Below are 144,179 nucleotides of genomic sequence, written 5' to 3' on the forward strand. Positions count from 1 at the left end.
GGCTGGAGAAGGGAGGAATATCTTGGAGGCCATAGAGCTTGGGCATGAGGTCAGAGAACCAAGGAGAGGGAAGAATCCTAGGGTTAGAATCACACAGACCTGGGTTTCTGCTTCACCCTGTTGGTATTAAAGAGCTTGGGAGGTTTCTGTGGGGAACAGGATGGGATCCAACACTGACTGGATTTAGAAAGACCAATATGGTAGCAACAGTGTGTGGGAGTGTCTGGCAGCAGAGAGAACCATGACGAGGGCCTAAGGAGATGAAAGCGTAGAGCAGGTGATGGCAGTGGGAAGAGAGAGAAAAGGCAGATGTGAGAACTTTGACTTTTAAGTAAAAAAAAAACCAAAAAACACCAAAAATCCCCCCAAGACTATGTGATGTGCCAGGTGCTGTTCTAATACCATACAAATCTGAACTTATTTGAACACCCTGAACTAGTATTATTGTTATTCCTGAAACTGAGACACAGGAAGGTTAAGTCACATGCCCAAGGACACACACTGATAAATGGTAAAGTCAAGATCACACCCAGGCAGTTTGGCTGCTGCGTCTCAGCTCTTCACCACTGCATGCTATAGTGAAGTAAAGGTGTTAGAGGTTAAAGTCATGATGACTTCATCATGACTAAGTGACTTAGAAACTGTTAATGCCATTGACAAGTTAGATACATTAAATGAGAATATTAGCCTGGGGGAAAGCAGATACATATACTTGGTTTTTTATATGTTTTGTTTAAGTTGACAAGGCTGCATCTGAGTAGAATGTCCTGTGGGAAATTAGAACTATAGGACAGGAACTCGGGAGAGATGTGGTTGTTAGTTCCTTTCTGTCAGCGCTTGAAAAATGTTGTGCCACTTCATTCTGACCTCCATGATTTCAGATGAGAAATCTGCTGTCATTTGAATTGATATTTGCCTGTAAGTAATGCATCATTTCTCTCTTGTTGCTCTGAAGATTTTTTTCTTTAGTTTTCAGAAGTTTAATTATGATATGTTTTGACGAGGAGTTTTTTAGATTTATCCTATTTCAGGTTCATTTAGCTCTTGAATCTGTAGGTTTCTGTCTTTCACCATTACTTCAGCCATTATTTCTTTGAATGTTTGTTTAGTCCCACAGTCTCTCTTGTCTCCTGCTGGGATTCTGATGATATATATGTTAGAGCTTTTGTTACTGTCCCACAGGCCCCTCTTTTTCCCTAATCTCTCTTAGCTGTTTTTCAGATTGAGTGAATTTGATTGAACAGTCCTCAAGTCCAGTGATTCCATCTTTTGTAATCTTCAATCTACCATTAAGCCTATCCTGTGAGTTTTTTATTTTAGTGGTTGTACTTTTCAGTTCTATAATTTTCACTTGGTTCTTTTTTGTAACTTCTATTTCTTTGCTGAGGTTTTCTATTTTTTCATGTTTCTGGGGATTTCATAATTGCTGGCTGAAACCATTTTAGAGTGGCTGCTTTAAAATCTTTGCCAGATAATTCCAACAACTGATTCATCTCACTAGTGGTGTCAGTTGATTATCTTTTCTCATTCAAGTTGTGATTTTCCTGCTTCTTGGTATGACAAGTGATTTTTTTTAATAGTATTTGGACATTTTGCATATAATGTTAGGAGACTCTTGATCTTATATAAATCCTCTATTTTACTGGGCAGCCACTCTGTTTAGTTTTTTTTTAAGGCTTACTTTTGTAGGCTATCATTTCAATGACAGTTTAGTTTTCTGAGCTCTTGCAATGTTGTTCTGATCCACTTTGTTCTTCTGGCTCTGCTTAAGCTCCAACTGGATCCCTACATATGATGCCTACATGGGTTAAAGGTGCTTCCCTGGGCTGCTTGGTGTCATTAGGCAGATGAAGGGAGATGCCCTGGGTTACCTTCTGTCACTGCATAGAAGGCTGGAGACACTGAGCCTGCTGGCACTACTAGTGAATTTGGAGGGACTTGCCTGTTGTCATCTGGTGTGGGGCAGTGGATGAGCTTGGTTCCTGGGTTTCTCTGTTTCCACCGATATGGGCAGATTGGGTCGACTGTTGTTTGGGGTGGGAGGGTAGGGCATGGGATGGGTTGGCCAACCTGCATTTTGCTGTTACCACCACTATGGGCAGATCAGTCTGCTGCTGACTGTGACTGTGGGGTGAGGGATGGGTTGGAAATTCATTTCTGCTTCTTGCTGCTGCTGTGAGCGGGTTGGTCCCACTGCTACCACAGGGTATGAGTCTCCCCACTAAGGCTTTGGTATCATTCTCTTTTCCTGGTCCTTTAGCCAGAGAGAACAGACTTTTCTTCCTTCCTCCTCTCCTTCTTTCCTTCCTTCCTTCCTTCCGTCTCTTTCTTGCTTACTTTCTCTTGCTCTTTCTTTCGCTCTCTCTCTCTCTCTTTTTGTCCATTGTTTTTGTTTTTTTTAAAATCTGTTGTCTGTTGTTGGTTTCAGGTTGCAGGTTGGCTGGTACTCAGGATCTATGGAAGATAAAAGAACACTCAGAGAATTCACCGTGGTGTTGTTCTTCAAGACATGAGGTCCCCAGCCAGTCCTTTTTCTTCTTTGCATCTTTAAGAGTCCTTCAGAGTAGGATTGTCTGTCGAATTCTTTCCATGGCATTTGGCTGTTTTTAGAGGGGAGGAGCCAGGAAAAATGAGTCTATATCATCTTCTCCTGGAACTGGTAGCTGCCTCAGGATTTTGAGCAAATGTGTTTGTTTAAGCCACTGTATTAGCTGCTGACTGCTGCTGTAATAAATTACCACAACCTTAGTGGCTTAAAACAACACAAATATATTATCTTGGGGCTGCATTCCTTCCAGAGGCTCTGGGGAGAATCCATTCTTTGCCTTTACAAAGAATGCTATCTGTGGTCCCCTTCCAGCAATGGCATCACTTTGACCTCTTCTTCCATCATCACATCTCCTCCTCTGACTCTCAAACTCCTGCCTCCCCTATATAAGGGCACTTGCGATGATATCAGGTCTACCTGGACAATCCAGGATGACCTTTTCATTTCAAGATCCTTAACTGAATCATACCAATCATATCTGCAAAGTCCTTTTTGCCACATAAGGTAACATATTCCCAGGTTTCAGGGATTAGGTCATGGACATCTTTGGGGACCAGTCTTCTGTTTGTTACAAAGCTAATAGATGTACTTTTGGATATAGATTCCCCAGCTCCCCAGCTCTTCTTCACAGAGGCAGCAAGAGTTATGTTTCTTCTGCATGTCTCCAAAGATATTTTACGCATCCACAAACATTTCTCTTTTGCCTCCATTTCCCCCACACAAATGGTAATTTACTGCATAGACTCTTTTTCTCCTTGCTTTTGTTTTCCAGTTAATAATAGAGTTTGGAGATCTTTCTACATCAGAATAAAAAGAACTTCCTCATTCTTTTACAGCTGCATAGTGGTCCATAATGTGGATATGCCATAATCTATCTAACCACTCCTTACTATGGGACATTAAAGCCTCCGCTGGGATTTGAGGGGGTGATTAAAAATGGCCTTACTTTCAAGGGGGGAGGGTGCTAGTCACAGTCATGGCTGAAAGGGGCTTCAACTGAGCAGCAGTAGGGTAGAGGCCAGATTAGAAAGGGATGATGAACTAGTGAGCACAGAACATTACTGCCATTCTTACAAATTCACAATTTCACTGTGCTCTATAATTTACAAAGGGCTTTCAGGCATGTTTTATATTAACATATGTTGAATATTCATTAACTTATGAGAGCCTCATAAAGACTTTGAGACATAACAATCACCTATTATCCACAATTTGCAGATAAGTAAATTCAGGCCCAGAGAGGTTAAGTGACATGCTTGGGGGTGAACAGCAGCAGAGCCATCTCAGGGTCTTCTCTGTTTCCAAATTCCAGCAACCTGTGTCTTAGCTATTTCCTTGGTCCAGAAGATGGAAGCAAAGGGAAGAAGAGGAGCTGGACAGAGCTAGCATCATTAAATGGTTTTTTTTTTGCTGTGTGTATGTGTGTGTGTGTGTGTGTGTATGGGGGTGTGTGTGTGTGTGTGTGTGTGTAATTCTTTTTTTTAAGATAAAGGAAACCTGGAAATACATGATGGAAAAGTGAGAGGAAATGGGAGAAGGCTGAGGATACAAGACAGTGGGGAGAGAATGTGAAAAATCACAGGAGGGTTAGGCACTGCATCCTTGCTGCCAGGAGTTCTTGAACCAGAGCATCTGAGAATTCCACACCTTATATCCAAATGGGCCACACACCTTCTAGAGAGTCAGTGGGGCAAGCATTAATCAGGATCCCAGGGGTATCTGGCAAAGGTAACCAGAACGCTTTCACAGCTCGAATACACATGAACTATATTCTCATAAAATAATAAAGTGTGCTTAAGGCATCTGACATTAAGCTGCAAATGCTGAAGGAGGCCGAGGAAAAAATAACAGTGACAGAGGGGTCCTGAGTCTTGTGTCTTCTGTGAATGCACTACCCAGAGAGACAGCAGTTGGAAAGGATTCACTTGGGTGGATTTGTAGAATTCTTGCTTCAGCTGCTGTTAAAACCACTTTCTCCAATGCACAGCTTTCAGGTATTTAAGAAAAAAGCAATGAGAGAATAAGGCCAGTGGGTTGCAAGCAGGTAAGCAGGCTTGAGTCTGGTCCACAAGCCTATTTCCTGAGAGAATCATTTATCCCAAAGGGGCTGTCATTTGGGTCTCCTTAACATGGACTTTCTCCACCCAAGCAAGAAACTGGCATAGGTCTCCACAGAAACGACTGTGCAGAGGTAGCCCAAGCCCACAAGGGACAGTTTGGGTTTTCTGAACACTGTGTTTTTCTGGTAAATGAACCATGAGAACTGATCAGCTCTGGAAGGTCTAAAATCATGGCCCATGGACCAATAACATTCAGGGATGTGGCCATAGAGTTCTGTCAGCATGAGTGGGAATTTCTCGACCCTGTTCAGAAGAAGTTGTACTGGGATGTGATGATGGAGAACTATAGTAACTTGGTCTCAGTGGGCCATTCCATTTATAAGCCAGACACAATTGTTTTATTGGAGCCAGGGAAAGAACCCTGGATGGTTGTGAGGGAAGAAACAAGAAGCTGGAGTACAGATTTGTATTCAAGTTATAAAATAATCAGCAATAGAAAAACTTTTATATCTGGAAAATGTTCATCTCTTTCTGCATCAGAGAATTCATAGTGGTGAGAAACTCTATGAAGATGAAGAATGTGGGAAAGCCTTTAGTTATGCCTCAAACCTTGCTCAACACGGAAGAGTTCATATTGGAGCAGACAGCCAGGACTCCAAGATGGCATCAGTCGTACCACTGAAGGAGAAGTTCCTGGATGTCAAATTAGGGGAGCTGCCACACTGGATACTAATGCAGGATTTCATCCCTAAATACATTGCTGGAGCATTTCAAAGAGGTTATTACCAGTATTACCACAGTATTTTAACGTGAAGAAGGGGAGTGTTGCTGGGCTTTCTATGGTGCTGGCAGCTTACGTGCTTTTCAACTACTGCCATTCTTACAAGGAAATTAAACATGTGAGTTCCCTGGCGGTCCCACGGTTAGGACTCCACACTTTCACTGGCTAGGGCCTGAGTTCGATCTCTGCTCATGGAACTACAATCCCAGATTTTGGGGTCTTGGTTCCCCAGCTGGGGGTCAAATCTGAGCCCCTGTGGTGGGAGCGCCAGTCCTGGCCGCTGGACCACCAGAGAATTCCTGGCCCCAGGGAATATTAATTGGCGTGAGCTCTCCCGGAGGTCCCCATCTCGGCACCAAGACCCAGCTCCACCCAACAGCCTGCAAGCTCCAGTGCAGGACGCCTCATGCCAAACAACCAGCAAGACAAGAACACAGCCCCACCCATCACCCATCAGCCTAAAGTTGTACTAAGCTCACGGACACCTCAAAACACACCCCTTGACACGGCCCTGCGCACCAGAGGGACAAGACCCAGCTCCACCCACCAGAGCACAGGCACCAATCCCTCCCACCAGGAAGCCTACATAAGCCCTTGGACCAATCTCACCCACTGGGGGCAGAGACCAGAAGCAAGAGGAACTATGACCCTGCAGCCTGCAGAAGGGAGACCACAAACACAGTAAATTAGACAAAATGAGATGACAGAGGAATATGCTGCAGATGAAGGAATAAGGTAAAAAGAAAAGAAATCTTCCATAAACATGAGTAGCCAAATGACTACCACTGAAGAGGGCACACTCTACATTCTTGACCATGACCTTTGCCTGGCAGCCCTGAATCCTCTCATGTCCTAATGGAAAATTAACAATAAAAGATGACTGGTTAAAAAAAAAAAAAAAAGGATCTCTCAGCAACTTTCAAGTATGTAATACAGTAGTATTAACTCTGCTCACCATGTTGTATGTTACATCCCCATGACTTATTTTATAATTGGAAATTTGTAGCTTTTGACTACCTTCACCCATTTCACCCACTGCCTCTGGCAATCATCAATATGTTCTCTATCTATGGCTCTGGTCTCACTTCTGGGTTTTTTTTTTTTTTTGGATTTCACAGATAAGTGAGATCATACAGTATTGGTATTTGTCTTTCTCTGCCTGACTTCACTTAGTGTGATGCCCTCAAGATCCATCCATGTTGTCACAAATGGCAGGATTTCCTTCTTTTTATGACTAATATTTGACTGTATATATGCCACATTTTAAAAAACCCATTCATCTCTTGATGAACTCTTGTTGTTTCCATGTCTTGGCTTTGTGGGTGGTGCTGCATTGAACACTGGGTTATAGATATATTTTCAAGATAGGGATTTTGTTTCCTTTGGATGGATACCAAGACGTAGAACTGCTGGGTTATATAGTAGTTCTAGTTTTAATTTTTTGAGGAACCTCCTCACTGTTTTCCATGGTGGCTGCACTAATTTGCATTCCCTCTGGCAGTACATAAGTGTTCCCTTTTTTCCACGTCCTTGCCAACACTTGTTATTTCTTGTCTTTTTGATAATAGCCATTCTTACAGGTGTGAGGTGATATTTTATTGTAGTTTTGATTTGCATTTCCCTGATGATTAGTGATGTTGAGCACCTTTTCCTGTACCTGTTGGCCATTTGTATGTCTTCTTTGGAAAAATGTCTATTCAGATCCTCTCTCCATTTTTTAATTGGGTTGTTTGTTTAATTTTCGATTAAGTTGTATACATTTTAAAAAATATATTGTGGATGGTAAGTCAACTATACTCCAGTATAAAGTAAAAATTAAAAACAAAAAACAAAAAACATGGGCTTTCTCTGAATGTAAACTTGCTCATAGAGATTGTGCTCTCTGACAGATAGGGAAAGTGGTTTTCCCCTGGAAAAGAAAGTAGAGTCTGAGAGAGTCAGCCACTGCAAAGTAACCTGGGAGAATGGGAATAGAGAGAGGAAAGGAATAAAAAAATGTTTTGAGTAAAAATGCAGACAAAAGCAAACTGGCTTGTCATTTACTTGGATGTACACAAACCAACATGTGAATGAAATTGATCGTATCTGCTTCATCTTGCTTCCACTGAAGTATTTTAAAGTAAATTACAACCATCAAAATGTTTTACCGCTGAATCCTTCAGTACACATCTCTAAACAATACAGACATTTCCTACATTTTATTTTATAAATATAAATAAGTATCGCTGTTTGCCAGCCTGGACGTGCTAGGCATGGGTGAACAAGATACAGCTCATGTTCCTTTGGTGGGGGTGGGAGATGGAGAGGTGGGAAGAGACTTAAACCATGTACCACATCGTTACATTTGTTTGGTGTAATCAAGTTATGAAGGTGATGCTCTGTGCTGTATCCATCACCTATGGAAGGTAGCCCCTCCCATAAGGGAAGGTGGGAGGGAGCTGTCCCAGAAGGCTTCTCTGAGGAAGGCACCCTGTGGGTGACCCTGGGGTGGGAGGAAGGTCAGCATTCTGGAGCAGGGAGCAGAGGATAGCTTGGGGTTAGGTATGGGCTCTGACACCACCTCCACTACCTATTAGTTCTCTGTGCCTCTGTTTCCCCATCTGTAAAATTGGGCCAGTAACAGGGGTGTTTGAAATGATGGTTGACACTTATTAAGGCATCCACAGTCCTACCCAAAACCTGTTGGTTAAGGAGATGGCATGGTGAGCAACTGAGAAGCCACTGTGGCTGCAGCAAAGAGAGTAAGGGTGAAGCCCTGGGATGGGCAGGACCAACTGCTAGACCAAGGGCAGCGAGAAGCATGGAAGGCAAGTGGCAAGGTTGGGTCTATATTTTTAATTTTTCAGTTATCTATTTCATTGCAAAGGTAATACATGCTTTCATTTTGGATTGCCATGTCCCCACACCTTTGTTAACACTTCACGGGATTGATCTTTTCAATTTCTTACCAATCATATATATTCTAAAATGGCAACACTTTTTAAAAACTGCATTTCTTTTTTTTTTTTTTTTTTTTTTTTTTTGCTCACTGCTGTGGCCTCTCCCATTGCGGAGCACAGGCTCCAGACGCACAGGCTCAGCGGCCATGGCTCACAGGCCTAGCCGCTCCATGGCATGTGGGATCTTCCCAGACCGGGGCACGAACCCATGTCCCCTGCATCGGCAAGCAGACTCTCAACCACTGCGCCACCAGGGAAGCCCAAAAACTGCATTTCTTTTTTCTTGGCTGCATTGCGTCTTCATTGCTGTGCACAGGCTTTCTCTAGTTGCAGCGAGCAGGGACTACTCTTTGTTGCAGGTGTGGGCTTCTCATTGCAGTGGCTTCTCTTGTTGTGGAGCGTGAGCTCTAGGCGCGCGGGCTTCAGTAGTTGCCCTGCATGGGCTTCAGTAGTTCTAGTGCACAGGCTCTAGAGCTCAGGCTCAGTAGTTGTGGCTCACAGTCTTAGTTGCTCTGTGGAATGTGGGATCTTCCCAGACCAGGGATGGAACCTGTGTCCCCTGCATTGGCAGGTGGATTCTTAACCACTGTGCCACCAGGGAAGTCCCTAAAAACTGCATTTCTGTGATAACTTACATCAAGCGGCTATTCATACTGTCCCCTGAGAAAAAAATGCACAACCTAACAGTTGCGAGTTATGTTTTATTCAGGGAACTTACTGAGGACTATAGCCTGGGAAGGCAGCCTCCCAGATAGCTCTGGGGAACTGTTCCAAAGAGCTAAGGGAGGAGCCAGGATATATAGGAGTTTTTGCTGAAAAACACAAAACAAAACATGTAGTTGAACATCAAAAGATTACTGCTAATCCCCAAAACCAGACATTTCAAGTTAATGATTTTAGTGCTTTAGTATGGGAAGATGCAAGAGTCTGGGCTCATTGAAATTATTCCTTTGATATGCACCTTAACTATGAAGGGCCAGCATCTAGTTTTTCTCTGTACTGAGTTCCCCTCAGGGTGCACCATCAGGGCAGCTGCCTTGGCTGAGGGCGTGATGGCTGCAACAGTCATTGTTCACTGAAATGCCAGGCAATGCTTTTTGCCCACAATATTTACTAACAATTTGCATTTCTTCTGTGAAGTACCTGTTCATACTCTTAGTTCATCTTTCTATTCATTTGCCATTTTAGCATTTATTTACAGAAACTCTTCATATATTACAACATTAAACTCTTGTTTGTTAATATCTGAGCAAATTTTTTCTCAAGTCTGTCTCTTGTCTTTCAACCTTTCTTTCCTTCTTTTTTAAATAAACATTTTTTTTCTATTATTAAGATTTCATACATAGAAAAGTAGAAAGACTAGTGAATCTCCGTATACTCATTACCTAGATGTGGTAACTGATAACATTTTGTCATATTTGTTTCATTATCTTGTTTCTGATAAAGTATTTTAAGTATTATAATTTTTTTATTTAATAGAAAATTATAGACATTAAGACATTTACCCTAAATCCTCCAGTATACATCTCTATTTTTTTTACAAAACCATAATACCATTATCACATATTTATGATATCTTTCAAAGTTTTTTACTTTTATGTAGTCATAACTGTCAGTCTTTCATTGTTTTGCATTGCTATCTGTTTTAGGAAGTGCTTTCTCATGCAAAGATTATTAAAAAACTTATCTTTATTGTCATCTGCAATTCTATAGAGGTTTTTTTTTTTTTTGCACTTAGATCTTTAATCATCTGGACTTTATTTTTGTGTATATTGTGAGGTGGAGATCTCACCATTTATAGAATATTTAGGTGATTCAACATTTACCAGCGTTTTGAAATGTTGCCCTTAACACAGACTAAATTCCCATGGGGACTTCCCTGGTGGTCCAGTGGTTAAGAATCTGCCTTCCAGTGCAGGGGATGCAGGTTCGATCCCTGGTTAGGGAACTAAGATCCCACATGCCGAGGGACAACTAAGCCCACGTGCCACAACTACTGAGACCGTGTGCTCTGGTGCCTGCATGCCACAACTAGAGAGAAGCCCGTGAGCTGCAACTAGAGAAGCTTGTGCACCGCAACGAAGAGCCCGTGCGCCACAACGGAAGGATGCCACATGCTGCAACCAAGACCCAATGCAGCCAAATAAATAAATTAATTTTAAAAACTTCCATGAATATGGCAACTTATCTTAATTTTGCTTAAAATCTTCAAGTCCCACTGTCTTTAGAATAAAATTCTAATCCCTCATCTGGGCTTAAAAGGCCTCCCCCTGCTTACGAAACTCATCTACCACTCTGCCCTCTGCAGACTGTGCTCTAGCCCCAGGGACCTTCTTCCATCTGGGCACTCAGAGCTCATACCAGGCTGTTTCACACTGATTTCGCACATGCCATTCCCTCTGCCTGGATGCTCCAGCCTCTGTGTGGCTGGCTCTGGGGAATCTTGCAGCTCTTAGTTCAAATGGCACTTCTTCAGAGTCCTTCTCAGACCACCCAGTCTAAGCACCCACCCCAGGCACTACTACATCCCTTTTATTGCCCCAAAGCACCTCTCACTATTTGAAGTTACCTTGCCTGTTCCGTCACCCACTAGAGGGTAAACTCCATGACAGCAGGAGACCTTCCAGGTCTGGTTCCCTGCTGTTGGGTCAAAGAAAGTAGACTTTCATCATTTTGATAGAAGTTGCCAAATTGCCCTGAGAAAAGCTTTGCCACTTTACTTTCCCCTTGATAGTCAATCAGAGCACTTGTCTCTCTGTACTCTTGCCAGAACTAGAGTCCTTCCAATTTTTTACCACCTCCAAAATACAAAAATCAAGAAACAAAAACAGAAAAACCCAAAACAACTAAGGGTATCTTATTTAAATAAATTAAAATTTAACCTCATAAATTGCAGTTCTTCGTGTTTGAGTACGGTTGTTATGCTTATTAGCCATTTATATATACTTTTTTCTTAACTATCAGTTCATATCCTTTGTCAGGTTTTTCATTTGGTTTATTTCTAATAATTTGTAAGAATTCTGTTTATTAAAAAAGTCTCTTTATTACATGTGTTCCCAGTATTTTTCCTCATTTTGATCTTGTTTATGACCTTAAATATTTTTTGCCTGCAGAATTTTAATATTTCTAAAAAGTCAAATTTATCACATTTTTCCTTTAGGATTTTCAGGTTTTGTGCCATTCTTAGAAAGATCTTCTCTATTCCAAGATATCTAGATAGCTCTTTCCATATATGTATATGTATACACTCATTTTTTATTCTAACATTTTTATGATTTTATTTTTAAATTTTGAAATCTTTAATCCATCTGGAATTCATTTTGATATCAGGAGTGAGGTGAAGAATCTAACCTTTTTTCCTTTCCTCCCCCAGGGTGGGGAGCCAAATGTGCTAAGACCATTTGCTAAAAAAATCCACTTTTCCTCATGGATTTGAAATGCTACCTTCATCATATATTCAGTTTCCATCTACATTTATATCTATTTATGGGCTGAACTATTATTCTTCATCTATCTTTCTTTTCTAGTTGCTTTAATCACTGTAGAGTTAGAAACATTTTCACATTTGACAAGGCTAGCTCCTTCTCTTTAATTTGCTAGCTATTGATGCATATTTTGCTTTTTAAAAGGATTTGCACTGGGAATTCCCTGGTGGTCTAGTGGTTAGGACTCCACCCTTCCACTGCTGGGGTGGGGGTGCCCAGGTTCCATCCCTGGTCAGGGAAATAAGATCCCACAAGCCACGTGGTATGGCTAAAAAATAAAATAAAATGATTTGCACTATGGCTGCAGGGTAAAGAGAATGGAAAAGGTGGATGTGTCTTGACCTGATGGAACTTCCTTGTAGTATTCCAGGAGAGAGATGGTAGAATAGAGACTAGAACACAGAAGTTACCATAGATTACCCCACTGTATTCCAAATTTTAATCATTTTCCAGTATACCACCTTTCATAATTATTGATATATCTAAATGTTACCTACACTATTATTAAGTTAATTTTTCACTACTTCAATTCATTTTAAAATTTTACATACTTACATTAGGTGCATCCTATGTAATATCTGTAAAAGCATAGATCAGACATAGTAGTTATAATATTTTATAGTTATAAATGAATAGATAACAATGAAAATAAACATTGTCCATCTAGCACCTAAAGTTCTTTTGTGTACAACCAGTGGTTTGAGAAATGTTGATCTGAGCAAACCATTCTGATCAGTTCTTTGAAAATCTCCACTCAGCCTGGGCTAGCTGATAGTGTCTGCTGCCTGAGCGGGATGCTGGTTAACAGGTGGGTTCAGTTTGCAAAAATCTTCAAGATGTTCACTTATAAACACTTTTCTGTGTGATTGTAACCAATAAAAAGTTTAAAAAGTAAGTTTTTAAAAGTTTTAAAAGTATCACTGTATTGTTTTGTGCTAATTACCGGTAATAAAATCTATTACATATATAGGTCATGCAAAGAAACAGATTAATGAAGTGAATAACAGTTACACAGACTTAAAACACTGGTAGCAGTTCTCTTCCTTAGAATTCTGAGGTTCCTGCAAGCAAATCCATCCTCCCATACATCTCTGAAATGGGTCACAGATGATATCTTAGATAGAACGTTCAGAGGATGATGTCAGTGAAGTGATCTGTAGGGCAGAATTAGACAATGATGCCAGAGGCCAGAGCCTTAATATCCTTATCTCTTAGTCTTCATTAAAGGTAAACAGTGATAAATGGAAAATGCCATCCTAACTGCATGAAGATCAAATTAAGGAGCGAGATTGCAGGGAATCAAATATTTTGTACTGACCTGTCACAAGCACTTACTCAGAAACAAGTAAACACACACCACAGTCTTTTTTTACCTTAAGGTGATTCTGGTTTTTAGACTTCTAAACACTCTGCTTTCAGAGTTTACCTTTTTTCTGAACAGCCACAGCACTGATATTAATAAAGTTTACAAATTCGCTGATATTAAAATCTCACTGCCAAACAGAAGCTGCTGCTTCCCAGCATGGAAATTCAAATAGCTTGTATCTTTTGTCCTTCAAAAACAGTAGAAAATAATCTAGTTTCCTTCTGTTGGTAGCCATGGAAACTAAAGTCCAATATTTTGGTGACAGAATAATGCTAAAGACTACAGCATTCAAGGGCATCTATGGATTTGCTACACATCAATAAACAATAAAACTAGCAACTTCAAAATTCAACCTGTAGATTTTCAATTATAAGTCTCCCTGGTTTCAAAATTATTGGGGGGGGGGGGCAATTGAATTGGAGAAAATGCAGATGATTGCTTGTCAGAGGAAGATCTGGAGTCTTGTTTTCTCAAGGACATGTTCATTTCCTCTTTCCTTTCTGTTAGGTCTCCTTCCAGTGGTGCCTGCCCTTCGAGGTGGATATTCTTCCTACCTCTAATCATCCCAAAGCTGGAAGCCTTACTATGTAATTCCTGACTTTTAAAAGGGCTTCTCTCTCCAGTCAAGAGTCCCTAAGAGACCTGGCCTGAGAGGGTGCCCTCATTCTTAACATACACATGTAGGCTGATCTATTTGCATAATCTGCTTTCTGGAAACCTTACAGAGTATTATGCCAATTAAATTTCATCCAGAGTTTCTCAAAATCTAATTTTTCAGTATTTCCAGCTTCTCTCACTGTTCCCCAGTCAAGTGATAGAGCCCTTTCTGTCAGTACAATTTGTTCGAAGGACCTTCGAGAGAGGGATTAGCGCAGCGATTAGTGCGAGGCTTCTGATTACAATTTCAGGGAGCTCAGTGCAAGGAGATGTCCTTCTACCAACCAAATCTCAAACGAACATTCAGGACACAGCTGAGAAGCAGAGAACCTGCCAGCACAGGCCTGCTCAGGCTATTTAAAGCTGCGCTCCATAAAAAAGAATGAAATAATGCCATTTGCAGCAACGTGGATGGACCTAGAGATTGTCATACTGAGTGAAGTTAGACAGAGAAGGACAAATATCATATGATATCACTTATGTGTGGAATCTAAAAAAAGGGTAAGGGGACTTCCCTGGTGGCACGGTGGTTAAGAATCTGCCTGCCAATGCAGGGGACACAGGTTTGATCCCTGGTCCGGGAAGATCCCACATGCCGCAGAGCACCTAAGTCCGTGTGCCACAACTACTGAAGCCCGTGCACCTAGAGCCCATGCTCCACAACAAGAGAAGCCACCCCAATGAGAAGCCTGTGCACCGCAACGAAGAGTAGCCCCAGCTCGCCTCAACTAGAGAAAGCCCAAGTGCAGCAATGAAGACCCAACGCAGCCAAACATAAAAAAATTAAAAATAAATTAAAAATATAAAAAAAGGGTACAAATGAACTTATCTACAAAACAGAAATAGAGTTACAGATGTAGAAAACAAACTTATGGTTACCAGGGGGTAAGGGTGGGGAGGAATAAATTAGAAAATTGGGATTGACATATACACACTACTATATATAAAATAGATAACTAAAAAGGAACTACTATACAGCACAGGGAACTCTACTCAATACTCTGTAATGGCCTGTATGGGAAAAGAATCTAAAAAAGAGGGAGTATATGTATATGTATAACTGATTCACTTTGTTGTACACCTGAAACTAACACAACATTGTAAATCAACTATACTCCAATAAAATTTTTTTTAAATTAAAAATAAATAAATAAATAAAGCTGCTCCCTGGCGAAGCAAGGGAAGGACAGGGGTGAGGGGCCAGCCATTCAGAGGGTGACAGAGGGTGCTGGCAGCAGGCAGGCAGAAGACAAAAATAATGAGAGGAAGGAGTCCACTTGGGCAAAGGATTCCTTTTTCTCTTCCACCACAAATTGACAAGCTTGCATCCATCAGCCTAGCTTATCATAAGTGATCTTACACATACTTTGGTGGGTGGTACACATTTTTTTTTTCTCACCTTTCATGTTTACAATCTGGTGGAGATGAAAAGCCTTTTTTAAAAAAAATGTGCGAATCTTAGCTGTTATTTTAGATGGCTCAAATGTTCCTTCCATACCCAGTTAATGTTATAAAACAGGAAGCTCTGGTTTTGGAGAGGCAAAGGTATGATTAAGATGTGATGCACGTTTTGGAACCATATTTAAATCTTTGTATTATTGGGGGACATATGTTCCCAATCACATGGCCACAGTTTTACAATTTGGTAAAATTCTTATACTTGATTCAGCATAAGGCTTTGTTCCCTTCAAAAAAACTCACTGAGGGCTTCCCTGGTGGTGCAGTGGTTAAGAATCCGCCCGCCAATGCAGGGGACACAGGTTTGAGCCCTGGTCCGGGAAGATCCCACATGCCGCAGAGCACCTAAGCCCGTGCGCCACAACTACTGAGCCTGCGCTCTAGACCCCGTGAGCCACAACTACTGAGCCTGCGTGCCACAACTACTGAGGCCCGCGTGCCTAGAGCCCATGCTCCACAACAAGAGAATACAACGCAATGAGAAGCCTGCGAACCGCAACAAAGAGTAGCCCCCGCTCGCCGCAATTAGAGAAAAAACCCCATGCAGCAACGAAAGACCCAACACAGCCAAAAATAAATAAAAATAAAATAAATAAATTAAAAACAAGAAAAAAACCTCATTGAACGGAAGCCTATTCTCTTAGGTCGGCTTCTTCCAGAAGTAGAATCTGAGTCAAGGGTTCAGGTGCAAGAGATTTATTAAGGAAACGCTCCCAGGAGACACCAGTGAGTAAGAGAAGGACAGGGGAAGGAAGGAGCCAGGCAAGAGTGAGATTTCATGCGAAGCCCCAGCCTTGGCCTGATCAGGAGGAGAGCTCTGGAACTTGAATCATGCCTCAGAGCATGTCCTTCCTGGGGACAAGGAAGCTGGACTTTCAGACTCGCAAACCAGTTGGTCACCAGCCTTAGGATGGGGTGGCCATGGAGGCAATAAAACCCCCAGACACTGCTGGCTCTCCATTTGGGCTGAACTGGCTCCAGGACCAGATCACAGATGCCAGCCTTTGCCTGCAAAGCACTTAGCTGGGGGTTGGGCACACAGAGCTGGCAAGACACCTGAGGGGTTCTGGGTGATGCACCAACAGTATCAGCCACAGGGCTACCCCCCATATGCTTGCTCTCACCACCAGGCAACAGTTATGGGTCTTTCCTCAAGTTCTGCTGCAAGAGGAAATGAATAATTTCTTTTGAAAGTCCTGGGGTCAGCTTTTCATCCTCCAGAGACGCACTTCCTTCTCTGGTTGGGTAAAAGTGGGCGTCCCTGGAATGCTTCTGTAAGATGGAGCAGCCGTCCCGGTTGAAGATGACCTGCGCCATTTGAAAACTGCGGAGGGTGTACTTTTGGTTCTCCTTGCCCTTCAGTTCATTGATTTTCTGAGAAAGGCACTGGTAGACAGATGTGGAGAGTGAATTTCCAGAGGCTGGCTGTGGATGGCCAAATACTTCATAGAATGTGTCCAGAGATTTCCGAAGTCCGGCATCCTCTGCGTTTGTCTCTGGTGGGCCCTTCCCAGAAGGGTCAAGCCAGGAGTACTCAGAGGTCCAGGAATCATTTTGTTCAGTATTTAAGTTACTAGTGTCTGCAAGACAAAACACATTCCAATACTCAAACACATATTTTAAAATATCAGAAAGCAAGGCAGGAGCAGATGATGTTTCTTTTCAATTTAACACACTCACTATTCCTGGGTAACTGGCAATGGACAGAATCAGCTGATTTCAGAACCTGTTCCCACTATCCTGGGATTATGCCACTTGTTTGCTCAAAGTAAGATACTTGCATGTATCAGGGGTTCTTAACCTGGGAGTCCTTATATAGAAATTCAGGGTGGCTGTGAACTAGTATGGGGGAAAAATCTTATCTTATTTTCATTAACCTCTACCTGAAATTAGGAATTTCCGTCCATGATGAATGTAGGCAACAAACTTATTAGCAGCAGTACCTGTGATCCTGTTGCCAACAGATCACAGTTATTTTCATTTCATATTAGAGCTTGTTGAAGATGTTTTAAAATACCATTTATGCTTATCGTTATGCTATAGAACAAACTGTGTCCCTCCAAAATTCATATGTTGAAGGCCTAATCCTTAATGTGACTATAATTGGAGATGGGGCTTTTAGGAGGTTATTAAGGTTAAATGAGGTCATAAGGGTGTGGCCCTAATCAGATAGGCCTGAAGGCCTTATAAGAAGAGGAAGAGACCCCTCTCTCTCCTTATTGCCTCCTACTACCCACCAGATGTGCAAAAAACCAAGGAAAGGCCATGTGAACATGTGAGGACACAATGAAAAAGTGATCTTCTGTAAGCCAGAAAGACAGTCCTAACCACAACATGACCATGGTGGCACCCTGATCTCAGACTTTCAGCCTCTGGAACTGTGAGAAAATACATTTCTGTTGTGTAAGCCACCCAGGTTACAGTACTTTGTTAGGGCAGCCCGAGCAGCCTAAGACACACTACTCTGAAATCACCATAGTTATTAGTTCTGACACTAGATCTTATTATGTGAGTCTTAATAAAAAAGCATTGCAGGGCTTCCCTGGTGGCGCAGTGGTTGAGAGTCCGCCTGCCGATGCAGGGGACGCGGGTTCGTGCCCCGGTCCGGGAAGATCCCACGTGCCGCGGAGCGGCTGGCCCTGTGAGCCCTGGCCGCTGGGCTTGCGCGTCCGGAGCCTGTGCTCCACAACGGGAGAGGCCACAACAGTGAGAGGCCCGTGTACCACAAAAAAAAAAAAAAAAAAAGCATTACATATTCTTTACAATATCATATCTTTGTTCTTTAAATATATATATATGTATATTTTTTTAATTTGCAAGTTGTAGAATTCCTTATAAAACTACCAGGTTTATTCTTTAAAATTTCATACTTTAAATCAAAGTATATTTTCCTTTTTTCACTCTGATATAAGCTTTATTAAATTACTAACTTTAACTCCACATACACCCCACCCTTGCTAATTCAACAAGTAGTTATAATAAAAAATATTTGTACTTGCTAATGATGAAGAATGTTGAATGATGCAGTGGGTGAAGTTTTAGAAAAGGAGGCAGAATTTGGGGTTTTGACTCTAGTTTTACTACCAGGTAGATATGACACCTTTCTGAGCTTTGGCTTTCTCATCTACAAAACAGGAGTTTTACTAAATGATCTCTTGCCTAGAACTTCTATGGTAATACAGGGAATGGAGAAGTATAATCCAAAGCATTAGAGTATCCAAAAAAATGTGGACACACGTTCTGTGAGACACACGCAGGGCCACACGTGGACAAGCATTCATTGACTCAACACACATTTACAGAAAGGTGATGATATAAATGTAATTCATTACAAGTTGCTACAAGGTAAACAGAGGATGCTGAAGACCATGTTCTTCACCTGAGATAGTTAGACCTTAACTAGGAAGAGGAGACATACTTCTAGACATCAAACAACTGGAAAATACTCACAGGATATACATAAATACACAAAGATGTGATGACATTGACTGGGGACAGTGTGGATGCAAAGGCAAATGCAGAGTAAGGGAAGGATCAGCATGTAGCAGAATTAGTGAGGAGTGCCTCTTTGGAGAAGGCTACGTGCACTCTTATTAGGAAGGGACCAGAATCAGAAACTGTGGAAACAGGAGGGTTAATGAACAAGGCCATGTGGCAAGAAGAAGCAGAAACTAAACTACTCCATGGCTGGTTGTCATTATCCCCCTCTACCAGCTGGCTGTACCTTCAGCAGCCTAAGACCCAGCCTGGAGGCAGAAGGAGAGAGAATTCACAGAGTGGCCAGACAGGCTCCTGGGACAGACAACAGCGACCATGCTTTTTAAACAATTCAGTGGCAGGGATGGCTTCCATTACACTGGATTTCAGCAAGCCTAGTTTATGTCCCAGGCCCCTCAAGCCTAAAAAATAAAATAAAATTTTTAAAAAAGGAAAATAAATTTCCTTTGCTGCTGCTATGCCAAGAGCTTCTGCTTAGTTCTGCCTAAGTTCCTCCCAACAAGCCCATTGCTGAACTGCAGCCTCCTGGATGGGCATAGGGTGAGAGAGGCAGAGGCTGGCCTCTTTCCAGTTCTTGTGTCAGAGAAACTGCAGGAGAGGCCTTCCTGGCCACCTCACTTGGAATGCTGAGCACACTTTCCAATAGCAACTTTCTTATCCATATAGGTCAATAGGTTCTACAACGTGGAAGGTGATGTGGATAGACAGAGTGGAAAGCTGGGGATCATCTAAAGCAGAGTGATCTGTAACACAGTCTCCAAAGTCAAGCAGACCCAAGTTCAAATCCCTGCTCTGCCAAATTCAAGTTGTGCAACACTAAGTTACTTAACATCTCTGAGACTCAGTCACCTGGTGTGCAAAATGGAGACACTACCAGTTATCAGCTCATGATTCTCATGTTGTGAGAATTAGCTAAGATAATATATGCAAAGCACTTAGCCCACCTTGAAGAATGGCTGATTCCAGGCTGGTGATGGGAAAGTACAAGATGAGCCTGGACATCTCACCATTTTCTAATGCTCGAAGAATGATGGGGGCACAGCAAGGGGGAGCTGAGGCCGGCTCAAAAGGGATCCCTTGGCCAAATCTAGAACAACTTGAGCATCAAAATAATGAGAGTTAACAGATTATAACCCATTTATTAAAACAGAAAACCATGAATCCATAAAATAATTGAAAGTTTGAAGAGGAATGGGATACTTACAGCCTCAGAGTACCTCCCCATAAGATACTTATTAGTTACAAAGGGAGAAAGAATAACTTTAAATATAGTGGAGAAGCGTGGCAAATATCACCATCCACAAGTGATCTAAATGAGCACCATCAGTAACGGGACAAATCAAAATCATGTGCCACCTGACCAGGTGTAATGGGAAGACCCAGCATCACTTCTCGGATAGTCCTGCCAAAGGTGCATCACCTGAACCAATATGGGGAAGTGCAGACAAAACCAAATCAAGAGACATTCTATGAAATAAATGGCCTGTACTCTTCAGAAGTGCCAAGTTCATGAAAACCAAGGAAAGGCTAAGCAGTTGTTCCAGACTGAAGGAGGCTACAGAGACAGGACAACTAAATGCAGCACATGATTTCCTCTGGCTCCTTTTGCTCTACAGAACATTCTTGGGCCCCATGAATGGGGTCTGGGGATGAGATGGTAGTAATGTGTCACTGTTAATTTCCTGATTTTGATGGTTTCGTTGAGCTTTGTAGGAGAATGTCCTTGTTTGTAGGAAAATCAAGGATGGTGGGCAACAGGTTGGTGGCTTACTCTCAAATAATTCATGAAAAAAAATGTTACTTGTACTTGCAAGTTTTCTGAGTTTGAGATTGTTTCAAGAAAAAAAATTAAAACAAACCTCTGGAGGAATAATTGTTAAAATTTCTTTGGGTGGCCTACTTGAACATTAAAACAAACCAAACAGTCTTAGTCCAGGGCTTGGCAAATGTACTCACCTAACGAATGTACTGCCATTAGAGAGGCGAGAGGAAAGGGGAAGGGGAAGGGTCCCACCATGGCAGGATGAGGTGTTCATTCCCACCTTCTTCCCCACAGATGATCTGGTCCTGGGGGGTAAGGCAGGAAGCCAGAGGCTGAGAAATGTCAATGGGAAGAGTGGGAGAGAGAAGGAGAACTCAGCAGTGACACTCCAAGTAGCAGGGCGTGTACTTATTAAGTAACTGGTCAATAACTTTGATATGCAGATTTAAAATTTTTCATCTGTGTCTCACTGTTATATTTCATTTAATTTTTGAAATTCAGTATCCACGAAAGAACCTAAAAAACTAGCCTGTCTCCTCTATTTTACATGCAAATGTCAAGCAGACAGCAGCTCATCTTCAAAGAAACCCTCCTTCCCCTTTCCAGAAGAGTAATGACAATATGCATTGAGTTAATTACTACATCAGTTCTTTTGAACACTGCCTCCAGTTCATTTCAGACTTTGATTTCCTTTTAAAATTTGCTTTACTTCCAACTACAAAGCCATCTCTCTAATTATGTGGCTGTTGTGGCCTTTTGGGCATATTAAATGTTTGGGTAAATTATTTAAATTTAAAACATTTAAGTTAAATTTAAACATTTAATATGTTTGGGTAAATTTAATCTAAAAATTCTTAAGAGTTATTGTACGCTGTTCAGTTACTAGGGAATGCACTGCCATTCATGCATGCCGCACAAAGCAGGTGTCAGCACTCACTCAGCATTTACTGTGCTCCCACTGGGTGTGAAGCATGGTCCTGGTGGAGTAAATCCAACCAAGAATGAGGCTCTGAGGCATCTAGGCTGTCTTCCTCACTCCATCCTGGGAGGAAGGCATCCAAATCATTTTAAAATATTTTTATTCTAATATAAAGTAATCCATTTGTTCTCTAAGACATGAACTTTTCCGTCAGCTCTATCCTGTTGCTGTTGCAGTTGAAGGGTTTTGTTTTGCTTTGATTTTTATTTATGTGTAAAGAAACCTGCTGCAATGATTTCACAGATGAGAAACAGGCAGAGAGATACAGGGGTTTAAAAAGTTGCACAGCTAGTTAGTAGTGAGGCTCACACTTGACATTGGGATCCTGATATTTCATTTCTCAGATAGTTCAAGGATCAGTTCTGGCTTTCAAACAACTCCTTATTTTTACATTGGCTCATACTATTTCTTAGCTATTTGTACCCACCATTCCCTTGACCCATCTCCAAAAAAGGTAAACGTTTCATTAAAGAATTTCTAATTAACATTTATAGTACAAATAAAAAACATTATATCATGAAAAAAATTATTTAAATTTACCCAAACATATTAAATGTTTCTTCACCAGTATACAAAGCCAATCACTTCTTTTCCTGATGCACCTACACATGGACAGAAGATGGATCTCTGATAACTTGGTCAGTTCCTGCTCAGTGGAGCATCCTCACGGCTATATTCAAACCCCACTTTATTCTACCTGTTGTTAGAGCTCAGACCTGTAGGGCTCTCAACTGGGCACTCTACTCTAGGGACAGACTGGGGACGTTATTTTGTCAGTGATTGGAAAGTGCTACTTGCATTTAGTGAGTGGGATCAAGGATGTAAACATCCTACAGTGCACAGAACAGTCCCATATATCAAAGAATCATCCTTCCCCCAAATGCCAGTAGTGCCCTCCACCCACAGAGAGCAACACTGGCTCAAAGGATTCTGGAAGGAGTGGGAAGTGAATGCTGAATCCCACTGAATTGTAATAGATTGATTTGCCTTGAGCTCCCCGAGGCACCTTTGCTACTGATCCCTGCATAGTGAATGCCCTTCTTGCTGGCACCTATTTGCACCATGCTTTCCTTCCTTCTCAGACCTTGAGATGGCTTTTTTTTTTTTTTTTTCTCAGTAAGGGCCCCAGTCCTAATGATTTTGGCATTGTATAAATTGGGTGGAATTTCCCTTTTTATTTCAATATGCTTTCCATCATGAATAGATTTCTTTAGGATTTGCAAGAAGAGAGAAGGATGGGGCTTGACGCCACAATGCTCTTGCATGCATTGCTTCCAGGTCATCTATTCACCAGAACATCCATTTGTTAAATTTTTTTTTGACCAAGGAGAGAAGAGGTAACGTATAGATATTTGAGATTCTTATAAACCTAAAACTATTTTTATATCTTGAGGAGTTATAGAGGTTATTTGAGTTTAGTAATCCGAGACAGTCAATTAGCATGGAACATTTGAGATTAATGGCTGTGTTCTGAGATTAATGCCATTGGCCATCAGAAACCCGGATATTTAATGGGGGTTTCTTCCAGCAACTCTTCTGTGCCTACTCCTGCGGCTGATAAGTGCACAGCGGGGTTTGACCTCTGCGGCACATTTTAGCTTCCATCCTTAACAGGTTCCCTTTAAATGGGCTTGACGTTTAACTCTGCCTCCTCCAGGCAGCAGCATCAATAGCCGCCCACTCTGCCTATTTGTCCAGAGTTTCTTTTACCAGCAACTGCTAATTGGGGGGATCTGTGGCTTCAAGGCTGTACACAGCTGAAAGAAATCTACTCTAAGACAATAAAAATATGGCGAATTATCAGGATTCAAGGAAAGAAGGAACATGTGGTTTGTATGGTCTTCTATGTTGCTTGGAGGGGAAGCTGCCCCTTTCTCAGGGCACTGCATGGCACACTCCTAAGGGTGACCCTGCTGCCTTGGTTTGTCTGTTGGAGGCTCTAAGAAAAAGTCACGGGCATGAGAACAAGGTGAATGGGAGGAGGGCACACTTTGGATGCACTGACTCATCTTCTTCATGACAGCGGTCAGAGGCCTCCCAAGGTCTCTACATGGGTGAGCTACCAATTTTAGTATATTAGGGTTTGTGGTCCAAGGATGTGGGGCACCACTCTGCTAGGCTGCATCTTCCTGCTCCAGATCTCACCTACCTTTCCTTCATATCCTCTCCTATGCCTCTCATTCCTGCCTCCCCACTCCATACTTTTAGAGGAATAGAGGATTGAACAGGATCACTGGATGGACAAGAATAAGTCCTACCTCCAGCCCCACAGGCTGCAGGGTGCTGATACCACTGCATCCTGGCTTCTTTCCTGATCCTGGAACGTATCAAGAATGTTCCCTCTTCAAAACCTTTGCACTTGCTGTTCCTCCCTGTGGAACATGCCTTTTCCACATATCTGCACAGTTGGTTTCCTTACAACCTTCAGTTCTCTGCTCAGATGTTACCTTCTCAGTGAGGCCTTCTATATTAGTCAGGATGGGCTAGGGTATACTACTTAACAAGCAAGCCCCAAATCTCATAAAACAGCAAAGGATTGTTTCTTACTACTTGCACTCTGTGTCATACTACAAGTGGATCTGTATCATCCTTGCCCTTTCCCTGGAAGCCAGGCCACTGGGGCAGCCACTACCTCAATATTGCTTAGTGACTATAGCAGAGGGAAAAGAGCACGGTGGAGCAGACAGTCACCAGGAGAGCTCTGTCACTTCTGTTCACATATCATTGCCAATGTTAAGTTGTATGGCCAAACCTGATTTCAAAAGAATGAGGAAGAAAAATTCTCCTGTAGGGAGAGGCAGAGATTACTGGTGAGCAATAATTCAGTCTGCCATACTTTCCTTGAGCACACTATTTAAAATTACATTTCCTTCACTCCCTAGACCCTGGCTGTCCTTATCTCCCTTGTCTGCCTTATACTTTCCATATAAACCTACTAGTACCTAATAATATATGATTTGTTTGTTTATTGTCAATCTTCTCCTACTCAAGGTTTTTTGTCTCTCTTGTTACCTGGTGTATCTCCAGGGCCAGCACATGGTAGATACATTTTAAAAATTTTGATGCTTTGTTTTATTTGATGAGTTTTACTTTCAAATGCACATGTAAATGTGTGTATTACTAGGGTGACCACTATTCACTAGCGTGACTGGGGTGTTTGTCCAGGAAATCCCCAGTTTGTGCCTATTGTCTCAATTAATTATTAATAGCACCCTTTTTCACTCTCTAAAGGGCCTTGGGTTACACAATCCACTGTGTGAATACATGAATCATGATAAATTACATACATAAGCTGATGCTGAAGGAGGGGGCAGATATATCTTGGTCAACAGTGAGACGTTCCACCACACATACCTGGGGTGGGGCAGGGGGGTTGAGTTTGATGCCAGAAATAATCCCAGTCTGTGGTATAAATAATGTACCTACAGACTTTCTTTTTTTTTGCTAAACGTTCTGTGGATTTGTTCTACTGTACTCCAAGACCATCCTCTTTTCCTTTCTCCTCTTTTTCATACCTGGTATTTCTCCTACCCCCTTGCTGTCCAAGAACCTTTTTATTACTGCCCTGCAAGTGAAGGGCCTCAGTTCACTCTACCCCATCAGCAGCTTGCTTAGATTCCTCTTTCTGGTTTCATCTGACTGTCCCCCTCCCCTTAAGGTATAACACCAGCCCTGTTACTTACTTCCTATCTTATTAATAATGTAAAATTAATGACAAGAAAAATCAATCAGCTTAAGCCTCCTTTTGCCTGATGGTTTATACACTTTAGAATTTGCAGCTGTTCCTTTAAAGGACAAAAACCACATACAAGGGAGCCCAAGGAGGTGTGGACATCAAGATATTTAATCCCAGTTAACACCTCAAAGGATGGATGGTCTGGTCAGGTGCTTTTGAAACCACAGTCTAGGTCTGTACTTACTTACATCTGAAAGTAAAAACTGGATGAATCACCCATGCTGTCACCTTTCATCCTAATGACGAACAGACGCAATGGGCAGAGGACAGAGACCTCTAAAAGGCAACTGGTGAGAAATAAAATGAATGCTGGAAAAATACAAAAATATGTGTGATAGGTGAACAGCCCTAATAGTAGGTGCCCAGGGCAATTAATAAGGTCAATCTCTACTGTCTGATTCATAAGCTATCTTACTTTTACCTTGGCATTTTATGTTTTTATCTAAAGAAATTAAAATGTTCTGAAAATTACAGGGATCTATATAATATCCAAGTTCACACCACTCCAGATTGACAATTAACATATGTCATATTTGCTTCAAGTCTTTTTCCTATTAAAGAAGAATTAAACAATTCAATTAAAGTTGACATAGAAATAGAAATTCCTACATAGAAATTGATTCCTTCCAGCCCATTTTTATACCTTACATATATATGTATCCATAAGCAAGACAGAGTGTTGCTTTATGTGTGATGATCTTTTTAATCTTATTTTCAATATACAAAGTTTTGCTTTTTTTCACCCAACCTTATGATGTTTTACTTCTAGCCATTATTGATATATATATATATATATATATATATATATATATATGAATGTAGGGACAGGCTGCATTAGTTTTCATCCATTCTCTTGCTGAAGGACATGTAGGTTGTGCCTAATTTTTCACTATCACAAACAAGGCCTTAGTGAGCCCTTGAGCACTTGTGAGACTTTCTCTGGAAATACATACAGGAGTGGAATTGCTGAGTTGAAGGAAACGTGTTTTCAATTTCATTAGATCCTGCCAGATCACTCTCCAAAGTGGTTGCAGCATTTACAGTCCCACCAGCACTGTCTAGATTTTCCTGTTTCTCCACAGCTTTGCCAAACCCTGATATTGTCAGACATTTCCAGCGGTATCTCATTATTGGGTTCACATTTCCCTGATTACTTGCATGGCTGAGCTGCTCTTCATATACTTATTGGTCACTTGAGTTTCCTTACTGTGAACTGCCTGTTCATATTCTTTACCATTTTTCTTTCTGGTTTTTTGTCTCTTTTCTATATTCTTTTTAACGGCATAGAAAATGAAGTATAAAGAAAACAATATCTTTCTCTGACTTTTCTCCAATTAATCTCATGACTAGTTTTTTTCCAGTCTGAAGGGGATTAAACAAAAAAAATGTGAGGATGAAATAAAGACTTCATGAGAAGCCTCAAGTTCTGTTTTTGTTTTAATGGCAAACCTTCTAAAGCAAAACAATTCTCTTGGTGTCAGCTTATCACTACCAAAAAGTGATATTATGTTTCTACCTGATTTAATAATAAAGTCGTACACCAAGCCTGATCCAGGGGCAGGGATCACATCCAGCTTATTGAGTCTCATTTTCCAGGCAAGAAAATTAAGATAGGACCAAGTCTCCAGAGTCATTTAATGCAGGGATTGGCAACTAGAACACAAAAAAAAGGTTAATCTGCTCAATAATTTTCTTAATTAAAATCATTTTCATGTAACTATCATTTGCCATAATGAGGATGGCTGCTGGTTTTACACGTTGGTGAGGGGTTGGTGAGGCAAGGGGTTCAAGAGCCTCCCGAGCTGATTCATAATTGACATTTAGAGACCACAGGCTTGGATCCTAGAAATGCATAACAATTCCCTTTTTTACTATGAGACTGAGGATTAGCCCAACTTAATGGGACAGAGAACCTGACCCTTTCACAGCTGGAAAATCCATGGGGAGTTACCTTGTTCAACTCTCTCACTTTCTGGACCAGAACTGTTTAGCTCCAGTTGGAACAAGAACTGTGGTCCCCACAGACATAGAGAATAAACTTGTTGCCAAAGGGACTGGTGGGTGGGGGAGGGATAAACTGGGAGTTTGGGGTTAGCAGATGCAAACTATTACATATAGAATGGATAACGACAAGGTCTTACTGTATAGCACAGAGAACTATATTTAATATCCTGAGATAAGCCATAACGGAAAAAATATTTTTAAAATGTATATATATATATGTATAACTGAATCACTTTGCTGTACAACAGAAATTAACATTGTAAATCAATTTTTTCAATTAAAAAATTGTTAGAAAAAAAGAACTGTGACCCACTGATTGTTAAAAAAAAGAACTGTGATCCATTGACCCCGTCCATGTCTGGGTACGAGGAGCCCTGAGAAGGGATGACCAGGAGAGGCCATCAGACAAGGGACCTAAGCTCCTTCAGGAGCCATTGCAAATTAGGAGCTTCACAGTAACATTTAAAGCCTGTGTTTTAAAGTGTTTTTCCCCCAGGTGGTTTTTAAAATCGCATTTACATGGGATGTTTCAGCAGATTTGCTTCAAATCCTGGCCTAGATAGTAAGGAACAATTGTGAGCAGAAAAAGCAAATGATTTGGATTTGGGTTGCTATGGTAACATTACCATTTTTGAATACGGCTGTTTACTTCAGCAGCCTTGATTTAAATGTGAGCCGCTAATTAAGATGATGCTTGAAACTTTAACCTTCACTGTAAGAAAAAAGTAAGCACTTTAAAAATGATGCTTGAAGTGTTGCTGGAGACATATTTAGCAAGAAGATCATTCCCCTTTGCTGGAGAAGCAGAAACCCAATCCATTTTCCTTGAAGAAGAATGAGGGCCTACTCACAATCTGTCCAAATCCACAAGTCAGTATTTCCTAGTTTTTTTTTTTTTTTTTGTGGTACGCGGGCCTCTCACTGTTGTGGCCTCTCCCGTTCCGGAGCGCAGGCTCCGGACGCGCAGGCTCAGCGGCCATGGCTCACGGGCCTAGCGGCTCCGCATCATGTGGGATCTTCCCGGACCAAGGCACGAACCCGTGTACCCGGCATCGGCAGGCGGACTCTCAAACACTGCGCCACCAGGGAAGCCCCAGTATTTCCTACTTTTAAGATTTAAAGAGGAACAGAACAGAATTCCTGTCAAAACTGAGCCAGTTCCAGTGTTGACACCAGCAGTAAGACTTTCTGAGAGTGACAGACAAGGAAAGTCTGATATTTCTCTACACATAGTAGTATTTTTGTTAGACACATATTTGTGTAAACAGATTTCACTCCACATCAAATCAAAGTTAAGTACATCTATGAAGTGACAGACTGAACTGGAAACAAATACACCAGAATGTAAATATATAGCTGAGTGTTCTCCCTTCAAAGTAATCACCCTGGGGAGTGGGGGGCAAGCTCTTATTTTAAAAATGTTGATGTTGCTGAGAACATTTTGGAGCCTCTTAGAAAGTGTCTTTGCTTGCTCTGAAAACTTTATTTTTTTTAACATCTTTATTGGAGTATAATTGCTTTACAATGGTGTGTTAGTTTCTGCTTTATAACAAAGTGAATCAGCTATACATATACATATATCCACATATCTCCTTCTTGCGTCTCCCTCCAACCCTCCCTATCCCACACCTCTACGTGGTCACAAAGCACCAAGTTGATCTCCCTGTGCTATGTGGCTGCTTCCCACCAGCTATCTATTTTATATTTGGTAGTGTATATAAGTCAATGCCACTCTCTCACTTCATCCCAGCTTACCCTTCCCCTTCCCCGTGTCCTCAAGTCCATTCTCTACATCTGCATCTTTATTCCTGTCCTGGCCCTAGGTTCTTCAGAACATTTTTTTTTTAGATTCCATATATATGTGTTAGCATACATATATGTGTTTTTCTCTTTCTGACTTACTTCACTCTGTATGACAGACTCTAGGTCCAGCCACCTCACTACAAATAACTCAATTTCGTTTCTTTTTATTGCTGAGTAATATTCAACTGTATACATGTGCCACATCTTCTTTATCCATTCATCTGTTTATGGACACTTAGGTTGCTTCCATGTCCTGGCTATTGTAAATAGAGCTGCAGTGAACATTGTGGTACATGACTCTTTTTGAATTATGGTTTTCTCAGGGTATATGCCCAGTAGTGGGATTGCTGGGTCGTCCAGTAGTTTTATTTTCAGTTTTTTAAGGAACCTCCATACTGTTCTCCATAGTGGCTGTATCAATTTACATTCCCACCAGTAGTGCAGGAGAGTTCCCTTTTCTCCACACCCTCTCCAGCATTTATTGTTTGTAGATTTTTTGATGATGGCCATTCTGACTGGTGTGAGGTGATACCTCATTGTAGTTTTGATTTGCATTTCTCTAATGATTAGTGATGTTGAGCATCCTTCCATGTGTTGGTTGGCAATCTGTATATCTTCTTTGGAGAAATGTCTATTTAGGTGTTCTGCCTATTTTTGGATTGGGTGGTTTGTTTTTTTGATATTGAGCTGCAAGAGCTGTTTGTAAATTTTGGCGATTAATCCTTTATCAGTTGCTTCATCAGCAAATATCTTCTCCTATTCTGAGGGTTGTCTTTTCATCTTGTTTATGGTTTCCTTTGCTGTGCAAAAGTTTTTAAGTTTCATTAGGACCCACTTGTTTATTTTTGTTTTTATTTCCATTTCTCTAGGAGGTGGGTCAAAAAGGATCTTGCTGTGATGTATGCCATAGAGTGTTCTGCCTATGTTTTCCTCTAAGAGTTTTATAGTGTCTGGCCTTATATTTAGGTCTTTAATCCATTTTGAGATTATTTTTGTGTATGGTGTTAGGGAGTGTTCTAATTTCATTCTTTTACATGTAGCTGTCTAGTTTTCCCAGCACCATTTATTGAAGAAGCTGTCTTTTATCCATTGTATATTCTTGCCTCCTTTATGAAAAATAAGGTGACCATATGTGTGTGGGTTTATCTCTGGGCTTTCTATCCTGTTCCATTGATCTATATTTCTGTTTTTGTGCCAGTACCATACTGTCTTGATTACTGTAGTTTTGTAGTATAGTCTGAAGTCAGAGAGGCTGATTCCTCCAGCTCCGTTTTTCTTTCTCAAGATTGCTTTGGCGTTTTGGGGTCTTTTGTGTTTCCGTACAAATTGTGAATTTTTTTTTTCTAGTTCTGTGAAAAATGTCATTGGTAGTTTGATAGGGATTGCATTAAATCTGTAGATTGCTTTGGGTAGTATAGTCATTTTCACAATGTTGATTCTTCCAATCTGTGAACATGGTATATCTCTCCATCTTTTGGTATCATCTTTAATTTCTTTCATCAGTGTTTTACAGTTTTCTGCATACAGGTCTCTTGTCTCCTTAGGTAGGTTTATTCCTAGGTATTTTATTCTTTTTGTTGTAATGGTAAATGGGAGTGTTTCCTTAATTTCTCTTTCAGATTTTTCATTAGTGTATAAGAATACAAGAGATTTCTGTGCATTACTTTGGTATCCTGCTACTTTACCAAATTCATTGATTAGCTCTAGTAGTTTTCTGGTAGCATCTTTAGGATTCTCTATGTATAGTATCACGTCATCTGCAAACAGTGACAGCTTTACTTCTTCTTTTCTGATTTGGATTCTTTTAATTTCTTTTTCTTCTCTGATTGCTGTGGCTAAAACTTCCAAAACTATGTTGAATAATAATGGTGAGAGTGCTCAACCTTGTCTTGTTCCTGATCTTAGTGGAAATGGTTTCATTTTTGTACCATTGAGAATCATGTTGGCTGTGGGTTTGTCATATATGTTCCTTATTATGTTGAGGTAAGTAAGTTCCCTCTATGCCTACTTTTTGGAGGGTTTTTATTATAAATCGGTGTTGAATTTTGTTGAAAGCTTTTTCTGCATCTATTGAGATGAAATTAGCTAATCCAACAGCACACTAAAAGGATCATACACCATGATCAAGTGGGGTTTATCCCAGGAATGCAAGGATTCTTCAGTATACGCAAATCAATCAATGTAATACATTGTTATACAATGTATACAATGTTATACAATGTATACAATGTTATACAATCAACCATGTTAACAAATTGAAGGAAACTTCTTTTGGATGTCCTCATTGGTGGCAAATCTCCATCCACAGAAGACAGAATTACCCTTTTGGAAAAAAGAGGCATTAGGAGTGAAATCTGATAAATAATGTAGGTGATCCTGCAGGGTAACTGGGCATGGGTTAAAAAGCAAGGTTTATCTCCAAAAGGAAATTGCTTTTCTTTTGTTTTGCATGCTGGTTCTGAAAGTAGTTCTCACAAAGGAATTCCAAAGTCAGTTCTATGCAATAGCAAGCAGCATGGTTTCAATGTACATATATGTTCAAATTTGCTACCTTAAAGGACAGGCTAATGTGGATTTAAGTTCTGACTATTGTAAAAAAGCTCATAGTCATAGATTAGAAGTCTGAATATTTTTGTCCTGACAGATAAGATGTTGGTGAGCGTGGACTTTGTATTTAGAAGACTTGAGTTTAGTCCTACCATGGCCACTTACTGCCTATGTGACCATGGGCAAGTTACTTTACATCTCTGAATCTCCATGTCTTCATCTGTAAAATGGGAATAATAGCTCTGCCTCATAGGACTGTTGTAAGAATTAAATGATTTATTAGTATAAAACCTAGCATGTAGTAAGGGCTCAACAAATATAAGCTACTTTATAATTATCACAGTGACAAGAGTAGTACCAGAAGCAGAGTTGTTACATGTAGGTATTAAACTATTTGCCATTTAGCATCTAGAACTATTTTTTTGTTTTTTGGCCACGCCATGCGGCACGTGGGATCTTAGTTCCCTGACCAGGGATTGAACCTGAGTCCCCTACATTGGAAGCACGAAGTCTTAACCACTGGACTGCCAGGGAAGTCCCAGCATCCAGGATTTAAAAAAGTGAATTGTAAATGCTCCTGTACGTCTTTTCTGCAGTGATAAATTAACATTATAAGCAAAGTCTAGATGAACAAGTATTCATTCCTGACTGAAAGGAACATCACTTTTACTTACTGCTCCATCCTGGTGTCAGAGTTAGTGGGATGAATCATTAGTGAACATTGCCCATCTCACAGCAGTAGGACTATGATTACAGAGAGGTCCCAAGTGCATGCTCTGCAAAGCAAACACAATCCCACTGTGGGTGGAAACAGCAGATTCCTCAGCGTGTGGGCATGTCAAACACAGAAGCCCAGGCTGGTGGAGCCCTCATCTGTCCCCCTAAGGAGCACCAGCACCAGAGTGTGGGTGGGACTGAAATGACTCAACCTCCAGGGAGTCTGTGGGGGTGGTTGTTTTGGAAGTAGATGGAGATCAAGTGAAGAGCTTCAGGGAAAGTTTAGGTTAATAAATACATATGAAAGAGAAACAGGTTACATTAAAAATTAAAAAAAAGATTGAGAAACTAGGAAGAAAAGATCTGGGTTCACAGAATGACTGCTGGCTGAGTCAGAATTGTAGTGCTGAGTTAAATTTTAAAAGGCAAGATGAGACTGGGAAATACAATGAGAACAATTATAGTAGATAATTCTTAATTTCCTTCTCTCTTCTCCCTTCTCTCACTAACAGCTGAATCTGAAGAAAGGCAAAGCTTTGCACCTTCTCTTCTGTAACAAATAACCTCAGAGAACACAAAAAACTCAGTGGAAGTGGGAAAAAAGCCATAAACAAAATTTTTAAATAGCGTAATATACAACCTATGCAGAAAAGGCCTATAAACAGCAGAGAAGTGAAAGCTAAGGCTGCCTGAATGACAGAAAATATGGGCTGTGAGGGGTTTAGGATGTATTTGTGTTGAAAATGTTTCTAACATGGAAACATGAGCTAGAAGGGCTAGAAGTGGGTGCAAATATGGAATTTTAAATTTCCACCTTTATAAGGATACGACAAATCCTCCCTGTGACCAAATATCTAAAAATGCTGGCTAAGATATTTTTTAAAAATCTCTTACTGTGCATGACTAAGCTGGAATAAAGTAAAGAAAGTCCTCAGAGACCAAAAGGAAAACAAGAGTGGGTGTTCCAAGAGGTAAGTGAATCCTGAGCTGGTGCCTAAACCTAGCATATCAGCTTTAATGGCCACACAGCATTCAGGACACAAAGTCTAGGTCATGGCCAGATGGGGTGCTTGAAAGGAAACTCACTGCACAAGGCCGAGAGCCCTGTAGCTCCACCCTTAGAGAAAAGATGGACTAGAAAGAAATGTGCCTTGGAAAGGGTTGTAGGAACTTCCCTGGTGGTCCAGTGGTTAAGACTCCGAGCTTCCACTGCAGGGGGCATGTGTTCAATCCTTGGTCGGGGAACTAGGATCCCACATGACATGTGGCGAGGCTAAAAATATTTTTAAAAAATAAAAAAAATAAAAATAAAGAAAAGGGTTGCACTAAAAAAACTTGTCTGTCTTGGCTTTGCTCTGAGTGGAGAGAAAAAAAAGAACCATCTCTCCAGAAATATAACCATGAGCCAAACCTCACATATATTTGTGGCCTGAGTTGAGACTATTCTGTGATCTAAAATCCTCTATGCCAGGTATTTATTTTAATATGGTTCCAGATTAATGTGCTCTCATATGTTTAGAGAAAGCAAATGCAAACCATTTTTAGAAGATTGTACTCTCACTCCAAATCTCAAAAGAAACCCTACACACAAAGTTCCATGGAATATGAGTTTACAATAAAAACAATACTCACAAAATACCCATTTAAACAAGGCACCTTTGTTGAGAGGGAGTAAAGAAAAAGCACCAGCACTAGAATGAGACTCACAGAAACAGATTATTGGAGTTAATAGAATATAAAATAAATGTGTTTTTGTTAACGAAATAAAATAGGGATTCAGAAGTTTGACTAAAGAACAAGAGACTACAAAAAATAAACAGGTAAATTAGAAAAAGAGAAAAAAAGCTTAGAAAAATGTCAAATTATAATAATAGGTATTTATACCTCAGTAGATAGGTAAAACAGAAGATTAGACACTGCTGGACAGAAAATTAGAAAATGGAAATCAGATTTGAAGATTTACTCATAATTTACCACAGAAACAGAGATGGAGAAAACAAAACAAAACAAAACTGAGATGTGTAAGTCAAAGTGAGATGTTCTAACGTGCATCTAATGGGAATTTCAGAAAAAGATAATAGAGAGACTGTAGGAAAGGCAATGACAATAAGTTAATGAGTGAGAATTTCTTAGAACTGATAAAAGCATGAATTCTCAAATTTAGTAATCACAGTGTTTTGCAAGCAGGATAAATAAAAAGAATTCTGTGGCTAGGTACCAGATAAAACTGTAGATTATCAAAGGCAAAAATAAAAATCCTAAAACCAGCCATAAAGAAAAGACAGATTACCTATAAATGAATGATAATTAAGTTGACTGTTGATGTCTCAATAGCAGCAATGCAAGCAAGAAGGCAGTGAAATAATATCTTCAAAGTTCTAAGAGAAAATAACTGCCAACCCAGGGCCACTCAGGAAAAAATGAGGAAATTAAGACATTTAACTGGCCATTTAACAAAATCATAAATGTCATAGCCAGACTTCCCTCACATCCAAAGCTCATCCTCTAAGAGTGCTTAAAATGTACAATATTCATACCACCTCAGTCAATTTATGGAGGTTTTATCTTAAGGCAGAGGAACGAGCTACACAGAATTTTCATGTTTTCTATTCCTTTTGGTGATTCACTAATATAGTTCAGCTATACTTGAAATGGTATTCCAATGCTAGACTTTGATCCCAAATCACAGGTGATCACCTTAAAAGTGTAGCTTATTCTACATTTTGTTTCCCAAAAGTTTCATTCTGTAATGAATTAATTATGCAAAATCATTCAACTTCAAAGTTGTTCTAGTTGGTTTTATTAAAAATGTAGATGCTTTTAATGTTTTGCAGATGTCATTTTCTCTCTGTAATCAACTGTTTCCATATGTTTTTCAAAAATTACTAACTTGATCTTCCTAAGTCAGCTCATGCTGCTACTCTAGTGCCCTCAGTATTGCAATATTAATTGTGCAGCCATTGGCCTACAGACCAAGCACTCTTTGGGAAAAAAAGGAAAATAATTATTTTTACTCTCTCATGATATTCACTCTCTTTGAAGAGATCACATGAAAGAAGAAATATAGCTTAATTTTAAGAAAGCAAACTTTCTTTTAGCCAATGAACTGTGCCAATCATAAGAAGATAAACAGAACAGAGGTTATGACTCACAAACTTATTAGCGGTAACATTTACTGCCTTATTGATTTTTTGTTACCTAAGATCCTTCTTAAATTCATTTCATTTCACATATAAATGAAACCGTTTTCTTGCATAAACCTAGAAAGGGGTACAAATTTGTAGGGGACTATGAAGAAGGAAAAAGAGGAAAATGACCTAGTTATACTAGTCATTCCAGATAACTAAAATTTTTTGACCTCTGAGTGGCAAAACCTCAAATGCATTTGAAACTTCAGCTCTTTTAAAAGGAGCCCCCCAAACCCCATGCACACAATAAATCTTTCATGCATATTTCTTTTTTTTTTTTTTTTCGGTACGCGGGCCTCTCACTGTTGTGGCCTCTCCCGTTGCGGAAAACAGGCTCTGGACGCGCAGGCTCAGCGGCCATGGCTCACGGGCCTAGCCGCTCCGCGGCATGTGGGATCTTCCCAGACCGGGGCACGAACTCGTGTATCCACAGGCGGACTCTCAACCACTGCGCCACCAGGGAAGCCCCATGCGTATTTCTGTTTTCCTATACCCTGACCTAGGTCATAGATAATTGGGTATACATATGTAAAAATCCACCAAGCTGTTAACACATAAGACTTGTGCACTTTATAAGAATTGTATCTCAATGTTAAAAATATCTACACACGGGCTTCCCTGGTGGCGCAGTGGTTGAGAGTCCGCCTGCTAATGCAGGAGACACGGGTTCCTGCCCCAGTCCGGGAAGATCTCACATGCCGCGTTGCGGCTGGGCCCGTGAGCCATGGCCGCTGAGCCTGCGCGTCCGGAGCCTGTGCTCCGCAACGGGGAGGCCACAGCAGTGAGAGGCCCGCGTACCGCAAAAAAAAAAAAAAAAAAAAAAACCACCAAACACACACACACACACTCCGTCTTCAATAAGTCTTGAATGTGGCATAGACGTTTTTTTTTTTTAAAGATTCCCAGATGATTCTAATGTTCATCTAATGTTCAGTTAGGATCAGCTGCCCTAAGATAGCTGGAATATGTCTTGATTAGAATAGCCATTCGCAAATATTTGTTTCAATAAATGTATGAATGAGTGAATGATGAACCAACAAACTAATAAATATCTATGTTATTCACGGTTGTAGGTATACCATTGATTGAGGCCAGAAAAAACCCTAAGAATGTCCAAAAAAAAAAAAAGGCATGCCACATATTTTAAGCACTTTAAATGCCTTATCTTTCCTCACAACAACTCCGTGAGCAAAGTTTACTGCTCCTGATCTTTAGTTGCAGCCAACATAAATCACTTTGGCTACCTTAAGCAGAAAGAGAGGTATTAAGAAGTATAACATAATTCACATCACTGTTAGGAGAACTGCAGAGACAGACTCTGAGCTAAACTTTTAGGAATTACTCCTCAAATCAATAAGTAGAACTGAACAGCCAAAGGGGCTGCTGGAACCTAAAGAACCAGGAAGCTGCTGCTACAGATGCTGCTCCAAGCTTCTCAATCAGGAAGCTGCCTGTCAAGTCAGGAAGCTATTACTACAGTTGCCAATTTCAGAACCATGCTGCCTCTGCCATTATCCACACCAGCTAGAAATGAAGGTCCCAGCCCCATCTCTCTTCCCACATAATCTAAGCCTGAATTCAGAGGTTTATGGGAATGCATTTGATTAGCAGATCTAACTCACATCCAGAACACTAGCTGCAACAAGTTCTAGAAATGAAAACTGCCACTCTCTGTAAGACAAGAAATGATGCTAGGAGGAGGTAGGAATGGGCATTAAGTGGGCTAATTAATAGACTCACAGATAATGAAACTGAGGCACAGAGATTAAGAAACTTGGTCAAAGACACATAGCTAGTAAGTGGCAGGGCCAGGATTCAAACTCAGGAAGTGGCCCCAAAGACTAATAAGGCATTGGAGAAAATGATAATTATTCAGTGCACAGGCAGGCTCATGGGTGTGAGGTTTCCAGTCCTGACATACAAACTTTTTTGCTTATAAAGAAGAGCAACTTCTAATTTACTATACCTATTAATCCTGACATCACCTCTAGAATTTTAAGTCTGGTAGTTTCTCATCTTCAAAATTCAAAAATATATCATTAATTTATTTGCATTTTAATTTTGGTCTAGAAAGTGTTCTTAAGTGTTTCAGGGTGGGGAGGGGGCAGGGGAGAAAGCTGAAAAAGGTTATGGCACCAACTAGTGATGGAAAACATCCATACTCAGGCTTCAATGACCACCTCCAACTCCAGCTCCTCATATTACTTCCATGGTACAAATTAAAAGAACATTTAAAAGTATCTTGAAGTTATTTAGGACTTTCTAATGGAACATCTTACCGATTCTAGTTTCATCAAAAATTTTGAGAAACTATATTGCATGCAGTAGAATAATGGTTGTTTAGCTTCTGCTTGGAAAGCTGACCATTATACAGCTCTTACGGACTGGAAACCTTGAGACTAAAACCTGCGGTGTATTCTCTGTTATCTGGAACTGTATTTCCACACATCCTTAACACAGTTCCATCTGTCAGTCTGCCTATCTCTCTCTCTCTCTCCATCTATTCACCCACCCATCCATCTCTCTATGAGAATGACCCAGATAGCAGAATAAAAACATTAAACTGTATCCAAAATAAATATATCAATAAGTACGGACTAAGGCTGAGAGGAGTGAGAAGGGTCACTTCCAAGTCATAGGATGGAAATGTTGAAAGTTCCCCACAGAGGAGAATGTGTCAGCTACTTTTTAAAGACTATAATTTGGAACAGAGACCCTTCTGGGGTGGGGGAAAGAGGAAATGCTTCATCTGACATGACAAGTTATAAATCACAAAACTGTCAGTTTGGGAAGGGTAAATATTTGCTGAAGATTAAGTACATGGCAAAGGTACGTCATTAAATTTAAAGTGATTAAAAAGCTCAGTTTGTTACACATACTCCATCTTTAATGAGCACACAGCCTCAATAACCATGAGCTGTAGTCTAATCTATCTCCACGGTGCAGAAGGAAATGATAAATGTTTTCAGCATGACTTCCAACAAAGTGAGTGTGAATTAATTACTCCATGTGCAAGTGCAAATGGATCTGGTTAAACAAATGAGCCTACCCACCAAAGACATCAGCCAGATACTGGACTGAATTCATATATTAATCAAACGTACATCAGACTGAATCAGTGACGTGCACAGAAGTAGGACTGCTCAACACTTATATTTTATTGATAATTCCTAACTAAATTTTATGTTTATAAAAGTAATATGTGCTCAGAGCTTTTAAAAGTCAGATGAGGATAAAAGTCTGACAATGAGCAATAATACTTTGGACCATCCCTGGTGGCGCAGTGGTTAAGAATCCGCCTGCCAATGCAGGGGACACAGGTTTGATCCCTGCTTCGGGAAGATCCCACATGCCACAGAGCAGCTAAGCCTGTGTGCCACAACTACTGAGCCTGTGCTCTAAGCCCACAAGCCAAAACTACTGAGCCCATGTGCTGCAACTACTGAAGCCCGTGTGCCTAGAGCCGTTGCTCCGCAACAAGAGAAGCCACTGTGATGAGAAGCCCGCACACTGCAACAAAGAGTAGCCCCGCTCACCACAACTAGAGAAAGCCCGCATGCAGCAACAAAGACCCAACGCAGCTAAAAATAAATAAATAAATAAACTAAAAAAAAAACCCACAATACTTCCTTGCCTCCTCCATCCTCCTCCCCATTTCTCAGAGTCTACATTCCAACTTGCTGTTCCTCCTGGTTTTTAAAATCTTTTTATGTCTAATGACCATGATCCTGTATGATAACTTATCAGTCTTAGACACTATATGTTGATATCATTAGGCCTCATCACATACACTTACACATGCCCCTGTGCATAGAGACTTACCTTCCCCTGTTCTCTAAATACAATTATGTCACATTTTTAAATTAAATCAACATTCAGTTTTTAACTTATTATAACTATATAAAGTTGATCACTGCTTTATTGTACGATATTATTGTTTCTGCGCTTAATAGTTATTTCTCTTTTGCATTTGCTTGCTTTGCTTTGTAACTATCCCTAACTCTACCCACACCCCCCAAGAGCCTCTCAGTGTAACGTCCACATGTCCACCTGGCAGAACAGGCTTTCAGTTCCCCAGCCTGCTGAGCACTTGCCTCTGCAGCTCTCCACCCTCCAGCTCCAGGCCTGCTCCACGGCTGTTGACCCGGGTCTCCCCTTTGTTGCTCTCCTAAATTTTTTATATTATTTCTATGATGACTTCCTCTGCCCCACTTTTTGTTTTGTTTTTTGTAGATTTCTTCTGCTCCATCATTGTCTCTGTTTCTTTTGAGTTCTTTTTTTTTTTTTTTTTTTTTTATTTATTTTTTTACGGTACGCGGGCCTCTCACCGCTGCGGCCTCTCCCATTGCGGAGCACAGGCTCCGGACGCGCAGGCTCAGCGGCCATGGCTCAGGGGCCCAGCCTCTCTGCGGCATGTGGGATCCTCCCGGACTGGGGCACGAACCCGCGTCCCCTGCATCGGCAGGCAGACTCTCAACCACTGCGCCACCAGGGAAGCCCCTCTTTTGAGTTCTTTATTTCATATTAGTCTTGGTTTCTACATTTTACAATGGAGGATTTCCACAAATACCTGGTGATCTTTGGCTATGAGTTCATAATTTAAGGGTGGGGTATTAAAACACTAATTGGAAGCTCTTGCCATGGGTAGGGCTTATAGACTGGTGGCTGGTGTACTTCATATAGGGTGACTGATTTTCATTCAGGCTTTCCAGAGATGGATCCTCTCATCTCCACAATGGCCAGGGAGTGATGCATGAGGATCCTGTTTTAGACAGAAAGGTCCAGACAGTCCTCTTTGAGGAGATGGCATTTAACTGGGAAGCCCTAAATGCAACGAGGGAAGAAGCAGTGTGAATATCTGGGGCAGACGGGTTTCAGCAGAGGAAATGGCAAATGCAGAGTCCCTGAGATAGAAACAGGTTTAGCAAGGATGAGGACCAGCCAGGAGGCCCTGTGGCTAGAGCAGAGGAAGCAACGGGGAGACAGAAGGAACGACGTGCATTTATAATTTATGGAAACAATTTTCACAGAGACCTTGTCAGAGACATTAAAAAGCCTAATATCAAAATATTTAGTGACAGTTTATAAAAACAAATCTGAATCATGTTTATGGTACTTGACATCAGACAAAAAAGATCACGGTAACTTGCCTTTGTTTGGTTAATCAGGCAAGCTTACAGTTATGTGAAATTGTTTATCCTTGTTCAACCTTGTGAAGATTGTGAAAAATGAAAAATCTATACCTCATAAACACTTACACTAGAGACTCTGAATAAGATATAAATCTGTCCACACATCTTAGCTAAATCAAAGGAAGCAGTTCATGTTGAGAAAAATCGAAAGCTTAAAAAAAAAACCAACCAGTTGCCAAGGCAACAAGAAAAAAAATTAGACAGAAAATAAATTTTCCATCTCAAACACTATCACATTCGAAAGCTGAGTATCTTCTGGCCCTGCTTTCGAAGTTTTATTTAACCTTTATTCAGTCATTTCCGGAGATGGTGGAAGAATTGAGAATCCACAGAACCCAGGCCTCTGCCAAAGCTGGGGGGTGGGCAACACACTAGTAAAAAGCACTGTAAGGGGAGGGGAATAAACCCTCTGGTTCACAGGCTAAGGCATAAGAGCTACCTTCTTTACTTGAAATTATTCTGCGACTTTTCCTGTATGACACAATTTTGCAGAGAACTTCCACTTATGAGCTAGACACCAAATGGTTATTGAGAGAGTGGAAGGTCAAATAATGTGCTGGAGGATTTCCAGATCCTTCCCCTTGAACCTGTATAATTTCAAAGGGTGACTCAGAGCTGACATTAAACACCATCTGTGCTCCTCAACCAGCCACCCCGCTAAAAGCCCTGCCGCCCGCAGGCTGCCAAACACAGTCCAGACTCTCCCCTTGACAGCTTTCTCCACTGGAGGCTCCAGTGCTTCTTGGGGTCCCTGTGGCCCCTCCTCTATGAAGCCCCCGCAGGTCCCCAGGCAGAGCTGACTGGCTCACCCCATGCCCCGCAGGGTCCAGTGTACGGCACCCAGTGTCTCTTCCACATCCTGCTGAAGGCCGGTGCACAGCTATTTTCTTAGATCTGATTGTGGCTTCCTCGAGACAGGGACCCTGTCCTAGCTACAGTGAGACACTGGGCCCAACACGAGCTTGGGGAAAGTAGTTTTAGCGAATGAGACAGAATTAATTAATATACTGCTCTAGATTTTAATGCTAAAGAACAATCTCAAAACACCATCAACAAGTAGCGGGAAGAATCTGGAAAGCTGGTGGAGGGTAGAGGGAGGCAACTGTGTCTGGCCCCAGCTCAGGCCCTGGCCCTGGCCAGCCGTGTGACTGCTGAACCTCTCTCATTTTCCAAACGGAGTCTGCAGAACGCCTCCTGTGTCCTGAGAGATGGTAGCAGGTGTTCCATGAAAAAGGGACTCAGTTTTCCAATAAGTTCCAGATGGTGGGGTCAAAAGCATAAGTCAGGTCTTTTTACCGTAGGCCTTTGTGCAATAGTGTCTCACCTGGAGGAGGATGGAAGGAAGCGGAGCAGGCCAAGCCCCTGAAAACACTGATTCTCATTTTCATTACTGTTGCTCTTCTCATCCATCTACACTCTGTAGATTTTTTTTTTTTCCCATAATGACGATAGATTATTTTTCATTAAAAAAAAGCTATTTTACTAAAATAATGAGTCAAATTAGAATGTAACCTAGTTGGATGAGCCTGTATTTATTTTTCCTGTATTATTATAGAAATGACCCTTTTTCTAAAGTTACACTCTATTAGTTTCGCTATCAAAATAATTTTTTTTAACTTTGGAAAGTTATATTTGAAGAAAAGCACTCACAGGATAGGAGAAACTCTCACCCTGGGTACGGGAAGCCTCCACCATAAACCTTCCTCCTGGCAGGCAGCTCTGTTCCGGCCTTCTGAAGGCTTGGGCTTAGAGGGTAGCTCCCGATCTGCTTTCCCCAAAACTGGCACTGCGTTCCTGACAATGAGGGCATAAATACCACATCTATGAACACACGCTTAAGCAGATATCTGCATTCCAAGGGTCACAAAGATGAAGGGAATCAAATGTAAACACACGTGAAGTTTTGTCTCCTCAATGCCAAGGACAGCAGGCACTTCTTAGATGAATGGGTTCCAGGCAAGAGAATTATAGGACCACTCAGGTAACTGAACATAGGCCAAGGTTTAGACAAAATGGAAATGATAAAGATGCAAATCCAAACTTTAGCCTCTTTCTCTTTTCTATAACTATTTGTACAGCTAGCTTTTATATAACTATTCTGTGTGTGTATGTGTGTGTGTATTTCTCTCTCTCTCTGTCGCTATCTCTCTCTCATATCACACACACACACACACACACACACACACACACAGCACAGGATCTGCATTAGATGGACTCTGTTCAGGACAATCATTTATAATAACATGGTGAAGCAGAGGCCTAGAGATAATGCAGATGTCACGAGGTCCCCAACCAGAGCTGAGCTGAACAAACAATGTTCCCATTAAGGTATTTTAAAGATCAAGAGAAACAGTTTTTCAGGGTTACAGGGGTGATTTTTCTTCTTACCAATGAAAAATCTCATTTAAATGAGTATCATTTAAATCCTTTAAGACTCTAAAGAGAAACTAGGGACAAAACTCAGAGGAATCTGGAGCAAAAAACTGAAGAAAGGAAGAGGAGAAGCAGAGGAGCCTATTTTAGGACTACTTTAAGAGGAAAAAGCAAAAGTACAACACTGTAAGGTGTGTGCACCCAAGGGCATGACAGATGGGGAGCTCCGGGTGTGACAGGAGGACAGACCCATCAGCCACATAGCACTGCTGCAGGAAGGCAATGACCACCTTGTTCCAGAAATGTAAAGAACAGCACAGCCTTGGACAGCTGCCCAGAAACCTCCTCCTGGAGAAGCAGATCTTCTGTAAGATTCTTGAGCAGAGACCTAGGATTAATGGGATGTTACGGTCTAAAAGATGTTAAAGTCTAAGAGATCTAAAAGATCTCATCCTGCTTTCAGGATGAGACTGAGAACAATACTATTAGTAAACAGAATGGCTCTATGCTGGAAGAATTCTAAGTCTTTTCAGTGATTTGGAGTATAATATACCCACCAGCCATGCTAATCTCAAAAATGTAAGCAGTGGATAAGAGAAGCTTCAGTTAAATATCATGAAATACTATTCTACGGCCTAGAGCTCCATCTAAGCTCCCCCTTCACACAGGGAGAGTAAAGGAAACCAAGGCAGGAACACATGCAGTTTCCACTCTACCCAAGAATCCTTCAAAAATGTGGAGAAGTCTCTCCTAGGCTCACTTCCATTACTCTTACGAAATGAAAAAAAGAAAACAATAGGGGGAGAGGAGGACAAGGAGCATGAAAATAATGCATTGTAAGAAAAGAAAAAGAAAATATAACAAAATTGTAAGAGTTTCTCTCTGAGTGGAAGGATTATGGGTGTTTATCTTTTTCTTCTTGTGCTTTTTTATATTTTCCAATCTTCTACAGTAAACATGTAAACAAGAAAATGTTTAAAGAGAGAGAGAGATCAAAGGGACTAGAGAAATCAAATTGAGACAACTCAAAGGAAGCGACACAACTATTGCCACTTAAAAGCAAATGCTGGGCTTCCCTGGTGGTGCAGTGGTTGAGAGTCCGCCTGCCGATGCAGGGGACACGGGTTCGTGCCCCGGTCCGGGAAGATCCCACATGCCGCGGAGCGGCTGGGCCCGTGAGCCATGGCCGCTGAGCCTGCGCGTCCGGAGCCTGTGCTCCGCAACGGGAGAGGCCACAACAGTGAGAGGCCCGCGTACCGCAAAAAAAAAAAAAAAAAAAAAGCAAATGCTTGCTCTGTCTCAGGCAGTGTCTCTGTTCATCTTCCTGTTTCTTCAAGGACAACAGTCATTTGTCAAATATTTATTAAATGTGCACCAAACGCCTGACCCTGGATGGAGAAATGAAAGGTGGGGGTGTTGTCCTCAACAAACTTGCAGTCAAGAAAGACTCAAAAGAAATAAAACACCAAGAGCACTATAAAATGCTAAACCATGTTCTTTTGATGACAGTTATACTCAGAGCTTATAGAGAACAGAGTCAGAGATGCCATAAAGAGTTCACTGAACTGGGACCCCAGACCTGGCTCCTAAAGGAAATGAGGATTTGGATAAACTCCCGTGGTTCTCCACAAAATGATCAAGGCTAGGTTGAAGTGTCTCTGCTTTCTCTTGGTAGTTAATTAATATGGTCCTGTTTAAAGACAATGCAGGGCTTGTGTGCCTGGACCTTTTGTCAAAGTGTCACTGTAAACTTCTACCATTTCTAATGAGCTGGCATGAAAATTATAGCAATGTTATATTTTCAAATTGATATATTTTTAACTTTTTATAAATTATATATATATGAAAGTGCCTAAATCATAGCTCTATTAATCTTCACAAACTGAACATACCCGGTATAACCAGCACCCAGATCAAGAAACAGAACAGCACCAGAACCCCAGAAGCCCTTCTTGTGCCCCCTCCCAGTTACTACCCTTCCAAGTGTTACTCTCATTCTGACTTCTAACACCTAGGTTGCTTTGTCTTTTTTATAGTGTATATAAATGGAATTACACAGTAGATACATTTGATATCTGCCTTCTTTCACTCAACCTTCTGTTTGTGAGACTCATCCATGTTGTTGTAGAGAGTAGCAGTTAGTTCATCTTCAATGATGTATGTGTACCATTGTATGAATACACGACCATTTAATTATCCATTCTACTGAACATGGGCACGTGGGTGGTTTCCACTTAGGGATGTTATAGTTGGTGCTGCTATGACTATTTCAGTGCATGCCTTTCCATGAACATATGGGTGCATTAACTGATGGGATACAGGGTACACAAATGTTCAGTTTTTAGAAATCCTGCAAGTAGGTGTCATAGCTTATCTGAGAATTAAGGGCCCATCTCTGCTTTTTCCTGTTCCTGGCTCTAATGATGGAGTCCTATATCAGGCCTGGTCCAAATCTGATCTATCACCAAAGATGGGGAGCCCCCAAACCATTCTATTTTCATCTACCTTAAAAATATTGTCTTCATAGACATTGCCTATGCTTATTTTTTTCCCAAAGAAAAGGCTGTTAACTAAGAAGGGCAGAAGAAATTACATTGTTATTAAAGGCAAATTATAAACGAAAAGTTGTCTAGTAAAACACAACTTATAATTACAATTATCTTCAAAATAAATCAAATTATCTGTATAAACCCAATGACTCACTGGTAAATTAATGAAAAATATGACAGTGTTGAGCTTTTAATTGCTTCTATTGCAAAACCCCCAAACCCAAACTTCGGTTATCAGGCAGAAAAGAGGCAATTAGTTTGTAACAGATGTGTCAGTAAAAACCTGTTACAATATGGCTCCAGAGTTAATAGTTTCCAAATTTATGAAGTCCATCTGTCCAATTTTTTCAGGTTTTCACTTTAGACAATCCTACTTAGATAGTCCCTCCAAACTAATTGCTTTTTGTTTGTTTTGCTTTTGATCGGGGTCTTTTTTTTTTTTTAATATTTCCAGTATATAAGCTTCACATGAGCCCTGTTATCTCAAACTCCAAGTTTAATTTCTTTTCCAGGACATTTTTTTCATAATATTAAACCTCAGAAAAACAGCAGATGACAAGATTATTGAGCAATGGTAGGGCTGAAACAAATTAAGGCTTTCAGGCTGTGTTGTTGCTGCTGTTTGCAAAAAGTAATCTTTTTCAGGTTATCAAACATCACTTGTGACCTTTAAAAAGAACTCCCTGAAGTCATTCATTCATAATAAAATCTGGTTAGACTATTACAATAATGAATAATGTAAAATGATGCCAATTTTCAATAATAAGACCTAATAATGCTTATTACACATCTTCAATATTATTGAATAGGTTTGAAATGATCCAAATAACAATCAAATATATTTTGCTTGGCACCATCAGATGAAGAAACTACAAATAAACACAATAAGGAAAGAGAAATGAGAAATAGAATAATTTCAGGGAAAAAAATTCCCCCAATAGTATATCCCCTATGGAGATGGAAGGAAAAAAGAATTTGCACTTGGTACAAGATCTACTCCCATTCAAGTAGAAAGGGTGGTTATTCTACTGATGGGAGAGTGGGGTCATAAAGAAATGACCCCTTAAAGCAGTAAGGAATAACTTGAAAGGCATGAAAAGGAACTTCATGGGCCCTTCCATGGCACCTAGAATCCCTACTCTGCTGGCTTCCTGAGGTTATGACATGACACAGACCAATATGTTTATTCATTCAACAAATATTTATGAAGGATCAATTATGTACCATACACTGTTCTACAGTCTGGAGATTCTGTGATGAAAAACACAGCTATGGTCCCTGCCCTCATGGAGCTAAAGATCTAGAAGAGGAGGTAAGACAAGAAATAGATAACTCCACAGATAAATTCTAGTAAGTGACATATAGGGTGCCCCAGACAGCAACTAAATACTGGATATTTTAGGGAGAGGCAGTTGGGGGTGACTTAGTTACATACGACATGTGATACCAAGTGTCAACCAAGTGTTAAATATGCTGAATCCATTATTCATAACTAACACCATCTGTAGCCAGGTAAGTGATATCAATATTTACCGCATCTTTCCATTAGTCATTTCAATATAACTATTTTTGGGGGGCACTTATTTTTATTTCAACCACAAATAAATACAGAGTTGAGTATGGTGAGGTCTCTCTTCAAAGAGTGGATGATCAAGTCTACAGAGGAAGCAGCCCCACAAATAACCCTCCAGACCACAACATGAAAGGCACTGTAATGAAGTTGTGAGGGAATCTAACTGAAGGCAGGGGAAGACTGCAGAGAACAAGGGTATCCAGGCTGGACCCTGTGAAAATGTAGCACTTCTCCAGGCCTAGAAGGAGGGAAGGGCACTCTTGGGAAAGGGAATGGGCATGAAAAACCTTAAAGTGGTACACAGGTCATGGCATGTTTGATGGGCAGCCTGCAGACTGTCTGAGTGGCAGGGGAGGGGACCAGAGTGGTGGATTCCAGGGCAGAGACAGGAGGGCTTATGGGTGGAGAGATGGGTGTGGGCCAGACTACAAGGGGCCATGACTCAAGGCCGAGTGGGGGCTGCAAAGCAGGGGTACCACAGGGCACTATGCAGACATTTTCCACCCACCCTCTTACCTAGATCCACTCTTTACCTGGCTCCACCTTGCTCTGCCCTGGGAGGCTGACCACATGGACTGCACAGATGGGCACCCCTGCCCTCTCTCTTGGGGTTGAGAACCAAAGAGAGGCCTTGCAGGAGATGCAAGGAGGGAGAAAGGTAAGGTGGGACTACTCCCCTGGCTCCCTTCCTGGGTGGTTGCCATGGGATGACTGCATCCCTCCTCCAAGCTCACGACTCCCGTCAGGCAGCCCACTCACCACAGCTCCTGGAAGCACACTCTCTCAGGCCCTGGCCATGCTTCCCCTTGTGGTTTTCTCACTCTTGCTCACAGCTTTGTACATAATCTCTTTATTAAGCTTCCCTCAAATTACCTGGTTGGACTGTGTTCTCTGTTCCCCACCAAGACCTGAACTGATGTAGTCATGCAGCAAGGAAATCAGGAGGTGGCTGAGGAAGGCATTAGAGGCAAATGCAGAGAGGGAGATGCCTGTGGAAGAAGGAGGGAACTGGGGGATGGAAGGTCATGATGACAGAGAAGAGTGGGTCATCGGGGAGGTGGAATGCCAGACTAGCCACAGACTACAGCACTTATGTGAAAACTGCCGTGTGCCAGGCACTATGCCACAGGCTCTAACAAAACTCACTTAACCCTTACAGCTTCCTAATGAGGCACCCCGTTGAACAGATGAGGAAACTGAGGCACAGAGAGGATCAGTGACTTGATTAAGGTCCCAAGCTAGTAAGTGGTGAAGCTCAGATTTAAACCCAGGGAAGTCTAGTACCAGAGTCATGTCCTGAAACCTCTGTGCTAGCCTGACCGCTCTGGCTGGGCAGAGAAGGGCCCTTCAGAATTCAAGATCTTGGAGGAGGCAAGGCAATGGTGACAACAACTCTGGGGAAAGCCATCTGTGTAGATTGCTGAAGTAAGGCTACTTGAAGAAAACCTTGCTACCCTATACAAACTCTGCCTTAGTGACAATGTAGAATCTTGTGCAGAAATCTAAAAAAAAAAAAAAAAAAAAAAAACTATGTCCAAATAAATTACAGTCAGTTGGGAATTCCCTGGTTAGGATCCTGGGCTTTCACTGCTGAGGTCCCAGGTTCAACCCCTGGTTGGGGAACTGAGATCCTGTAAGCTGCGAGGTGTGGCCAATAACAGAAACAAAAAAACCCACAGATTTACCATAAAACCATAATTATGTTCCTAAGAAACCTCACACTATCAAAACACATATCACATAAATAGTTATTTCAATATGGGAAAAAAAGGAGGATGGTGGTGAGAGCTGGCAAGACTAGATAATTTTTCCTGTAGTAGCTTCGACAATAAAGTTTAATTATATTTTGTTACCATCTAAAAAGAATAAATGACTTGATCACAGACCAACAGAGAACCACAAGCAAAACCTGAACAGCACAGAAAAATAACCTGCATCCAAGTTCACAACCAACAAAGACAAAGAAAAGGGGCCTCGGGCCACTCACATAGTGCGGCCGAGTGCCCTGTGCTCCACGGGCAGCCGCTTCCTTTCTCCAGCCCAGGGGAGCCTGTGAGGGCACTCACATTACAACCCCTACTGGTCCAGAAAATGCAAAACATGCTTCCAACACACTCAGATGCATAATAACCAGTTCACAGAATGAACTTACACCGTAAGGAAAATATTGGTCAATAATGTTTGTGTAGGTCTCCTGCAGCAGGTAAAGTCATGAAATCAACAGGGCTCTGTGACGTGTAATTACAGCAGGGCATGTCCCGTGACTTCTTTTAAACGGCATCTCACCATCTCAACTCACTACCTTAACTCAAATAACTTCCATAGCAACAACTTTCCTTTCCTTAAGGAGAAAGAGAGGAAGGGAAAATGCTCCCTAGCCAGACTCGTATATTTTTCATTTGCCCGGTGCACTGCAAGGTTGTAATGAGGAATGCAACAACGAGCTCTTAGAAATGTCGCGGGGGGGTGGGGTGGGTTGCAGCCGCACGGTGGGTGTCTGACAATAGCTGACCTTAGCTGCTGACTGTGCTGAAGGGTCTCTGCCTTATTCTGTTCTTCCTGAACATCCTCAGGTGGGGTCCCAGGTACAGGAAAGACGGGGGCTGCAGAGAATGGTCCGTTTCTGCGGCTGTTCCCTCGACATCAGGGCAGGTTGCCATGACTGTGTGTACACTTAAATTCTTTTTGCAAGAGGGGGCAGCTGGCAGATGACATTTGTTAATCAGTACTGTTCCATACACTCATATTAAAAGGAGCCAAGAAAACCTACGCTACTGTGAATATTTATCCTTTCAGGTTCAAACTGCTAATTTGTTTTATAGGAGGACACCCTCTATTTGCCGTATAACAGGAGACAGTCAATAAAGGACTTTGAAAAGGATATGGTTTAGCTGAGTGTATTGCCAATTTTTAAAACCTCCTATTTTCTTGATATCTCAACACCCCTGAGCAGAGGCTGTGAGCACCCGCCAGGCGACCAGATGCGCAGTGTGATGAGGCTGGTCCCTTCTTGCCCTTCCCTGACTGTGACTGAGTGACATTCAAACACACCAGTAAAAATCCCTTCACACCTTTTGCTTGTGTGGGGATCGTGCCTGAACCTGGGTGCTCACTCTCTCTCAGCTCCTGACCCTCTTGCTGAGTCTGTTCCTCCTGTGCTCCTCCCACGAGGCCCCCTGCCTAGCCTGCATGCCTCCCTCCTCTAGGACCTGTGAATATAATAAACCCTCTCACTTCGTATGCTTCTCCAAGTGCGGCTGTGCTGACAGCATCCTTAAGGACCCCACAAGGGGCACTAGCTCCCCATTTTCAACACACTAAGCAATCTGGTGGTTCTGAAAAGGAAGCTAACGCCTCTGATGACTGTGGCAGTTAGGAAGACACAGACTTCAATCCACATTGCAGAAAACTGGAGATTTCATCATTAAATTCTTCCATGGGAACATATTTCCCTTAAAAATGCCAGTTTGGGAAAGATAAATTTTTTTAGCCTGGATATGGTCAATTTATATACAAATGTATGTAATTTTAACTAGTTCTATTTCTTATGTTTCTGATCTATTTTAAAACATTGAATCCAGATTTCTTTTAATATGATTTATCCAATGACTGGTAATATTTCTCTCCCTGTTACCATTTGCTTTCAGCTCACTCAATTCCCTAAGCCCCCTCCTTTTTCCAAGAAGGAGAGGTTCACTTCACTCAAACCATGATCATGGGTAAAATTCATAGTCAAAATTCTAGTCCACTTTAAACTACGTTTGATAGCTACCATAAAGAGTAGCACTTCTAGTCCTCTTGACTAAAGGGTAAAAGTAGACAGTAGATAGCTGTAGGCTTTAGATCCTTGTGCAAGATGGTAACTTGAGCTGAATCTTGTAGATTCTACATTGCTACTGCTTCATTTGGGAAATAAAACTTTAGATCAAGGCAAAAAGTAGATACACAGGTTAATATTTCATCCCAGATCTCTACTGCAGTGTTTAAACGATAGTTCTTCAATTATGGTGGAAGAGGAATATTAATTCATTCATTCATTGTTTAACACAAATTTCTTGAGCAGCTGTTATGTGTCAGGCATTATTCTAAATGTTGAGGATAGAGCAGTGAATAAGGGAAACAAACAGCTTGCTCTCATGGAGCTTATGTTCCCACTGGTAAAACAGACAATAAACAAACAAATAGAGACAGTGATAAATCCCATGATGAATATAAAGTAGAGGAAGGCGATAGAGAATGATGCGGATGGGGAAGACAGGTTGGATGGGGTAGGCCAACAAGGCTTCTGCGGAGTCACATTTGAGTAGAGATCTGAAGGAAGAGAGGGAACAAACAATGTTCCAGTGGAAGAACATTCCAGGCTAAAAGACCTGCAAGTGCAAAACCCCAGAGGTGGGAATAAGCTTGTGTGTGGCTGGTGAGAAGTGGGTGAGGAGGAGGGGGCATAGCCAGGCAGGGAGGGGCCAGATCACGTGGAGCCCAGAGACCAATGGAAGAGATTTGGATTGTGTCCTAAGTACACTGGAGGGGTTTAAGCAGGAGAGTGAAGTGGCAGAACTGAAAGTTTACAAAGAGGTTGCTCTGGCTGCTGCTGGAGAGTAGATCAAAGAGGGCAAGAATGTGACTGGAGACCAGTTAGGAGGCTACTACAGAGTTAGTGCAAAATGGCAGCTTGGGCTTGGGTGGAGTGATGAAGGTGGTGAGACACTGCCATACCTGGAACACAACTTGGAGATAGAGCCTATGGGACTTATTTGCGCTGGACACAGAGGATAGGTTTGGGGCCTGAAGAACTGGGTGAAGAGAAGAAAATTAGAAGAGAGGCTGAGTTGTTTGTTTGTTTGAGGGGGATCAAGAGTTCTATTTGAACTTAAGTTTGAGGTGCTTATCAGATGGCCATCTAGAGCAACTGAGTAGGTAGCTGAATGTACATGTCTGGTGCTCAGGGAGAGCTGACATCAAAGAAGTTAAAAGAGATCACCGAGGGACTGATGCAGAGGGTGAAGGGAAGAGGCCTGAGGTCTGAGCCTGAGATGCTCCAGGGGTTGGAAATCAGTTAGAAGAGCCAGAACCCAACAAAAGAAGCTGAGAAAGAGCAGCCAATGAAGAGGAGGGAGAAGCAAGAGGAAGGGGTGTCCCAGAAGCCAAGTGAAGAACAGGTGTCCAGGAAGGGGGTGACCAGCTGCATCAACTGTGCTGTTTGGTTAAACACGATGAGGACTGAGAACTGACCATGGGAGCTGGGAGACAAAAGGCACCACAAGTACACAATAATAGCAGGGGTGCAGTGTGTGGAGGTAGGGGAGGGGAGGCAAAAGCCCGACTGAGTGGGTTGGAGAGAAATTAGGAAGAATGAAGAGAGTGTGTCAGACAAGATAGACTCCTCTTTCACAGCCCTTTGCTATAAAAAGGAACAGAGAAATGGGGCAGTAGCCGAAGAGCAATATGGGGTGAAGGGAGGATTTCTTTTTCTCAAGATGAGAGGTTTTATGCTGGAAAGAATGACCCAGTCAAGAGGGGAAAATCAATAATGCAGGAGAGAGGAGATAATTGGAGGTGTGATGTCCGTGACCAGGAGAGAGGAGTGGGAATTGAGTACAAGTGGAGAGAATGGCCTTAAACAGGAGCACAAACTTAGTCACTGTAACAGACATGGGCCTCTGGGGACAGAGGCAGATGGTAGGAGATGAGAGAGTTCTTTTTCTGCTGTTTGAATTTTCTCAGTAAAATGAGAAGCAAGAAGCAAGGTTTATTGCTCATAGGGTGATCCTTAATAGAGGCCGAAATGACCCTGCTTCCTCTAGACCCAGGCAACAAGCAGCCGATGGTCCGATGGGGACACCAAAGCCCACTGGGCAGCCCAGCTCCCCACGTGAGAACTGCCAACTGCCAAACCCAATTCTTTTTCTTTGTTTCTTTTTCTTTCTCTCTGTCTCGCTCTCTCTTTTTTTTTTTTTTTTTTTTTTTTTGTGATTGATTCCCATTGCGGAGTTTACTCATGTTGTAAACTGAGCTACAATTTAGTTTTAGCAAAATAATACAGTGTATAACATTTAAATTAATGCTGTGATGTAGTGAATGTGTTAATTATTTTGATCTTGGTAATCATTTCAGTGTATAAGTATATCAAACCATCACACTGTAAACTTTAAATATATACAGTTATATTATTGTCACTTATTCCTCAATAAAGCTGTAAAAAAAAAAATGAGCCCATTTCTAAGAAGAGGAAACAGTTGTGAGAACCTGACTTAGCAGCCAGGAGAAGGCAAAAGAAGGCAAATCTCTGAGGAATCAAAACCAGGCAGGGAAAAACTACTAATCCTTCAGCAACACTTAAAAAATTAAAAATATTTGATCCATTTGCTTTCAATTTCCCTAGTGAACCTTGCCTACTTAGTGAGAAAAATACTTATGTTCCAATAGGGAAAATAGGCTAAGGACATTTACAAAGAATTCATAGGTAAAAAACGTGAATGGCCAATCCATACGAAACAATTACTGCATTTCATCCATAGAGGCAGAAAGTAGAATGGTGGTTGCCAGGGGTGGGAGTGAGGGAAATAGAGAGTTAGTGTTTAAAAGGTACAGAGTTTCAGATTGGGAAGAAGAAAAAGCTCTGGATTTGGACAGTACATAAAAAAAATTCTGGATTTGGGTGGTATAAAAAGTCCTGGATGGGCTTCCCTAGTGGCGCAGTGGTTGAGAGTCCGCCTGCCGATGCAGGGGGCACAGGTTCGTGCCCCAGTCCGGGAAGATCCCTCATGCCGTGGAGCGGCTAGGCCCGTGAATCATGGCCGCTGAGCCTATGCGTCCGGAGCCTGTGCTCCGCAACGGGAGAGGCCACAACAGTGAGAGGCTCGCGTACTGGAAAAAAAAAAAAAAAGTCCTGGATGGTACAATGTACTTATTGCCAGTAAACTATACATTTTAAAAAATGGTTAATATGGTAAATTTTATGTTATATGTTATATACCACAAGTTAAAAAGAATTTGCATTTAATTGGTAAAGAAATGCAAATTAAAACAACAAGATGGGGACTCCCTTGGTGGCGCAGTGGTTAAGAATCCACCTGCTAATGCAGGGGACACGGGTTTGAGCCCTGGTTCAGGAAGATCCCACATGCCACGGAGCAACTAAGCCCATGTGCCACAACTACTGAGCCTGCACTCTAGAGCCCACGAGCCACAACTACGGAGCCCGTGTGCCTCAACTACTGAAGCCCACGTGCCTAGAGCTCCATGCTCCGCAACAAGAGAAGCTACCACAATGAGAAGCCCGCGCACCGTAATGAAGAGTAGCCCCCGCTCGTCGCAACTAGAGAAAGCCTGTGCAGCAACGAAGACCCAATGCAGCCAAAAAAAAAAAAACCAAAAAAAACCGAGATGATAGTTTGCACCCATACTCTATCCTCAGTGAGGTCACCGGGTGGGTAAGACCCCTGTGGAAGAGGTGGATGTTACCCAGGATGCAGGTAGACCAGCCCCCTCCCAGCTTGCTGGGTGGAGGATAAGCAGTGTCACTTTCCCAGCAGGCTATGGGACTCAAATGCTTTGACACTGTAATTTGGCTGTCAAGAGTCTATTCTAAAGAAAGCATCAGTAGCCAGGCTCAGAATATCTAAGTGCATATATATGCATCCACTGTATGCTGGAAGGCCAGGAGGGCACCACCAATGGATGACAACTTGGAGGAGTGTCTGGAAGACACAAAGCACAATGGGCAAGATAGACCATAAAACTCAAAGGTGCGGGACACCCACACCCCAACCAGCTGAAAGAAAATGGAATGCAAAAAGTGAGTTTTCTAGCAGAATCGGAAATGATCCTGCAGTAAGAGCAGGAGGAGCTGGAAGGAGAAAGTGTGGGGAAAGGAAGAGGAGGAGGTCTGTCTGGTTATTATTTAAAGGGATCAGTAGAGTTGAGCCAGGTCTCCCCTGTCACACACCATAAACATGTTCCTTCTCAGAGCTGCCAGCTCCGGTGTGTGTCAGCAGGATGCAACACGAAAAGCATGGGACACTGATGTGCACAGTGACATTATTTGTAAGAGTAAAAATATTAATAATAGCTGGCAAAAATGGTTAATAAATTATGGCATATCTATATAATGCAATATTTTTCAGCAATTAAAAATGATATTTTTGAATTTAGATGATATCAGAAAAGGCTCATAGTATAATGTCTAAAGAAAACAGACAATTGGCAAAAACTGAATCAGGTCTGTGGAATAATCCACAGTGGAGCTCTGTATAAATGTTGATTTTTCTGATTTTGATAAGTGTACTGTAGTTGTATAAGAGAATGTCCCATTTTAGGAAGTACACACTGTACTAAAGTATTTATGAGTGAAGGAGCATTATGTCTACACTTACTCTCAAATGATTAAGTGAAAAAATAATATAATTCTCAAATGAATAAGAGAATGATGAAGCAAATGTGGTAGAATATTCTCAATGGGAGAATATGAGTGCAGGGTATAATTTTTTAGAAAAGCAAATAACCCAATTTAAAATAAAGAGCCAGTGATATGGACAGATAATTCACAGAATAAATTAAAATATCTAAGAAAATTATATAGGATGATGCTCAAACCTTACTAGTAATCAGAGAAATGCCAATTAGAACAATGAGTTCTTGTTTTTCACCCATATCAGTAAGGATGTGGGAAAACAGTCACTCTCAGACATTTTTGGTACAGGCTTTTGGAGTGTTAGCAGTACTTATGTAACAAATTTGGAAATGTGCATGCCCTTTGATGAAGTAATTCCACCTTCTATGCACCTATTCTACAGAATGAAAAAAAGCAGCATGCAAAATTATACATAGAGAATGACCCTTATTTGGTTAAAGAAAAAAAAAGAGCTACAAGTAAATCACAAAAATGGTGACAATGATTAAGGATTATCACCAGGTTTTAAAAGGAGATGGTTTTCTTCTCAGCATTGCTTTTAAAAATGTATGAAATACTCAAACAAGCAGGAAACATACAAAACTGAAAACAGCAAACCTCCATGTACCCAGCAACCATAGTTAAGTGATGTTAACTGTTATGAGAAAATAAGTCATCAGATATATTTGAAGACCATCCCAACTTCTTTCCATCCTTTTCATCCTAGAGTTTCTTCTTTCTAAGCTTTCTTCTTTAAGTTTGTTTGTATTTTACAATGTTAACCTATTACCGTTATAACAAATACGAACCTTTAGAAAAGCAGCGTTGAGTGGAAACAAGCAAATCATTTGCACACTGCTCAGAATGCCTGGGAGACCTCGGTAATTCCCTCTATTTGTTATTGGAGAAACTGGGGTACTGTCAGGTACCTCCACTTGCATGCCATAAGATTGGCTAGTTACAGGTCTCTGAGTGGAAACAAAATGCCATTTAGAAACCAGTAGATTTCACATCTGAATGCCCAGGTAACTCTTCAGTGGATCAGTACCTGGTGAAACAGCAGTTGCAACATGACTGAGCCGGAAGGAAGGCCTGTGCTGATTACCTTTCTTTCTAGTACAACCACTTTGTTACTGTTGAAGAATTTAAGTTCTAGAGCAAGCATGTGACTTGCTCAAGACCAGACCAGGAACTCATATAGGGGAGAATAAAGGAAGGGCTCTACCAGCAGCCTGGTACTGGATCTCTCTTTCCCTTTTTGGAAAATGAGGGCTAAAAGGCACCATAGCTCTGAGAAGGTGTTCCCAGGATGTTCCACTGAAAATAGGTTCCCTCCAGATTTCCCACACCTTGAGCCTGGTCAGTGCCCCCTTCAGTGGACACAAGAGAAGGGGCTTTTCCCTTGTACTGGGTCCCTGGTCTTGTTCAGGTTGAGATTGTTCATCCAAATCCAAAAGTCTGCTTGGTTATCAATCTGTGCCTCTCAGGTATCAGCTCTTTGGCCCTACTGTATGATAAGAAACTATATAATTGGCCTCATTGTTGGGATTTAAGGACACACACATGAACACACACATTCACAGCCCCACAGCTCTGGATTTTCACTTTATATGTCTCAAGAAGATGAACAACAGAAGCAGTAAACATCAATTCACCTGACCCAACATGATGGACTTTTAAATGAAATGACCACCTGACCAATAGCCCACATGGTTGCCAAGACTCCAAGATGACCCCTAATGATCCCCATCTCCTGGTATTCACACTCTTGAATAGCCTCCTACCATGCTGTAGTGGGGTAGGCCTGTGTGACGCATAGAACATGGTAGAAGTGATGGTCTGTTGCTTCCAATATTAGATTATAAAAGGCACTGTGGCTTCTGTTTTGAGCACCCTCCACCTCTCTCTCTCTTTCTCTTAACTCACTTGGGGAGAAGTCACCTGCTTTGTCTTGAGGACACTCAGCAGCCCTGTGGAGGGGCCTGGAGAACTGAAAACTCCAGCCAGGAGTGACATGAGTGAATCTTGTTGGAACCAGATCCTCCAGCTCCAGTCAAGGCTTTGGCTTGACTGAAACCTCATGAGAGACTTAGAGTCAGAAGCCCCCAGCTAAGCCACTCCCAGATTTTTGACCCCCAGAAGCTGTGAGGTAATGAATGTTTGTTGTTTTAAGCTGCTGAATTTTGGGGTAATTTTTTATCACTCCCAATAGATAACTGAGATCACTGTCCCTCAATACCCAGTATGCTACAACAAAGTTTTTACCAAATTATATTTTAGAGGTTAAGAAATGTTGGTCACAGACTTCCACAAGATTTTTTTTTGAATTTTATTTTATTTATTTTTTATACAGCAGGTTCTTATTAGTTGTCTATTTTATATAAATTTATTTATTTATTTTTATTTGTTTATTTTTGTCTGCACCGGGTCTCCGTTGCTGTGCACAGGCTTTCTCTAATTGTGGCGAGCAGGGGCTACTCTTCGTTGCAGTGTGCGGGCTTCTCATTGCGGTGGCTTCTCTTGCTGCGGAGCACGGGCTCTAGGCACGCGGGCTTCAGCAGCTGTGGCGCACGGGCTTAGTTGCTCAGTGGAATGTAGGATCTTCCCAGACCAGGGCTCGAACCGTGTGCCCTGAATTGGCAGGCAGATTCTTAACCATGAGCCACCCAGAAGTCCCCATAATTTCTTATTTTCTCAGTTGATTAAACTCTGATAGTAAAAGATGTTTCAAAGGACTACAGATTGTTGCCATAACCCAATACCTGAGCAAACTGTGCCTTTCAAAGGAGGACTGGGAAACTCTCTCATAAAGGTTTTCAGGATGCTGCCTCCCAGCAGGCTCCCCCTCAGCAGGATGCTAAAATCCTCCATGTGCCTCTCAGATGGCTCTGGATCTGGGACAATACATCAGGCTCTTAGGTATGGCCTGGCTGGCTTTGTCATCCCTGGTCCCTTTCTCCAGGACACGGTAAATCAAAGGCCCAGGCTAAAGCTTACCCATCAAACGCAGAGATGAAAAGAAGACAAGACAAAAGGAGACATAAATAAAACCTTTCCCCTGTGAGACAGCATGACAGCAGCCTAAGCGATCATTTAATATCAGCCTGCAGTAACATTTTCCTCTCTTTATTTTATGAACTTTACTTGGACTTCCACAGCCATTCTTTTTTAAACCTACCCGTGACAAACAACTCTGAGTTTGCTGATAAATATATCACTGTGGGAAAATGTCTTCTAATCTGGACATTTCAGAAATGGGTTGCTTGGGTTTTCTATCACTAAAGGGTAAATTTAAATTCTAAGACAGCAGAGACTGTATCTAGTTCACACTTTCTCCCCAGGAGCTAGCACAGTGCATTTATTCACCAACTATGAATTTACTTTCCATCTTTGAAGGTCTATCAGTCAAAGGGTATCTGCTGAGTACCTATGGGTACAGCATGGTGGAAGGAGCTGTAAGGGCCATGAAACTTAACATGGCATAGACCTGAGGCACTGAAAAATACTATCAGGTCCCCATGTGTGTCCACTGGAATCCAGTAGTTCTTTAGGCATAAACACAAACGTGTGACTTTCTTAGCAAATTACCTGCTATTTAAATAGTTTATAGAGTTGCTATGGTGCCTGAAATCAATAAACATTCACTGAGTACTTATTATATGTAATGAAGACAAAGCAGTTACAAAGGTGAGCATTACAGTTAACAAGCAAAGTTTGAGATTGAAAATAATGGATAAAGGTAAGAGTATAGATGATTTTTTTCCTTCTAATGTTCTGTATTTTCAAAGTGTCCTAAAATTAGCATGTATTGGTTTTAAAAATCAGAAGAAAATGAATGGTATTCCTGAAGGGGTGGAATCAGGTGAAAGGGGGAAAAATATTAGGCAAGTCAGCAAAAATGAGTCAGGGAAAGGCGACCTCTGCTGGTGAACCATTACGATGAAGAGCACAAGCTTTGGAGTCTGCAGGTCTGGGTTCAAATCTCAGCATTGCTGCAATATTAGCTGTGTCTGTGGGGAGGTAATTTTGCCTTTCTAAGCCTCAGTTTCCTGATCTATAAAATAGGGATAATAGTGTCTTCTTTAGGTAGAGAATGAAGATTAAATGAGATAATACACTGAAGGATCTCAACTCAGTAAATGGTGGCTATTATTTCTATATTATTATGGGTGACAGTGAGTGATATCTGATACAGCTCTTGGTGTTACTATAACAACCCCAGATTTCTCTCCTGATACACAGCTGTAGAGCTCTCTCCTACCCCATTCTTCTACCACTTTTCTTTTTTACTGTTTTCTCTTCTCTTTTCTCTGCTGCTTTTGTCTCTGCCAGTTGGAACCAGTAACACTCACTGGGGTGCTTAGGTCTGCAGGCGGGCTGTAGTTTAGTGAGGCAGGGCCAGATAATGTGGTCCACAGTTCCTGCCATCCTGCCAACTCAGTGTGTGATCTCAAACCTCTTAGTCACTCTTGGCAACTCTGTCATCTAACTTATAAAATGGAGACAAGATCTCTGCCTTTACTTACTACAGAAGAATAGTAGAAAAAAAAATCTAAGTAAATAACCTCCAGCAATGACAGACTAAGTGGTACCAGACTTGCACTTCTGCTGTAAACAACTAGAAAACAGGACAAAATGTATGGAACGACTGTTTTCAAATATTGGACACGGGTAGTATAAGACTTTGACCCCTGAGAAATGGGAAACAAAACAAGATGTGCCTACAACTGCCCCAGCTTCCTGCCTGGAGGCACTTTTTGGACCACAGTGCAGGGAGTGGGATCCAAGCAGAGCACAGCAGTCTCCACAGTGAGGAGACAGAGATTCGAGCTTAAGGTACCTAGAATTTGTGAGGCTAAGTTCTAGAGAGAAGGGAGCTACACAGAGAAAGAGATGCAGAGACTGGAACAAGGATTCTTTTTGAGTCTTCCACTGAACACTGAGCTGTGCACATTTATGGTTAAACTCCATAAAGCCAGGTAAAGCCAGGGAGGGAAGCTGAGCTGAACAACTCCAAGAACTTGCACAGGGCTAGGAGACCTCCATGTTCTGACAGCCACAGTGGAGAGACCTTGTTGAACATCCAGCGTATTCAGTAGAGACCCAGAACGGGCACACCTTGGTAGTAAGCTAAACTAAGTACAGAGTAAAGGATACTCCAAAATCTCTCTAATGAACTTAAAAACAAGCCTGAAACCATCAAGTTGATAAGCAAGTAACTTAACTGCCTGCCAAAACAAACTTCAGTACTTTTTAAAGACAGCAAAATCCAGACACTTAACAACGTAATATCATGAAGTCCAACCATCAAGTAAAACTTGATGGAGAAGAAGCAGTAATAGGTATTCTGAAAAAACCTGGCTCATTTCTAGATAAGTCCAAAACAACCACCAGTCCTTTTTGTTTGTTTCTTTTTGCTTTGTACTTTGAGGAAATAGTGCTGTAAATATATTACTATTTCTCTAATTGTTATTTTCTGATATTTGCATTTTCTCCTCTTCCATATAAAAGTATAGAAGAGGCTCTTTATCACAGAACTAACTTTACAAGCAAAGGAAAAATGTACTAATTTACTCCACTAAAACTAAAATTCTTCCAGCCTCTATGCGCATGTCACCTGTCAGAGGACTTTCCTGGCCATGGTGCTTAAATTGCACCCCATCTCTTATGCTGCATGCCTTTTCTTCATAGCACCAGCTGATACAATATTTATTTATTTGTTTTGTTGTATATTTACCCCTTCTGTACCACCTCCAAACAGGACCCTGGTAACTAGAATAAAAGCTCCTTGAAGGCAGGGTCTTCATCTATTTTGTTCACTATGTATGCCCAGTGCCAAGCACAGGGCCTGGCACATAGTAGATGCACAATAAACATTTATTGAATGGATAAATGAACAACATCCACTGCATTTTAAAAAATCCAGTCATCAGGGGTTCAGGTAAACAACTGATTACAATATGGAGAAAACAGAAGAGAACTCAGCGTGTTGGTGAGGCATTAACACCTGGTGAGAGAGATACACATGGAAAAATTACTTCTCATTAACCTAATGATTTGCTCTAGAAAGCAGAGAGACATTTTAACTGAGCTTGAATCTTGGTATAATCTACTAAAAATATGATCCACAAACTTTACAGAAATCTCTCCACCACAGAAAATTTAATCAACAGAAACGAATAGCCAGCCACCCATTCACTTGTTCAAAGATATCAGAATTTTTAAAAATTGAAGGAATCAAATTTCATGCATCATAATCTCTAAGAAATAGTTATTAATAGTATTTATTACCATTTCCCAGTTGCCTATTAAGTACCAGGGCACAGTAAGCAGTGCTTTATATGCTCTGTACATCAAAGCGTCCTGAGTGCTGGCCTATAAACTCATGCTGGGCCATGATGAAATTCTCACCAGTCCACAGCCAAGTGAGAAAACTTGTGACTAGAGAAGCCTGATCGTGATTTTGGGATTAGGTTCTTCTTCCATTTTGGATATTAAAATATCGTGTCTTTCACAAAATGATGGGGGATTTGTGGAATGACTGGTATAGGCTGTTTTTTTGTTTGTTTGTTTTTGGGTTTTTTTTTGCCATACGCGGGCCTCTCACTGTTGTGGCTTCTCCCGTTGCGGAGCACAGGCTCTGGACCCGCAGGCTCAGCGGCCATGGCTCACGGGCCCAGCCGCTCCGCGGCATGTGGGATCCTCCCGGACCGGGGCACAAACCCGTGTCCCATGCATCAGCAGGCGGGCTCTCAACCACTGCACCACCAGGGAAGCCCTAGGCTGTTTTTAAGATCTTTCGTTGGCAAAATAAAAAGTTGGGCCAATCTCTATTGGGCCTCAAAAAAAGGAGGAGGAGGAGGTGAGAGAGGAGGAGAACCCAAACTGTATCCAAACACTGCGAAATGTCTCCAGGGGGCAAAATCACCCCTGGTTGAGAATCACTGGTATGGAGTGAAAACTTGAGTTATCTACAGAAGTGAGGGAGGATGGATGCATTGTTGTAAGACATAGAATAACAGTAATTAGAAGAAAATTTGTCCTGGCCTGTAGCTGGAGCTGCCGAGGGCCATTCTTGGTGGCAGAGTGGCAGTCCCTTCAGGAGCAAGCTGGAGTGTGGCACTGGGGACCCACCTCACATGAGACACACAGCTTTCCCAACATGGACGCCACTAATCAGACACCTGACCGAAGGGATGTGCCCACAAAGGGAAAAGGGGATTTAAGTGTGAACACAGAACAAATAAATCTAATTCTAAGGATCTGTTTAAGGAGAGCATATCTGTTCCCCACCCCCATAAATTATTTATCTATTTTTATTTTTTTTAATATCTTATTGGAGTATAATTGCTTTACAATGTTGCGTTAGTTTCTGCTGTACAACAAAGTGAATCAGCTATATGTATACATATATCCCCATATCCCCTCCGTCTTGAGCCTCCCTCCCACCCTCCCTATCCCACCCCTCTAGGTCATCACAAAGCATCGAGCTGATCTCCCTGTGCTATGCAGCAGCTTCCCACTAGCCATCCATTTTACATTTGGTAGTGTATATATGTCAATGCTACTCTCTCACTTCGTCCCATGTTACCCTTCCCCCCTGTGTCCTCAAGTCCATTCTCTACGTCTGCATCTTTATTCCTGCCCTGCCCCTAGGTTCATCAGTACTATTTTTTTTTTTTATATTCCATGTATGTGCATTAGCATACAGTATTTGTTTTTCGCTTTCTAACTAACTTCATTCTGTATGACAGTCTCTAGGTCCATCCACGTCTCTGCAAATTGCATAATTTCGTTCCTTTTTATGGCTGAGTAATAATTGCATTATTTATATATGTATCACATCTTCTTTATCCATTCTTCTGTTGATGGACATTTAGGTTGCTTCCATGTCCTGGCTATTGTAAATAGTGCTGCAATGAACTTTGTGGTACATGTATCTTTTTGAATTATGGTTTTCTCAGGGTATATGCCCAGCAGTGGGATTGCTTGGTCATATGGTAAATTTATTTTTGGCTGCGTTGGGTCTTTGTTGCTGCACACGGTCTTTCTCTAGTTGTGGCAAGCTGGGGCTACTCTTCACTGTGGTATGTGTGCTTCTCATTGTGGTGGCTTCTCTTTGTTGCGGTGTGCGGGCTCAGTAGTTGTGGTGCATGGGCTTAGTTGCTCCACAGCACGTGGGATCTTCCCAGACCAGGGATGGAACCTGTGTCCCCTGCTTTGGCAGGAGGATTGTTAACCACTGTGCCACCAGGGAAGTCCTTATTTTTAGTTTTTTAAGGAAGCTCCATACTGTTCTCCATAATGGCTGTATCAATTTACATTTCCACCAACAGTCCAGGATGGTTTCCTTTTCTCCACACCCTCTCCAGCATTTATTGTTTCTAGATTTTTGATGATGGCCATTCTGACTGGTGTGAGGTGATACCTCATTGTGGTTTTGATTTCTATTTCTCTAATGATTAGTGACGTTGAGCATCTTTTCATGTGTTCGTTGGCAATCTGTATGTCTACTTTGGAGAGGTGTCTATTTAGGTCATCTGCCCATTTTTGGATTGGGTTGTTTTTTTGATATTGAGCTACATAAGCTGCTTGTACATTTTGATGATTAATCCTTAATCAGTTGCTTCATTTTCAAATATTTTCTCCCAATCTGAGGGTTGTCTTTTTGTCTTGTTTATGGTTTACTTTGCTGTGCAAAAGATTTTAAGTTTCATTAGGTCCCATTTGTTTATTTTATTTCCATTACTATAGGAAGTGGGTCAAAAAGGATCTTGCTGGGACTTCCCTGGTTGCACAGTAGTTAAGAATCCACCTGCTAATGCAGGGGACATGTGATCCAGCCCTGGTCCGGGAAGATCCCACATGCTGCAGAGCAACTAAGCCTGTGTGCCACAACTACTGAGCCTGTGCTCTAGAGCTCATGAGCCACAACTACTGAGCCCACGTGCCACAACTACTGAAGCCCATGTGCCTAGAGCCTGTGCTCTGCAACAAGAGAAGCCACCACAATAAGAGGCCCGCACACTGCAACAAAGAGTAGCCTCCGCTCATTGCAACTAGAGAAAGCCCGCATGCAGCAACGAAGACCCAACACAGCCAAAAATAAATAAATTAATTAACTTTAAAAAAAAAAAGGATCTTGCTGTGATTTATGTCATAGAGTGTTCTGCTATGTTTTCCTCTAACAGTTTTATAGTGTTTGGTCTTACATTTAGGTCTTTAATCCATTTTGAGTTTATTTTTGTGTATGGTGTTAGGAAGTCTTCTAATTTCATTCTTTTACATGTAGCTGTCCAGTTTTCCCAGCTCCATTTATTGAAGAGGCTGTATTTTCTCCATTGTGTATTCTTGCCTCCTTTGTCAAAGATAAGGTGACCATATGTGCGTGGGTTTATCTCTGGGCTTTCTATCCTGTTCCACTGATCTATATTTCTGTTTTTGTGCCAGTACCATACTGTCTTGATTAATGTAGCTTTGTAGTACAGTCTGAAGTCAGGGAGCCTGATTCCTCCAGCTCTGTTTTTCTTTCTCAAGAATGTTTTGGCTATTCGGGGTCTTTTGTGTTTCCATACAAACTGTGAACTTTTTTGTTTTAGCTCTGTGAAAAATGCCATTAGTAATTTGATAGGAATTGCACTGAATCTGTAGATTGCTTTGGAGTATAGTCATTTTCACAATGTTGATTTTTCAAGTCCAAGAACAGGGTATATCTTTCCACCTGTTTGTATTGTCTTTGACTTCTTTCATCAGTGTCTTATAGTTTTCTGCATACAAATCTTTTGACTCCTTAGGTGGGGTTTATTCCTAGGTATTTTGTTATCGTTGTTGCAATAGTAAACGGGAGTGTTTCCTTAATTTCTCTTTCTGATTTTTCACTGTTAGTGTATAGGAATGCCAGAGATTTCTGTACATTAATTTTGTATCCTGCTACTTCACCAAATTCATTGATTAGCTCTGGTAGTTCTCTGGTGGCATCTTTAGGATTTTCTTTGTATAGTATTATGTCATCTGCAAAGAGTGACAGTTTTACTTCTTCTTTTCCAATTTGGATTCCTTTTATTTCTTTTTCTTCTCTGACTGCTGTGGCTAAAAATTCCAAAACTATGTTGAATAATAGTGGTGAGAGTGGACAATCTTGTCTTGTTCCTGATCTTAGAGGAGATGCTTTCAGTTTATCACCACTGAGAATGATATTGGCTGTGGGTTTGTCATATATGGCCTTTATTATGTTGAGGTAGGTTCCCTCTATGCCCACTTTCTGGAGACTTTTTATCATAAATGGGTGTTGAATTTTGTCAAAAGATTTTTCTGCATCTATTGAGATGATCATATGGTTTTTATCCTACAATTTCTTAATATGGTGTATCACATTGATTGATTTGCATATATTGAAGAATCCTTGCATTCCTGGGATAAACCTCACTTGATCATGGTGTATGATCCTTTTCACGTGATTCTGTTTGCTAGTATTTTGTTTGCTAATGTTTTGTTGAGGATTTTTGCATCTATGTTCATCAGTGATATTGGCCTGCAACTTTTCTTTTTTTGTGACATCTTTGCTTGGTTTTAGTATCAGGGTGATGGTGGCCTCATAGAATGAGTTTGGGAGTGTGCCTCCCTCTGCTACATTTTGGAAGAGTTTGAGAAAGATAGGTGTTAGCTCTTCTCTAAATGTTTGATAGAATTCACCTGTGAAGCCATCTGGCCCTAGGCTTTTGTTTGTTGGAAGATTTTTAATCACAGTTTCAATTTCAGTGCTTGTAATTGGTCTGTTCATGTTTTCTATTTATTCCTGGTTCAATGTTGGAAGGTTGTACTTTTCTAAGAATTTGTCCATTTCTTCTAGTTTGTCCATTTTATTGGCATATCGTTGCTTATAGGAGTCTCTCATGATCCTTTGTATTTCTGCAGTGTCAGTTGTTACTTCAAGGACAGCATATCTGTTAATGCTATCAAGATTTACTCTAAACAGTAGTTAGTATTCATTTCATGGAATTAAAATGGGTTGCCCATTTTTGTGCAAACATGTACATTCAGCTCCTTTCTACTATTTTGTTGTACATCTAGTTCTTTAGTGACTTTTTATAAAGCTGTCACTTTTATCACTTATGAACACAGTTTTAGAAAGAAGAATCCACCCCAACACTTCTCACCTCCTCTTATGAAAAATTCTTTTATAGTTCCACCTCTGGAAGAACATTCTAATGATGCATGTGCCACAGCTCTGTATCTGCCACTATGGAAACTCATTTAAAAAGGCCACCCCCCTTAAATTCCTTCATGGCATATTAATTTGACGTTCTAAAACAAATATTTTACCATGAATTAACTCCTAGCAAATAGTAAGATCAACCCAACTAACCTGACTTCTATAGCTCTTCCGCCATCTGTAAATGTTTCTTATACATTCTTAAAGGGATCTTTTGTTAGTCAATAGGCTTTATTATAAATATTCTCCACTAAAATCTACTAAATCACTAATATTTAAAATAAAGCAATATAGTTCTCAAGATATGATTCTATTAATGAGAGTATTCATTCACCAAATGCATTGGGTAAGATATGTTATGAGGAAACCCACTACCAGATTGTCTGTGAGAGTTAAAAAGTGGGGATGACCTAAACATCCACCAACAGACATCACATCAGATAAAGTATGGTCCAACCATACAGTGGAATACTCTGCAGCCACCCAAAATATGAGATTTACATGTACTAAAATGGCAAGATGCCTTAATATAGCATTAAGTGAAAAGAGTAAGATACAAAATGCTATGTATAGTAAAATCCCATTTGCATTTCTAAAAAACAGATACATGAGCTGTTTGTGTTATGTGTAATATATGTGGTGTATGTGTATGTGTGTATATGTATGTATGGGTAAGTATAACTATATGTATGTATATGCTTATAACTGCATAGAAAATATCTGGAAAGATGCACAGAAGTTATTTATGATGATCTCTAGGGAGAAGTACTGAAGAGACATGAGACTTTTATATTTCATTTCATACCCTTCTGTGTTATTTATTTAAATAAATTTTTTAAAAGGATGACTAATGTCTTCATCACTAATATCATAACTATCATACATATACCAAAGTGGGGACCTCCCTCCAAAAATGTAGCAGCAAGTCTGCAACAAGAAAGATATGCGTTGGATTTTCTCTACAGCTCATTGCCTGAAATCACTAATGGCTTCCAGGGCACGAATCCTGAAGCCTGACAAAGAAAGGCTATATCTTTAAAAAGGAAGTCTCCAGGGCACTGCTTTTCCAGTAGTGTTCAAATAATTCTAGGGTTATCTGGCTTGCCAAATTGGGAACATTCCACAGAAATAGGACTCTAACTTATGAAACTGCTTTGAATAATGTAGCATCCTATATATTATTTTCAGAAATATTTTCAGAAGTCAGGAGTTTACACTGTATTTCTGGATTTTAATTATTTAATACCAAAATGTTATCATTGTCCCAATTTTGAATCACAATTCAAGCAGAATCAAATGTGGCCAAGAGCTGCCCTTGGCCCAGCATAGGAAAGGGACCCAAGACATAGAGCACAGCCTTGCGGGGCTGCAGCTGAAAGCAGTGGGCACTGTCCCAGCATGTGGCTGCTAGCCAGCTGACTTCTAAGCTAGTGTGCTCATGAACACAATGAGGATTCAAGGCAGAAAATTACAGGTGATGGTTACAGGACAACTCACTTGCTCTCAGGTACTAAAAGCAAGTCTTGCAGTGAAAGACACAATATGTGGCGTATTAGTGGAGAAGATGGTGACAGGGCTGGCAACCATCAATGCCACTTTACACCCTTTCTCACCCCAAGTCACTCAGTTTACATCCCCTGGGTGTACAGAAACAAAAACAGGGGATACAAATAAGGAATGTTGGTACCTTAACTAATCAGCACAGCATAGGCAGGCAAGATGGCTAGGAAAGTCAATTCTCCCATCACTCTGAAGAGACATAGTGATGCTGGATCTCTCTGTCCATAGCCAGAAGCAGATGCCAGCGACCTCAACAGATCCAGGGACAACACTGTGGGCCTCTGTTCCACTTCTATCAAGATTATTGTTTGATTTCTTTTAGCCCTAAACCCAATTCCTTCAAAACTTGGGAAGTAGTTTATCAAAACTCAGGCCTGACTGGTAAGAGTAGAAATGGGCACAAGGCATTTATTGCAGATGATACGCGTTCTCACAGTAATATAGGAAAATGATCAGTGCTCTTAACCATCACAAGAGATGGATATATGATAGAAGAAAAAGAGACAAGTGTCTTAATTTTCAACAGGGAGGAAGAAGGTATAATCCAGAAATCTATACATTATGGACCATTGAGCCTGATGCTTAAACAAGAGTTAAAAGTATAGAGGTGAGGACTGTCATTTGTGACACCTGTTGTGTGTCCAACCCCATTGGTTAGGTGTTATTAGCCCCATAAAACAGATGAAAAAACTGAGGCTCAGAGAAGTTCTTAACATGCCTAAGGACACCCAGTAAAAAATGATAAAACCCTTTAAGCCCCAAAAGCTGTACTTTCTCTCCATTCAACAAAGAAAAGGAGGTCGCCAGGCCCAGCCATGTGTCCTACAACATTAGGCTCACCTCTGTCTGATCACAAATTTAGCAGACAGTTCAAATATTTACATTCTTACTTTGTTGCCTGCCCCAAAGTACCCTTTTCCTGTCTAAAGAAACCGAAAAATGTACCACTTGTAGAAAGGTCTAATTTCTTTATTTCAAGAAACTAAAAGGGTGATGGGGAACCGATTGATAAAGGACAGTGAGCAGGGGAAACACAGTCATGTTACAGTAGCTTCATGACTGTTAGACCAAGAGTTGAGCATCAGGTACAGCTTTCCTATGTCTGGCAAAACAAGATTATCTTCTGGGAGGGAAAGGGGGCATTTGGGGACAGTGTTGTAAGATTTTTGTTTTTCCCTCAGCTGATCACCGTGGGATGCTGCCAGGGTTCCTGCTGCCCGGACTCCACAAGATTTCCCGGGCTGGGCAAAGGCCTTATTCACCACCAGCACATAACTCTCTTTTCAGTAAATAAACTGCCAAAGAATCTGAATATGTGGCATCTCTTGGGTTGTTTGTTGTTTTTCTCCTTGCCTTCAAACACTTCAAGCTTACCAAGTCAATAGGAAACATCTCATGCAAAGCTGAACAAGAGGGCTTCCCTGGTGGTGCAGTGGTTGAGAATCTGCCTGCCAATGCAGGGGACAAGGGTTAGAGCCCTGGTCTGGGAAGATCCCACATGCCGCGGAGCAACTAGGCCTGTGAGCCACAGCTACTGAGCCTGCGCGTCTGGAGCCTGTGCGCCGCAACAAGAGACACCGCGATAGTGAGAGGCCCACGCGCCGTGATGAAGAGTGGCCCCTGCTCGTGGCACTAGAGAAAGCCCTCACACAGAAATGAAGACCCAACACAGCCAAAAATAAATTTATAAAAAAGAATTATTATTAAAAAAAAAAAAAAAGCTGAACAAGATCCGGCTTCTAAACATAAATCCCTGTTAGATGCACCAGCACATGTATCCACATATCTATGCCAGTGGAAAAATGTCAAGTGCACTGGTCTACAGGGTTAGGTAGGTGACAGACACCTTCATCTAGGGCAATGTCTGCGATGGAATTCCTGTTAGGCCATCACGGAAATGTTCTTGTACAGTCCCAGATTGGTTCCAAGACAGTGAAAGATTTTACAGGATGTGGCAGACCTTGAACAAACAAAACTAGCCTGCAGGGACCTTAAAGTCACGTAGAAAACACACAAGAGACTGAGTGGAAGATAGATTATTCTTTTCGGGAACTATACTAATGTTTTGCATTAATTTTAATGATCAAGTCATAGGAATAGGCAACTTCCTCTTTTGATTGAGGAGGAAGGAGACAGCCTCCCAACCCCTAGTTAGCAAGCCCATCAACACCTCCTCTTGTCATTGTTGTTTTATTCCTTTAAATGTTAAATCAAGGCCTAGGCTTCTGGCGGGGGTTCCCCCAAAACCGCATGCTACATTTGAGGCCCCCTTTTTCCCCCCGTGGGGAAAGTTTTCATTTTTTCTATCAGATTCTTTTTTTTTTTTTTTCGTCTGTCTGCACGGCTTGCAGGTTTGCAGGATCTTAGTTCCCTGACATGAGATTGAACCTGGCCCCAGCAGTGAAAGCACCGAGTCCTAACCACTGAACTGCCAGGGAATTCCCCAGATTCTTTCTTTTTAAAAACCATTTTTAAAAAATTGAAGTATAGTTGATATATAATGTTGTGTTAGCTTCAGGTGTATAGCAAGATGATTCATATATATATACACACATCTATCTATCTATCTATATATACATCTATATCTATATCTATATATTCTTTTTCAGATTCTTTTCCATGATAGGTTATTATCAGAAACTGAATATAGTTCCCTGTGCTACAGTAGGTCCTTGTTGTTTATCTATTTTATACATAGCAATGTGTATATGTTAATCCCAAACTCCTAATTTATCTCCCCCTTTGTCTCTGCTATCCCCTTTGGTAACCATAAGTTTGTTTTCAATGACTGTCAGTCTATTTGTTTTGTAAATAAGTTCATTTGTATCATTTTTTAGATTCCACATAGAAGTGCTATCATATAATATTTGTCTTTCTTTGTCTTACTTCATTTAATATGATAATCTCTAGGTCCATCCATGTTTCTGTAAATGGCATTATTTCATTCTTTTTTATGGCTGAGTAATATTCCTTTGTGTATATGTACCACATCTTCTTTATCCATCTATCAGATTTTTGAAGGAATCTTCAGTCAAACAAGGTGAAGAACAAATGTCCTCATGCCTCTCTGGTCTTCAAGAATGTTGCGTTGAAATTCAGCCCCTCTTGAATTACAAGTGTTTGTGGGCTTATTGAGCATATGCTTAGGGTGAGAATAAGCCCAGGACAGTGAAAAGGGAAGGCCAGGGCTGGTGATCAAGCCAGATGGGAGCCAGAGCAAAAAGTCACCCATTTCCCTTTATCCTGGCCCTGGCCCAGGAGTGTGTGTAACAGAGAACTTGATGGTGTCAGCCTTGGAGGAAACCTCGAGAAGCACTGCTGCTTGAGGGAACCACTTGGGCAATATTGTGTATGGTGGTCACTGACAAAGCTCTGGAGTGAGACTGCCTAGTTCTACCATAGCCTTGGTTAAATAACTTAGCTGGGCCTCAATTTTCTCAACTCTAAAATGGGGATGAGGGAGTTCCCTGGTGGTCCAGTGGTTAGGACTCTGTGCTTCTACTGCAAGGGGCACGGGTTTGATCCCTGGTTGGGGAACTAAGATCTCACATGCCACACAGCCAAAAAAAAAGAAATCTCTAAAATGGGGATGAAAACAGTATCTCTCCCCTTGCTTATTGAAGGATTACCTGGGATAGGGCCAAGGAAACAATAAATGTCAGCTATTGTGATGACTATTTATAAGTGACTTTATACTCCCCTTGTAATCATTCTCTTGTGTGACCTTTGCAGTGAGCACTTCCTGAGGGTGAGAGATGCATCATAATCTCTATGTTAATTCTCCTTTATAAGAACTTCCAGCCACATGTCTTAAAGGTACATTCTAAAAAAAAAAAGTATATTCTTACCTCTGCTACTTAACTATTTCAGAACTTCTATCTTCAAAGGACCAAAGAAAGTTTATTTCATCCACGTTTTTCTAATATTTTATCTTCTGTAGATATCGCATGAAGTCTACAATGATTTGAACATTTCTAACCTAACAGACAAAATGACAAAGTGGATTTTCCAACCTCTGCCATTGATAACACTCACTGGCTAAAAATTTCTCATATGTGTGATGCTTTGAACTTCTTTCAGTGCTTTCATAACTCTCTTTATTTTATTTATATGGTTCTTTACTTACTTATACCCCTACCTTTTCCCATCAAGGACTGAAGGTGGCTTTAAGGACACACAAAATCACAAGATAGCATAAAATAAAGACAGAGCCAAGGAAGAAAAACAAAGAAGAAAGAACACCAAAATCCCTGGGAATTGGGGAGAAAAAGGCCTTGTTCCTATTTCACAGAGAAGGAAAGCAGAGCACAGAACCACTAAATGACTTTTGAAGCTGTGTGGGTTAAAAGCTAGAAATATCATGGGCTTCCCTGGTGGCGCAGTGGTTGAGGGTCCGCCTGCTGATGCAGGGGACACGGGTTCGTGCCCTGGTCTGGGAAGATCCCACATGCCGCGAAGCGGCTGGGCCCGTGAGCCATGGCCACTGAGCCTGCGCGTCCAGAGCCTGTGCTCCACAATGGGAGAGGCCACAACAGTGAGAGGCCCGCGTACCGCAAAAAAAGAAAAAAAAAATTATTGTGATACAGCAATTTTTCTTATAGAAACATAGCTTGAAGAACAATTTAAGGTATATACAAGGGTTTAACCATAAGAATGTTGAACACAGCCCTTTATAATAGCAAAACATTAGAAACAGTGAAAATGATCAAAGATAGGCAACTGTTTATTTGTATAATGATTTTAAAAGTTGTTTCAGAGAAATATAAGGCATAACAAGGAAAAGGTGATCTGACCGGCATTTTAAAAAAAAAAGGACCAGTATTTCTTGAGATGTCCAACAGATTTTTTCACAGGAAGTTTTATTGAAATAAGCCTGAGAAATAATGCAGATAGATCCTGTGAACTTCTACCCACCTTCTCCTAATGTATTGTACTTCAAGCTGTAGTATATTGACATTGATAAATCCAACCATCTTACTCATATTTCTCAGTTTTACTTAAAATCATTTATGTGTATCTATACGATTTTATCACATGTGTAGATTCACACATCCATAATCACCATCAAGATACAGAATATTTCCCTCACCACAAGGATCCCTCATGTTGCCCTTTATAACCAGGCCCACATCCTTCTGCCCACCCCAATCCCTGGTGTCCACTAATCTGTTCTGAAATTTCTAAAAATACTGTCATTTCAAAAATATTATATAGGGCTTCCCTGGTGGCGTCATGGTTGAGAGTCCGCCTGCCGATGCAGGGGACAGGGGTTCGTGCCCCGGTCGGGAAGATCCCACATGCCGCAGAGTGGCTGGGCCCGTGAGCCATGGCCGCTGGGCCTGCGCGTCCGGAGCCTGTGCTCCGCAGTGGGAGAGGCCACAACAGTGAGAGGCCCGCGTACCACATAAAAAAAAAAAAAAATTATATAAATGGAATACAGTATGTAGCCTCTGGGAATTCGCTGTTTTTTCCCATGCAGCCTAATTCCCTGGAGATTCACCCAAGCTATTGTGTGCATGGCTAGTTCATTCCTCTACTGCAGAGCAGTGCTTCATGGTCTGAATGCACCACAATTTAACAATTCTCCTATTGAAGGATAACTGGGCAGTTCAAGTTTTTAGCTATTATGAATAAACATGCTATGAACATTCATGTACAGGTTTTTGCACAAATCTAAGTTTTCAATTCTCTCAGATTAAATGTCCAAGAGTGCAATTACTGGATCATGTGGTAACTGCATGTTTAGTTTTATATAAGAAACTGCCAAACCATTTTCCAGAGTGGCTGAACCATTTTACATTCTCACCAGCAATGTATGAATGATCCAGTTTCTCTACCTCCTCACCAGCATTTGGTGCTGTCATATTTTTTATCTTAGCATTCTGATAGGTATCATTATGGTTTTAGTTTTCCTTGTGGCTAATGATGTTGAACATATTTTTACGTGCTTATTTGCCATCTGGATATCCCCTTCAGAGAAATGTCTCTTTGTGTCTTTTGCCCATTTTCTAATTGGATTGTTTATTTTTTTCTGTTGAGTTTTGAGGTTTCTACATACTCTAGAGATACTGGTCCTTTGTCTGATATCAGATTTGCAAATACTTCTCCCAGTGTGCATCTTATCTTTTCATCCTCATCATGTGGGTTTTCAGAGAGCAAAAGTTTTTAATTTTGATGAGGTTCAATTCATCAGTTTTTTGGCTGTTGTATTTTTCATTCTACCATTTACATTCGCTTTTTTTTCTAATTCTTTGCTGAGATTTTCTATTTTTCATTTATTTCCAGAGAATTTGTAATTGACTGTCAACCATTTTTATGTTGGTTGCTTTAAAACCCTTGTCATTTAATTCCAAATCAGTGTGATTCATCTCACTGTTGGTGTCTGTGACTGCTTCTTCATTCAAGTTGTGACTTTTCAGCTCTTGGTTTGACAGGTGATTTGGGGTTATATACTGAACATTTGTCCACTATGTTTAGAGACTATTCATTTAGAGAATCTTGGTCCTATTTAAATCCTTCTTTTTAGCAGGCAGCCATTCTCTTTAGGTTCAGCACTCAGGTTCTGGCCTGCTTTCATGGGCTGCGGTCTAATTTTCAGAGACTCTGCTGTTCATTGTGGTTTGTCTGGTGCTGCTGAGGCCCCCACAGGTCCCTGCTGGTATTGTCTGAGGGCCTGGCCTGGCCTATAGGTGTTCCTTGGCAGGGGGAGATCTCAGGCCCCTGGGCAGACTTCCCAGGCAGGGCTGCTTGTTGAGGTGGGGTTCCCCTTTACAGTGCCCCCCTCTTTGCTGCTCCCCAGCTGCCAGAGTGAATGTGGGTAAAGGAGGGGAGTCTCAGGCCCATTAAGATAAAGGGACTTCCCAGGCTGGGTCACTTGCAGTGCTTGCAGAATCCCCCTGTGTGTGCCTCCTGGATGCCTAGGTCTGGCTTAGTAGGGGAGGGGCATCTTGGGCCCAGTGGAGGAGAGCACTTCCCCTGGTCACTTATTGCTACGGGTCTCCTATAGGCTCCCCCTTGCTGGGTGCTGGGTTCTCCTGATGATGTTGGATAGACAACCAGTCAATCATGGGGTGAGAGGAGTCTATGTGACCCCTTCTTGTTTCTAGATGTAGGTCAGGGTGCACTGCTCCTGGTCACCTTCTCTATGCTGTTCCTTCAGTCCTGGGGCCCCCAAAACAATTCATCTTCTTCTTACCACTGCAAATGTTCTACTTTGGATGCCACTTGCGTTTCCAGGGTGTATAGTTGTAGTTAGCAGAGAAAAGCAGGGAGAAATAGGTCTACACTATTTTGTCAGATTACAAAAGATTTTTAAAATCTCTTACCTTTTAATGCGCCTATAATTTCATCAAATAAGGCATATTTAAATCCTTTGATCTTATCTTTTCAGAAGAAAATATAACATTTATTTGGCAAATGTGCAAAAAAAAAAGTCAGATAGCATTTTTTATATCTGTATTCTACCCTGTAATCAATCAAGCAAGATATGTGAAAAGGTGTCCTCAAATTATATAACATGTGCAGTAACTAGGCCTAATTAATAAGTCATTTTCTCAGACTTCAAATGAGTAAAATAATCTCTAACAACTTTGTTCATCTTTGTTTTAAGATGAAAAAACTCTGCAAAGAATGAATTACAAAGGCTTAACACATATGGTACATTTAAATTCTTTTTCTCTGTAAGGCTAAGGAACATGAAAAAAGTGGCCACAAGAGGGCAGCAGACTCAAACTCTGCCCCATAGCAAGAGCCTGCCAAGCACGTGCCCAGGCTCCAGACCCAGAGTAGCTGCTTAAGTATTACTGGCTAAAAACACAGGATATTATTTTAACCCATTCTCCCCTTACACTTTACTTCTAAAATGGCATTGGTCCATGGATAACGTCGTCATCTTTTTATCTATACTGTGCTTAACATGCCCCAATATTTTCCAAAAAGTTCTTTGTAGAAGAAAATTCTGGACATAACAATTACTGAATACATTGTAAAGAAATGAAGTTAAACCGCTTTCCTTGTTTGTTTTTAGAATTTATTTTAATCTTCCACTCGTTTGTATTATTTTGTAAGCAGGAAAAAACTCACAATACTATAAAATATAAGAATACAGTTTTCTTAATAGCTTTAAAAGACAGTCTTTAGGGGTATCCTTAAAACTGTAATCTCAGGCTTCCCTGGTGGCGCAGTGGTTGAGAGTCCGCCTGCCGATGCAGGGGACATGGGTTTGTGCCCTGGTCTGGGAAGATCCCACATGCCGCGGAGCGGCTGGGCCCGTGAGCCTGCACGTCCGGAGCCTGTGCTCCGCAATGGGAGGGCCACAGCAGTGAGACGCCCACGTACCGCACAAAACAAACAAACAAACAAAAAACAAAACAAACAAACCTGTAACTGCAGGCAGAGTGCACAGAAGTAAACAAGCCTCTTCTCCCACAGCAAGTGTCCTTGACACTCAAAGGATGATGAGAGATGGTACAGATCACAAATAGCATTCCTGAGCCTTAAAAATAATTCTACTCGGGCTTCCCAGGTGGCACAGTGGTTAAGAATCCGCCTGCTAATGCAGGGGACAAGGGTTTGATCCCTGGTCCGGGAAGATCCCACATGCCGCAGAGCAACTAAGCCTGTGTGCCACAACTACTGAGCCTGTACTCTAGAACCCATGAGCCACAACTACTGAAGCCGGCGTGCCTAGAGCCCGTGCTCCACAACAAGAGAAGCCACCACAATGAGAAGTCCGCGTACAGCAACAAAGCCCCAATGCAGCCAAAAATAAAGAAATGAATAAATAAATTTATTAGAAAAAGAATTCTACTCAAACTGTTATCACCTCTACTGACTATTTAACATTGTCTACAATTTAGCAGGCTAAAATACAGAACTATATGTATGTATGTATATATATATATTTTTAAGGGATAGAAAAGTCACAGAAGTAGTCTGTAAAGAGGGTCTCCAAGGAAATAGGAGTTGCCAGGTCACTATGTGACTTTCGGTGACTTTCTTCAATATCCTGGGGTTCAACTTCCCCTTGGAGAAAATGAGACAACTAGGAGACCTTGGTAGTTTTCAAACCTTTTTTTTTGGCCCTGACATCCTTTCTTCCAATGAATAATTATCTGGAGGATGAGCAAGAGTGAAGAGTCCAGGGCTCACTACTGTCTCCCAGTCCTGACCTGTAGCTCTCAAAAAGCTGCCTGGAGCACAGTTTGGGCACACTGGCCCAGAAGCTGTACCATTCTCTAACTCTGTGGGCCTTAATCATGTACACTTACGGTTTACCCTTCACTCCTTGGGCCACACAATTAGGACACATTGCTGCCTTCCAACAGTGGCAAGAAAAGAGTTCAAAACCCGTTTAGAACCTGAAAATTAAGCCTAGTTGGCTGAATCTGCATAACTCAATCCAGGAAGTGGTAACAAAATGCAGAGATGCATTGCCATGAAGAATACTCAAACTTCCCAAATAAAACCCATCAACTTGATATGTGATAGGAAGTTTCAGATTTTGTTCTATGATTTCTCAGAGAATTGGCTCATCAGTCTCCTTCTTTCCCTTCCTGAGTGTATCTTAGGTCCAGTTTAGAGGAGGCTCTGTCATTAGCTACTAGGTTGGGTACTATTTAATGCAGCTATAAAGAAAATGTCTTTAACATTATTTCCACGTCTGAAATATACCCTGACTCCTGTTTAAAATGACAACACCACATCCAAAATTCTACAGTTATTATGTAAATTCTTTTTGAGATTTTGAATTTAAGAGCTTATAATTTCTTATGGAAATAAAATATTCAAGAACTACAAATGGATACCACATAAATAGCAGAAAGGAAAAAGACATACTTATCTACTCTTAAAAAATAAATTCCTTAGATGAAATGCCTAAACACACAGGTTATAAAATGGCCTTTGAAGATTGGGATGTTGACAGATTCCAAAAGAAGAATAAGGAGCATCAAACCACCATTTACTTTAAACTTATAGCCACTCGTCAGCAGGGCCTTTAATCATCTAAGACACTGTGTTTAATATTCAACTTGCTGTATACACTCAACTAATTTCCCCAACAACTGCTCTTAGAAGTTCAAGTTGGAGGAAAGGGCTGAGGTTTCCCACCTCCACGCTGCAATGTCAAAGCAACTGCAGAGGAACACTGTGTCCTGCATTAGAATACATCTTGGGTGCTCTCCAGGATAAAGGTTTGCAAGGGCTCTGATGAGACAGGCCACGTGAGCTACCCAGAGTTTATCAAGCTAGAATGGTACACACAGGACTGCACCTCCAGGAAGCCTTTGTGACCTTGAGTTTGAGAGGTTTCTCCAAGACTATTTGCCATTTCACTCTGCACTTTCATTCTGTTTACTATATGCTTTCTTCAAGCCCAGTAATGAAAGAGAAAGGAAATGTATATCTAAGAGGCAGGGAGTTCAAGTCCATCAACAAAAATGTACTTGGGACTAATTGACAGGTTGAATTCATCAGTCTCTGGAGTGGACTGGAGCTAATCAGGGAGGGGAGAACACACTTCAATGAGGGAAACAATGCAGCTGAGGCACCAGGGCCTGACTCAGCATAGAAACAGGCCCGACTGGAACAGCAGGCCTGTGTTAATGAGTACTTAGACACCAGCAGGGGCTTGTATTCAGCTGGTGTGCACCTGCACAGCCTTGCCAGTTGTTAAAATATTGCAATACTGTTGAATTGGTTGTTAAATATTTTGAACAAATACCCCAGACATCATATTACACAGTCCTGAAAATGAGGCACAGGAGCCTTGCGAAGGGTTGGCAGGAAAGTGAAGTGGACCAGGACATCTCAAGGGGATTTAAATAGAGGACGTGAAGCCAACTGTGTTTCGGGAGGACCTTCTTGGCGTGTGGCTCTTCTGCCTGATCTCCCCAGGAAGCGCAAAGGCGGGGGTTTCACGATCCTGTGCTTGGCCAAGGTGATAAGTTGTTGTTTGCTCCCCAGCAATTCATAGGAAGTGGCTAATCGGTCACCTCAGGACAGATGAGCTCTGTTTATTTAGACAGAGCCTGGCCTCACCTGCCTTTGGTACCCAGACAGAAACGACCAAGGCTTTGAGGTTTTTCTGACTAATACTCTCAGATTCTTATCAACCCGCGCACTTCTTGGAAAGCACTCTCAAGCCTCACGTCCTTTGCCACGAATCCCCTCCCCCGGGGCACGGGCAGTGAGGTGGCAGCTGGGCACAGCAGATAAGGGCAGAGGAGTATCTGTTTCGCTCCCGGCACCTGAGCAGGAGCAGTTGGGGTGGAGGTCACGGCCGGAGAATGAGGAAGAGTTTTGCGTGAGGTGACGAGGGAGGAGGCAGAGCAGGGCCTTCTTCCAGAAGCTGGGTCAGTGACAGGCCCACAACAGAGGCAGATGCATGGTGACACGGGGAATCCATACAAAAGGAACCAAGTGCAGTGAGTCCCAGGTTGGATGCGCCCAATGCTGGGCGACTCTGGTGACTGCAATGGAAACTTTTGACCATTCACCAACCCCTAGAAGAGCAATTTCCTAACAACACACAGCAGCAAAAAGCAAACCAAGAATGAAGTTGGCTTGGGAAGTGGATGTGTTGAGAAGCTGAGACGGGATGGCCACCATCAGGACACCTGCAGAAACCAATGTGCAGATAGGCCAGGTCTCTGACAAACTAGGGATCCAGAGTTATTGGACTAGATTAAAACATGGGCCAAAGTCTCCAGACGGCTGGTGAGGGAGAGAGCCTGTAACCAAAGGCACCTTAGAACATGCAGTGAGGGGAGGAAAGCGACTCAATTTACAAGTAGAAAGTGAACCCTCAGGCTCCTGGACAGTCTGAGAAACACGTGGTGGAAGATGGTCAGCGCAGAGCCCATTGGCTGGACACTCAGGGCAGTGACTCCCCCAGAGGTTAAGGCTGTCCATCTCAAGTTCATGGCTTGGTAACGGCCAGATTACAAGTGACAACCTAAGTTTACTTTGTAGAAAATCTTCTCACCAAAGGCAGATCTAGAATGTTTACAACAAAATAAACAGCTTTCCATGTAAGCATCTCCTACTGATGTCAGAATGAAGTCCTTTTGTGGTGGATAAACCTGAGCCCAGTTATTTCCATTTAGCATAAACTCTCAGATGCGGGCTGTTAAATAAACGGACGGCTGCCTCCCATTTGACCCCAGCATAATCCTTGCTCCCATCATGGCTCAAACATACCATTTCCACTTAGTTCACAGGAACCTCTGGGTGATCTGGTCCATTTTTAAAACAGTCACGAGTATTGTCAGTAATAAATGGCATAACCTACAAAAGTACCAGAGTGGCCGGGTGTACAGCCGAAGAAAATTTTTGAAAATATTTAAGTCTGAATAAAATAGTATCAAAACCTAATATTCCTACCTAAAATTACCCCCTCCCAAAATGAGTTGTTTGCTCTATCAAGCTAACAAACTTACCTACATTTATTTCCAGCAGCTCCTCGTCCCAAGGGTATCAGCCCCTTGGTTACTTTCCAGGTTAGAAAAAAGCAAACTTGTCTCAAAGTATGACTTAAAATGCTGCCTTTGGATTCGCCCCAGCTTTGCCATTTAATTAGTGACACTGGGCAAGTTTCCTAACTTCTCTAAGCCTCATGTCCTCAAGTATAAAGTAGGGCTAATTTCCATTTTTTAGGTTTGTGGTAAAAATGGAAAGTGGCAAAGGTTTGTGAAACACTAAGCATGGAGCCCAGCAGCACAGAACCTGATGGGCAGCAAGTCCTCCACAAACAGAAGCAATCATTGCTCACCCATTCTAAGACATTCCAGAACGCTGTTGCGCAGAGAGAAATGCCCAGGCACAGAACCTTCCTTGGGGGACTGTGTGCACCCCAGCAGGAGTGCTGGGAGTGCTGCAGAGGGTCAGGCACAGCCACGGGCAAAAGGCGGGAGATAGACGCTAAGGACAGTTCCACTGGGAAAGGTCAAGCTCCGGGGTGGGGAGGGGAGGGGAGTGTGAGAAGGTGTGGGGGTGGGAAACCTAAACAGGATGCTTTTCAAGGACAGCAGACAGGCAAATCCCCAAATCTCTCTCCTACCTGCCCTGATTCCAGAAATTGAACCTCTCTTTTAGGTTAAGGCTCAGTACTCTTAAAAACTGGGACTCCAAAAGCACAGAGGCGGGTGACTCATCTGTGTGTGTGTGTTTGCCTTGACAGAAGCGACAGAGTTTAAGCCGCTGCACAAGGGTCTATAACTTACTTTACACACGAGATATATATATATATATATTTTTTTTTTTTTTTTCCTACGCGGGCCTCTCTCTGTTTTGGCCTTTCCCGTTTCAGAGCACAGGCTCCAGGCGCACAGGCTCAGCGGCCATGGTTCACGGGCCCAGCCGCTCCGTGGCATGTGGGACCTTCCCGGACCGGGGCACGAACCCGTGTCCCCTGCATCGGCAGGCGGACTCTCAACCACTGCGCCACCAGGGAAGCCCCATGATATATTTTTTTTAAATATTTATTTATTTATTTGGCTGTGCTGGGTCTTAGCTGCGGCATGCGGGATTTTTGTCACCGCGTCCGGGATCTCTGTTGCAGCATGGGGGATCTTTTCTTTAGTTACAGCACGCAGGATCTTTAGTTGCGGCATGAGAACTCTTATCTGTGGCATGTGGGATCTAGTTCCCTGACCAGGGATCAAACCCGGGCCCCCTACATTGGGAGTGTGGAGTCAGACACTGGACCACGAGGGAAGTCCCACTTTGCACATGTTAAATGGCTGACAGTTCTGCCGTGTCTCCATCAGTTACACATTTTGACTTTTCTTTTGGGAGGCAGAGGAAATCTGACAATCTCCTCCTCCAACACTGAACATGCTATGGGGCTAAATTCAGGCTTTGAAACTGAGGAGGACCCTGTGGGGCTCCCGGGCATGGAGACTTTTCTGTCCCCCGTTTCTTGTGAGCAAGACTCTGGCCTCCATAACCTTCCCTGAGTTCCAAAGGGCAGATTTGAACTGTTGCTAATCAAGGGAGGAGCAGCCAAGAAACCACCTGAGGCCAGATTAAAGACCAGAGAAGCTCATCAAGATTAGGAGATCACCTGAGACCCTGCACACACCCTCATCTTGTCAGCAACTCCACCCTTGAACTATTGCTATAAACTCATCAAATCCCCCCAGGTGGGGACACATGGTTTTTCAAGACAGGAGCCCGCTGTGTCCCCCTTTGCTCAGCAAAGCAATAAAGCTATCCTTTTCTACTTCACCCAAAACTCTGTCTCCAAGATTCGATTTGGCACTGGTGTACAGAGAGGCTGAACTTTCAGCATCAGCTTCACCTAATTCAGTGCTGCCTATGACTCCCAACCCTTATACTGGAACCTTCCAAAGTTATCCATAAGCATCCTTAAGCTATGTATGTGCATGGGGAGTGGGGAGGGGAATGGAGACACTTTATGTTGTGATCAACTTCAGCCCTAAATAAATGTGGGCCTCTCTCGTAATGAAATAATAACAGCATTTACTCATCCATTCTTTCTTTTTAATTTTTGTTTTGTTGTTGTTGTTTTTATTTTTACTCATCCATTCTTCATACAGTACCTGCTATCCTGGAATTTATGTTCTAGTTGGGGGAGACAAACAAATAAATTAACAATAAAATACATAGGGTGCCCAATGATACTAGTGCTGTGGAAAAGAATAAAGCCAGGGAAGGACATGATGAGGGAGCATCAGCAGGAGAGAGGCAAGGCTGGGCCTCTCTGAAGGGTGAGCGTGCTAGACAGCACCCCAGCCTGGTGTGGGAAGGATGGGTGATGGTACAAGGTGAGGTCAGAGAGGCCAGGCCCAGGGCCCCAGGGGCATGGGGCCAGGTTAAGTCCTCTTAAGTTTGGCTTAGGCTCTGAGTCAGATAAGAAGCCACCAAAGACTAATATAATATGATTTACACTTTAAAAGGATCCTCTGGTCTCTGTGTTAAGAAGAAACTGTAGGAGTGAGGAATCAAGATGGCAGAATAGGAGGATGTGGAATTCACCCTTCCTCACAAGTACATCAAGAATACATCTACAGGTATGGCCCTGTTACCTTGGAGAGCTGAAGGGGTCTGGAGGTCCTGTGACGGTGTTCTGGGATGGAGATCTAAACAATATAAACATTAAACGGTACAGCTGCCTCAAATCCCAGGGAATTTCAGAATGACTGACACTTCTGAAGCTGTTACAAATTTTGAAGAGATGTTTGCCAGTAGATTCATAGAAGATGACAGAGTACCAGGAATACCTGAAACGCCCTCCTGAGTTCCCTCCAATTGTTGAGGAATGGAATAGCAGAGCTGGTGGGAACCAAAGAAATAGAGGCAATCAGTTGCAAGATAACAGACAGTTTAGAGCCAGGGATAGCAGACGGGGGTGGCCGAGTGACAATCGATCCATCAATGGCATGGACAAACCTGGGGTAACAATTACTCACAGCACAGACAAGAACCTTACTATCCCCATCAATATGGACACTATGGTCACAACCAACGGCCTCCCTATGGCTACTACTGATAGAAATGTCAGCAGCTTTTAGTAAAACCATTTACTCTGTTAACATGACAAAAGTTTATGTTGTATTTTCTGTTGGTCATAGTTTTACATCTGATTGTAGAGAGTGGATTGATTTTTTGGAACTTGAGAAAGAAAGAAAAAACAAAAGAAAAGAAATGAGAAGGGCCAGCATCCCTGGTGGGGAAATCAAGGTGGGGAGAGGTTCCTGCACTCAGAAAAGCCCATTCATGGCAGGAAAATCAGCTGGGGCAGAAAGGGACCTTTGGGGGACTGGAGGTGAACACAGCAACCGGTCTGTGGAAGGCAGGACAAAGTAAGAACTGCGTACATGGTCCGTGCCACAGCCCTGCGCACCCCAGCCTGAGGCACGTGTCTCCTGGTGTGGAGGGGGCTGGGTGCTGGAAACTGGGGTTTGGAGAGTAGACCCGGGGAGGACAGCGATTGGCTGTGAAGAGACAGCCTGAAGGGACAGGAGTAAGGAGCTCCACAACAGGGAAGGTTTTTGGAAGAAACCCAGGCTGCTATAGAAGCAAGGTATCATTGTTGAGTGGCACACAAGGAGAGGAGCCGCCATTGCAACCCCCTTCCCCACCGCTGGCCCCTGCCTCCACGGACACTGGGAGGGACTCCCACCAGAGCGAGCATGTCCCAGTCTGTTGCAACTTCCTGCCAGTCTCTGTCACCGCAGACACTTTACACGACCCAGTTGTGGCTGCCTTATCCCTCCACAGCCTGAGTGAGTAAGTTCCCCAGTCAGCGTGGGTGCCTCAATCACTGCTGCTTTCACCACCTCTCGCCTGGGTGGGGAAAAGACACCTAACGGTAGCCCACATGCAGAGGTGGGACCAAAACCAAAGCTGAGCCCCAGGAGCTGTGCTACTAAGGAAGAGGAACGGAATTCTCTCTGTGCAGTTGCACGAGCTGTGGATTAAATCCCTGTGATCTGCTTGGTAAACCCTGCATCTGAGGAATATCTGAATGGACATGTGCTCCCACAACTGAGACCAGTCTAGCTTTAGCAGCTGAGGGCAAGTACATGTGGGAGATGGGCCAGGTCAGAGTCTGAGCTGCTCCCACAGGGCCCACAGCAGGTCCAGAGACCTACCTAGAGGTATTGGAGGGCCTCCTGGGGAGGGAGGGGTTGGCTGTGGCTCACTGTGGGGTCAAGGACACTGAGAATGGAGGCCTCAGGAAAATATTATTATTACTATTGTTTTCCTATTTTTAAATTAATTTTTATGGGGTATAGTTGCTCCACAATGTTGTCTTAATTTCTACTGTACAGAAAAAAGGTATGGAACGCTTCATGAATTTGCATGTCATCCTTGCACAGGGGCCACGCTAATATTCTCTGTATCATTCCAATTTTAGTATATGTGCTACTGAAGCAAGTACTCTTTTTTGGTTTGTTTGTTTCACTTTGTTCTGTTGTTGTTTTCTGTTTTAATTTTATTTAATTTTTAAATATATTTTTTACTTTTCTATTTTTACTTTATTGTGGTTTTGTGGGGTTTTTTTCTTGTTTTTCCTTTTGTTCTTTTTTTTAATCGTCTTTGTGTGTTTGTTTTATGTTATCTTTGCTTTTTTTTTTTTTTTTTTTTTTTTGTGGTACGTGGGCCTCTCACCATTGTGGCCTCTCCTGTTGTGGAGCACAGGCTCCAGACGCGCAGACTCAGTGGTCATGGCTCACGGGCCCAGCCGCTCTGCGGCATGTGGGATCTTCCCAGACCAGGGCACGAACCTGTGTCCCCTGCATCGGCAGGCGGACTCTCAACCACTGCACCACCAGGGAAGCCCCACCTTTGTTTTTAGTTTGCTTTCTGTTTTTGTTTTGTTTTGTTGTTTTTGTTAGTTTTTTATTGTTTGTTTTGGGGTTCTTTTGTTTGTTCAGTTGTTCTCTTGGGTTTTTTTGTTTGTTTGTATTTTCTTTTTTCTGTTTGTCTGTTTGGTTTTGCTTTTATCACTTGTCTTGGATTTTGCTTGTCTGCTTGTTTTCTTTTCTTCTTTTTCTTGGCTGTGCAGCTTGTGGGGTCTCACTTCCCCAGCCAGGGGTTGGGATAAGAGTGCCAAGCCCAGGATACCAGACCACCAGAAAACTCCTGGACCCAGAGAATATTAGTCAGCATAAGCTCTCCCAGAGGTCTCCATCTTGACACTAAGACCTGGCTTCACCAAACTGCCTGCAGATTCCAGTGCTGGATGCCTCACACCAAACAACCAGCAAGACAGGAACACAGCCCCACCCATTAGCAGACAGGCTGCCTAAAAGTCGTACTAAGCTCACAGACACCCCAAAACACACTACCTGACACAGCCCAGCCCATCAGAGGCAAAAGACTCAGTTCCAATCAACAGAGTGCCGGCACCAGTCCCTCCTACCAGGAAGCTGACACAAGTGCCTGGACCAACCTCACCCACCAGGGGGCAGACACTAGAAGCAAGAGGAACTATGACCCTGAAGCCTGTGGAAAGGAGACCATAAACACAGTAAGTTACACAAAATGAGACAACAGAGAAATATGTTGTAGATGAAGAAGCAAGGTAAAAATCCACAAGACCAAATGAATGAAGAGGAAATACGCAGTCTACCTGAAAAAGAATTCAGAGTAATGATAATAAAGATGATACAAAATCTTGGAAATAGAATGGAGGCACAGATTGAGAAGATAAAAGAAATGTTTAACCAGGACCTAGAAGAACTTTCAAAGAACAAACAGTGATAAACAATACAATAACTGAAATGAAAAATACACAGAAGATAGAATAAGTGAGCTGGAAGATAAAATGGTGGAAATAACTGCTGAGGAGCAAAATAAAAAAAAAAGAATGAAAAGAAATTAGGACAGTCTCAGAGACCTCTGGGACAACATTAAATGCACCAACATTCGAATTATAGAGGTCCCAGAAGACAACGAGAAAGAGAAAGGGTCTGAGAAAATATTTAAAGAGATTATAGTCAAAAACTTCCCTAACATGAGAAAGGAAATAGCCACCCAATTCCAGGTAGCACAGAGAGTCCCATACAGGATAAAGCCAAGGAGAAACATGCTGAGACACATACTAAATACACAAAAAATATTACATACAAAGAAAAAGTATTAAAAGCAGCAAGGGAAAAGCAACAAATAACATACAAGGGAATCCTCAGAAGGTTAACAGATGACCTTTCAGCAGAAACACTGCAGGCCAGAAGGGAGTGGCAAGATATATTTAAACTGATGAAAGGGAGAAACCTACAACCAATATTACTCTACCCAGCAAGTATCTCATTCAGATTTGACAGAGAAATCAAAAGCTTTACAGACAAGCAAAAGATAAAAGAATAAAGCACCATCAAACCAGCTTTACAACAAAAGCTAAAGGAACTTCTCTAGGCAGGAAACACAAGAGAAGGAAAACACCTACAAAAACAAACCCAAAACAATTAAGAATATGATAATAGGAAAATACATATCAATAATTACCTTAAATGTAAATGGATTAAATGCTCCAAGCAAAAGACACAGACTGGCTGAATGGATAAAAAACAAGGCCCATATATATGCTGTCTACAAGAGACCCACTTCAAACCTAGGGACACACACAGACTGAAAGTGAGGGGATGGAAAAAGATATTCCATGCAAATGGAAATCAAAAGAAACCTGGAGTAGCAATATTCATATCAGACAAAATAGACTTTAAAATAAAGAATGTTAGAAGAGACAAGGAAGGACACTACATAATGATCAAGGGATCAATCCAAGAAGATATAACAATTGTAAATATTTATGCACCTAACAGAGGAGCACCTCAATACATAAGGTAAATACTAACAGCCATAAAAGGGGAAATTGACAGTAACACAATAATAGTGGGGGACTTTAACATTCCACTTATACCAATGGACAGATCATCCAGACAGAAAATTAGTAAGGAAACACAAGCCTTAAATAACACATTAGACCAGATAGACTTCACTGATATTTATAGGACATTCCAACTAAAAGCAGCAGAATACATTCTGTTCTCAAGTGCACATGGAACATTCTCCAGGGTAGATCACATCTTGGGTCACAAATCAAGCCTTCGTAAATTTAAGAAAACTGAAATCGTATCAAGCGTCTTTTCCGACCACAACACTATGAGATTAGAAATCTATTACAGGAAAAAAAACTGTAAAAAACATAAACACATGGAAGCTAAACAATACATTACTAAATAACCAAGAGATCACTGAAGAAATCAAAGAGAAAATCAAAAAATACGTAGAGACAAATGATAACAAAAACACGATGTTCCAAAACCTATGGGATGCAGCAAAAGAAGTTCTAAGAGGGAAGTTTATAGCAATTCAATCTCACCCCAAGAAATAAGAAAAATCTCAAATAAACAATCTAACCCTACACCTAAGGCAACTAGAGAAAGAAGAACAAAGAAAACCCAAAGTCAGTAGAAGGAAAGAAATCATAAGGATCAGAGCAGAAACAGAAACAAAGAAAACAATAGCAAAGATCAATAAAACAAAAAGCTGGTTCTTTGAGAAGATAAACAAAATTGATAAACCTTTAGCCAGACTCATCAAGAAAAAAGGGAGAGGACTCAAATCAATAAAATTAGAGATGAAAAAGGAGAAGTTACAACTGACACCGCAAAAATACAAAGCATCATAAGAGACTACTACAAGCAGGTATATGCCAAAAAAATGGACAACCTGGAAGAAATGGACAAATTGTTGGAAAGGTACAACCTTCCAAGACTGAACCAGGAAGAAATACAAAATATGAACAGACCAATGACAAGTAATGAAATTGAAACTGTGATTAAAAATCTTCCTGCAAACGGGACTTCCCTGATGGTGCAGTGGTTAAGAATCGGTGCTCCCAATGAAGGGGGCCTGGGTTCAATCCCTGGTCAGGGAACTAGGTCCCAGATGCATGCCACAACTAAGAGTTTGCATCCCTCAACTAAAAAAGATCCAGCATGCTGCAACTAAGGAACCAACGTGCCATAACTAAGGAGCCCACATGCCACAACTAAGGAGCCAGCAAGCCACAACTAAGACCCAAGCAACCAATAAATAAATAAAATAAAATAAATATTAAAAACAAATCTTCCAGCAACCAGAAGTCCAGGACCAGATGGCTTCACAGGTGAATTCCATCAAACATTTAAAGGAGAGCTAACACCTATCCTTCTCAAACTCTTCCAAAAACCTGCAGAGGGAGGAATTCTCCTAAGCTCATTCTATGACGCCACTATCACCCTGATATCAAAACCAGACAAAGAACTCACAAAAAAAGAAAATTAGAGGCCAATATCACTGATGAACATAGATGCAAAAATACTCAACAAAATACTAGCAAACAGAATCCAACAACACATTAAAAGGATCATACACCATGATCAAGTGGGGTTTACCCCAGGAATGCAAGGATTCTTCAATATATGCAAATCAATCAATGTGATATGCCATATTAACAAACTGAAGGATAAAAGCCATATGATCATCCCAATAGATGCAAAAAAAGCTTTTGATAAAATTCAATACCCATTTATGATTAAAAACTCTCCAGAAAGTGGGCATAGAGGGAAACTACCTCAACATAATAAAGACCATATATGACAAACCCACAGCAAACATCATTCTCAATGGTGAAAAACTGAAAGCATCTCCTCTAAGATCAGGAACAAGACAAGGATGTCCACTCTTGCTACTTTTATTCAACATAGTTTTGGAAGTCCTAGCCATGACAATCAGAGAAGAAAACTAAATAAAAGGAATCCAAATTGGAAAAGAAGAAGTAAAACTGTCACTGTTTGCACATGACATGATACTATACATAGAGAATCATAAAGATTCTACCATAAAACTACTAGAGCTAATCAGTGAATTTGGTAAAGTTGCAGGATACAAAATTAATGCACAGAAATCTCTTGAATTCCTATACACTAACAATGAATGATCAGAAAGAGAAGGAAAAAATCCCATTCACCATTGCAACAAAAAGAATAAAATACCTAGGAATAAACCTACCTAAGGAGGTAAAAGACCTATACTCAGAAAACTGTAAGACACTGATGAAAGCAATCAAAGATGACACAAACAGATGGAGATATACCATGTTCTTGGATTGGAAGAATCAACATTGTGAAAATGACTATACTACCCAAAGCAATCTAGATTCAATTCAATCCCTATCAAATTACCAATGGCATTTTTTACAGAACTAAAACAAAAAATCTTAAAATCTGTATGGTGACACAAAAGACCCTGAAGAGCCAAAGCAATCTTGAGGGAAAAAAAATGGAGCTGGAGGAATCGGACTCCCTGACTTCAGACTATACTACAAAGTAACAGTAATCAAGACAATATGGTACTGGCACAAAAACAGAAATATAGGTCAATGGAACAGGATAGAAAGCCCAGAGATAAACCCACACACCTATAGTCAACTAATCTATGACAAAGGAGGTGAGGATATACAATGGAGAAAAGACAGTCTCTTCAATAAGTGGTGCTGGGAAAACTGGACAGCTACATATAAAAGAATAAAATTAGAACACTCCCTAATACCACACACAAAAATAAACTCAAAATGGATTAGAGACCTAAATGTAAGACCAGACACTATAAAACTCTTAGAGGAAAACATAGGGAGAACACTCTTTGACATAAATCACAGCAAGATCTTTTTCAATCCACCTCCTAGAGTAATGGAAATAAAAACAAAAATAAACAAATGGGACCTAATGAAACTTAAAAGCTTTTGCACAGCAAAGTAAACCACAAATAAGACGAAAAGAAAACCCTCAGAATGGGAGAAATTATTTGCAAACTAAGCAACTGACAAGGGATTAATCTGCAAAATATACAAACAGCTCATGCAGCTCAATATCAAAAAAACAAACAACCCAATCAAAAAATGGGCAGAAGACCTAAATAGACATTTCTCCAAAGAAGACATACAGATGGCCAACAAACACATGAAAAGATGCTTAACATCACTCACTAATTATTAGAGAAATGGAAATCAATATTACAGTAAAGTATCACCTCACACCAGTCAGAATGGCCACCATCAAAAAATCTACAAACAATAAATGCTGGAGAGGATGTGGAGAAAAGGGAATCCTCCTACACTGTTGGTGGGAATGTAAATTGGTACAGCCACTATGGAGAACAGTATGGAGGTTCCTCAAAAAACTAAAAATAGAACTACCATATGACCCAGCAATCCCACTCCTGGGCATATATCTGGAGAAAACTATAATTCAAAAAGATACACATGCACCCCAATGTTCATTGCAGCACTATTTACAATAGCCAGAACTTGGAAGCAACCTAAATGTCCATCAATAGAAGAATGGATAAAGAAGATGTGGTACATATATATAATGCAATATTACTCAGTCGTAAAAAGGAACGAAATTGTGCAATCTGCAGAAACGTGGATGGACCTAGAGACTGTTATACAGAGTGAAGTTAGTCAGAAAGAGAAAAACAAGTATTGTATAATATTGCTTATATGTGGAATCTAGAAAAAATTATACAGATGAACTTATTTGCAAAGCAGAAATAGAGACAGAGACAGAGAGAATGGATGTATGGTTATCAAGGACGAAAGAGGGGAGTGGAATGAATTGGGAGATTAGGATTGACATATATACACTATTATGTATAAAATAGATACCTAATAAGAACCGAGTGTATAGCACAGGTAACTCTACTCAATGCTCTGTGGTGACCTCTTTAAGGGGATATATGTATACGTATAGCTGATTCACTTTGCTGTACAGCAGAAACTAACACAACATTGTAAAGCAACTATACTCCAATAAAAATTAATTTAAAAAAAGGAAGAAATGCAATTTTTTTGAATATTCATATTTAGTTGACTGGGTGTACCTAGTTAACCATTATTATTCAATTATTTAATTATTTGTTTGTTTATTTATTTATTTATTTTGGCTGTGTTGGGTCTTTGTTGCCGCACACAGGCTTTCTCTAGTTGCGGTGAGTGAGGGCTGCTCTTCATTGTGGTGCGCGGTCTTCTCATTGCAGTGGCTTCTCTTATTGCAGAGCATGGGCTCTAGGTGCATGGGCTTCAGTCGTTGCAGCACGCAGGCCCTAGAGAGTGTGGGCTTCAGTAATTGCAGCGCATGGGCTCAGTAGTTGTGGCTTGCAGGCTCTAGAGTGCAGGCTCAGTAGTTGTGGCTCACGGGCTTAGCTGCTCCGTGGCATGTCGGATCTTCCTGGACCAGGGATCGAACCTGTGTCCCCTGCATTGGCAGGCAGATTCTTAACCACTGTGCCACCATGGAAGTCTCTGTTCAACGTTTAATTTAGTGACAATTTACTGTAATTATAGATGTCACTATACACAAAGCTTATTTTTATTATGAATTATTTCTTTAGTTTTGGTTAACAGAACTGGAATTCCTGCATGAAAAGTAAAATATTTCTAAGCCCATGTATATGTATTTCCATATAGTTTCTATATGAATATGTGAAAGCACAACTTATGAGTGAAGTTTCTCTGCTTTTATATATTCCATTAAAGACAATAATAGAAATAAATAAAAAATTAAAAAAAAAAGAAGAAACTATAGGAGGATAAAGAGCAGATGTGAGAAAAGCTAGTTATGAGATTAACAATAATCCAGAAGACAGATGCTACTGGCAGGGACCAGGGTGGTGGCAGTGGAGACAAAGGAGAGCTGACAGGATTTGCTGATAGACTGGATATGAGATTAAAGAGAAAGAAAGAAGTTGAGGATGACTCCCAGGTTTCTGCCTAAGTGAACAGAAGGATGGAAGTACTTTTTTGAGATGAGAAAGCCTCAAAGAACAGGTGTGTCTATGTATATATGAGACGGTAGAGGAATCAGGAATTTGGTTATGTCAAATTTAGGAAGTCTAATAGAAATCTAAGTGATGATGTGAAATACATAGATAGTATAAATGTCAAGCCAGAGGTCCAAACTAGAGAGAGAAATCTGGGACTGAGCGGGGTACTGAGAGCATTTAAGGCCCCGAGACTGGATAAGATCACTCAGGGAAGGGTGTGATGACAGACAGGAGATCTGAGGACTCAGCCCTGGGCTCTCCAACACTAAGGGGCTGGAGAGGAAGGAATCAGGCAAAGAAGACTGAGAACGAATAAGACAGAAAAGTAAGAAAAAAAAATTAAGATGCTGCTTCCCAGAAAGCCCACTGAAGAAAGAATTCAAGAAGGAAAAAAGTCAATGCTGCTGACAGATCAAGAAGGAGAACGCTTGAGAAGTGACTACTGGATTTAACAATGTGGAGGTCATGACCTTGACAAGAGCTATTTCCATGGAGTGATGGAGATAGAAGCCAGGTTGGAGGGTTTTAGGAGGAACTGGGAGGAGACGAACTGGGGACAACAGGTGTAGATGACTCTTCTGAGGGTTTTCTGTAGAAGAGAACAGAGGAATGAGTCTGTAACTAGATGGGGATTTGGGGTCTAGGGTGGGCATTTTGTTAAGATGGGAGCTATTAAAGCATGTTTGTATGATCATGAGAATGACCAGCAGAGGTGGGATTAACGATGCAGGAGATTACCAGAAGTGACAACCTTGAGTAGGTGAAAGCAGACTGGAAGAGAAGGACAGGCAGGGATGGGTTTCCCACAGAAACAGGAGGGAAGGAAGCTGATGGATGTGAAGTGTGAGTGTGTGCTCATTCTCTTTTGAGTGCTTCTGTTTTCTTGATTAAATAGGAAACTAAGATTATCAGCTGAGAAAGAGGTTGAAGGAGGTAATGGGGGTTTGCAAAGAGAGAAGAAGATACTACAAAGTCATCCAAGAGGGCAGGAGAATGAACATGCTAGGAAAATAGTGTATGATGGATGGGCAGCAAAGAGGCTCAACTTGAGGTAGGAGGTTATGAATTTAATGGATCTTGTCATGAGGATGCGGAGAAAAGGGAACCCTCATACACTGTTGATGGGAATGTAAATTGGTGCAGCCACTGTGGAAAACAGTATGGAGTTTTCTCAGAAAACTAAAAGGAGAACTACCACATGACTCAGAAATTCCACTCCTGGGTACCTATCTGAAAAAAACAAAATCACTAATTAAAAAAGATACATGCACCCCAATATTCATAGCAGCATTACTTACAATTACTAAGATATGGAAACAACCTAAGTGTCCATCAACAGATGGATGGATAAAGAAGATGTGGTATACACACACACACACACACACACACACACACACACGCACAATGGAATACTGTTCAGCCATAAACAAGAATGAAATTTTGCCATTTGCAACAACAGGGATGGACTTGGAAGGTATTATGCTAAGTTAAAGAAGTCAGACCACTTACATGTAGAATCTAAAAAATAAACTAGGGACTTCCCTAGTGGTCCAGTGGTTTAGAATCCGCCTTCCAATGCAGGGGACGCAGGTTCGATCCCTGGACGGAGAACTAAGATGCCACAGGGCAACTAAGCCTGCGCGCCACAACTACTGAGTTTGCACGCCTTAACTAGAGAGCCCACGTACCACAAACTACAGAGCCCATGCGCTCTGGAGCCTGTGCGCCACAACTAGAGAGAAGCTCATACACCACAACTAGAGAGAAACCCACAGGCCGCAACTAGAGAGAAGCCCAAGCACCACAATGAAGAGCCCAAGCACTTCAACGAAAGATCCCACGTCTCAACGAACATCCCGTGTGCTGCAACTAAGACCCAACGCAGCCAAAAATTTTTTTAAATAAATAAATAAAATAAAATAAATTAAAATAAATAAATAAAACAAACTAGTGAGTATAACAAAAAAGAAACAGACTCAGAGGTATAGAGAACAAACTAGTGGTTACCAGTGGGGAGAAAGAAGGGAGGAGGGGCAAGATGGCGTAGGGGATTAAGAGGTACAAACTATTATGTACAAAATAAATAAGCTACAAGGATATATTATACAACACAGGGAATATAGCCAATATTCTATAATAACTATAAATGGAGTATAACCTTTAAAAATTGTGAATTACTATGTTGTACACGTGTAACATATAATATTGCACATAAATTATAGCTCAATTAAAAAAAAAATGGAGCCTGGTCAGCGTGGTGGTGTGCTGAGGTGCCCAGGCACTGAACTCATGAAGAGCTGGATTTCCAAAGCCCACCACATGCCAGGCATTACACCTCATACACTTTGACCCTCATTATGGCTGCCCCGTGACAAGGTAGGCATTACTATCTCCATTTTACAAATGAAGGAACCAAGACATGGAGGCCAAATGACTTGTCCAAGGCAAAACCACAGAAAAAAGTAGAATCAGAATTCAAACTAGACAGTCAAATGCAGCACCACCACTCCCCATGCCGTGCAAAATGGTTGTCTCAGGATATGAGTGCTCCTTCCCATGTTTAGACCTTTATAAGGGCTTCCAAAAGAATCTTTTTTCATAAAATGTCTAGATTTTAAACAAATACTCCAATATAAATATTTCAATGGTCAACTCAATTCAAATTAATAACAGTTGCTTTCTTTGGGATGGAAAGTAATGTAGAGGCAGCAGGATGGGAAGGGGAAGAGGAAAGGTTAAATGAACTAAGATTCTGAGCCTAGAAAGAAAAAGGATAAGAAATGATCTAATTCTTGCTCTGGAACTAAATTAAACAGGAATCTGACTGATCCTGATTACTATGTCCTGAAAATCAGAAAAGAATCATCAGGAAGTTTAAAAGTATTTTTTTTTTCATAGAATTCTTGAAGATAATGACAGGTACACACCCTACTTACTGCCAATGTTAAATTCATCTTCATTAAGGCCCACATTTTCTTAGTACCTGTGTGCTCTTTAAAAATATATATTTGGGTTTCTTAATATTAACAACAACAACAACAATAATAATAGCACCAGAATACTGTAATAGCAATTGCCTGAGCACCAATGTATGGCAAACACTATGATGTGTCCCTGCACTGTTCCCTGAGTTAAACCTACTCCATGAAGCAAGCATTTTGATCCCCATTTTGTAGCTGATTCTGGAACTCAGAGGGGTTAAGAAATATGACCTGAGTCACATAACCAGTAAGTGGCAAAGCTTTGAATATGTGGACCTACAGGCCTGGATTAGGCAATAAACAGGGAGGAGATGGGCTTTACAACCAGAGGTGGTCACTAACTATGTCAAAGAATTATCATTAAACTTAAAAAACAGACTTTTCGGCAATTCGGTCAGGGAAACTTACAGAAAAGTTGTTACCTAAATCCAGAGTATACTTCATAAGAGGAACACTAAAGTCCCTATGACACACAACAGGCCCACATGGCTATTTTCTGAAGTTTTAAAAGAACAAAACAAAAAACCAATTCTACCCTCTCCCAGTGAACCAAGTGCTCCCTGCCTCTAAATGGATTTGGATGGAGATCAGAAAGGGACTCAGACAAAAAGGCCTCCAGGAAACAGCTCCTTGTCCTGGTTCCACCAGGACAGGGAGGCTGTCCTTTGAAGTCTCTCCCAACAGTTTTGCTTAGATAAGATGTTTTTCTCCCCGAGACAATGAGATCTGCCTTTGGAAGACAGAGAAACAAACTATCACATATAGGTATATGTCAGGATTTTTTTGTTTGTTCAATGTTAGTTTGTTTTAAACTGTGCTTCTTACCTGGATCCGTATCAGAAGAGCAAGGAATAGAAAAGGCTTCCTCAGAACTAAAAGCCTCACTGTTGGCCTCCTGGCTGGGTCTCTGCAACACGTAATCCCTTATGTCATAAGCTGATGGCAGGTCCAAAGCATTGCTCTCCTCTGATTGGCTTCCTGGAGTGGCTTCCTGATTTGCCATAGTCCTGCCATGGAAAAAATAAAACAATTCAATACAGAAGGTATTGCATAAGAGGAGCCTCCATTACAGCCATGGCTTAAAGCACCTTAAAGGCCAAAAAACAGTAGAACCAAAATAATTTACTTTCCTGTTACTAACAGTCTTCCTTGTCTTTGCTTTACTTTCCTGTTATTAATGGTCTTCCTTGTCTTTGCTTTAGACCCAGCATTTGTTTACCATGTTTCTTCATCATGAGAAACAAATAACTCTCAGCACAGAAAGAAACCATGAATCATTTCAGCTGGAAAGTGAACTGCATGTCTGATAAGGATGAAATACTGTTTAGCACTATAATCCAAGGACTACACAAATATTTAATGAGATGGGAAACTGTCCATGATATATTAAATGGAAAAAGATTTAAAAACTATAGGTAGGGTTTGATCCATATTTTATAAAATATCGTGTGTGGGATGTGTGTGTATGAAATATACAGACCTATAGCTAGAAAAAAAAAGTCTAGAAGGGTATATCCCAAATTAATTCCAGTGATAATTAACTCAGTGGTTTAATTTCTGGGTAGTGAAATTACAGGTGATTTGCATCTTCTTCTGTGGCCTTCAGACAACTGTTAACATGCCAGGCCCCAGGGATGCAAAGATGAATGTGATAGACACTTCCTTTGAGTTGCTCAGGTTGGGATGATCCAAACACAGGGACAGACAGTGCTAACACCATGATAAGATGAAGAGGCGCCCAGAGAGGGGCAGTAGGCTTTCTGAAGGAGGCTGTCCCCAAGTGTGGGGCAGGCCATGGCCAGGGGACAGTATGAACCCCAGAGGAACCAGCTTGGGCAACCACAACTGGCAAGAGGTGTTGAGAGTTTTGGACATTTCTTGTTAAAAATTAGGTGTCCCTTATCCCTCCTGGTTGATGTCTACCTGTGGGCTGGAGGGCTCTTTGCAGTACATCCAGCCCTGCCCACCTCTCTGTAAAATAATTATGGGCCTGGAGAGATCCTGGACCCTCTGCTACTCTCTGCCTCTTAAGTTGTCATCAGTAAATCTTACTATGGTCAACACCACACCCTGTGACTACCACAGGCCACCAGGTACCATGCAGAGGAGACACATGGTCAGATCTGCAGATTTGGCAGCTGGACAGCAGGCAATCTCAGGAGCGACAGGAATTCAGACAACTGTTGTGGTCCCAGTGAGAGAGGAAGAGCAGGGCAGGGCACTAGCAGCCAAGAGCAGGGGACAGACTAAGAAGATGTTTAGGAACAGAAATAAGAGTCAAACTTAATAACTGAATGGATAAAAGGGCTAAAGAGGAACCAGAAGTCAACAAAGAGTGGTAGCTTCAGTGACAGGTTTGTATTATCAACTGAGTGAGAGCAGACCGGAGAAGGATAGGTTTGGGAGGAGGCAGTATTCCAAATTATGGGATATTATCCAGCTGTTAAAATGACAGTCAGAACTTGAAAGATCTATGTCTGAATGACAGAAGCAATTTCAGAATAACATGAGCAGTATAATAATACGAGTAGTTAACATTTATTAAGTGCTTTTTGGTTGCCAGGCATTGTGCTAAGAGCTTCATCTCCAACAGCCCTATGAAGCAGGTAATCTTATTATTACCCTCATTTACAGTCAGATAGTCGGCCCCAAACACAGGAGAAGTAGAGTAACTAGCCCAAGGAAACCCGTCCAGAAAGTACCAACCTAGGATGAACCCAGCTCCAGAGCCTCCCGACTGCAGCCCAAACTACCACCTGATCAAGCAAAGATAGGAGGTATAAAAACAAATCAACAGAGAGACCTGGCAAGACACCTCTCATTTGAGGACACCCAGTCACATGCTGTTGTGGACATTCGCTCAGGCAGACAGTGAGCCAAGATATCAGCTGATTGCTTCTGGAAGGAGTGAGGTGATCAAGATTCCCAAAGAAGCAAAAACATCCTGTCTTTGCACACTGCTATATTAGCCAACCAAGCCCGAAGTTTCAGCAAACACCTCTGCTGCAGGCATCTGTGGCTCCTCCTTCTGCCCTCATCTTACCAAACACTGCTCTGGAGGTTTCTGGAAGGGAACAAACAGGTTAATAAATGACAGCCACGTATCCTGCTTGCCTACAAAGTTGCATTGAAATCAGCCAGCAACAGAAGTCGTTATTAATGACATGGAACAAAAGGAATCCTTTTTGAAAACAAATAGCACCTTGATGTGATATCTATCTTTTCTTTTATAATCACTTATATTAAATGTCAAATACATCACAAACTGGTTATTTGAACAAAAAAAAGAAAAAAACAATCTACTGAAAGGCAGAATCCTGTTTATTACAAAATAAGTACCTGTGCATGTAAAACATTATTTTGGATTCAATGAATTTGTACAGGAGAAATCAAATAATAGGGACAGGTGAGACCCTTCTAATGATCTGAAACTACCTAGGCTGGCCAAGTAGAATGCAATGATTATCCTTTGCCCCAAAACTTTTGATATGTGGTTCAATTTCCTTCTCTAGAAGTGCTTATTTTCTTCTCTTAAAGGTGCTTTAATTACACAATCTAAATATTATTTTCCAATACTTGGGAGTATAGGATGCCTTGTGACTGCAGGCACAAGAAGTTTCTCAGTACATAAATACCTGCTTACCAAGAGAAAGCAGCCATTGCTCTACAGATTCTTACAAATCTACAAAAACAACTCAGTCAGGGTCCATGTATAAGAAGCAGTTTAATTTCATTTACTTTTTTCTTTTTATTTTTGGCCACACCATGTGGCTTGTGGGATCTTAGTTCCCCAACCAGGGACTGAACCCAGGCCATGGCAGTGAAGTGCCAAGTCCTAACCACTGGACTTCCAAGGAACTATGTACTTTTTTTTTTTTTTTTTCCAATTAAGGCTCTTTCCTCCCAATATTTTAGATGAAAAATTTCAAACAAAGGATAGTGGAAAGAATTTAATACAATGACCATCCATATAGCTACTGCCTAGATTTCTTTATTCTTACTCAATTTACTTAAACACCAAAACAAAACCAAAAACAGTTCACCCATTTCTTCCACCACTCTCCCCCCGCCACTTCTGACAACCGCCAATCTGCTCTCTGTATCTATAAGCTTAATATAAAGTATTTGTATTTCTCTGACTCATTTCACTTATAGTGGTCTCAGGGACATTCATGTTGTTGCAAATAGCAAGATTTCATTCTTTTTTATGGCTGAATAATATTACATTGTACATATATATCACATCTTCCTTATTTACTCATCCATCAATGGACCCTTAGGTTGTTTTTCTATCTTGGCTATTATAAATAATGCTGCAATGAACATGGGGGTGCATATATCTTTTCTAATTAGTGTTCTTGTTTTCTTTGGATAAATACTCAAAATTGGAATTCCTGGATCATATGGTAGTTCTATTTTTAACTTTTTGAGGAACCTCCACACTTTTCTATAGTGGCACCAATTTACATTGCCATGAGGTTTCCATTTTCTCTATATCTATGCCAACACTTGTTATTTCTAGTCTCTATTTATTTATTGGCCACGCCCTGCGGCCTGTGGGGTCCTAGTTCCCTGACCAGGGATCAAACCTGCACCACTGCATTGGAAGCACAGAGTCTTAACCACTGGACCACCAGTCTTTTTTTTTTTTTTTTTTGCGGTACGCGGGCCTCTCACTGCTGTGGCCTCTCCTGTTGCGAAGCACAGGCTCCGGACGCGCAGGCTCAGCGGCCATGGCTCACGGGCCTAGCCGCTCCGCTGCATGTGGGATCTTCCCGGACTGGGGCATGAACCCATGTCCCCTGCATCGGCAGGCGGACTCTCAACCACTGCACCACCAGGGAAGCCCAGGACCACCAGTCTTTTTGATATTAGCCATTCTGACAGGTGTGAGGTGATATCTCATTGTGGTTCTGATTTGCATTTCCCTGATGATTAATGATGTAGAGCATCTTTTCATGTACCTGTTGGCCATCCATATTTCTTCTTGGGAAAAAATGTCTACTCATATCTTCTACCCATTTTTTAATTGGATTGGTTGTTTTTTTGCTATTGAGTTGTATGGGTTCTTTATATATTTTAGATATTAGCCCCTTATCAGATATATGATTTGCAAATACTTTCTCCCATTCAGTAGGTTGCCTTTTCATTTGTTGATGGTTTCCTTTGCTGTGCAAAAGATTTTTAGTTTAATATAGTCCCACCTGTTTATTTTTGCTTTTGTTGCTTTTGGTTTTGGTGTCAGATTCAAAAAATCATCATCAAGACCTATGTCAAAGGACTTCCCTGGTGGCACAGTGGTTAAGAATCTGCCTGCCAATACAGGGGACATGGGTTCGAGCCCTGGTCTGGGACGATTCCATGTGCCGCAGAGCAACTAAGCCCCGTGCGCCACAACTACTGAGCCTGCACTCTAGAGCCTGCAAGCCCCAACTCCTGAAGTCCCTGCACCTAGAACCCGTGCTCCACAACAAGAGAAGCCACCATAATGAGAAGCTGGCGCACTGCAACGAAGAGTAGCCCCTACTCACCACAACTAGAGAAAGCCCGCAAGAAGCAACGAAGACCCAATGCAGCCAAAAATAAATAAATAAATAATTTTTTTTAAAGATGTATGTCAAGGACTTTATCACCTCTATTTTCTTCTAGGATTTTTACAGTTTTAGGTCTCAAGCTCAAGTCTTTAATCCATTTTGAGTTAATTTTTGTGTATGGTGGTCCAATTTCATTCTTTTGCATGTGCTGTCAATTTTCCTAGCACTATTTATTGAAGAGACTGTCCTTTCACCATTGGACATTCTTGTCTCCTTTCTCATAAATTAATTAATATATGCATAGGTTTATTTCTGAGCTCTCTATTCTGTTCCATTGATTTATGTGTCTGTTTTTAATGCCACCATACTGTTTTAATTATTATAGCTTTGTAATATAGTTTGAAATAAGGGCACATGATGCCTGCAGCTTTGTTCTTTCTCAAGATTGCTGTGGCTATTCAGAATCTTTCATAGTTCAAAATTTTTTTTTGTTTGTTTTATTACTGTGAAAAATGTCATTGGGATTTTGATCAGTATTGCATTGAGTCTGTATATTGTTTGGGGTAGCATGGACACTGTAATATTAATTCTTCCAATCCATGAGCACAGAATATCTTTCCATTTATTTGTGTGTTCTTCAATTTCTTTCATTAATTTCTTGTAGTTTTCACTGCACAGGTCTTTCACCTTCTTGGTTAAATTTATTCCTAGGTAAAAACAAAAATCTTTTAAAAAGAAAAAGAAAAAAACTTATTCCTAGGTATTTTATTTTATTTTATTTTATTTTATTTTTCTTGCGGTACACAGGCCTCTCACTGTTGTGGCCTCTCCCATTGCGGAGCACAGGCTCCGGACGTGCAGGCTCAGCAGCCATGGCTCACGGGCCCAGCCGCTCCGCGGCATGTGGGATCCTCCTGGACCGGGGCACGAACCCGCATCCCCTGCATCAGCAGGCAGACTCTCAACCACTGCGCCACCAGGGAAGCCCTATTTTATTATTTTTGATGCAATTGTAAATGGGACTGTATTCTTAATTTCTCTCTCTGATAGTTCATTATGCAACCGACTTTTGTGTGTTGATTTTGTATCTTGCAACTTTGCTGAATTTGTTTATTCTAACAGTTTGTTGATGGAGTCTTTATGGTTTTCCATATATAATATCATGTCATCTTCAAACAGTGACAGTTTTACTTCTTCCTTTCCAATAGAGATGCCTTTTACTTCTTTTTCTTGCCTAACTGCTCTGGCTAGAACTTCCAGTACTATGTTAAATAGAAGTGGCAAAAGTAGGCATCACTCTCTTGTTCCTAATCTTAGCTGTGGGCTTGTCACTTATGGCCTTTTCCTAGATTTCATAATTAACATTTTACTATGATTTTCTTTATCAGATAACCAGCTATCCAACTCTCTATTCATCCATCAATTCACTTATTTTTATACATATTTCCATTTAAAAATTGATATAATGAAAGCTTCTGAGGGGATGTGTATGATATAATCAATTTGCATCTTCAAAGGCTCACTCTGTCAGCTGAGTGAAACACAAATGAGAGGAGGGTAAACGTGAAGTAAGGAACACAGCTAAGAAGCTCTGCAAAAATGTCCAGAGATGTGCAGGGGCTCTGGAGTTGGAGAGACTGCTCTCACTTTTTAGCTGTCACCTTGGGCAAGTCACTTAACCTCAATTTCCTCATCTATAAAAATGGCTTGATTACTATGCTTACCTAATAGGGTTGGCATAAGGATTACATAAAATTAATGCATGTAAAATACTTAGTACAGTCTCTGTGCTCATGATGGTTAGCTCCAATAAGTAAAACAGTAATAATTAAAAAACAAATCACAGGCTCCTCTCTTCCCAGCCAACCACCAGCCCATTTGCCCCTCTACTTCCCATCCTATAGCCATGTTGCTTCTTTCATTCTTTTCCAGTAGATTCTATGGTTCACAGTCTTGTTAATACCCTGAACTTCCCTGCCCTGCCCATTCTGTCTTTTCATCACACTCCTTTGGCAAAATTGAGCCTAGACGACCTCAACTATCTCCCTATTTTCTGTGTGCTGGACATGAGAGTCATCAAACAGGTCAGGGCAGACTGGCTCTCTCTAAGTGTCTGAGCACCCACCTGGAATGGGCTATCTGGCTAAATGGATCCTGAGATGTTTATCTCATAACTTCCTCTCAACCCCCTCTTCGACTCTTTCATATTTTCTCCACTCTTATTCAACTCAGACCCTCTCCATCACTCACATACCTTCCTCCTCTTTTCAGTATATCATCTCACTTCCTAATTGACAAGGGAAACAGAAGCCAGCAGAGAGGAACTTCTTCAGCTCTCTCAACATAACAAAGGCTCCCACGTCCGCACACTGCTTTACCTCTCTGTAAAACAGGGAGCTGTCCCTTGTGTGGCAAAGGCCAACCACTCCACCTGGGCTTTAGATTCCACTCTCTGGACTTTTCCAGAAGCCTTCGGAGACGATAATCCCTTCTCTGGCTTCTGTTCCACTGGATCTTCACTTACACTTTTCAACAGGCCCAAATCACTCCCATTTTCAATAAAACCTGGTGTGTAAAAGAATATCCTTATTCTTTGGAAATACCACTCAAATATTTAGTGTTAGGGAGACATGATGTCTGCAGTATGTGTATATATATATATATATATATATATATATATATATATATATGAGAGAGAGAGAATGATAAAGTAAATGGGGCAAGTGTAGACAATTGATGAATCTGGAAAATGTTATTTGGGAGTTCCTTGTACTAGTCTTGCAATTTTTTGAAGGTATAAAATTATATCAATATGAAAATTGTCAAGAAAGAAAAGCAAAACGAAAACCTTTGACACCTGCCTTCCTCACAGCCAATCTCCTCTCACTTCCACAGACTTCTCAAGAGTCTAGAATTGGCTCATTTTCTCATCTCCACCAACTCAATCACTCCACCATAACTTCTAGAAATTCCTTCTTCTGACACTCTTTCTTTACTTTTCAGGAAGCCACTCACCCAGCTGACATCCCAGCTAGGCCTGTTCCTTCCTGCCTCCTCTGTGGCTCATCTTCCATCTCCAACTGGACTTCCTCAAGGATATCCCAAGGCTTTCTCCTCTTCTTTCCTCCTCTGAAACATTAATTACCACCCAGAAACTTCTAGCCTGGTTCCCCCAACCTCTGACCCCACTTCTATCTTTCCATCAGGTTTTCCAATAAGCCTTGCTTCTTCCCACTGCACCTGTCCTTCCCTCTTGTGGATAACTATTCTAAAAAATGGAAGACGGAACACTTCCCAGTTTACGCAATGAGCCCACTGTTATCCTCACACCAAAACTAGACAGAGACATAACAAGAAAACTATAGACCAGTATCATGAATACAGACACAAAAATCCTTGACAGAATACTAGCAAAATGAACCGAGCAACATATAAAAAGGATTACACTCCCTGACCAAGCAGAACTTATCCCAGAAATGCAAAGTTGCTTTAACATCTGAAAATCAATCAATGTAATACACTATATTAGGATAAGGGACAGAAACAACAACAGACACACACACACACAATCAACTGACAAAGTCAAATACCCATTCATGATCAAAACACTCAGCACACTCGGAAAAGAAGGGAACTTCCTCAATCTGATAAAGGGCATTTTTGAAAAAAACCATAGCTAGCATCCTACTTCATGGTGAAAGACTGAATGTTTTCCCCTTAAGCTCAGGAACAATTTAATATTAACTGCTCTCATCACTTCTATACAACATTGTACTGGAGCTAAAACCTTTAGCTGCACAATTAGGCAAGAAAATGAAATAAAAGGCTTCCAGATTGGAAAGAGAGAAGTAAAACTATTTCTATTAGCAGAAGACATGATCTTGTGTATAGAAAGTCCCAATGAATCCACTTAAAAAAAAACTACTAGAATAATTAAAGTTAAACAAGGTTGCAGGATACAAGATCAATACAGAAAAATCATTTGTATTTATATACACTAGCAATAAACAACCTAAAAATGAAATTGAAAATATAATTTTGGACTTCCTTGGTGGCACAGTGGTTAAGAATCTGCCTGTCAATGCAGGGAACATGGGATTCAAGCCCTGGTCTGGAAGATCTCACATGCCGCGGAGTAACTAAGCCCATGCACCACAACTACCGAGCATGCGCTCTAGAGCCCACAAGCCACAATTACAGAGCTCACGTGCCGCAACTACTGAAGCCCACATGGCTAGAGCCCATGCTCCGCAACAAGAGAAGGTACAGCAGTGAGAAGCCCGTGCACTGCAACGAAGAGTAGCCCTCGCCTGCTGCAACTAGAGAAAGCCCATGTGCAGCAATGAAGACCCAACACAGCCAAAAATAAATAAAATAAAATTTTTAAAAAAGAATGTAATTTCATTTACAATAGCATCAAAAAGAATAAAATACTTAAGTACACATAATGAAAAATATGTAAGTCATGTACACTGAGAACTATTTTAAAATGTTGAAAGAAACTAAAGTTCCAAATGAATGGAAAGACATCCTATGTTCATGGAATTGAACACTTACTATTTTAAAATGGCAATATTGCCCAAATTGGTATATGGATCAATATGGTTCTTACAAAATCTCAGTTTTTTTTTTTTTTAAATTTGCAGACATTTGACAAAACTGTTTAAAAGTACATATGGAAATGCAAGGGGCCCATAAAGCCAAACCAATCTTTTTTTTTTTTTTTTTTTTTTTTGCGGTCCGCGGGCCTCTCACTGTTGTGGCCTCTCCCGTTGCGGAGCACAGGCTCCGGACACGCAGGCTCAGCGGCCATGGCTCACGGGCCCAGCCACTCCGCAGCATGTGGGATCTTCCCGGACTGGGGCACTAACCCATGTCCCCTGCATCAGCAGGCGGACTCTCAACCACTGCGCCACCAGGGAAGCCCAAGCCAAACCAATCTTGAAAACGAAGAACACAAATTTGGAGTACTCATACTTTCTGATTTCAAAACCAATTATAAGCTGCAATAATCAAGACTGTGTAGTATTGGAATAAAAACAGTCAGTGGAATAAAACTGAGAGTCCAGAAGTAAAATCTTACAGTTATCGACTGAAGTTCCCTAGATGCCAAGACAATTCCGCAGGGCAAGGACAGTCTTTTCAACGCTAAGACAGCTGGATATCCACATACAGAAAGGTAAAATGGCTCAAGTACTTTGGAAAACAGTTTAGCAGTTCCACAAATGGTTGGATCAGGCGATCCCACTCGTAGGTATATGTGCTCAAGAGAAATAAAAACATGTGTCCACTCAAACTGTACACAGATGGTCACAGCAGCTTTATTCATAAGAACCAAAAAGTGGAAACAATCCAAATGTCCATCAACTGATGAATGAACAAAATGTGGTATATGAATACAAGGAATATTTTTCTGCAATAAAGGAATTAAGTTCCGATACATGCTACAACAAGAACAAACTTTTAAAACATTATACTTAGTGAAAGAAGCTAGTCAAAAAAGACCACATGCTGTATGCTGCTATTTATATCAAATATGCAAATTGACAAATCTATAGAGACAAAAAAGTAGACTATCAATTGCCTAGGACTGGGAGGCCATAGTGAATAGAGAGTGACTTTTAATGGGTACAAGGTTTTTCTTCGAGATGATGAAAATATTCTAAAATTAGATTGTGGTGATGGATGCACAATTCTGGGGATATATGAAAAACCACTGAATTTTACACTTTAAATGGGAATTTTTTATAATATGTCAATTATGTCTCAAGAAAGTTGTTTTTAAAAAAAAGAAGAACCGAAGCTCATTTAGACACACTGCACGCAAATTCTGGGGCTTCCCCAAGGCTTTCGCTGCAGAGGCCGCCCGTGGTGGGGTAGGAGGGGTTTGGGAGCAGGCCAGGGAAAGCAGCCGTAACTTCCCAATTAGGAGAGAACGGCCTGATGCCTTGCGGAGACCCCCTCCCTTCCCCCAATCCGATCCACTCGTGAGTCCGCAGAGAAAACTGGCCCAGAAAAGTCGCCAGGCCCCGATTACACTCACCGCCCCGCAACGGCAGCCGCCTCAAACCGGAAGCGGTGACTCCACGTTTGTTACCGGAAAAGCAGAGTTTGAAAGGAAGTCGCAGGAACCATCTTTGCTGAGGTCAGAAAAGAACAAGGGAAGGCAGTTACGGCCATCTTGACTGAGGGCATTGGCCCCGCCAACACCGCTTTCCACAAATGGCTAGTTCGGGAAATTTCTAGAGGTTTATTGATAAATGTGCTTGGTGGATACTAAAGGGAACAGAGAAATATTTTAAACGTTTAAAAATTCGAACGTCTACATTTAAATAAACGTAAAAAGTAGAGTGAAATTAACAAAGAGAATGTTAATATTTCAACATGTTGCATTCAGGTAGCTGTACACAACTGCCAGAACTGCAGGACCACGCGAAAGAGTTAAGGGTTATTGTTCCATTTCATCATCTTCTTGAAAACGTCCTGTACACTCACAGCCTCCTATAGATGTCTACACTGGGATAGAACCCCATAAATCAGGAGTCCTACACTAGCTGAGGTTTGGCCAACTACCTGCCAGATACTTTGAGCTTATGGCAAGCAAGCTGACTGATGTAGTGACCTTTTGAAGACAAATTTTTTTTAAATAAATTTATTTATTTTTGGCTGCTTTGGGTCTTCATTGCTGTACGTGGTCTTTCTCTAATAAGTTGCAGTGAGCAGGGGCTACTCTTTGTTGCGTTGTGTGGGCTTCTCACTGCAGTGGCTTCTCTTGTTGCGGAGCATGGGCTTTAGGAGTGCAGGCTTCAGTAGTTGTGGTGCACGAGCTTTGTTGCTCCACGGCATGTGGGATCTTCCTGGACCAGGGCTTGAACCTGTGTCCCCTGCATTGGCAGATGGATTCTTTTTTTTGTTTTTTTTTTTGCGGTACGCGGGCCTCTCACTGTTGCGGCCTCTCCCGTTGCGGAGCACAGGCTCCGGACACGCAGGCTCAGCGGCCATGGCTCATGAGCCCAGCTGCTCCACAGCATGTGGGATCTTCCCGGACCAGGGCACGAACCTGTGTCCCCTGCATCAGCAGGAGGACTCTCAACCACTGTGCCACCAGGGAAGCCCATATTTAGACAAACCTAACAAGGCGACTGTAAATTTCACTTTTGCTTCCAGCTTTATGCTTTGATAATCAGTGTATAAATTTTTTGTTAATATTTACTTATTTATTTATTTGCTGCACAGGGTCTTAGTTGCAGTATGTGGGATCTAGTTCCCCGACCAGGGATCAAACCCAGGTCCCCTGCATTGGGAGTGCTGTCTTAGCCACTGGACCACCAGGGAAGTCCCAATCAGTGTATAATTTTGATTTTCTCTTTTTTCCATGTGTATCTCACAAAAATACACATGCTACTCTTCCAAAGTAGCATGATAGATTGTGATTAGAGAAAGCCTGGAATGACATTAAGTTATTTTCCCGTCCGTTTTAGGAATGATAAACTCAAATATAACTGAATGAAATTAATTATCTCATTATGCAACCATTAAAACTGACTTTAAAAATAACAACTTGTTGGGGAACTAAGATCCCACATTCTGTGGGGTAAGGCCAAAAAAAAAAAAAAATTACGACTTGCTACAGGACTTCCCTGGTGGTCCAGTGGTTAAGACTCCATGCTCCCAATGTAGGGGCCCATGTTCGATCCCTGGTCAGGGAACTAGAACCCGCATGCTGCAACTAAAGGATCCCCCGTGCTTCAGTGAAGATCCCGTGGCTCACCCAAATAAATAAATATTAAATAAATAAATAAATAAATATATATATATATATATATATATATATATATATATATATATATCAAAAGAAAATCCTGGATCATGCATTGCATTCTCAGTTTTCATGTCTCTTTACTCTCCTTTAACCTCCGTTTCTGTCTTTGTATTCTTGACGTTGACATTTTTGAAGAGTACAGGTCAGTTATGTTGTAGAATGTCTCTCAGTGTGTTTGTCTGATGCTACCACCTGGTTCTCAATGGCATTGAACATTGCTGATCACTCCCTCTCTCTAGAAAGCCCTTGTCCCTGAGTTCCCCTGATACCACCTTCTTCCAATGTTTCTCTTTCGCCTCTCAATCATCTAAATCACCTTTACAAACTCTTTCTCTTCAACGTGGACCTCTCTCAGTGTTCTTAAATCGTCTTCTCTTTTCCCTCCCATGCAGATGATTCCCAAATCTCTAAGCCAGTCTCCTCCTGCGATTCAAGTTAACATATCCTCCAGTACCTTTATCTCAACCTCCGCCACAAAAATTGTAAGAAAGAAGTGTTTATTATTTGCCGCAAGTAAGAAAAACATCAGGACCTCTCCCAAAGCAGTGTCTTCCCAAAGCAGTGTCTCCCTGAACAGCATAATTGAGGAATTTTTAAGCTAAGCATACATGCATATTCATGTAGGGGTCTGAGCAGAGGATAATTAGCATAGAATTGGGGCAAAGGTTGACAGAGTCCAAGCTTTCATTGACTGTAGTCATGAAGGTCAGTAAATGTCAATATCTTCATCCCTTAAGTTCCAATTGATCTGGTGGTTGAGTGCTGGTGGGAGCAGTGGTTAAATTCTGCAAAACAGCTCAAGAAATTGCTTCAGGTTAATTTTTACCATTGAAACAGAACTGGGAGTATTTACAACAGATTTATTATCTTTGTTATTGTTACTTCTCTTGCCTGATAATAGTCATTTGTTCCTGCATTCTTTTTTTCCCTTAAGATCATTAATTACTGAGAATCGTTCAAGGGCAAGCATTGTGCCCAGGCTTAGATCACAAAATTGGCTTAGGCCAAAAATGGCTTCTCTTATGTCAAGAAAGCCATGCCTGGTTCTCTGAGTAACCCCTACACTATCTGCTTACACTCCCCCCCACCCCAAATCTCCTGTCTCAGTGAGCCAGAGCGTTTGGTTGCCAAAGACAGAAACTTTTTCTCCTCCTTTGTCAGCATGTCCCATATCCATCAGTAATCTTACAGATTCTTTCTCTTAAAGATCTACTGAATAGATCTTAATTCTCTCCATCCTCACTGCAACTTGCTGAGTACAGCTCACCATTATTCACCACCTAGATGACAAAAGCTTTCCATCTCCCCCTGAAGCCAGAGTTCTCTTTCTCTTCTTTTTTTCTTTTTTTTTGGTCCCTCCGCTCAGTGCTGAGCCCTAACCACTGGACAACAAGGGAACTCCCCAGAGTTTTCTTTTTTAAATGAGGAGTAATCATACCACTCTCTTGCCCTCCCTCAGGCTGAAACTCAAACCTCTTTTTTTTTTCAATTATTTTTTTAAAATATTTTTTTGGGGGGCCACGCAGTGTTGCATGTGGGATCATAGTTTTCTAACTAGGGGTTGAACGCAGGCCTCCTGCAATGGAAGGGTGGAGTCCTAACCACTGGACCACCAGGAAATTCCCTGAAACTCTTAACTAGGCTTAGAGGACCCCTACTCCTTATCTCCCATTACTATCCCCCAACCCTCCACCTATGCACCATTTTCTTTTCCTTAAATACTCCACACTTGCTCTCTCTCACCTCTGAGCTTCTTACCCATACAATTTCCTCCTTAGGAACACTCTCCTCTCCTCTTCTTCTGTCTCTCCCATGCTTCTGATCTCAGCTTTAGGGAATTCTTCCAGGAAACCTTCTCTGACTTGTCAAATAAGAGTTAGTTGTCCCTCCCAGGAAAGCTCACACTCTTCCTGATTATCCTAAACTCCTTTGCCTTTTTGGTTTCCCCCACTAGACTGTAAGTGCCTTGAGGGCAAGTACCATGTCTATTTCATACTTGTAGTCTAGAGCCCTGCCTAATGACTCACATGGAAGTACTCAAGAAATTTCTGTTATATGCAGGAATAAATAAATCTCTTCCCAGGTCTCCTCCATTCCCCACCCCACTCAACACTTACAACCTGCAAGAAATGTAAAAAACATGACTTTTTCCTGACCTGTTATCAGTGAAACAACCCTTGGAGCCTTTTGCCACGGTCATTCTTTCCCTGAAAAACAAGTTTGTTTACTTATAAACTAATTCTCATTTATTCTCCTGTGGCCTTTCTGTGATAAGTTTTATCTTTCTGATGGGAGCAATTTCCTGGAGCAATTTCTGAAGACTGGAGTGACTTTCTTTGCCATATAGCATGCCTCAGACCATCCTTTTTGGTAATACCACTTTCACTTGGTCAGTGCACAAGAAATGAAAACTAATTGAAGTCATCATCAAAACAAAATAGTTAATAATTGGGACCTTTAATCTGCAGAGATGGCAAAACAGTTTATTGCATTCCAAAAGGGCCAAAAGGGAATGCTGTTTTGCCATTGATTGTATAATGACTGTATAAATTGAGTTATGTCACAGTTTTATGAAACTTTTATATTTCAGAGTAGAATTTTCTACCATCAGCTAAGCAAGCTACTTTAGCCAAATCTATTTCAGCAGAAAGAAGTCATTTTAGGTGAAAGACCAAAATAGCTCTTTCAAAGTAGAATAATATTGTTTGCAATGACCTTATCTCTCTTTGTCATTCTGAACCGTGATCTAATTGCTCTTCCATCTGGGGAGTTACCTTTAAGAAAGAAGAAAGGAAAACTTACTTCAAGGGTTAGGTAACTGATGAATTTCAAGGCATCTTATTGTTTTTCAGTCATGCAATATTATAAAACTGTAACTAAGCAATAAGTTGATAACAAAGGAAAGAATATCAGATAGATATTCCCTGACCAGACTGGAAGATCCATAAGGGTGGAGGTGTGGGTTTTATTTACCAATGAATACCCAGCACTGGACAGTCTGGGTATTCATTGGATAATGTCTCACTCATTATAATGAACATAGGCTTGGACCTTAAGATCTAAAAATCAGTGCTAGCACAATACTAGGCAAATAGTAAAGACTTTAAAAATACTGCTTATTGGACATTCCATGATACTGGAGAAAAACATCTATTCCTAGCAACTCGACCCTATGAGGACTTAACAAATAACATATGATTTCACGATGAAGGGGACAGATATGTCTGACCAACAGCCCAGAGCCACCATGGACTGTCTACACTCAACCGTGGAGCAACAGGTGCCTGAATGTGCTGTCAGGAGACTGAGCTTCAAACCTAACCAATTCTATGAGTGTAGCCATTTAACTGCTGTGAGCCTTAATTTTCCCACCTCTAAATCCTTTCCAGGACTATTAAAAAAAAAAAAAAAAAAACTGCTTGATGGAGTAATTGACTGGCTGATGGCCAACAATACTAAATTCACTTTTCTCCCAAATTAATGATTTGAGCAAGGCCAGTGTCTCCCTTGATGTAACAGGAAGAGAACGACCAAATCTCTAGAAACTCTTATCAATGGAGAAGGCACTGACTTAAATCTGCATAACAAGCTTTCCCTTGTTTACTGTGCTTTTCCTGTGCCCATAACTGACTGGCCCCACCCTCAACATCCTCTCTTGTCTTTAGCTGAGGGTAGTCTTTAAGGTGAGAGTTTGGGCCATTTTGGTGAGTTACTCAGTTTTCCTGGGTCTCTCCCATGTACACATGTTATTGAACGTATTTAATTTTCTCCTGCTATTCTGTCTCATGTCAGTTTAATTCTAGACCAGCCAGAAAAACCTAGAAGGATAGAAGAAAATGTCTTCCTCCCCTACAGAGGCTTATTATCCCTTAGGGTTTCTGTGGGCCAGTTTTCTGGCAGTGGCATGGTTAGATGCAGTCGTGTCCATACTGGCTTCTTCACAGAGCTATAAGAGTGTGCTCACAGCAAAGTGCCTGGATTCCTCGAAGCAAGGGTAGCAAACTTTTTCTGTAAAGGACTATATAGTAAAGATTTTAAACCTTGTGGGCCACCTCCAGGTTCTGTCATAAATTCTTCTTTTTTTAACTATATTTTAAGAATATAAAAACCAATCTTAGCTCACAGTTTATACAAAAACATTCTGCAGGGCTTCCCTGGTGGCGCAGTGGTTGAGAGTCCGCCTGCCGATGCAGGGGACACGGTACGGATTCGTGCTCCGGTCCGGGAAGATCCCACATGCCGCGGAGCGGCTGGGTCCGTGAGCCATGGCCGCTGAGCCTGCGTGTCCGGAGCCTGTGCTCCGCAACGGGAGAGGCCGCAACAGTGAGAGGCCCGCGTACCGCAAAACAAAACAAAACAAACAAAAAAAAGACATTCTTCAGGCTGGATTTTGTCCATAAACCCTCATTTGCTGGTCCCTGCCCTAGAGTACGCAATCCAAGAGACCAAGATAAAGCTGCCGCGTCTTTAAAAGCCTAGCCTGTGAAGTTACACACTGTCCCTTCCACTGTATTCTGTTGTCACTTATGGCCTGATTCATTGTGGAAGGGGAACTACATGAGGGTTTGAAGACTGCTGAAGGCAAGGATCATCTGAGGCCACCCTGGAGGCTGAACCACACGGTATGTTTAAACATGTCTGAGAAGCATACATTTGATTGTCTCCAAATGATATTTTTATTATCTTTGACAATGACCTTCTGAAATAAGGAGAGACCATGCAGAGAATTGTGCTTACCATAAAATATAAAATAATTTGTTCCTAATTGCTTGGTATTCTTCTAAATTATTCCCTGAAAAGGTTTAGAAAATAGCAAAGAATATAAATAACTAGATAGTGAGTGGAGACTATGATTTCCTTTTTCCTTTTAAAAAACTTTTTGGCCACGCCGAATGGCATGTGAGATCTTAGTTCCCTGACCAGGGATCAAATCCGTGCCCCCTGCTGTGAAAGTGCAGAGTCTTAACCACTGGCCTGCCAAGGAGGTCCCAAGACTATGATTTTCTATTTTCAAACACCCCACAACTCCTAACAAAATTATTTTGAAATAGTAGACATTAATAAATGGTTGTTGAGTTAAAAAAATATATTTCTTTCCACAAAATAGCCCTTCTTTTTTTAATTCCACCCAATTATTTGGTACTCTGTAAGCCAGATGTAAAGATTATTTAACTATCTATTTTTCAGCTAGTTGTACTGACTTTATACAGATACAATATGATTTTTTTCTGAGTAAAAAAGAAAAATGTAGGAAAAAGCATGTTTTAAAAAAAGTAGAAATGCCTCACTGTCAAAGATACAGGAATCACTCTTTTTTCTTTCTTTTTAAATACCCACTTGTTGGGACTTCCCTGGTGGTCCAGTGGTTAAGACTCTGGAGACTTCCCTGGTGGCATAGTGGTTAAGAATCCGCCTGCCAATGCAGGGGACACAGATTTGATCCTTGGTCAGGGAAGATCCCACATGCTTCAGAGCAACTAAGCCCATGTGTCACAACTACTGAGCCTGTGCTCTAGAGCCTGTGTGCCACAACTACTGAAGCCCACGCACCTAGAGCCCATGCTCTGCAACAAGAGAAGCCACTGCAATAAGAAGCCTGCACACCACAACAAAGAGTAGCCCCCGCTCGCTGCATCTAGAAAAAACATGTGCACAGCAACAAAGACCCAACGCAGGCATAAATAAATAAATATTTAAAAAATACAAAAATAAAGACTCCATGCTTCCACTGCAAGGGGGCCAGTTTCAGGGAACTAATATCCCCCAAGCCGCACAGGGCGGCCAAAAAAAAAAAAATTAAATATCCACTTGTCTTTTTGACATATACCTTTGAGTGATATTCTCAACAATAAGTCTCAATGCCCAGATGTGAGCAAGTATGCAGTGGACTTGGTGGACCTTGCAAAGAACTACTGGCTTTGGCTGGCTTTATCAGTCACTTTTGAGTCTCCAATTATTTTGCTTGTCATTATCTTTGACAATGACCTTCTGAAATAAGGAGATAAAGTAAAACCACTTTCTTACACACCATGATGGTTAAATCACAGGTTCAAACATCAGGCACCATATTACCGACCTTCTCCTTCCTCCCAACACCATGACCTAGAGGAACCCCGTGGGGTGCAATTCAGAGACCTGTGCAGACTGTGGTGTCCTCAGGCCTGCATTTCTCATCCTTAGCTGATGATAGCATTCCCCATGACACCAAAAAGCATTTCAGTCATTTGCCCTCTTCCAGTAAAAAGTAAAATACACTCACATTAATGGATCACAAAATTTAATGTTGAAACTGTTGTCAACCCAGGTACATGTGCCCGAAGCACAGTGGGGCCAAACAAACTGAAACGTCAGAGTTCAGATCAGAGAGAGGTTTACTGCAAGGGCTAAGCAAGGGGTATGGGCTGCTTGTGCTCAAAAGACCCAAACTCCCCAGTGGTTTGGAGGAAAGTTTTTAAAGACCAAATCTGGGGTGAGGGCTATAGGTGTGTGACTTTCTTCTGATTGGTTGGTGGTGAGGTAACAGGGTGGTGTTCCAGAACTCTTGTGCTGGGCTTGAAGTTACCATCCTCCAGCTGGACGGGGGCCTTAGTTCCTGTCGAACATAGAGATTGTATCAGATTGTTCTGTATATCCACGGAGGAGGAACTAGGACTCTGCTTTATTGATGCACTATTGTGTGCCCTAACTAGTAACTATTTGAATCTGCACTTTGGAACTCAGGGAAGATCTATGAAGCTGAGGTCTTTTTTTACCAATAAAGAATGGGGAACGCAGAAAGGCTTTTGTACCTGTGATACAGAGCAGGGCCCTATGGGGCTGCTGGACACAAAGACTTTCTGTGTCCTCCATTTCTTTGATTACAGAAAACAGCCTTCATTCAGCCTCCATGACCTTCCCTAAGTTCCAAGGGGCAGATTCAAGCAGTTGTTAATTAGGGAAGGGAGGATGTGAGACAAGCAAGAAACAAACAGTCAAGAGAAGCAATAGTGCAGCCTTAGGGCAAGGTCCTCAGTCCCCATCAAAGGATACACACAACAATATCTTTTAGCTGTTTTGCAGATACTGAAACTCCCTCCAGGTGGGAGAAGTTAATGATTAACAATGGTATGCTGCCCACAATCATGTAGACCCCAGACCAGTTGGAACCTGAAGGTTGATGATGCTGACTCCTACTTACCTCACCACCAACCCATCAGAAGAATGTCCACAAGCTGATCATCCCTCTTTGAACCATTACTGTAAAACTTCTGACTATCCTCTCCAAGTGGGGACACATTGTTTTCAAGGCAGGAGCCCGCTGTGTCCCCCTTTGCCTGGCAAAGTAATAAAGTTATCCTTTTCTACCTCACTCAAAACTTGGTCTCCGAGATTCGATTCGGCACCGGTATACAGGGAAGCTGAGCTTTTGGCATCACCTGGGGGACCCTTGCAGAGCCCTGCTTGGTTTCAAAACTGAGTCCCCCTAAAACCGAATTCCATTACCAAGTTTATGATTAAGCTCTCTATCTAAAAGTTTATTCCCTTGCTTGTCCCCTCTGACCTCAGCCCTGTGCTAACTGAACACTAATCAAGCAGAGTCAGATGACTAAAATTGCTGTTGTCAATAACATCGTTAATGTACTAAAATTGCTATTATAGACAGCACCATTAATGTACAAACTCAGGTTGTTTCTCCAGGGCAAGATGAACCCACAGACCCCCGAGCCATGGATGACCTGGCCTGAGAATCATAGACTGGAAACATGCTGACTCCCAAAACTGGGAACTGTCACAGAAACATCACGAAACAGTGATTAGTCCCAGCCTTTTTGTTTTTCCCTTTAAAAAACCCCCTAAATCAAAGACCAAGATGGACTGGATCTGAGGCTTGTTTCCTACTCCCTTGCTTGGTGCCCTGCAATCAATGATGTACTTTCCTTCACCCAACCTCCTGTCAGTAGATTGGCTCTGCTGCGAGTCGGGCAAGTGGACCTGAGTTCAGTATGGTCCACTTTGTACGTTCCAAAAGTTCCCTTGAGTTGTACAACTCTTTGTTTTCCAGTCCTGGGAAGTGTATTTCTAAACACTAAACACTGAGAAGGTCTTCCTAACCATTACAAACCCCATCAGGTGTGAGAAAAAGAGTAAGAATTTGACTACAGAGAAATGTGAAAGGCACCTAAACACATAATGGAGCCACAAACAAATCAGACAAGGAGCTAATAGCCATGTTATGTAAAGAGGTGGCTCCACAGGATCTGTTCTGGAAGGATATCCGTGGTTAGTTGTTACATGGGACAAGCAAAGTTCTAAGGCAGTTGCATGAACGTGCATAGAAAAATTGCAGTCAATATACACCGGTTATCTCTGGGAAGTATCTCTAGGAAGCAGAATAGGGTGGGGCTGAGTGAAGAGTGAATAATATCAGTTTTTACTTTATAAACATCCATACTTTTTAGATTTCTTTTTACAAACTTCAATTGGTAACTCAATACAACTATAATGTGTTAATAATAACTAGGTTTGGTAGAGAATTCTAGACTGTGCTTGAGCATTAATGAAATGGATTTCCTCACTTAATCATTTATAACAATGCTGTGAGTAAGGTACTATTATTACGCCCATTTTACATATGAGGAAACTGAGGCACAGAGAATGTAGGTAACTTGTGACAGAGCTCGCAAGTAGCTGGTGTAAGGCCAACTGGCCCGAGGCAGGGGAACACAATCAGATTCACAGCTTGCATCAGAACGAAATTCTCCGGACCACCCAGTTCCAGAAACTGCCCTGGAGACATTCCGGACCACCCAGTTCCAGGAACTGACCTGGGGACTTTGAACCCAGCCCAGCCTTCCCGCCTTTCGAGGGGCGGGACTAACGGTCCCCCAGGATACCCGAAAAGACCACCAAATAAGGAATACCCTGCACCCTCCCAGATTCACCACACCCCTTTCCCTTCTTCCCCTATAAAATCTTGCCCAACCCTCGCCCGGGTGCGACTTCTCTGGCCCCTTTCTCTCGGACCAGTGAACCTCGCCCGGGAGCGCTCCCTAATAAAGCTCACTTGAAGCTTTCCTCTGTTTCGCGGTGCCGTTTGTTAAGATCCGACGTACAGCTGGCTAAAAAGATGCAGTTTAAAATACATAAACTGTGAAGAATGCGATTGACTATCCTAAAAGGAACCAGAGTTACTATTCCCAGCTTTAGAGAATAATTTAAAAGTAAGTTTTAATTAAACAAAATTGAACTGGAGCACACTGAACTCATAAGCATTGTTTAGAAACATTATTAAAATAGAGCAGATGCAGTCCTGTACTGGATACCTGTGACCCAAATCCTTTGTGTGTTTTAGAAACATCCCTGTGTGTGCCATAGATCCCCCACGTCAGAGTGCCTCGTTGCTAATGTGGCCCGTTTAAAGGACAAGAGAGGGAAAATCACTAACAAAGCATAAATGAGAAGTATGTAATTACAAAACGTAAATGCTCCAAATCAGTTGATGTTGAGGATAAAAATTTAAAGACATCCGTTTCACTGGGTTTACTCTCTTAAATTGGCTCCCTCCTTCGTGAGAGAGGCAGTGTTTGCTTGTAATCTGCAGTGACCCTCCAGGATCAGCAGCCTCACAGTTCCTGTGGTTCCCGATGCTCCTGTTGTATAAAAAGGAGATAATAAAACCCATCTTCTCCAAGGCCTTAGGGCAATGTGGTAAACATATCCTCCTTTTGCTATCAAAGTGATTGTCATGGCTCCCTCCCTGCTCTCTGAAAAAAAGAGAAGCTCTTACCTACTGTTCCCTGATAATGTCCAGTTATAAATACCCATTATCAGGATGTCCTTTGAGCAGACTGAAATCCATTAACCTCCAAATAAGACAATGAGTCAGTTGTTCCTAAAGTTCCAAAGGGCAAAGCCAACCTCTCAGGAGGGTGAAATGGGAGGCTACCTATTAGGTCATTTGAACAGCTCAAGGTAGAACATTCTGCCTCAGAGTATCTTTCATCACTTTGTATGTGAAGTTCCACCTTTAGAAATTCATTCCTTTGAAACATGTGGAGCCCTCCTTAGAATGAAAGTACTTTCCCATCAACTCTCCACACTGGCAGTCAGTTCGAAGTTGAATCATTAGGAATAATGCCTAGAAGGCCCCTGGTCCTCGAGTCCAGAGGTGTGAGGGGCCTGCCCAGGAGAGAGACATAGACCATCTTGCCTTGGGCCACCCTAGGATCCCAAGGGCTCTAGACCTTCCAGGTCAGCGTGTCCCTACATAAACAAGGACAGGCTGACAAGCTGCTTTCCAACTGCACGGAAACCTCCAGCTTTGGCTGGGTTCCCCTGAAGTCTCCTCCCTCCCCACCTGGGAACAGCAGTTTCCCAGCACAGAACTGGACTCGGGCAGTGCTCAGATGTAGACCTGAGCTTCCCAGGCAGGACACTTAGAGGCTTTTCCTTCCTTTGAACCCCAGAAGACTGTTTTTATTTTGTTTTGTTTTTCTTCTTTGAAATTATACTGTTACTACAGATTTCCTAATCCTTTCCACAGAGAATGGGTCAATATTCTGCTTTGATTAAGGATCATTAGGTCCTCAATAAGCATGCCTTTTCCCCTGTACAAAAAGAACTCACTACATCCACATTCTTTCTCTGGACATATAGCCTACCATCCCCTAAGCTCCAACACTGCCAAACTAAGGGCCATTCCCCCCAGCCCGGGTGAGAAAACGTTTTCATAACAGAAAAACATGAATGCACATTTAATCTATAGAATGCATGGGGCTGGGGGACGGGCAAGGCGGGAACTAGCAAACTGTAGATGTTTATTTAGATGTTTACTGCCCCACAGTCAGTCATCCAGCCAGTTGAGAGGCAGACACACCCCATGTACCAGCCCCTTCAGAGAATCATCTCGGAGATTAATAGCATTAGGAAGAATTAAGACTTTGAGCTCTGGACAAGGATTTACTCAGCCAGCCATGTCACAAAAGGCAGTGAGCTCTAGTAGTTTTCTGGTAGCATCTTTAGGATTCTCTATGTATAGTATCAAGTCATCTGCAAACAGTGACAGCTTTACTTCTTCTTCACCTATTTGGATTCCTTTTATTTCCTTTTCTTCTGTGATTGCTGTGGCTAAAACTTCCAAAACTATGTTGAATAAGAGTGATGAGAGTGGGCAACTTTGTCTTGTTCCTGATCTTAGTGGAAATACTTTCAGTTTTTCACCATTGACGACGATGTTGGCTGTGGGTTTGTCATATATGGCCTTTATTATGTTGAGGAAAGTTCCCTCTATGCCTACTTTCTGCAGGGTTTTTATCATAAATGGCTGTTGAATTTTGTTGAAAGCTTTCTCTGCATCTATTGAGATGATCATCCTTCAATTTGTTAATATGGTGTATCACATTGATTGATTTATATATATTGAATCCTTGCATTCCCGGAATAAACCCCATTTGATCATGGTATATGATCCTTTTAATGTGCTGTTGGACTCTGTTTGCTAGTATTTTGTTGAGGATTTTTGCATCTATGTTCATCAGTGATATTGGCCTGTAGTTTTGTTTCTCTGTGACTGGTTTTGGTATCAGGGTGATGGTGGCCTTGTAGAATGAGTTTGGGCATGTTCCTCCCTCTGCTATATTTTGGAAGAGTTTGAGAATGATAAGTGTTAGCTCTTCTCTAAATGTTTGATATAATTTGCCTGTGAAGCCATAATTCAAAAAGAGTCATGTACCAAAATGTTCATTGCAGCTCTGTTTACAACAGCCAGGACATGGAAGCAACCTAAGTGTCCATCATTGGATGAATGGATAAAGAAGATGTGGCACGTATATATAATGGAATGTTACTCAGCCATAAAAAGAAACGAGGGCTTCTCTGATGGCACAGTGGTTGAGAGTCCGCCTGCTGATGCAGGGGACGCAGGTTCTTGCCCCAGTCCAGGAAGATCCCACATGCCGCGAAGCAGCTGGGCCTGTGAGCCATGGCAGCTGGGCCTGTGCGTCTGGAGCCTGTGCTCCGCAACGGGAGAGGCCACAACAGTGGGAGGCCCGTGTACTGCAAAAAAAAAAAAAAAAAAAAAGAAACGAAATTGAGATATTTTGTAGTGAGGTGGATGGACCTAGAGTCTGTCAAACAGAGTGAAGTAAGTCAGAATGTGAAAAACAAATACCATATGCTAACACATATATGTGGAATCTAAGAAAGAAAAAAAAGGTCATGAAGAACATAAGGCTAAGTCGGGAATAAAGACACAGACCTACTAGAGAATGGACTTGAGGATATGGGGAGGGGGAAGGGTAAGCTGTGACAAAGTGAAAGAGTGGCATGGACATATATACACTACCAAACGTAAAATAGATAGCTAGTGGGAAGCAGCCGCATAGCACAGGGAGATCAGCTAGGTGGTTTGTGACCACCTAGAGGGGTGGGATAGGCAGGGTGGGAGGGAGGGAGACACAAGAGGGAAGAGACATGGGAACATATGTATATGTATAACTGATTCACTTTGTTATAAAGGAGAAACTAACACACCATTGTAAAGCAATTATACTCCAATAAAGATGTTAAAAAAAAAAGAATAAAGTTGACCATACACAAAAATAAAAAAGGCAGTGAGAGCCTGCTCTGATTGAAAAGTGATAAGATAATCTTATTGCTAGTCTTCTAAGAGTTGTCCCTAACGTTCCTCCCAGGATCTTCTTTCTCTGCCTCTCTCTGTGGCTGATATTGCTCACCTGTTTTACTGGGGAAATTTAATGAATTGGACATAATATTTTTCATGTAAATTAACTGCTTCCTGCTGACTGGTACTTCTTTTCCTCCCTCCTTCTGGTTCTCCAGGAAAAAAGTTCTTATTTATTTATTTTTTTTGGCCGTGGAATCTTAGTTCCCTGACCAGGGATCGAATCCACCCTGGCAGTGAAAGGGCTGAGTCCTAACTACTGGACCACCAGGAAATTCCAGAAAAAAGTTTCTCACAAAGATGGAGTTGAATTAGAAAGAACTTCTTTTCCCTGAGGAGACAACAGAAAGTCAAATAACTCAGTTTTCAAAGACTGCCAGGGAAAGTCACTCATGGAGTACAATGGCTCCTTTGTAAATTCACCTTCAAAAACTGCACTCACCCAACAGGGTGTGGTCTTTCCTTGCATTTCTCTGGTCAGTGCAGGCTCCTCCCCTTCATTTCAAATTTCTCTCCTCTCCCTCTCAGCTGCTAACTTGCTTCCTAATGCTATTAAACATCCAATACCATCAAGATCCGGACCACCTGCTCCTCTTTCCCTCCATTTAACACAGAAGTTGCTAACAGTCCCTTTTTGTCTTTCTTTGCCCTGTCCTCTCTCCCACAGTCTCACAGGACGTTGGTCACCTAGCGATCTTCTCTCCCTGCTCCCTTTCTCTGGCCAATTGCTCCCTGTCAACTGATCCTTCACATCTACACCTATATATCCATTCCTTTACCTGTAATACACATAATATATATAATACATGTTGCAAATGTTTTCTCCAAGTTTGTCATTAGTCTTTTGACTTTGTTTATAATTTTTTTTGTTTGTTTGCTTGCTTATTGTGTTTTTAGCCATGCAAAAGTTTCTTCTTTTTAAATAATTCTGTTTATCAATCTTTTCTTTTATTGCATCTAGATTTTGAGTTACAAATACCGTTTCCTGCCTTGAAAATATAAAGGAATTCACACACGTTTTCTTCTAGAACTTACATACTTTCCTTTTTACATCCAGTCCATTTGGAATTTATTCTTGTATATGATATGAGATGTGGATCCAGTTTTATAATTTCCACATGGCTATTTACGCATCCCAACACCATTTATTAAAAGATATTTTAATATCTTTATATTAAAAAGATTTGAGAGATTTGAGATGCCACCTTTATCATATTCTAAATTTCCATTTGTATGAGTCTATTTATGGATTTTCTGTTTGCTCTGTCTATGCATGTCTGCCATAATAACAAAACAAAACAAAACAAAACCAACCATCCCTCAGCCTTACATCCTTCTCTAGATTTTGCCTTAACTCTTCGTCCCCTTTATAAACTTTTCAAAAGAATTTTCTATACTCTGCTTCCATTTTCTTACCATTCACTCCTCAGTTCCCTCCAATCTGGCTTTCACCCTCATCACTCCATCAAAAGATCTGGGCTTGAGTCATTGCTATAGGCAGTTTTCAGCCTCACCTTATTTGACATTGTTGAATACTCTTTCTTTGAAATGCTCTCCTGATTGGCTTTCAGGTCTCTACCAGCTCTTGGTTTTCTTCCTTTTTCCCTGGCCAGTCTGGCACACTTTCCTCTGCAAGTTCATGCTATCCTACCAGGCCATTCAGGATTGGTGAATTGAAAACTCACTTCTTACCCCTTTCTACACATTCTCTATAGGTGATCTCCTTCCTGCCCACAGCTCCAGTTCTTTTATTTATTGTATAGCAGGTTCTTATTAATTATCTATTTTATATATATTAGTGAATATATGTCAATCCCAATCTACCAATTCACCCCCCACCCAGGTTTCCCACCTTGGTGCCCATACATTTGCTCACTACATCTGTGTCTCTATTTCTGCCTTGCAAACTGGTTCATCTGTACCATTTTTCTAGATTCCACATATATGCATTAATATACAATATTTGTTTTTCTCTTTCTGACTTACTTCACTCTGTATGACAGTCTCTAGATCCATCCACGTCTCTAAAAATGACCCAATTTCATTTCTTTTTATGGCTGAGTAATATTCCATTGAATATATGTACCGCATCTTCTGTATCCATTCATCTGTTGATGGGCCTTTAGGTTACTTCCATGACCTGGGTATTGTAAATAGTGCTGCAATGAACATTAGGATGCATGTGTCTTTTTTAATTATGGTTTTCTCTGGGTATATGCCTAGTAGTGGGATTGCTGGGTCATATGGTAATTCTATTTTTAGTGTTTAAAGGAACCTCCATACTGTTCTCCATAGTGACTGTATCAATTTACATTCCTACCAACAGTGCAAGAGGGTTCCCTTTTCTCCACACCCTCTCCAGCATTTATTGTTTGTAGATTTTCTGATGATGCCCATTATAACAGGTGTCAGGTGATACCTCATTGTAGTTTTGATTTGCATTTCTCTAATAATTAGTGATGTTGAGCAGCTTCTAATATGTTTGCTAGCCATCTGTATGTCTTCTTTGGAGAAATGTCTATTTAGGTCCTCTGCCCATTTTTGGATTGGGTTGTTTGTTATTTTAATATTGAGCTGCATGGGCTGTTTATATATTTTGGAGATTAATCCTTTGTCCATTTGCAAATATTTTCTCCCTTCTGAGGGTGGTCTTTTCATCTTGTTTATGGTTTCCTTTGTTGTGCAAAAGCTTTGAAGTTTCATTAGGTCCCATTTGTTTAGTTTTGTTTTTATTTTCATTACTCTAAGAGGTGGATTGAAAAAGAACTTGCTGTGATTTATGTCAAAGAGTGTTCTTGCTATGTTTTCCTCTAAGAGTTTTATTTTTGTGTATCGTGTTAGGGAGTGTTCTAATTTCATTCTTTTATATGTAGCTGTCCAGTTTTCCCAGCACCACTTATTGAAGAGACTGTCTTTTCTCCATTGTATACCCTTGCCTCCTTTGTCATAGATTAGTTGACCATAGATTAGTTGACCCTTATCTCTGGGCTTTCTATCCTGTTCCATTGACCTATATTTCTGTTTTTGTGCTAGTACCATATTGTCTTGATTACTGAAGCTTTGTAGTATAGTCTGAAGTCAGGGAGTCCGATTCCTCCAGCTCCATTTTTTTTTTTTTTTTTTTTTCAAAACGTGGGCCCCTCACTGTTTTGGCCCCTCCCGTTGCGGAGCACAGGCTCCGGACACACAGGCTCAGTGGCCATGGCTCATGGGCCAGGTTGCTCCACAGCATGTGGGATCTTCCTGGACTGGGGCACGAACCCTCATCCCCTGCATCAGCAGGCAGACTCTCAACCACTGTACCACCAGGAAAGCCCTCTGGCTCCATTTTTTTTCCCTCAAGACTGCTTTGGCTATTCAGGGTCTCTTTGGTCTCCATACAAATGTTAAGATTTTTTGTTCTAGTTCTGTAAAAAATGCCATTGGTAATTTGATAGGGATTGCATTGAATCCGTAGATTGCTTTGGGTAGTAGAGTCATTTTCACAATATAGATTCTTCTAATCCAAGATCACAGAATATCTCTCCATCTGTTTGTGTCATCTTTGAATTCTTTCATCAGTGTCTTATAGTTTTCTGAGCATAGGTCTTTTATATCCTTAGGTAGGTTTATTCCTAGGTATTTTATTCTTTTTGTTGCAATGGTGAATGGATTTTTTCCTTAATTTCCCTTTCTGATCTTTCGTTGTTAGTGTATAGGAATGCAGGAGATTTTTGTGCATTAATTTTGTATCCTGCAACTTTACCAAATTCATTGATCAGCTCTAGTAGTTTTCTGGTGGCATCTTTAGGATTTTCTATGTATAGTATCATGTCATGTGCAAACAGTGACAGTTTTACTTCTTCTTTTCCAATTTGTATTCCTTTTACTTCATTTTCTTCTCTGATTTCTGTGGCAAGGACTTCCAAAACTATGTTGAAAAATAGTGGCGAGGTGGACATCCTTGTCTTGTTCCTGATCTTAGAGGAAATTGCTTTCAGTTTTTCACCATTGAGAATGATGTTTCCTATGGGTTTGTCATATATGGCCTTTTTTATGTTAAGGTAGGTCCTCTCTATGCACACTTTTTGAAGAGTTTTTATCATAAATGGGTGTTGAATTTTGTCAAAAACTTTTTTTGCATCTATTGAGATGATCATACAGTTTTTCTTTTTAAATTTATTAATATGGTGTATCACATTGATTGATTTGAGTATATTGAAGAATCCTTGCATCCCTGGGATAAATTCCACTTGATCATGGTGTATGATTCTTTTAATGTGTTGTTGGATTCTGTTTGCTAGTATTTTGTTGAGGATTTTTGCATCTATATTCATCAGTGATATTGGTCTGTAATTTTCTTTTTTTGCAGTATCTGTCAGGTTTTGGTATCAAGGTGATGGTGACCTCATAGAATGAGTTTGGGAGTGTTCCATCCTCTGCAATTTTTTGGAAGAGTTTGAGAAGAATGGGCGTTAGCTCTTCTCTAAATGTTTGATAGAATTCACCTGTGAAGCCATGTGGTCCTGGACTTTTGTTTGTTGGAAGATTTTTAATCACAGTTTCAATTTCATTACTTGTGATTGGTCTATTCACATTTTGTATTTCTTCCTGGCTCAGTCTTAGAAGGTTATACCTTTCTAAGAATTTTTCCATTTCTTCCAGGTTGTCCATTTCATTGGCATAGTGTTGCTTGTAGTAGTCTCTTATGATGTTTTGTATTTCTGCAGTGTCTGTTGTAAGTTCTCCTTTTTCATTTCTAATTTTATTGATTTGAGTCCTCTCCCTCTTTTTCTTGATGAGTCTGGCTAATCGTTTATCAATTTTATTTATCTTCTCAAAGAACCAGCTTTTAGTTTTATTGATCTTTGCTATTGTTTTCTTTGTTTCTATTTCATTTATTTCTGCTCTGACATTTATGATTTCTTTCCTTCTGCTAACTTTAGGTTTTATTTGCTCTTCTTTTTCTAGTTCCTTTAGGTGTAAGGTTAGATTGTTTATTTGAGGTTTTTCTTGTTTCTGGAGGTAGGATCATACTGCTATAAACTTCCCTCTTAGAACTGCTTTTGTTGCATCCCAGAGGTTTTGGATCATTGTGCTTTCATTATCAGTTGTCTCTAGGTATTTTTTGATTTCCTCTTTGATTTCTTCAGTGATTTCTTGGTTATTTAGTAACTTATTGTTTAGCCTACATGTGTTTGTGTTTTTTACCTTTGTTTCCCTGTAACTGATTTCTGATCTCATAGCATTGTGGCCAGAAAAGATGCGTGGTATGATTTCAATTTTCTTAAATTTACAAAGGCTTGGTTTGTGACCCAAAATATAATCTATCCTGGAAATATTCCACACTAGAGAAAAAAGTGTAATCTGCTGTTTTTGGATGGAATGTCCTATAAAAGTCAATTAAATCCACCTGGTCTATTGTGTCATTTAAAGCTTGTGTTTCCTTATTAATTTTCTGTCTGCATGATCTGTCCATTGTTGTATGTGAGGTGTTAAAGTCCCCTACTATTATTGTGTTACTCTTGATTTCCTCTTTTATAGCTGTTAGCAGTTGCTTTATGTATTGAGGTGCTCCTATGTTGGGTGTATATATGTTTATAATTGTTATATCTTCTTCTTGGATTGATCACTTGATCATAATGTAGTGTCCTTCCTTGTGTCTTATAATGTTCTTTACTTTAATGTCTATTTTATCTGATATGAGTATTGCTCCTCCAGCTTTCTTTTGATTTCCATTTGCATGGAATATCTTTTTCCATCCCCTCACTTTTGGTCTGTGTGTGTCCCTAGGTCTGAACTGTGTCTCTTGTGGACAGCATATATATGGGTCTTGTTTTTGTATCCATTCAGTGAGCCTGTGTCTTTTGCACCACCCTTTGACTCCCTTCCCCAGCCCCTTCCGTGCTTGCCTGAACTAGAATCAATGCTCCCATCATATCCTCTCTGGGTACCATGTACCTCACCTTGGAAATGTTATAATCACAGTTAGAATTTTATGTTTACATGGGAGATTTATTTTTAATATCTGTGAAGACAGGACCACATCAGTCGTTTTTGTCAATTTATCCCAACATGTACCTCTGGGCCTGACATATGGTAAATAAATGAATGAACATAAATAGACTCTAATTCTTTCAAACTCTTTATTTTCTTTACTTTAAACTTTTAAAGTGGGAGTTCCTTGGTGGTCCAATGATTAGGACTCATTGCTTTCACTAAGATCCTGCAAGCTGTATGGTGCAGCAAAACAACAACAACAACAACAAAAAACCCAAAAAAACAAAAAACCCAACCAACCAACCAAACAAACAAAAAAAACAAGAAACTTTTAAATAAATAAGATTTTGTTTTTTGAGATGTTGTTATGAAACATGGGATAGCAGCCAAGTGTGGAATTTGTTACTATGGCTAGGATATTGGGAATCAGGAAACTCAACTTCTAATTCCAGTCTTATAAACTTCAGTGGTGAATTCAGAAAAAAATTTTTAAATATTGCACACTTACACAAAACATACAAAATATGGCATCCTTGCTTCTCTTTTTATTATGTTAATTGCTTTGTATTCCTCTCTCCCACTGGATTGTCAAATTCTTAATGGAATACTCCATGTTTTACTGATTTTTGTGTCTCCCTGGTGTCCACCACTAAAGAGTACATAGAAGGTGATAAATCAATGTTGTATAATTTAATTAATAAAATGTAACATATGATGGCATGGTTATGAATAGCACTGTGAAAATAATGCTGTGTTAAAAATAGTTGAGGAAGGATCAAGGGACTTTCCATTACAATTTAATCAGAAGTAAAATATAAGCAGAATTGCACCAAATATAATAAACCATTAGTCAGAGATTTGAACAAGCAGAGCTGATGTCAGGTCAAACCATGGGTATCTGTTAAAAAAGACATTAGAATAAGCTTAAACAGGAGGTTGAGGAATACAGATGCATCTGGAATTGACAGTATATAAATGTATGTGAAGCTCTTCAAGAGAGCAGTAAGTATGCACAGTCTAGTATTAGCTTCAGCTATATATAACAGAAAATTTATTTAAAAATAATAGAAGAGTTTTCTTCATGTAAATGAAGTCCAGAGGCAGGTGGTCCAGTGATTGTCTGGGACTAAAACTCCTTTTATCTTGTTGCTTTGTCATCTAAACATATAGGCTTCTCCCTCCTTATCCAGAATGGTTGCTTGGGTTCAAGCCATTGTATCTGCATTCCATCCAGGGAGAAACAAGAAGAGAGAACGATAGCCATACCCGATCCTTAAAGGACACTTACTTGCATGCATATTCCATTAGTCACATGGTCATATGTAGTTGCAAAGGAAGCATGGAAATGTAATCTTTGCTCAACAAAGCCACATGCCCAGTTAAAAGTTAGGGAGAATGAATAATGGAGGTCAAACAACAGTCTCTTCCCCAGCATGTAATCAGAAGAACTAAAAGAGGAGTTTGTGTTGCTGGGAATGAAATTAGGAGAAACTTCATGGATTGAGCCAATATTCACATTTCTGGTCCCTACACACTGACTGCCAGGTGCTACACAGCTGCACAGGTAGTAGCCAAATGAGTGTTCAAGGAGACTTAGGTGGATCTCAGCACCCCAGTTAATCCTTCACTGGGGCCTGGTCAGCTCCCTCCTTCACTCCCATAGAGGCTGTTCCAAACCTTCACCATTCTTCTGAAACCACTGTTCTCCCACCTCTCTGACCTCTGTCAACCCAGAAAAAATGAACGCTTTCAAGGATGGGTACCTCAGCTTTCCATCCCCATATTTACAGCTTTATCTCTATCATTCACCCCGAAAACACCTATCCTCTAGGTTTTTTGCTTGTTTTCTTTCTTTCTTTGTTTTATGATGCCCTCTCTCCTGGTCAAGATAATTCCTGCCCCTCAGGAACCACTCTCTATATTGAAAAGATCTTGAGATGGAGAGATTATCTTAGTGGGACCAATGTAATCACAAGGTCCTTATAATAGGGAGGTAGGAGGGTCAGAGTCAGAGAAGGAGATGTGAGGATGGAAGCAGAGGTGAGAGAGTGAGAGAGAAAGAGAGTTAGTTGAAGATGCTACCCTGCTGGCTTCGGAGATGGAGCAAGGGATTACAAACCAAAAAATGCAGGCAGCCCCTTGAAGCTGAAAAAAGGAAAGAAAGAGATTCTTTCCTAGAACTTCTAGAAAGAATCCAGTCTTGCTGACCTATTTTAGACTTTTGACATCCAACACTGAAAGGTACTAAATTTCTGTTATCTTAAACCACTAAATTTGTGGTAATTTGTTACAGCAGCAATTGATAAAAACCACTTATTTTTGTTGTTTGTTTCAGAAACTAAACAAGACTTTTGGTAAAAGCATTTGGGGAAGAATTCTTTTACAAATATTTACAGATTAAGATTGGGTCAATGTGATAGGAGTTTAAATGAAGCCCTGGACAGTGACTTTTGGAAGCAACACATGAAGTTATTGAGAAGAACAACAGTCTGAGATCACTGTTGGAAAATCAACTATCCTTCTGCTTAGGACACAAATACTTACATGGCATGTAATGTAAATATACAACATTTGAAACATGAACTGGTTAAGTTTGTTGTGACAGGCCTGGATTATATTTATGTAAATCAAAATAAGCTTTAAATTTGTCCAGGAATTTATTCACACTTCTGACTCTGGGTGTATGAAACGGTGATGAATAACAAATCTCAATAGACTATTCAAATCTCTGGAGTAATACTGTGAAATTGGGCATGCCCAAATCCTACAATTCCCTACAACTAAAAAACGGAATAATTTACTTCTTCATATCTGTGCTGGGCTATGTGAATAACAAGATTCTCTTGAGAATCCCTCCCTTCCTAAAGCCTTCCTACATCCGGCTCCGGGTCTGTGAATTATGCTGATATAGGGTATAATATAGGTATAAATTCCCCCTTGTCTCTTAAGTTAGCTCAAGTAACTTCTATAACATACTACAAATAGTCAATTAATCCAGAAAGTACCATAAAATCACACCCACACTCTCAGTGAACCAGAAAGTTCTGCTCCACTACACAGCCTGTGAGAATTTCTTTCTCACAGTCCTGAAAACACAATGATTGTTAATCTCTTCACAGGTAAATGAACAAGTCTTCAACTACCCTCTGGCATTCACAAAACCTGACCTGAAGACCTGGCCGTCACATAGAGCAAGATGTTTGTGGTCTAAGGCAACCCAGCATGGAACAATTTATTCCCTAATTACTCTGGCTGGAGCAGTGCAAGCTCACCAAGCTGCCCAAGATTTAGTGATACGTGGCAGGAGGAGGAAGTCAGAGGAAGTCAAACATGCATGAGCAGGAACAGACTGATATCAATTCTGCAAGCTCCCCAACTCCTACCTGCTGCCTGACAGGGATCTGAATCCTAACCTCTCTATCTCTACTACTGGACCACCTGCATTTTGATGTCATATGTAGCCCTCTATATGATGCTATTTTGGGAGAGGAGCAGTGTTCTGACCAAAAGTATCCTCTTTCTAGAAGCCTATCATGGTTCATAAAATTCTCATTATTGACTTGTGCTTTTGGTTAAGATATTATGTCTAGAATGTCACTGCTAAAGTATGGATATACTATAAAAGTACAGAAAAAGACTGGAAACATAGTCATTACCGATTGAGCGCTGCCATTCTGGATAGGCCAGGGAGCAGCTTGGTGACCCCAGGCTTATTGGCTGAGATCCTCACTACCACTCCATCCTCCATAGATGTCCATCCACACAAATCTGTCCCATTGAGGTCCTGCCACCTCTTGGGAAATCTCGCATGGACAGGGGCTGGCTCCACCTCCTCTTCTTCTCCCAATGGGAAGGTGGAGTTTAATGTGGTCAGAGTGGGAAATCCAACATCATCCTCCATCTTATCCTGGAAAAAGAAAATCTCTTTCTCTTCCCTCTCTGGGACAATCGATATAATGCCCCAATGGACCACCCCTTCTAAACAAAAGTTGGAGACTGGGGAATGCCTTCAACTTCTATGTTCCTGGTCAAAGGAAACTTGACCAGCATGTCCTTGTTGTTCAGGGTAGGGTGGCAGCAGGAATATTTCTTTTCATACTTTTTGGTGATCAAGAAAGGGATTGCACAAAAGAAGAAGCATTAAAGTGTCTTAAACTCAGTTGGAATTAGATTCATTCATTTGTTGAGTGCCTACAGTAGGCAATGGGAATACAAGAAACAGGCTCTGCTTTTGTGAAACTTAGAGATTAAAGGAGATGGATATAGATCAAATAGTCACTCCAAGATAGTGTTTCCAACGAGGGGCAATTTTGCCTTCCAGGGGACATTTGAGAATGTCTGGAGACATTTTTGTCACAAATGGAGGAGTTGCTACTGGCATCCAGTAAGTAGAGGCCAGGAATGCTGTTAAGTGTCCTATAATACACAGAACAACCTCTCCATAGTAAAGAATTATCTGGCTCAAAATATCAATCGAAAGAAGGATGAGAAACCCTGTACTAAGGCAGTGGTTCTCAAGTTCTCAGCATCAGCTGGGAACTTGTTAGAAATGCAAATTCTACCCTAAATCTACTGAATCAGAAATTCTGGGGTGGAAGCCAGCATTCTGTGTTTTAACAAGCCCTCCAGAGGATTTTGAGGGACACTAATGTTTGAGAACCACTGAATTAAGGAATGAAGAACCTGGGGCCTCCCTGGTGGCACAACAGTTAGGACTCTCAGCTCCCAATGCAGGGTGCCTGGGTTCAGTCTCTGGTCAGGGAACTAGATCCCACATGCATGCCGCAACTAAGAGTTTGCACACCACAACTAAGGAGTCAGCAAGCTGCAACTAAGGAACTGGTGAGCCACAACTAAGGAGCCCACCTGCCACAACTAAGATCTAGTGCAACTAAATAAATAAATTAATTAATTAAAAATACAATTTTAAAAAAGAATCTATCATTACAAAATGAAGTAAATGCTCTGAAGGAAAAGTACCCTGCACCAGTGCTACTCAAAAAGTGGTTTGTCCACTTTTTGTTGATGATGGTAACATCAGCATCATCAGAGAGCTTGTTAGAAATACAAAGCCTTGGGCCTCAGCCTAGACTGCCTGAGTCATGGGGAGATATGTAGGGGCCAGATCAAAAAAATCACTGGAGGCCATTCTAAGTAATTAAGACTTTACATGATGGGAAATTGGGGATCTCTGAATGATTCAAGTTCTAGCAATAAACAGGAATAGGTTGGAGAAAAGATTAGAGGCAAGGAAGCCAGTAGGGAGGTTAATGAGGTGGCTCCATAGACGTGTGAACTAAGGCAGAGACAGCAGGGATAGAATGAAGTATATGAGAGAAAACCTCGGGAGGTAGAGTGCAGAGGATGTGATGACTGATTGGATTAGGGTATGAAGGTGTGTCAGGAATTCTTTTGATTGCAAGTAACATGGCTTTACAAAAGAGGAGTTTATTTTTCTTTTATAACAAGAAGTCTACACTGAGGCCACTGCCACCTTTAATTCAACAATATCAATTCGGTGATTCAGCAATACCAAGGTTGGTGTCCTTGTGATTCTCTTGGCCTTTCCTTAATATTTGTCACTCATAGTCACAAGATGGTTGCTGCCTCTCCAGATATCTTGTCTGTGTTCAGGGACAGAAGGAGGAAATAAGAAAGACAGGGTGTGTTCCTTTGGTTTTTTTTTAAAGATTGTTTTATCACTTTATTATTTTTTACTTGTTTTCTTGGCTGCAAGCTTTCTCTAGTTGCAAAGAGCAGGGACTACTCTTTTCTGCAGTGCATGGACTTCTCATTGTGGTGGCTTATCTTGTTGCAGAGCACAGGCTCTAGGCGTGTGGGCTCAGTAGTTGCAGCTCATGGGCTCTAGAGTTCAGGCTCAGTAGTTGTGGCACATGGGCTTAGTTGCTCCATGGCATGTGGGATCTTCCTGGACCAGGGATCAAACCTTTGTCCCTTGCATTTGAAGGCAGATTCTTAACCACTGCACCACCAGGGAAGTCCCTGGAGTGTGTTCCTTTTAACAAGAAAGCAAAAGTTTTTGCAAAACCACTTGTGGATTTCTATTTATTGGAGTGTTAGAAAGTGTTTCTCTCCATAGAAGAGAAAGTTTTTGGGAATTAAGCCATTCACCTATAGTACCTGTAAGGGAGGAAAGAGTAAACTAGAATGACTCTGGCTTGAGTGAATGGGGAGACACTGGCACCATTCCCTAGGCTAAGAAAGACATGAGAAGGAAGAAGGTTGGAAGAGTCACCCCTGCAAATTCCCTTTGCCAGGTAAGGGAACATATTCAGAGGTCTCAGGGATAAGGACATAGATATCTGGGAGGGCCATAATTCCACCCACCACATTGTTATTGGGGTTATTCCCTTGATATCACAATTTATAAACATCCCAAATTAATTTAGAAGGAGGAGCTCTGTCACTGTACACATTTTCAGGTGATTGTAGGAACCCCTATAGTGTTTGCATTTACCAGCAGAAATTTATAGGAAATGCAGTGGGCTGAGAAAGCACCATCACCCAGCAACTCACCAGAGGTGCTTGCCCCTTTGGAGTTGAGAATGAATTTAGAATAGAGTTGGGTGCCAGAGAAAGCAGGAGGAGAAAGAAGAGCAGGAGAAATAGGGGCAGAAAACTCTCTTTCAGCCAGCTGCAAAGAGTGGTTGCACGGAGCCTCTAAACAGGTAGAAAATTTGGTTCTGGGAGGGAAAAAAGGATATTAGGCATTAGTGCTACATTTAACCTACAGATTCATTTGTTAGTTTGGAAGTGATTCTTCAGAGAGACTTCCTGCTTCAGTGATTCTTGGCTTTGCCAAATTTTGTTTTACCCAAGCTTCTCCCCAAGTCTGCTGTTGATCTGACCAAGTTTCCCATCCCACTCACTCTAACCGCTCTCAGTTTAGGTTTAATATATTTCCAGGTTTAAAGGATACTTTTTATTATCAAAGTATGTGTACTTACCAGTCATTCTCACTTTATCTTGTCTCTTTATCAGTAAACAAAGGGTTATATTTTTCCCTTCACCAGTCTATAGGAAAAAAAATTAATTATTTTTGTTTAAACTAAGCAAACAAATTCATAGGCCAGAGATATTCTTAGTCTCTACACTACCATATGAGAAAAATTAAGATACACTTTATGCCCAGTATGGCACCTTGTATTTTCCTATTTTCCAAACATGGTCACAATTAACATCTCTCTTCTCCCTCGTTCTTACGATGTAACTGACACTCCTTCCCTCAAGAGATGTAGCCTGTGTTCCCTGCCCTTCAATCTGGGTGAGCATGTGACTATGGTGGAACTAACTCTGTGTGACCTCTAAGGCTAGATCATAAAGAATAGCATAGCTTTGCTCAGGTTCTCTTGGGATACTCGCTCTTAGAACCCAGCCTTCTTGTTGTGAGGAAACCCAGAGACGAGGACAGACCATATGCTGGTGTCCCAGCCCAGCCCTGCCCAGCTGAGTTCTCAGCCAACAAGCACTGCCACGTATGTGAGTAAGAAAAGCCCCAAATAATGTCAACTTCAAAATGTCAAGTCACTCCCTTATGTTTGAATCTTCCCCGATGGAGCCCCAAGCCCTATGGAGCAGAAACAAGATATCCCTCTGTGCCCTTTCTGAATTCCTGATCCCTTGGATTCATAATTATAAAAAATGGTGGTTGTTTTGTGCTATCAAGCTTGGAGCAGTCTGTGAGCAGTGATAGCTACTGGAGCACTCAGGTTAGACACAAATGTAGAAAGATGCATTCTCACCAGCAAATGCAATAACCTTAACAAGATGCCCGAATCTTACTGTTTTTGCAACAGCTTATTTCTTAAAAATAACAAAAGTCTCAACCCCATTAATTGAGTCTAGAGCTAGCCTTTCCTTCTTCCTCCAATGCAATTCATCTTTTCCAGAAAAGAAATTCATGTGGCCAGAGCTCAATGCTATAGAGATTTCATGAAACCTCACAGAACCCAGAAAGAAATCTTATTTAAAAGGATACACTTAGTTTTTCTTAAAAATTATTTTTGTAAGATGTGGTCAGTGAGGCAACAAAGCATGAGGGAAACTCCTTTTCTGAGGGGCGAAGGGGAGAGGGATAGAACCAAAAGACAAAGACAGTGAGGTTACAAATGATGATAGCTATTCAGTAGAAAAAAAAATACTTATTTTCACTTTTCTGAGGTTTCCCCATCCTTAGAATATTAGTGATTACAGATCTGTTGGAATAGAGCACTTTCCTGAGATAGTTTTTGGATCTATTTTGCTAGGTTAAATCTCCCTTCCACTCTGTCCACCCTTCAAGAATATCTGTAGGGGCTTCCCTGGTGGTGCAGTGGTTAAGAATCCGCCTACCAATGCAGGGGACACAGGTTCAAACCCTGGTCTGGGAAGATCCCACATGCCGCAGAGCAACTAAGCCCATGCACCAAAACTACTGAGCCTGCACTCTGGAGCCCACGAGGCACAACTACTGAGGCAGGGTGCCACCACTACTGAAGCATGCACGCCTAGAGTCTGTGCTCTGTAACAAGAGAAGCCACTGCAATGAGAAGCTGGCACCACAACGAAGAGTAGCCCCCGCTCGCCCCAACTAGAGAAAGCCTGTGCACAGCAATGAACATCCGATACAGCCAAAAATTAAAAAAAAAAAAATCTGTAGACTCTGAGTTCAGGGAGTAATTGTTCCTGATAAAGTGTTTTGTGAGGTTAGTTATATGGAGGAAGCCATTCATTCTTTCATTCAACAAATATTTGTGTTAACTCTGTCCACAGGAGGGATGATGAGGAGAGATGATGGTTGAGATGTGCATTTTGGGTGAGCAGATGGATGATTTTATCAATCTTAAACAAAGTATGTGTGATTTAATTAAGTGCTCCTATGCTGACACTAAGGAATTTGCTCATTTCTCTGTAGAATCATTTAAACTTACCTTGTGTTCTTTGAAATTCTTTTAAAGAATGTGAAGTAGAGAATTGGCTTATTTAATAAAGTCTCTTGAATAATTATATCAGATACTTATTCTTTTTAATGTCAGCTACTTATTCTTTTGAATGTAACTACTTTTTTGATGGATAGCTCAAGAAAGCCAAAGCTGGCTTACATGTGTGTGGGTTGATGGATACAGACTGTGATTTCATAACAGTTTATTAATGCTTGATGTCACTCAAAAACACAGCTTATGGGAAGAGGAAACTGAGAAAGTTGATGACTGAAATCCTCTGACATTCCCTAAACCACAGTATTGACACTGTCCACCTCTTCCCCCTAGCCTTATATAGCAGATAGCGATTTGCAAATAGGCTGAGAACTGTTCCACTACCCTCCTCTCCCTGAGCTGCTGCTGCTGCTGTCAATCAGGAAGAAAAAAGGTGACAGTCTTTTTTTTTTCAATATCTATGTAATTTCTTTAAATTTATTTATTTATTTATTTATTTATGGCTGTGTTGGGTCTTCGTTGCTGCCTGCGGGTTTTCTAGTTGCGGCGAGCAGGGACTACTCTTCGTTGTATTGTGCAGGCTTCTCATTGTGGTGGTTTCTTTTGTTGCGGAGCATGGGCTTTAGGTGTGTGGGCTTCAGTAGTGGTGGTGCACAGGCTCAGTAGCTGTGGCTTTCAGGCCCTAGAGTGCAGGATCAGTAGTTGTGGCACATGGGCTTAGTTGCTCCACGGCATGAGGGATCTTCCTGGACCAGGGCTTGAACCTGTGTCCCCTGCATTGACAGACAGATTCTTAACCACTGCGCCACCAGGGAAGTCCTGGTGATAGTCTTTTTGATGATGCCTAGGGACACAAATAATCGTCCTCATGACACACCAGCATCTCTAAGAAGGCTTCAGATTGTGCCTCATTGGTTCTATCCCAAGCAGGGCTCAGAACTTCAGAAATATTAACTCATTTAGTCCAAGTAACAATTTTAAGGGGTAGATTACATTATTGCATCCCACTTAAAGATAAGAAAGCCGAGGCACAGATAGGCTAACTAACTTGTCTGAGGTCACAGTGAGTGGAAAAGTCAGAATTTGAACCCTGAACTCTGGCTCCACAGTCCATGATCTTAGTCATTACACAATGATTCTATTGAGAGTTCATGTCTCTCTTTATTTAAAAACAAACAAACAAACAAAACATACCCCCAAGCAAAAATTCTAAGAGGCCAAATTGCTGATGCATTTGGTCTTTGTTCTAGATTCATCTATCCAGTAATTGATGGAAACAACAATTCTAGTCTTTTGTAGTTATTTTTAACCAAAGAGCATTAAAACCTACTGTTTTGGAGGGCCCATTCTTGGAAACGACACATTTATGACTAGCAGACAGCAGGATCTCATTTGCACAACATATTCCAATGAAACAGTTGGTTTTCAGAAGCTGCCAGGGCTTCTAAAACAAAACCTGGGGCAATGTTCATAATGGAAATATGCAGAGACCAGGAAATGGCTAACTAACCTTTCACGACCATCTGAGGCAAACTGGGAGGACTCAACTGGTCATTTACATACATGATCTCATTCCATTGTATCTCTATAGCTTTACATACCCCCATCATTGTGGTTGTGCATTTATTGCTAAGGCCAAGTGGAAGTTTCAAAATAATTATAGGGAATTCAGTTCATTTATATTATCAACACTAGCTGGCTTGTCTGCAGCATTCCCCTTGAAAATCTCTACCATCACCTCACCCCATCACCCCCCCCCCCCACCTACACACACACACACACACACACACACACACACACAATGATTTATTGGGAAAAAAACAGTCTCAGTGTACTGTAACTTTTCCCATCAAGAGATGGAGTCAATTTTTTTGTGTGTTTTGAATCTGGACTTGGCTATGTAACTTTCGTTGTTCAATGTTATATTGCAAATAGGATGCAAACAGAGGCTTGAAAAGTACATTGCAATGGGGCTTACCTCTGGTGCTGGGAGCCTCTTCTACCATCAAGTAAAACAAGCCCAGACTAACCTGTTGGATGATGAATGACATATGACCAAGTCATCCTGTCACCCCAGCTGATATCAAAACAAGTACCAGATGTGTGAGTGAACTGCCTCCCACTACTCCTCCCCCAACCCCGAAACCAATCAGCCTACCAACCAGTAGACAACTGAGTGAGGTCATCCTAGACTATCCAGGCCCAACTTAGCAGGCCCAGGCAGACAAAATGTCCATTTGACCAGCAGAATTGTGAGCAAATAAAACGGTTGCTATTTGGGGATGGTTTCTAAAATAACAAAAGTTAACTGATACCCATCTTTACCTCTCCACATGGCTATTTGAGAACCTGTATTTTCTTACATGATTTGCCTATCCTCCCTCCCTTTCTTCACTCAGCCACAGCTGATTGGCTTAAGGATAGTGATTGACCTAAGCTTGGCCAATCAGATTCTAGCCCTGAGATTTTTCAAACTGCACCTAAGAAAAAGAAGTAGTCTTCCTCTAATAGTAGAATTTTTAAGTGTGAAATCGGGGATTTGTTCATAGTCCTGTTTCCTACCATGTAGACAATGCTAGTCTGTGGTGAATAGGAATAAAGCCAGCACAGAGAATAAAGTAGAAATGAGAGATGGAGAGAAAATTTATTTAAATACTTAAACATCATTCCTGATATTCCCACAGTTGGATGAGTTAACTCTTCTTTGGGTTTCATTAGCCAAAAATTTCCACATTTTCCCTAAACAGTTTGACTTGGGTTTCTATCACTAGCTCCCAAAAGAATCCTGATCAATATATCCTGTTCATTTACATATATAACCATTATTTATGCAATAAACAGATCAATGGTTATTTCCATCCTTATGTTTAGTAGGACTTCAGGGACTGTTTTTGTTATCAATTACTATTAAACAAATCACCCCAGAATTAGCAGCTGAAAACAACCACCATTTTATTAGCTCTCATGGATCTGTTGGTTGACTGGGATCAGCTGGGTGGTTCTTCCACTGGTTTCATTTGGGGATTTGAATGTGGTGTAGTCAGATGTGGCTGGGGTGGAGTCATCTGGAGGCTGAAGGCTCAGTTGGCTGAAACATACAAAATGGCTTCTTCACTTACACATCTGGGATCTCAGGGCTGCTCCACATGGCCTTTACCTCCTCATGGCAACTAATCATCTAGGACCTGTTCACAGTTTCTCTCTTTCCAGTAGGATAGCTAGACTACTCATACAATTTCCAGTTCTCTATATTTCAGAGGAGGGAATTAGACTCTACCTCTTGATGATGAGTGGCAAAGAAATTGCAGCCATTTTAACCTACCACAGTAACTTTCTGATTTTAACAGATGTTAGTTAAATTTCAGCTTCAAGGTGTATGGTATTTGGAGATTCAAAGTAAAGAAAACCTAAACTTTAAAAAATGTTAATGGTCAATAAAAATTCCCCTTACAGCCTCATATTTCCATGTCTATGTATTTTATTCTAGACTGGCACCAGCTTCAAAAGGACTTTAACAGATCTGTTAAATATAACTTTTCCCCCAAAGTGAGTTATTTGTGTGCTTATATGTTTAATGTTAGCCTCCCTCGCTAGCCTAGGAAGTTTGAGAAAGTACCACATTCCATTGGTACACAGTGTCTCCCTGTCACATGATGAATGTTCCTTAAATGTTTCTTGAATGAATGAATGCAGTGATTCTAAACCAAAAATGATTTTGCCCCCAGGGGACAATTGGAAAAGTCTGGAAACATTTTTGGTTGTCACAACTGGGTGGGTTGTTGCTATTGGCATCTTGAAGGTAGAGGCTAGGGGTGATGCTAAACATCCTACAATGCACAGAACAGCTCCCCACAACAAATAATTGTCTGACTCAAAATGTCAGTAGTGCTGAGTTTAAGAAACCGTGGATGAATGAATAAATTAATGAGTGAATAGGATGTGAAACTGATTGTGTTGTCATAGCCTAGTCTATTTGGAGTCTACCAAGCCATGGATTTCTCAGTCTTGTCTGCATTATCCCAGTTGATTACCCCTGGTTTTCCGGATGATAACATTGGTTCCACAGTGAGAGAGGAGCCAGGACTGGAATTCCATGCCAGCCCTTACTAGCCACCTCCTTCAGGGGTCCTCATTGTCCTCCTTCCACTCCAGCCTCAAATATATCTTACATCTGCCCAATTGTCCAATCTCAACATTTCTCCATTCTGCTCTATGCCCTAGAAAGTTGGGCTTTGTGGACTACTTCAGTGGACCCCTTCTCTCTGGCTTCCCTTTGGGTTCAGCCAAGAAGAGTGATAGCAGAAGGAGAGTAAGACTGGAGAACTTATTTTCCTGGACTCCTCCCTAGGGGTTGCTGTAGATTGGCTGTATCCTTCTGCTGAAAGCCAAAGCTTCTACTAAGAGGCTGCTGCTCTCTAACTGTAACTGCTACTGCCTATTGGCCCTTCAGGTTTAGGGCTGCGAGTGCCTCCCCACTCTTGCTAGCCTCATTACAATGTCCCATTCATTTTGATTTCCCTTGACCTGTCCACATCTTTGTAAACAGTCTGTGAAATTATTCTCAGTTACCCAATTTGTGTGTGCCACCCATTTCCTTCTGGGAAATACACTGGGAATTGCAAGACTGCCAGATGCTTTACTTCAAGGAAGACTTTCCATCTATAATGACCCGCTGCCTTGTCTTATCTGTTGGTTTTGATCACCTTGGATACTAAGAAGAAACCTAAGTGAGCCGAGCATGCTATGCTCCTTTGGATAATGAATAGTCTGTGGTGTTTCTCCACCTTGAGTTGAATCCTGCAGTCAATCCCCCTTCCTTCCCTTACTACCCACCATTGCATCTTAACACTCCAGGTCCCAGGACTAAATAAAACTAGGTCCTTCCCTTTACCCAGGTGCATTATGCTGCTGAGGCTGGCAAGCACCAGGGACCTGTTCCTTGTTGAGTTGTGATGTGTTGGCCTTGAATGACCCATCCTTTCCTCACCCTTTGCCCAGTTCTGAACTCTTGGCACCTGCCTGCTGACATGAAAGCTGCTGTGGCTTTGTCAAAGATGACTGTCTCTCTGCCCCTGCTCCCTTGCCTCTCTCTGTGGTATATATATATGATGTAATACTTGTTACAATTACTTCCAAATTTGTTGTCCTTATAGATTCCCAACATTATCAGATGCTTTCTCTGGTGTCTTAATAAGTTTTTCAGAGTAATCTCAGAAAGAGAAGAACTAATTTCTGTAGTTTTGTGTCATATTTGCTTTAGCAATTATTATGGCTGTGTAAAAAATATCTCAATATTCAGCAGTTTAAAACAACTACTTTATTCTGTTCACAGATTCAATGGGTCAGGATTTCAGATAGAATGGGAGTGATTTGTCTCTGCTCTATGATAACTGGAGTCTTAGCTGGGAAGACTTGAAGGCCAGTGATGACTTGACAGCTGGGCCTGAAATGATCTGGAGTTCCATTCACTCATCTGTCTGACTCTTGGGCCAGGATAATGAAAGACTGGAATTGCCAACTGGAGGGTTTACCTGTGGCCTCACTATGTGTCACATATGGCAGACTTCTTACATGGCAGCCCAGGGCTCCAGGAGTGAATGTTCCAATGAACAAGGCAGAAACTGCATGGCCTCTTATGAAACAGCCTCAGAAGCCAAACCACATCACTTCTGTTTGTTGTTGGTTGAAGCTATCACAAACCCGCCCAGATTCACAGGGGGAGGAATTAGATTGCACCTCTTGGTGAGGGAATGGTGAGGTCACGTTGTAGAAAAATAAATGAGACAGAAGATATTGTTCAGGGACTTCCCTGGTGGTGCAGTGATTAAGAATCCACCTGCCAATGCAGGGAACATGGGTTCAAGCCTTGGTCTGGGAAGATCCCACATTCCGTGGAGCAGCTAAGCCCGTGCGCCACAACTACTGAGCCTGCACTCTAGGGCCTGTGAGCCACACTGAAGCCCGCGTGCCTAGAGCCCTGTGCTCCGTGATAAGAGAAGCCACTGCAATGAGAAGCCCTCACACAGCAACAGAGTAGGCCCTGCTCACCACAACTAGAGAAAGTCCGCACGCAGCAACGGAGACCCAGTGCGGCCAGAAAGAAAGAAGGAAAGAAAGAAAGAAAGAAAAAGAAAGACGGTATTGTTCAGCCATCTTTGGAAAGTGCAGTCTGCTCCCAAAACCTTCAAAGTAATTGTTCTTTTAATCTCAACAACTCTGAGAGGTAAGTGGTGTTTCTCACATTTTACAGATAAGGAAACAGAGACAGAGACATTGAGGAACTTGCCCAAAGGGAACGTGGCAGACAGGAAGTAATGCTGATCATTGAATTATAAAGCCCACTCTTTTAATATATCAGAACTATATATTATATATGATATTTGTTTAAATTAGGATGTTTCCTTTAAAGGAGAAGCACCTAATAATGTTGAAATCACATATATTTAAGCCTTTTCCCCCTTCAAATATAGTGTTAAAGATCTGGATTTCTAGGTTTCCCCTGGCTTCCTGTAGAACATTATAGCAATTTGTATTTTCTCAAAATGACCAGAACCATATTGCCAGTCCCACAAGTTCTTCCAGAACTTTCAACTCTGCTATCAAGAGGTAGATTCCATTTCTTTTCCTCTTGAAGCTGGGAGGGCTTGCAACTCTTCCAACCAGTTGAGTACAGCAGAAGTCGTGCTGCTGTGTGACTGCCAAAGCTAGGTCATGAAAACCTCTGCCTAGCTCTCTCTCTGTGGGATGCTTACTCTGGGGAATCCAGCCACCATGCTGTGAGAAGCCTAAACTTGCTCAATGCAGAAGACCGCGTGGAGAAGCCTGAGTAGAAGGAACCAAGATCCTCCAGTCCTCCAGCCCATAGCCAGCATCACCCTTCAGAGATGTGAGCGAAGGAGCCTTCAGATGATCCCACTCCAGACTTTGACTCTTTCAGCTGAGGCCCCAGACACTGTGGAGCCATCACATTCCTGTCTGAATTCTAGAGTGTAATAATCTGTGAGCATAAGAAATAGTTGCTTAATACTACTGAGCTTTGGGGTAATTTGTTATGCAACCATGATAACTGGAACACTATTTAGAGCATACATCTTTTAAAAATAAATGAATTTATTTATTGGCTGCGTTGGGTCTTCGTTGCTGCCCGTGGGCTTTCTCTAGTTGCAGCAAGCAGGGCTACTCTTCGTTGTGGTGCGCAGACTTCTCATTGGGGTGGCTTCCCTTGCTGCAGAGCATGGGCTCTAGGCACGTGGGCTTCAGTAGTTGTGGCTTGTGGGCTCTAGAGAACAGGCTCAGTAGTTGTAGTGCTCGGGTTTAGTTGTTCCGTGGCATGTGAGATCTTCCCAGACCAGGGTTTGAACCTGTGTCCCATGCATTGGCAGGTGGATTCTTAACCACTGTGCCACCAGGGAAGTCCCAACTGGAACACTATTTAATCTCCTTATGATTTGTTGTGCTTTATTGGTTTTGGTTTTGCCTCTTCATAACCAAATAATTCTCCCCAAATTATTAATAAAATGATTCTTAACTCTGACGTTAATATAG

The 144,179-nt window shown here is 41.3% G+C and overlaps 1 protein-coding gene and 1 non-coding gene across 14 annotated transcripts; both read right to left on the bottom strand.

Annotated features, from left to right (window-relative positions):
- Nucleotides 1-15,974: 15,974 nt before the first annotated feature.
- Nucleotides 15,975-107,323, bottom strand: SHLD1 (shieldin complex subunit 1). 13 transcript variants are annotated; one of them, XM_027118213.1, is made up of 4 exons: nucleotides 107,280-107,306; nucleotides 98,746-98,766; nucleotides 96,528-96,709; nucleotides 15,975-16,874 (listed from the first exon to the last, which is right to left on the bottom strand). In XM_027118213.1, the coding sequence occupies exons 3-4, from the start codon at nucleotides 96,703-96,705 to the stop codon at nucleotides 16,432-16,434; spliced, it is 621 nt and encodes a 206-aa protein (XP_026974014.1). In that variant the 5' UTR covers nucleotides 96,706-96,709; nucleotides 98,746-98,766; nucleotides 107,280-107,306; the 3' UTR covers nucleotides 15,975-16,431. The 13 variants fall into 13 exon arrangements, 11 of the variants coding, with proteins under 11 accessions (XP_026974014.1, XP_026974011.1, XP_026974013.1 ...); XM_027118217.1 differs by lacking the exons at nucleotides 98,746-98,766; nucleotides 107,280-107,306 and adding exons at nucleotides 42,391-42,514; nucleotides 98,506-98,735 and having other exon boundaries at nucleotides 16,757-16,874; XR_003435181.1 differs by lacking the exons at nucleotides 98,746-98,766; nucleotides 107,280-107,306 and adding exons at nucleotides 32,298-32,399; nucleotides 98,506-98,735 and having other exon boundaries at nucleotides 16,769-16,874.
- LOC113626642 (U6 spliceosomal RNA) lies at nucleotides 85,182-85,288 on the bottom strand. Its single transcript, XR_003435199.1, has one exon. It is a non-coding gene; the product is annotated as a U6 spliceosomal RNA (small nuclear RNA).
- Nucleotides 107,324-144,179: the final 36,856 nt, after the last annotated feature.

Source organism: Aethalodelphis obliquidens, unplaced genomic scaffold (assembly GCF_003676395.1).
Source record: "Aethalodelphis obliquidens isolate GAN/ISIS:26980383/991018 unplaced genomic scaffold, ASM367639v1 scaffold18, whole genome shotgun sequence".
In the NCBI taxonomy this organism is placed as follows: Eukaryota; Metazoa; Chordata; class Mammalia; order Artiodactyla; family Delphinidae; genus Aethalodelphis; species Aethalodelphis obliquidens.

Coding starts and splice junctions, on each gene's coding strand:
- SHLD1 (XM_027118208.1), bottom strand. CDS start 98,558: ATGTCCACAACAGCATGTGACTGGGTGTCCTCAAATGAGAGGTGTCTT. Junction 96,710..98,505: donor AATGAGAGGTGTCTTGCCAG/GTCTCTCTGTTG, acceptor TTTCCATGGCAG/GACTATGGCAAATCAGGAAG. Junction 16,875..96,527: donor CTCTTCTGATACGGATCCAG/GTAAGAAGCACA, acceptor TTTGTCTTGCAG/ACACTAGTAACTTAAATACT.